The 139,276-nt window shown below is 45.8% G+C and overlaps 50 non-coding genes across 50 annotated transcripts; all 50 read left to right on the top strand.

The window, feature by feature from the left end:
• The first annotated feature begins 5,395 nt into the window (after window positions 1–5,395).
• On the top strand, window positions 5,396–5,467 carry TRNAW-CCA (transfer RNA tryptophan (anticodon CCA)). Its single transcript has one exon. It is a non-coding gene; the product is annotated as a tRNA-Trp (tRNA).
• Window positions 5,468–5,608: 141 nt separating this feature from the next.
• On the top strand, window positions 5,609–5,680 carry TRNAW-CCA (transfer RNA tryptophan (anticodon CCA)). Its single transcript has one exon. It is a non-coding gene; the product is annotated as a tRNA-Trp (tRNA).
• A 4,184-nt stretch (window positions 5,681–9,864) lies between these two features.
• TRNAW-CCA (transfer RNA tryptophan (anticodon CCA)) lies at window positions 9,865–9,936 on the top strand. The gene has a single exon. It is a non-coding gene; the product is annotated as a tRNA-Trp (tRNA).
• Window positions 9,937–10,077: 141 nt separating this feature from the next.
• On the top strand, window positions 10,078–10,149 carry TRNAW-CCA (transfer RNA tryptophan (anticodon CCA)). Its single transcript has one exon. It is a non-coding gene; the product is annotated as a tRNA-Trp (tRNA).
• Window positions 10,150–10,290: 141 nt separating this feature from the next.
• Window positions 10,291–10,362, top strand: TRNAW-CCA (transfer RNA tryptophan (anticodon CCA)). Its single transcript has one exon. It is a non-coding gene; the product is annotated as a tRNA-Trp (tRNA).
• Window positions 10,363–12,831: 2,469 nt separating this feature from the next.
• TRNAW-CCA (transfer RNA tryptophan (anticodon CCA)) lies at window positions 12,832–12,903 on the top strand. Its single transcript has one exon. It is a non-coding gene; the product is annotated as a tRNA-Trp (tRNA).
• A 2,474-nt stretch (window positions 12,904–15,377) lies between these two features.
• TRNAW-CCA (transfer RNA tryptophan (anticodon CCA)) lies at window positions 15,378–15,449 on the top strand. The gene has a single exon. It is a non-coding gene; the product is annotated as a tRNA-Trp (tRNA).
• A 141-nt stretch (window positions 15,450–15,590) lies between these two features.
• On the top strand, window positions 15,591–15,662 carry TRNAW-CCA (transfer RNA tryptophan (anticodon CCA)). The gene has a single exon. It is a non-coding gene; the product is annotated as a tRNA-Trp (tRNA).
• Window positions 15,663–18,993: 3,331 nt separating this feature from the next.
• On the top strand, window positions 18,994–19,065 carry TRNAW-CCA (transfer RNA tryptophan (anticodon CCA)). Its single transcript has one exon. It is a non-coding gene; the product is annotated as a tRNA-Trp (tRNA).
• Window positions 19,066–22,808: 3,743 nt separating this feature from the next.
• Window positions 22,809–22,880, top strand: TRNAR-CCG (transfer RNA arginine (anticodon CCG)). The gene has a single exon. It is a non-coding gene; the product is annotated as a tRNA-Arg (tRNA).
• Window positions 22,881–26,402: 3,522 nt separating this feature from the next.
• On the top strand, window positions 26,403–26,474 carry TRNAW-CCA (transfer RNA tryptophan (anticodon CCA)). Its single transcript has one exon. It is a non-coding gene; the product is annotated as a tRNA-Trp (tRNA).
• Window positions 26,475–44,597: 18,123 nt separating this feature from the next.
• On the top strand, window positions 44,598–44,669 carry TRNAW-CCA (transfer RNA tryptophan (anticodon CCA)). The gene has a single exon. It is a non-coding gene; the product is annotated as a tRNA-Trp (tRNA).
• A 2,270-nt stretch (window positions 44,670–46,939) lies between these two features.
• On the top strand, window positions 46,940–47,011 carry TRNAW-CCA (transfer RNA tryptophan (anticodon CCA)). The gene has a single exon. It is a non-coding gene; the product is annotated as a tRNA-Trp (tRNA).
• An 8,163-nt stretch (window positions 47,012–55,174) lies between these two features.
• On the top strand, window positions 55,175–55,246 carry TRNAW-CCA (transfer RNA tryptophan (anticodon CCA)). The gene has a single exon. It is a non-coding gene; the product is annotated as a tRNA-Trp (tRNA).
• Window positions 55,247–63,159: 7,913 nt separating this feature from the next.
• TRNAW-CCA (transfer RNA tryptophan (anticodon CCA)) lies at window positions 63,160–63,231 on the top strand. The gene has a single exon. It is a non-coding gene; the product is annotated as a tRNA-Trp (tRNA).
• A 4,165-nt stretch (window positions 63,232–67,396) lies between these two features.
• On the top strand, window positions 67,397–67,468 carry TRNAW-CCA (transfer RNA tryptophan (anticodon CCA)). Its single transcript has one exon. It is a non-coding gene; the product is annotated as a tRNA-Trp (tRNA).
• Window positions 67,469–68,249: 781 nt separating this feature from the next.
• On the top strand, window positions 68,250–68,321 carry TRNAW-CCA (transfer RNA tryptophan (anticodon CCA)). Its single transcript has one exon. It is a non-coding gene; the product is annotated as a tRNA-Trp (tRNA).
• Window positions 68,322–70,160: 1,839 nt separating this feature from the next.
• On the top strand, window positions 70,161–70,232 carry TRNAW-CCA (transfer RNA tryptophan (anticodon CCA)). The gene has a single exon. It is a non-coding gene; the product is annotated as a tRNA-Trp (tRNA).
• Window positions 70,233–72,060: 1,828 nt separating this feature from the next.
• TRNAW-CCA (transfer RNA tryptophan (anticodon CCA)) lies at window positions 72,061–72,132 on the top strand. Its single transcript has one exon. It is a non-coding gene; the product is annotated as a tRNA-Trp (tRNA).
• A 1,834-nt stretch (window positions 72,133–73,966) lies between these two features.
• Window positions 73,967–74,038, top strand: TRNAW-CCA (transfer RNA tryptophan (anticodon CCA)). Its single transcript has one exon. It is a non-coding gene; the product is annotated as a tRNA-Trp (tRNA).
• A 2,043-nt stretch (window positions 74,039–76,081) lies between these two features.
• On the top strand, window positions 76,082–76,153 carry TRNAW-CCA (transfer RNA tryptophan (anticodon CCA)). Its single transcript has one exon. It is a non-coding gene; the product is annotated as a tRNA-Trp (tRNA).
• Window positions 76,154–76,929: 776 nt separating this feature from the next.
• Window positions 76,930–77,001, top strand: TRNAW-CCA (transfer RNA tryptophan (anticodon CCA)). Its single transcript has one exon. It is a non-coding gene; the product is annotated as a tRNA-Trp (tRNA).
• Window positions 77,002–77,990: 989 nt separating this feature from the next.
• On the top strand, window positions 77,991–78,062 carry TRNAW-CCA (transfer RNA tryptophan (anticodon CCA)). Its single transcript has one exon. It is a non-coding gene; the product is annotated as a tRNA-Trp (tRNA).
• A 1,829-nt stretch (window positions 78,063–79,891) lies between these two features.
• On the top strand, window positions 79,892–79,963 carry TRNAW-CCA (transfer RNA tryptophan (anticodon CCA)). Its single transcript has one exon. It is a non-coding gene; the product is annotated as a tRNA-Trp (tRNA).
• A 2,673-nt stretch (window positions 79,964–82,636) lies between these two features.
• TRNAW-CCA (transfer RNA tryptophan (anticodon CCA)) lies at window positions 82,637–82,708 on the top strand. The gene has a single exon. It is a non-coding gene; the product is annotated as a tRNA-Trp (tRNA).
• A 776-nt stretch (window positions 82,709–83,484) lies between these two features.
• Window positions 83,485–83,556, top strand: TRNAW-CCA (transfer RNA tryptophan (anticodon CCA)). The gene has a single exon. It is a non-coding gene; the product is annotated as a tRNA-Trp (tRNA).
• A 1,837-nt stretch (window positions 83,557–85,393) lies between these two features.
• On the top strand, window positions 85,394–85,465 carry TRNAW-CCA (transfer RNA tryptophan (anticodon CCA)). The gene has a single exon. It is a non-coding gene; the product is annotated as a tRNA-Trp (tRNA).
• Window positions 85,466–87,523: 2,058 nt separating this feature from the next.
• On the top strand, window positions 87,524–87,595 carry TRNAW-CCA (transfer RNA tryptophan (anticodon CCA)). The gene has a single exon. It is a non-coding gene; the product is annotated as a tRNA-Trp (tRNA).
• A 2,264-nt stretch (window positions 87,596–89,859) lies between these two features.
• Window positions 89,860–89,931, top strand: TRNAW-CCA (transfer RNA tryptophan (anticodon CCA)). The gene has a single exon. It is a non-coding gene; the product is annotated as a tRNA-Trp (tRNA).
• Window positions 89,932–90,286: 355 nt separating this feature from the next.
• Window positions 90,287–90,358, top strand: TRNAW-CCA (transfer RNA tryptophan (anticodon CCA)). The gene has a single exon. It is a non-coding gene; the product is annotated as a tRNA-Trp (tRNA).
• A 3,100-nt stretch (window positions 90,359–93,458) lies between these two features.
• Window positions 93,459–93,530, top strand: TRNAW-CCA (transfer RNA tryptophan (anticodon CCA)). Its single transcript has one exon. It is a non-coding gene; the product is annotated as a tRNA-Trp (tRNA).
• A 2,689-nt stretch (window positions 93,531–96,219) lies between these two features.
• TRNAW-CCA (transfer RNA tryptophan (anticodon CCA)) lies at window positions 96,220–96,291 on the top strand. The gene has a single exon. It is a non-coding gene; the product is annotated as a tRNA-Trp (tRNA).
• Window positions 96,292–98,128: 1,837 nt separating this feature from the next.
• On the top strand, window positions 98,129–98,200 carry TRNAW-CCA (transfer RNA tryptophan (anticodon CCA)). Its single transcript has one exon. It is a non-coding gene; the product is annotated as a tRNA-Trp (tRNA).
• A 3,530-nt stretch (window positions 98,201–101,730) lies between these two features.
• TRNAW-CCA (transfer RNA tryptophan (anticodon CCA)) lies at window positions 101,731–101,802 on the top strand. Its single transcript has one exon. It is a non-coding gene; the product is annotated as a tRNA-Trp (tRNA).
• A 2,686-nt stretch (window positions 101,803–104,488) lies between these two features.
• Window positions 104,489–104,560, top strand: TRNAW-CCA (transfer RNA tryptophan (anticodon CCA)). Its single transcript has one exon. It is a non-coding gene; the product is annotated as a tRNA-Trp (tRNA).
• Window positions 104,561–107,462: 2,902 nt separating this feature from the next.
• Window positions 107,463–107,534, top strand: TRNAW-CCA (transfer RNA tryptophan (anticodon CCA)). The gene has a single exon. It is a non-coding gene; the product is annotated as a tRNA-Trp (tRNA).
• A 3,726-nt stretch (window positions 107,535–111,260) lies between these two features.
• TRNAW-CCA (transfer RNA tryptophan (anticodon CCA)) lies at window positions 111,261–111,332 on the top strand. The gene has a single exon. It is a non-coding gene; the product is annotated as a tRNA-Trp (tRNA).
• A 7,359-nt stretch (window positions 111,333–118,691) lies between these two features.
• On the top strand, window positions 118,692–118,763 carry TRNAW-CCA (transfer RNA tryptophan (anticodon CCA)). The gene has a single exon. It is a non-coding gene; the product is annotated as a tRNA-Trp (tRNA).
• Window positions 118,764–120,816: 2,053 nt separating this feature from the next.
• TRNAW-CCA (transfer RNA tryptophan (anticodon CCA)) lies at window positions 120,817–120,888 on the top strand. Its single transcript has one exon. It is a non-coding gene; the product is annotated as a tRNA-Trp (tRNA).
• A 138-nt stretch (window positions 120,889–121,026) lies between these two features.
• TRNAW-CCA (transfer RNA tryptophan (anticodon CCA)) lies at window positions 121,027–121,098 on the top strand. Its single transcript has one exon. It is a non-coding gene; the product is annotated as a tRNA-Trp (tRNA).
• A 989-nt stretch (window positions 121,099–122,087) lies between these two features.
• TRNAW-CCA (transfer RNA tryptophan (anticodon CCA)) lies at window positions 122,088–122,159 on the top strand. Its single transcript has one exon. It is a non-coding gene; the product is annotated as a tRNA-Trp (tRNA).
• A 2,893-nt stretch (window positions 122,160–125,052) lies between these two features.
• On the top strand, window positions 125,053–125,124 carry TRNAW-CCA (transfer RNA tryptophan (anticodon CCA)). The gene has a single exon. It is a non-coding gene; the product is annotated as a tRNA-Trp (tRNA).
• Window positions 125,125–125,688: 564 nt separating this feature from the next.
• Window positions 125,689–125,760, top strand: TRNAW-CCA (transfer RNA tryptophan (anticodon CCA)). Its single transcript has one exon. It is a non-coding gene; the product is annotated as a tRNA-Trp (tRNA).
• Window positions 125,761–127,175: 1,415 nt separating this feature from the next.
• On the top strand, window positions 127,176–127,247 carry TRNAW-CCA (transfer RNA tryptophan (anticodon CCA)). The gene has a single exon. It is a non-coding gene; the product is annotated as a tRNA-Trp (tRNA).
• A 1,415-nt stretch (window positions 127,248–128,662) lies between these two features.
• Window positions 128,663–128,734, top strand: TRNAW-CCA (transfer RNA tryptophan (anticodon CCA)). Its single transcript has one exon. It is a non-coding gene; the product is annotated as a tRNA-Trp (tRNA).
• A 776-nt stretch (window positions 128,735–129,510) lies between these two features.
• On the top strand, window positions 129,511–129,582 carry TRNAW-CCA (transfer RNA tryptophan (anticodon CCA)). Its single transcript has one exon. It is a non-coding gene; the product is annotated as a tRNA-Trp (tRNA).
• Window positions 129,583–130,359: 777 nt separating this feature from the next.
• Window positions 130,360–130,431, top strand: TRNAW-CCA (transfer RNA tryptophan (anticodon CCA)). The gene has a single exon. It is a non-coding gene; the product is annotated as a tRNA-Trp (tRNA).
• Window positions 130,432–131,207: 776 nt separating this feature from the next.
• TRNAW-CCA (transfer RNA tryptophan (anticodon CCA)) lies at window positions 131,208–131,279 on the top strand. The gene has a single exon. It is a non-coding gene; the product is annotated as a tRNA-Trp (tRNA).
• A 141-nt stretch (window positions 131,280–131,420) lies between these two features.
• TRNAW-CCA (transfer RNA tryptophan (anticodon CCA)) lies at window positions 131,421–131,492 on the top strand. The gene has a single exon. It is a non-coding gene; the product is annotated as a tRNA-Trp (tRNA).
• Window positions 131,493–132,904: 1,412 nt separating this feature from the next.
• Window positions 132,905–132,976, top strand: TRNAW-CCA (transfer RNA tryptophan (anticodon CCA)). The gene has a single exon. It is a non-coding gene; the product is annotated as a tRNA-Trp (tRNA).
• The last annotated feature ends 6,300 nt before the right edge of the window (window positions 132,977–139,276 follow it).

Here is a 139,276-nt window from a genome sequence, read left to right as displayed (position 1 = left end):
CCTGTGCTTCATCGACAGAAGGCCGAGCAAAACACGCTACCGCGTGTCTGCGAACGGCTACCCTAAGTGGACTTGATGGCCACACGGCAGCACGTCTGACTCCAGATCAGAAGGTTGCGTGTTCGAATCACGTCCGGGTCAAATGCTCTTTTTATAGCATTTTCATCTATCTGTCTATCTACCTATTTGTCTGTCTACAATGACTTGTCTCTTTACCTGTGCTTCATCGATAGAAGGCCGAGCAAAACATGCTACCACGTGTGTGCGAACGGCCACCCTAAACGGACGTGGTGGCGACACGGTAGCACGTCTGACTCCAGATCAGAAGGTTGCGAGTTTGAATCACGTCCGGGTCAAATTCCCTTTTTTTATTATTTTCATCTATCTGTCTACTTATTTGTCTGTCTACAATGACTTGTCTCTTTACCTGTGCTTCATCGACAGAAGGCCAAGCAAAACATGCTAACACGTGTGTGCGAACGCCTACATTAAGTGGACTCGGTGGCGATACGGTAGCACGTCTGACTCCAGATCACCTGGTTGCGTGTTCGAATCTTGTCTGGGTCAAATTCTCTTTTTTGTTATTTTTATCTTTCTATCTACTTATTTGTCATTCTACAATGACTTGTCTCTTTATCTGTGCTGCATCGACAGAAAGCCGAGCAAAACATGCTACCACGTGTGTGCGAACGGCTACACTAAGTGGACTCGGTGGCGACACGGTAGCACGTCTGACTCCAAATCGGAAGGTCTCGTGTTCGAATCACGTCCGGGTCAAGTTCTCTTTTTACTATTTTCATCTCCCTTTTTATCTACTTATTTGTCTGTCTACAGTGACTCTTCTCTTTAGCTGTGCTTCATCGACAGAAGGCCGGTCAAAACATGCTACCACGTGTGTACAACGGCTACCCTACGCGGACTCGGTGGCGAACTGGTAGCGCGTCCGACTCCAGATCAGAAGGTTGCGTGTTCGAACCGCGTGCGGGTCAAATTCTCTTTTTTATTATTTTCATCTATCGGTCTATCTACTCTTTTGACTGTCTACAATGACTTGTCTCTTTACCTGTGCTTCACCGACAGAAGGCCAAGCAAAACATGCTACCACGTGTCTGCGAACGGCTACCCTAAGATGGCTCTGAGGCGCAACGGAAGCGCGTCAGACTCCAGATCAGAAGGTAGCGTGTTCGAATCACGTCTGGGTGAAATTCTTTCTTTTATTATTTTCAACTATCTGTCTATCTACTTATTTGTCTGTCTACAATGACTTGTCTCTTTACCTGTGCTTCATCGACAGAAGGCCGAACAAAACATGCTACCGCGTGTGTGCGAACGGCCACCCTAAACGGACGTGGTGGCGACACGGTAGCACGTCTGACTCCAGATCAGAAGTTTGCGAGTTTGAATCACGTCCGGGTCAAATTCTCTTTTTTTATTATTTTCATCTATCTGTCTATCTACTTATTTGTCTGTCTACAATGACTTGTCTCTTCACCTGTGCTTCATCGATAGAAGGCCGAGCAAAACATGCTACCACGTGTGTGCGAACGGCCACCCTAAGTGGACTTGATGGCCACACGGCAGCACGTCTGACTCCAGATCAGAAGGTTGCGTGTTCGAATCACGGCCGGGTCAAATGCTCTTTTTATAGCATTTTCATCTATCTGTCTATCTACTTATTTGTCTGTCTACAATGACTTGTCTCTTCACCTGTGCTTCATCGATAGAAGGCCGAGCAAAACATGCTACCACGTGTGTGCGAACGGCCACCCTAAACGGACGTGGTGGCGACACGATAGCACGTCTGACTCCAGATCAGAAGGTTGCGAGTTTGAATCACGTCCGGGTCAAATTCTCTTTTTTTATTATTTTCATCTATCTGTCTATCTACTTATTTGTCTGTCTACAATGACTTGTCTCTTCACCTGTGCTGCATCGACAGAAAGCCGAGCAAAACGTGCTACCACGTGTGTGCGAACGGCTACACTAAGTGGACTCGGTGGCGACACGGTAGCACGTCTGACTCCAAATCAGAAGGTCTCGTGTTCGTATCCTTTCCGGGTCAAGTTCTCTTTTTACTATTTTCATCTCCCTTTCTATCTACTTATTTGTCTGTCCACAGTGACTCTTCTCTTTAGCTGTGCTTCATCGACAGAAGGCCGGTCAAAACGTGCTACCACGTGTGTGCAACGGCTACCCTAAGCGGACTCGGTGGCGAACTGGTAGCGCGTCCGACTCCAGATCAGAAGGTTGCGTGTTCGAACCGCGTGTGGGTCAAATTCTCTTTCTTATTATTTTCATCTATCTGTCTATCTACTCTTTTGTCTGTCTACAATGACTTGTCTCTTTACCTGTGCTTCACCGACAGAAGGCCAAGCAAAACATGCTACCACGTGTCTGCGAACGGCTACCCTAAGATGGCTCTGAGGCGCAACGGTAGCGCGTCAGACTCCAGATCAGAAGGTAGCGTGCTCGAATCACGTCTGGGTGAAATTCTTTCTTTTATTATTTTCAACTATCTGTCTATCTACTTATTTGTCTGTCTACAATGACTTGTCTCTTTACCTGTGCTTCATTGACAGATGGCCGAGCAAAACATGCTACCGCGTGTGTGTGAACGGCTACCCTGAGCGGACTCGGTGGCGCAACTTTAGCACGTCTGGCTCCAGATCAGAAGGTTGCGTGTTCTAATCACGTCCGGGGCAATATTTATTTTTAATATTTTTATCTATCTGTCTATCTACTTATTTGTCTGTCTACAATGACTTGTCTCTTTACCTGTGCTTCATCGACAGAAGGCCGAGCAAAACACGCTACCGCGTGTCTGCGAACGGCTACCCTAAGTGGACTTGATGGCCACACGGCAGCACGTCTGACTCCAGATCAGAAGGTTGCGTGTTCGAATCACGTCCGGGCCAAATGCTCTTTTTATAGCATTTTCATCTATCTGTCTATCTACCTATTTGTCTGTCTACAATGACTTGTCTCTTTACCTGTGCTTCATCGATAGAAGGCCGAGCAAAACATGCTACCACGTGTGTGCGAACGGCCACCCTAAACGGACGTGGTGGCGACACGGTAGCACGTCTGACTCCAGATCAGAAGGTTGCGAGTTTGAAAACGTCCGGGTCAAATTCTCTTTTTTTATTATTTTCATCTATCTGTCTACTTATTTGTCTGTCTACAATGACTTGTCTCTTTACCTGTGCTTCATCGACAGAAGGCCGAGCAAAACATGCTACCACGTGTGTGCGAACGCCTACATTAAGTGGACTCGGTGGCGATACGGTAGCACGTCTGACTCCAGATCACCTGGTTGCGTGTTCGAATCACGTCTGGGTCAAATTCTCTTTTTTGTTATTTTTATCTGTCTATCTAATTATTTGTCATTCTACAATGACTTGTCTCTTTATCTGTGCTGCATCGACAGAAAGCCGAGCAAAACATGCTACCACGTGTGTGCGAACGGCTACACTAAGTGGACTCGGTGGCGACACGGTAGCACGTCTGACTCCAAATCGGAAGGTCTCGTGTTCGAATCACGTCCGGGTCAAGTTCTCTTTTTACTATTTTCATCTCCCTTTTTATCTACTTATTTGTCTGTCTACAGTGACTCTTCTCTTTAGCTGTGCTTCATCGACAGAAGGCCGGTCAAAACATGCTACCACGTGTGTGCAACGGCTACCCTACGCGGACTCGGTGGCGAACTGGTAGCGCGTCCGACTCCAGATCAGAAGGTTGCGTGTTCGAACCGCGTGCGGGTCAAATTCTCTTTTTTATTATTTTCATCTATCTGTCTATCTACTCTTTTGACTGTCTACAATGACTTGTCTCTTTACCTGTGCTTCACCGACAGAAGGCCAAGCAAAACATGCTACCACGTGTCAGCGAACGGCTACCCTAAGATGGCTCTGAGGCGCAACGGTAGCGCTTCAGACTCCAGATCAGAAGGTAGCGTGTTCGAATCACGTCTGGATAAAATTCTTTCTTTTATTATTTTCAACTATCTGTCTATCTACTTATTTGTCTGTCTACAATGACTTGTCTCTTTACCTGTGCTTCATCGACAGAAGGCCGAGCAAAACATGCTACCGCGTGTGTGCGAACGGCCACCCTAAACGGACGTGGTGGAGACACGGTAGCACGTCTGACTCCACATCAGAAGGTTGCGAGTTTGAATCACGTCCGGGTCAAATTCTCTTTTTTTATTATTTTCATCTATCTGTCTATCTACTTATTTGTCTGTCTACAATGACTTGTCTCTTCACCTGTGCTTCATCGATAGAAGGCCGAGCAAAACATGCTACCACGTGTGTGCGAACGGCCACCCTAAGTGGACTTGATGGCCACACGGCAGCACGTCTGACTTCAGATCAGAAGGTTGCGTGTTCGAATCACGGCCGGGTCAAATGCTCTTTTTATAGCATTTTCATCTATCTGTCTATCTACTTATTTGTCTGTCTACAATGACTTGTCTCTTCACCTGTGCTTCATCGATAGAAGGCCGAGCAAAACATGCTACCACGTGTGTGCGAACGGCCACCCTAAACGGACGTGGTGGCGACACGGTAGCACGTCTGACTCCAGATCAGAAGGTTGCGAGTTTGAATCACGTCCGGGTCAAATTCTCTTTTTTTATTATTTTCATCTATCTGTCTATCTACTTATTTGTCTGTTTACAATGACTTGTCTCTTCACCTGTGCTTCATCGACAGAAGGCCGAGAAAAACATGCTACGGCGTGTGTGCGAATGGCTACCCTAAGTGGACTTGATGGCGACACGGTAGCACGTCTGACTCCAGATCAGAAGTTCGCGTGTTCGAATCACGTCCATGTTAACTTCTTTTTTATTATTTTCATCTATCTGTCTATCTTCTTATTTATCTGTCTACAATAATTTGTCTCTTTACCCGTGCTTCATCGAAACAAGGCCGAGCAAAACACGCTACCACGTGTGTGCGAACGGCAACCCTAAGCGGACTCTGTGGCGAACCAGTAGCGCGTCTGACACCAGATCAGAAAGTTGTGTGTTCGAATGACGTCCGGGTCAAATTCTCTTTTTTATTATTTTCATCTATCTATCTACTTATTTGTCTGTCTACAATGACTTGTCTCTTTACCTGTGCTTCATCGACAGAAGGCCGAGCACAACATGCTACCGCGTGTGTGCGAACGCCTACATTAAGTGGACTCGGTGGCGATTCGGTAGCACGTCTGACTCCAGATCACCTGGTTGCGTGTTCGAATCACGTCTGGGTCAAATTCTCTTTTTTGTTATTTTTATCTGTCTATCTTTTTATTTGTCATTCTACAATGACTTATCTCTTTACCTGTGCTTCATCGACAGAAGGCCGAGCAAAACATGCTACCGCGTGTGTGCGAAGGGCTACCTTAAGCGGACTCGGTGGTGCAACGGTAGCACGTCTGACTCCAGATCAGAAGGATGTGTGTTCGAATCACGTTCGGGTCAAATTCTTTTTTTAATATTTTCATCTATCTGAATATCTACTTATTTGTCTGTCTACAATGACTTATCTCTTTACCTGTGCTTCATCGACAGAAGGCCGAGCAAAACATGCTACCGCGTGTGTGCGAAGGGCTACCTTAAGCGGACTCGGTGGTGCAACGGTAGCACGTCTGACTCCAGATCAGAAGGTTGTGTGTTCGAATCACGTTCGGGTCAAATTCTCTTTTTAATATTTTCATCTATCTGAATATCTACTTATTTGTCTGTCTACAATGACTTGTCCCTTTACTTGGGATTCATCGACGGAAGGCCGAGCAAAACATGCTACCACATTTGTGCGAACGAATACCCTAAGCGGACTCAGTGGCGCAACGGTAGTGCGTCTGACTCCAGATCAGAAGGTTGCGAGTTTGAATCACGTCCGGGTCAAATTCTCTTTTTTTATTATTTTCATCTATCTGTCTATCTACTTATTTGTCTGTCTACAATGACTCGTCTCTTCACCTGTGCTTCATCGACAGAAGGCCGAGAAAAACATGCTACGGCGTGTGTGCGAAAGGCTACCCTAAGTGGACTTGATGGCGACACGGTAGCACGTCTGACTCCAGATCAGAAGTTCGCGTGTTCGAATCACGTCCATGTTAACTTCTTTTTTATTATTTTCACCTATCTGTCTATCTTCTTATTTATCTGTCTACAATGATTTGTCTCTTTACCTGTGCTTCATCGACAGAAGGCCGAGCAAAACACGCTACCGCGTGTGTGCGAAGGGCTACCCTCTAGGCGGACTCGGTTGTGCAATGGTACCACGTCTGACTCCAGATGAGAAGGATGCGTGTTCGAATCACGTCTGGGTCAAATTCTCTTTTTTCTTATTTTTATCTGTCTATCTACTTATTTGTCATTATACAATGACTTGTCTCTTTAACTGTGCTTCATCGAGCGAAAACCGAGCAAAACATGCTACCACGTGTGTGCGAACGGCTACACTAAGTGGACTCGGTGGCGACACACTAGCACGTGTGACTCCGAATCAGAAGGTCTCGTGTTCGAATCACGTCCGGGTCAAGTTCTCTTTTTACTATTTTCATCTCCCTTTCTATCTACTTATTTGTCTGTCTACAGTGACTCTTCTCTTTAGCTGTGCTTCATCGACAGAAGGCCAGTCAAAACATGCTACCACGTGTGTGCAACGGCTACCCTAAGCGGACTCGGTGGCGATCTGGTAGCGCGTCCGACTCCAGATCAAAAGATTGCGTGTTCGAACCGCGTGCGGGTCAAATTCTCTTTTTTATTTTTTTCATCTATCTGTCTATCTACTCTTTTGACTGTCTACAATGACTTGTCTCTTTACCTGTGCTTCACCGACAGAAGGCCAAGCAAAACATGCTACCACGTGTCTGCGAACGGCTACCCTAAGATGGCTCTGAGGCGCAACGGTAGCGCGTCAGACTCCAGATCAGAAGGTAGCGTGTTCGAATCACGTCTGGGTGAAATTCTTTCTTTTATTATTTTCAACTATCTGTCTATCTACTTATTTGTCTGTCTACAATGACTTGTCTCTTTACCTGTGCTTCATCGACAGAAGGCCGAGCAAAACATGCTACCGCGTGTGTGCGAACGGCCACCCTAAACGGACGTGGTGGCGACACGGTAGCACGTCTGACTCCAGATCAGAAGGTTGCGAGTTTGAATCACGTCCGGGTCAAATTCTCTTTTTTTATTATTTTCATCTATCTGTCTATCTACTTATTTGTCTGTCTACAATGACTTGTCTCTTCACCTGTGCTTCATCGATAGAAGGCCGAGCAAAACATGCTACCACGTGTGTGCGAACGGCCACCCTAAGTGGACTTGATGGCCACACGGCAGCACGTCTGACTCCAGATCAGAAGTTTGCGTGTTCGAATCACGGCCGGGTCAAATGCTCTTTTTATAGCATTTTCATCTATCTGTCTATCTACTTATTTGTCTGTCTACAATGACTTGTCTCTTCACCTGTGCTTCATCGATAGAAGGCCGAGCAAAACATGCTACCACGTGTGTGCGAACGGCCACCCTAAACGGACGTGGTGGCGACACGGTAGCACGTCTGACTCCAGATCAGAAGGTTGCGAGTTTGAATCACGTCCGGGTCAAATTCTCTTTTTTTATTATTTTCATCTATCTGTCTATCTACTTATTTGTCTGTTTACAATGACTTGTCTCTTCACCTGTGCTTCATCGACAGAAGGCCGAGAAAAACATGCTACGGCGTGTGTGCGAATGGCTACCCTAAGTGGACTTGATGGCGACACGGTAGCACGTCTGACTCCAGATCAGAAGTTCGCGTGTTCGAATCACGTCCATGTTAACTTCTTTTTTATTATTTTCATCGATCTGTCTATCTTCTTATTTATCTGTCTACAATAATTTGTCTCTTTACCTGTGCTTCATCGAAACAAGGCCGAGCAAAACACGCTACCGCGTGTGTGCGAAGGGCTACCCTCTAGGCGGACTCGGTTGTGCAATGGTACCACGTCTGACTCCAGATGAGAAGGATGCGTGTTCGAATCACGTCTGGGTCAAATTCTCTTTTTTCTTATTTTTATCTGTCTATCTACTTATTTGTCATTCTACAATGACTTGTCTCTTTAACTGTGCTTCATCGACCGAAGGCCGAGCAAAACATGCTACCACGTGTGTGCGAACGGCTACACTAAGTGGACTCGGTGGCGACACACTAGCACGTCTGACTCCGAATCAGAAGGTCTCGTGTTCGAATCACGTCCGGGTCAAGTTCTCTTTTTACTATTTTCATCTCTCTTTCTATCTACTTATTTGTCTGTCTACAGTGACTCTTCTCTTTAGCTGTGCTTCATCGACAAAAGGCCAGTCAAAACATGCTACCACGTGTGTGCAACGGATACCCTAAGCGGACTCGGTGGCGAACTGGTAGCGCTTCCGACTCCAGATCAGAAGGTTGCGTGTTCGAACCGCGTGCAGGTCAAATTCTCTTTTTTATTATTTTCATCTATCTGTCTATCTACTCTTTTGTCTGAAAACAATGACTTGTCTCTTTACCTGTGCTTCACCGACAGAAGGCCAAGCAAAACAAGCTACCACGTGTCTGCGTACGGCTAACCTAAGCGGGCTCTGAGGCGCAACGGTAGCGCGTCAGACTCCAGATCAGAATGTAGCGTGTTCGAATCACGTCCGGGTCAAATTCTCTTTTTTTATTTTCATCTATCTGTCTATCTACTTATTTGTCTGTCTACAATGACTTGCCTCTTCACCTGTGCTTCATCGACAGAAGGCCGAGCAAAACATGCTACCGCGTGTGTCCGAACGGCTACCCTAAGTGGACTTGATGGCGACATGGTAGCACGTCTGACTCCAGATCAGAAGTTCGCGTGTTTGAATCACGTCCATGTTAAGTTCTTTTTTATTATTTTCATCTATCTGTCTATCTACATATTTGTCTGTCTACAATGACTTGTCTCTTCACCTGTGCTTCTTCGATAGAAGGCCGAGCAAAACATGCTACCACGTGTGTGCGAACAGCCACCCAAAGCGGGCTCGGGGGTGAACTGGTAGCGCGTCCGACTCCAGATCACAAGGTTGCGTGTTCGAGTCACGTCCGGGTCAAATTCTCTTTTTTATTATTTTCATCTGTCTATCTACTCATTTGTCTGTCTACAATGACTTGTCTCTTTATCTGTGCTGCATCAACAGAAAGCCGAGCAAAACATGCTACCACGTGTGTGCGAACGGCTACGCTAAGTGGACTCGGTGGCGCAACTTTAGCACGTCTGACTCCAGATCAGAAGGTTGCGTGTTCTAATCACGTCCGGGTCAAGTTTTCTTTTTAGTATTTTTTTATCTATCTGTCTATCTACTTATTTGCCTGTCTACAATGACTTGTCTCTTTACCTTTGCTTCATCAATGGAAGGCCGACCAAAACATTCTACCACGTGTGTGTGAACGGCAACCCTAAGCGGACTCTGTGGCGAACCGGTAGCGCGTCTGACACCAGATCAGAAAGTTGTGTGTTCGAATGACGTCCGGGTCAAATTCTCTTTTTTATTATTTTCATCTATCTATCTACTTATTTGTCTGTCTACAATGACTTGTCTCTTTACCTGTGCTTCTTCGACAGAAGGCCGAGCACAACATGCTACCGCGTGTGTGCGAACGCCTACATTAAGTGGACTCGGTGGCGATTCGGTAGCACGTCTGACTCCAGATCACCTGGTTGCGTGTTCGAATCACGTCTGGGTCAAATTCTCTTTTTTGTTATTTTTATCTGTCTATCTTTTTATTTGTCATTCTACAATGACTTATCTCTTTACCTGTGCTTCATCGACAGAAGGCCGAGCAAAACATGCTACCGCGTGTGTGCGAAGGGCTACCTTAAGCGGACTCGGTGGTGCAACGGTAGCACGTCTGACTCCAGATCAGAAGGTTGTGTGTTGGAATCACGTTCGGGTCAAATTCTCTTTTTAATATTTTCATCTATCTGAATATCTACTTATTTGTCTGTCTACAATGACTTATCTCTTTACCTGTGCTTCATCGACAGAAGGCCGAGCAAAACATGCTACCGCGTGTGTGCGAAGGGCTACCTTAAGCGGACTCGGTGGTGCAACGGTAGCACGTCTGACTCCAGATCAGAAGGTTGTGTGTTCGAATCACGTTCGGGTCAAATTCTCTTTTTAATATTTTCATCTATCTGAATATCTACTTATTTGTCTGTCTACAATGACTTGTCCCTTTACTTGGGATTCATCGACGGATGGCCGAGCAAAACATGCTACCACATTTGTGCGAACGAATACCCTAAGCGGACTCAGTGGCGCAACGGTAGTGCGTCTGACTCCAGATCAGAAGGTTGCGAGTTTGAATCTCGTCCGGGTCAAATTCTCTTTTTTTATTATTTTCATCTATCTGTCTATCTACTTATTTGTCTGTCTACAATGACTTGTCTCTTCACATGTGCTTCATCGACAGAAGGCCGAGAAAAACATGCTACGGCGTGTGTGCGAAAGGCTACCCTAAGTGGACTTGATGGCGACACGGTAGCACGTCTGACTCCAGATCAGAAGTTCGCGTGTTCGAATCACGTCCATGTTAACTTCTTTTTTATTATTTTCATCTATCTGTCTATCTTCTTATTTATCTGTCTACAATGATTTGTCTCTTTACCTGTGCTTCATCGACAGAAGGCCGAGCAAAACACGCTACCGCGTGTGTGCGAAGGGCTACCCTCTAGGCGGACTCGGTTGTGCAATGGTACCACGTCTGACTCCAGATGAGAAGGATGCGTGTTCGAATCACGTCTGGGTCAAATTCTCTTTTTTCTTATTTTTATCTGTCTATCTACTTATTTGTCATTATACAATGACTTGTCTCTTTAACTGTGCTTCATCGAGCGAAAACCGAGCAAAACATGCTACCACGTGTGTGCGAACGGCTACACTAAGTGGACTGGGTGGCGACACACTAGCACGTGTGACTCCGAATCAGAAGGTCTCGTGTTCGAATCACGTCCGGGTCAAGTTCTCTTTTTACTATTTTCATCTCCCTTTCTATCTACTTATTTGTCTGTCTACAGTGACTCTTCTCTTTAGCTGTGCTTCATCGACAGAAGGCCAGTCAAAACATGCTACCACGTGTGTGCAACGGCTACCCTAAGCGGACTCGGTGGCGAACTGGTAGCGCGTCCGACTCCAGATCAGAAGATTGCGTGTTCGAACCGCGTGCAGGTCAAATTCTCTTTTTTATTATTTTCATCTATCTGTCTATCTACTCTTTTGTCTGAAAACAATGACTGTCTCTTTACCTGTGCTTCACCGACAGAAGGCCAAGCAAAACAAGCTACCACGTGTCTGCGAACGGCTACCCTAAGCGGGCTCTGAGGCGCAACGGTAGCGCGTCAGACTCCAGATCAGAAGGTAGCGTGTTCGAATCACGTCCGGGTCAAAGTCTCTTTTTTTATTTTCATCTATCTGTCTATCTACTTATTTGTCTGTCTACAATGACTTGCCTCTTCACCTGTGCTTCATCGACAGAAGGCCGAGCAAAACATGCTACCGCGTGTGTCCGAACGGCTACCCTAAGTGGACTTGATGGCGACATGGTAGCACGTCTGACTCCAGATCAGAAGTTCGCGTGTTTGAATCATGTCCATGTTAAGTTCTTTTTTATTATTTTCATCTATCTGTCTATCTACATATTTGTCTACAATGACTTGTCTCTTCACCTGTGCTTCTTCGATAGAAGGCCGAGCAAAACTTGCTACCACGTGTGTGCGAACAGCCACCCAAAGCGGACTCGGGGGTGAACTGGTAGCGCGTCCGACTCCAGATCACAAGGTTGCGTGTTCGAGTCACGTCCGGGTCAAATTCTCTTTTTTAATATTTTCATCTGTCTATCTACTCATTTGTCTGTCTACAATGACTTGTCTCTTTATCTGTGCTGCATTAACAGAAAGCCGAGCAAAACATGCTACCACGTGTGTGCGAACGGCTACGCTAAGTGGACTCGGTGGCGCAACTTTAGCACGTCTGACTCCAGATCAGAAGGTTGCGTGTTCTAATCACGTCCGGGTCAAGTTTTCTTTTTAGTATTTTTTATCTATCTGTCTATCTACTTATTTGTCTGTCTACAATGACTTGTCTCTTTACCTTTGCTTCATCAATGGAAGGCCGACCAAAACATTCTACCGCGTGTGTGCGAACGGCAACCCTAAGCGGACTCTGTGGCGAACCGGTAGCGCGTCTGACACCAGATCAGAAAGTTGTGTGTTCGAATGACGTCCGGGTCAAATTCTCTTTTTTATTATTTTCATCTATCTATCTACTTATTTGTCTGTCTACAATGACTTGTCTCTTTACCTGTGCTTCATCGACAGAAGGCCGAGCACAACATGCTACCGCGTGTGTGCGAACGCCTACATTAAGTGGACTCGGTGGCGATTCGGTAGCACGTCTGACTCCAGATCACCTGGTTGCGTGTTCGAATCACGTCTGGGTCAAATTCTCTTTTTTGTTATTTTTATCTGTCTATCTTTTTATTTGTCATTCTACAATGACTTATCTCTTTACCTGTGCATCATCGACAGAAGGCCGAGCAAAACATGCTACCGCGTGTGTGCGAAGGGCTACCTTAAGCGGACTCGGTGGTGGAACGGTAGCACGTCTGACTCCAGATCAGAAGGTTGTGTGTTGGAATCACGTTCGGGTCAAATTCTCTTTTTAATATTTTCATCTATCTGAATATCTACTTATTTGTCTGTCTACAATGACTTATCTCTTTGCCTGTGCTTCATCGACAGAAGGCCGAGCAAAACATGCTACCGCGTGTGTGCGAAGGGCTACCTTAAGCGGACTCGGTGGTGCAACGGTAGCACGTCTGACTCCAGATCAGAAGGTTGTGTGTTCGAATCACGTTCGGGTCAAATTCTCTTTTTAATATTTTCATCTATCTGAATATCTACTTATTTGTCTGTCTACAATGACTTGTCCCTTTACTTGGGATTCATCGACGGAAGGCCGAGCAAAACATGCTACCACATTTGTGCGAACGAATACCCTAAGCGGACTCAGTGGCGCAACGGTAGTGCGTCTGACTCCAGATCAGAAGGTTGCGAGTTTGAATCACGTCCGGGTCAAATTCTCTTTTTTTATTATTTTCATCTATCTGTCTATCTACTTATTTGTCTGTCTACAATGACTTGTCTCTTCACCTGTGCTTCATCGACAGAAGGCCGAGAAAAACATGCTACGGCGTGTGTGCGAAAGGCTACCCTAAGTGGACTTGATGGCGACACGGTAGCACGTCTGACTCCAGATCAGAAGTTCGCGTGTTCGAATCACGTCCATGTTAACTTCTTTTTTATTATTTTCATCTATCTGTCTATCTTCTTATTTATCTGTCTACAATGATTTGTCTCTTTACCTGTGCTTCATCGACAGAAGGCCGAGCAAAACACGCTACCGCGTGTGTGCGAAGGGCTACCCTCTAGGCGGACTCGGTTGTGCAATGGTACCACGTCTGACTCCAGATGAGAAGGATGCGTGTTCGAATCACGTCTGGGTCAAATTCTCTTTTTCCTTATTTTTATCTGTCTATCTACTTATTTGTCATTATACAATGACTTGTCTCTTTAACTGTGCTTCATCGAGCGAAAACCGAGCAAAACATGCTACCACGTGTGTGCGAACGGCTACACTAAGTGGACTCGGTGGCGACACACTAGCACGTGTGACTCCGAATCAGAAGGTCTCGTGTTCGAATCACGTCCGGGTCAAGTTCTCTTTTTACTATTTTCATCTCCCTTTCTATCTACTTATTTGTCTGTCTACAGTGACTCTTCTCTTTAGCTGTGCTTCATCGACAGAAGGCCAGTCAAAACATGCTACCACGTGTGTGCAACGGCTACCCTGAGCGGACTCGGTGGCGAACTGGTAGCGCGTCCGACTCCAGATCAAAAGATTGCGTGTTCGAACCGCGTGCGGGTCAAATTCTCTTTTTTATTATTTTCATCTATCTGTCTATCTACTCTTTTGACTGTCTACAATGACTTGTCTCTTTACCTGTGCTTCACCGACAGAAGGCCAAGCAAAACAAGCTACCACGTGTCTGCGAACGGCTACCCTAAGCGGGCTCTGAGGCGCAACGGTAGCGCGTCAGACTCCAGATCAGAAGGTAGCGTGTTCGAATCACGTCCGGGTCAAAGTCTCTTTTTTTATTTTCATCTATCTGTCTATCTACTTATTTGTCTGTCTACAATGACTTGCCTCTTCACCTGTGCTTCATCGACAGAAGGCCGAGCAAAACATGCTACCGCGTGTGTCCGAACGGCTACCCTAAGTGGACTTGATGGCGACATGGTAGCACGTCTGACTCCAGATCAGAAGTTCGCGTGTTTGAATCACGTCCATGTTAAGTTCTTTTTTATTATTTTCATCTATCTGTCTATCTACATATTTGTCTGTCTACAATGACTTGTCTCTTCACCTGTGCTTCTTCGATAGAAGGCCGAGCAAAACTTGCTACCACGTGTGTGCGAACAGCCACCCAAAGCGGACTCGGGGGTGAACTGGTAGCGCGTCCGACTCCAGATCACAAGGTTGCGTGTTCGAGTCACGTCCGGGTCAAATTCTCTTTTTTAATATTTTCATCTGTCTATCTACTTATTTGTCTGTCTACAATGACTTGTCTCTTTATCTGTGCTGCATCAACAGAAAGCCGAGCAAAACATGCTACCAATTGTATGCGAACGGCTACGCTAAGTGGACTCGGTGGCGCAACTTTAGCACCTCTGACTCCAGATCAGAAGGTTGCGTGTTCTAATCACGTCCGGGTCAAATTTTCTTTTTAGTATTTTTTATCTATCTGTCTATCTACTTATTTGTCTGTCTACAATGACTTGTCTCTTTACCTTTGCTTCATCAATGGAAGGCCGACCAAAACATTCTACCACGTGTGTGCGAACGGCAACCCTAAGCGGACTCTGTGGCGAACCGGTAGCGCGTCTGACACCAGATCAGAAAGTTGTGTGTTCGAATGACGTCCGGGTCAAATTCTCTTTTTTATTATTTTCATCTATCTATCTACTTATTTGTCTGTCTACAATGACTTGTCTCTTTACCTGTGCTTCATCGACAGAAGGCCGAGCACAACATGCTACCGCGTGTGTGCGAACGCCTACATTAGGTGGACTCGGTGGCGATTCGGTAGCACGTCTGACTCCAGATCACCTGGTTGCGTGTTCGAATCACGTCTGGGTCAAATTCTCTTTTTTGTTATTTTTATCTGTCTATCTTCTTATTTGTCATTCTACAATGACTTATCTCTTTACCTGTGCTTCATCGACAGAAGGCCGAGCAAAACATGCTACCGCGTGTGTGCGAAGGGCTACCTTAAGCGGACTCGGTGGTGCAACGGTAGCACGTCTGACTCCAGATCAGAAGGTTGTGTGTTCGAATCACGTTCGGGTCAAATTCTCTTTTTAATATTTTCATCTATCTGAATATCTACTTATTTGTCTGTCTACAATGACTTGTCCCTTTACTTGGGATTCATCGACGGAAGGCCGAGCAAAACATGCTACCACATTTGTGCGAACGAATACCCTAAGCGGACTCAGTGGCGCAACGGTAGTGCGTCTGACTCCAGATCAGAAGGTTGCGTGTTTGAATCACGTCTGGGTCAAATTCTCTTCTTTATTACTTGCAACTATCTGTCTATCTACTTATTTGTCTGTCTACAATGACTTGTCTCTTTACCTGTGCTTCATCGACAGAAGGCCGTGCAAAACATGTTACCGCGTGTGTGCGAACGGCTGCGCTCAGTTGACTCGGTGGCGACACAGTAGCACGTCTGACTCCAAATCAGAAGTTTGCGTGTTCGAATCACGTCCGTGTTAAGTTCTCTTTTTTTATTATTTTCATCTATCTGTCTATCTACTTATTTGTCCGTCTACAATGACTTGTCTCTTTACCTGTGCTTCATCGACAGAAGGCCGAGCAAAACATGCTACCGCGTGTGTGCGAAGTGCTACCCTATAGGCGGACTCAGTTGCGCAACGGTATCACGTCTGACTCCAGATCAGAAGGTTGCGTGTTCGAATCACGTCTGGGTCAAATTCTCTGTTTTGTTTTTTTTTGTCTGTCTATCTACTTATTTGTCATTCTACAATGACTTATCTCTTTACCTGTGCTTGATCGACAGAAGGCCGAGCAAAACATGCTACCGCGTGTGTGCAAACGGCTACCCTAAGTGGAATTGATGGCGACACGGTAGCACGTCTGACTCCAGATCATAAGGTTGCGTGTTCGAATCACGTCCGGGTCAAATTCTCTTTTTATAATATTTTCATCTACCTGTCTATCTACTTATTTGTCTGTCTACAATGACTTGTCTCTTCACCTGTGCTTCTTCGATAGAAGACCGAGCGAAACATGCTACCACGTGTGTGCGAACGGCTACCCTAAGCGGACTCGGTGGCGAACTGGTAGCGCGTGCGACTCCAGATCAGAAGGTTGCGTGTTCGAACCGCGTGCGGGTCAAATTCTCTTATTTGTTATTTTCATCTGTCTATCTATTTCTTTGTCTGTCTACAATGACTTGTCTCTTTACCTGTGCTTCATCGACATAAGGCCGTGCAAATCATGCTACCGCGTGTGTGCGAACGGCTACCCTAAGCGGACTCGGTGGCGCAACTTTAGCACGTCTGACTCCATAACAGAAGGTTGCGTGTTCTAATCACGTCCGTGTCAAATTCTCTTTTTTTTATTTTCATCTATCTGTCTATCAACTTATTTGTCCTTCTACAATGACTTGTTCCTTTACCTCTGCTTCGTCGACAGAAGGCCGTGCAAAACATGCTACCACGTGTGTGCGAACGGCTACCCTAAGCGGACTCGGTGGCACAATGGTAGCCCGTCTGACTCCAGATCAGAAGGTTGCGTGTTCGAATCATGTTGGGGTCGAATTCCCCTTGCTATTATTTTCATCTATCTGTTTATCTACCTATTTGTCTGTCTACAATGACTTGTCTCTTTACCTGTGCTTCATCGATAGAAGGCCGAGCAAAACATGCTACCACGTGTGGGCGAACGGCTACACTAAGCGGACTCGGTGGCGAACCGGTAGCGCGTCTGACGCCAGATCAGAAGGTTGCGTGTTCGAATCACGTCCGGGTCCAATTCTCTTTTTTATCATTTTCATCTGTCAATCTACTTATTTGTCTGTCTACAATGACTTGTCTCTTTACCTGTGCTGCATTGACAGAAGGACGAACAAAACATGCTACCGCGTGAGTGCGAACGGCTACACTAAGTGGACTCGGTGGCGACACGGTAGCACGTCTGACTCCAGTTCAGAAGGTTACGGGTTCGAGTCACGTCTGGGTCAAATTCTCTTTTTATTACTTTCAACTATCTGTCTATCTACTTATTTGTCTGTCTACAATGACTTGTCTCTTTACCTGTGCTTCATCGACAGAAGGCCGAGCAAAACATGCTACCGCGTGTGTGCGAATGGCTGCGCTCAGTGGACTCGGTGGCGACACAGTAGCACGTCCGACTCCAGATCAGAAGTTTGCGTGTTCGAATCTTGTCCGTGTTAAGTTCTCTTTTTTATTATTTTCATCTATCTGTCTATCTACTTATTTGTCTGTCTACAATGACTTGTCTCTTTACCTGTGCTTCATCGACAGAAGGCCGAGCAAAAGATGGTACCGCGTGTGTGCGAAGTGCTACCCTATAGGCGGACTCGGTTGCGCAACGGTATCACGTCTGCCTCCAGATCAAAAGGTAGTGTGTTCGAATCACGTCTGGGCCAAATTCTCTTTTTTGTTTTTTTTATCTGTCTATCTACTTATTTGTCATTCTACAATGACTAATCTCTTTACCTGTGCTTCATCGACAGAAGGCCGAGCAAAACATGCTACCGCGTGTGTGCGAACGGCTACCCTAAGTGGACTTGATGGCGACACGGTAGCACGTCTGACTCCAGATCATAAGGTTGCGTGTTCGAATCACGTCCGGGTCGAATTCTCTTTTTATATTATTTTCATCTATCTGTCTATCTACTTATTTGTCTGTCTACAATGACTTGTCTCTTCACCTGTGCTTCATCAATAGAAGGTCGAGCAAAACATGCTACCACGTGTGTGCGAACGGCCACCCTAAGCAGACTCGATGGCGAACTGGTAGCGCGTCCGACTCCAGATCAGAAGGTTGCGTGTTCGAGTCACGTGCGCTTCAAATTCTCTTTTTTAATATTTTCATCTGTCTGTCTACTTATTTGTCTGTCAATAATGACTTGCCTCTTTATCTGTGCTGCATCGACAGAAGGCCGAGCAAAACATGCTACCACGTTTGTGTGAACGGCTACACTAAGTGGACTCGGTGGCCACACGGTAGCACGTCTGACTCCAGATCAGAAGGTCTCGTGTTCGAATCATGTCCGGGTCAAGTTCTCTATTTTACTACTTTCACCTATCTGTCTATCTACTTATTTGTCTGTCAACAGTGACTCTTCTCTTTAGCTGTGCTTCATCGACAGAAGGCCAGGTAAAACATGGTACAACGTGTGTGCAACAGCTACCCTAAGCGGACTCGGTGGCGAACTGGTAGCGCGTGTGACTCCAGATCAGAAGGTTGCGTGTTGGAACCGTGTGCGGGTCAAATTCTCTTTTTTGTTATTTTCATCTGTCTATCTATTTCTTTGTCTGTCAACAATGACTTGTCTCTTTACCTGTGCATCTTCGATAGAAGACCGAGCAAAACATGCTACCGCGTGTGTGCGAACGGCTACCCTAAGCGGACTCGGTGGCGCAACTTTAGCACGTCTGACTCCATATTAGAAGGTTGCGTGCTCTAATCACGTCCGTGTCAAATTCTCTTTTTTTATTTTCATCTATCTGTCTGCCTTCTTATTTGTCCTTCTACAATGACTTGTTCCTTTACCTCTGCTTCGTCGACAGAAGGCCGCGCAAAACATGCTACCGCGTGTGTGCGAACGGCTACCCTAAGCGGACTCGGTGGCGCAGTGGTAGCCCGTCTGATTCCAGATCAGAAGGTTGCGTATTCGAATCACGTTCGGGTCGAATTCTCTTTGTTATTATTTTCATCTATCTGTTTATCTACCTATTTGTCTGTCTACAATGACTTGTCTCTTTACCTGTGCTTCATCGATAGAAGGCCGAGCAAAATATGCTACCACGTGTGGGCGAACGGCTACACTAAGCGGACTCGGTGGCGACACGGTAGCACGTCTGACTCCAGTTCAGAAGGTTACGGGTTCGAGTCACGTGCGGGTCAAGTTCTCTTTTTTACTATTTTCATCTATTTGTCTATCTACTTATTTGTCTGCCTACAATGACTCTTCTCTTTAGCTGTGCTTCATCGACAGAAGGCCGAGCAAATCATGCTACCACGTGTGTGCGAACGGCTACCCTAAACGGACGCGTTGGCGAACTGGTAGCGCGTCCGACTCCAGATCAGAAGGTTGCGTGTTCGAGTCACGTCCGGGTCAAATTCTCTTTTTTAATATTTTCATCTGTCTATCTACTTATTTGTCTGTCTACAATGACTTGTCTCTTTATCTGTGCTGCATCGACAGAAAGCCGAGCAAAACATGCCACCACGTATATGCGAACGGCTACACTAAGTGGACTCGGTGGCGACACGGTAGCACGTCTGACTCCAAATCAGAAGGTCTCGTGTTCGATTCACGTTCGGATCAAATTCTCTTTTTTATTATTTTCATCTATCTGTTTATCTACCTATTTGTCTGTCTACTTTGACTTGTCTCTTTAGCTGTGCTTCATCGTCAGAAGGCCAAGCAAAACATGCTACCACGTGTGTGTGAACGGCTACCCTGAACGAACTTGGTGGCGCAACAGTAGCGCGTCTGACTCCAGATCGGAAGGTTGCGTGTTTGAATCACGTCCGTGGTAAGTTCTTCTTTTATTTTCATCTACCTATCTACTTATTTATCTGTCTACAATGACTTGTCTCTTTACCTGTGCTTCATCGACAGAAGGCCGAGCAAAACATGCTACCACGTGTGTGCGAAGGGCTACCCTATAGGCGGACTCGGTTGCGCAACGGTACCACGTCTGACTCCAGATGAGAAGGATGCGTGTTCGAATCCCGTCTGCGTCAAATTCTCTTTTTTGTTATTTTTATCTGTCTATCTACTTATTTGTCATTCTACAATGACTTGTCTCTTTACCTGTGCTTCATCGATAGAAGGCCGACCAAAACATGCTACCACGTGTGGGAGAACGGCTTCACTAAGCGGACTCGATGGCGAACCGGTAGCGCGTCTCACTCCTGATCAGAAGGTTGCGTGTTCGAATCACGTCCGGGTCAAATTCTCTTTTTTCTCATTTTCATATGTCTATCTACTTATTTGTCTGCTTACAATGACTTGTCTCTTTACCTGTGCTTAATCGACAGAAGGCCTAGCAAATCATGCTACCGCGTGTGTGCGAAATGCTACCCTATAAGCGGACTCGGTTGCGCAACGGTATCACGTCTGACTCCAGATCGGAAGGTTGCGCGTTCGAATCACGTCTGGGTCAAATTCTCTTTTTTGTTTTTTTTATCTGTCTATCTACTTATTTGTCATTCTACAATGACTTATCTCTTTACCTGTGCTTCATCGACAGAAGGCCGAGCAAAACATGCTACCACGTGTGTGCGAACGGCTACCCTAAGCGGACTCGGTGGCACAATGGTAGCCCGTCTGACTCCAGATCAGAAGGTTGCGTGTTCGAATCATGTTGGGGTCGAATTCCCTTTGCTATTATTTTCATCTATCTGTTTATCTACCTATTTGTCTGTCTACAATGACTTGTCTCTTTACCTGTGCTTCATCGATAGAAGGCCGAGCAAAACATGCTACCACGTGTGGGCGAACGGCTACACTAAGCGGACTCGGTGGCGAACCGGTAGCGCGTCTGACGCCAGATCAGAAGGTTGCGTGTTCGAATCACGTCCGGGTCCAATTCTCTTTTTTATCATTTTCATCTGTCAATCTACTTATTTGTCTGTCTACAATGACTTGTCTCTTTACCTGTGCTGCATTGACAGAAGGACGAACAAAACATGCTACCGCGTGAGTGCGAACGGCTACACTAAGTGGACTCGGTGGCGACACGGTAGCACGTCTGACTCCAGTTCAGAAGGTTACGGGTTCGAGTCACGTCTGGGTCAAATTCTCTTTTTATTACTTTCAACTATCTGTCTATCTACTTATTTGTCTGTCTACAATGACTTGTCTCTTTACCTGTGCTTCATCGACAGAAGGCCGAGCAAAACATGCTACCGCGTGTGTGCGAATGGCTGCGCTCAGTGGACTCGGTGGCGACACAGTAGCACGTCCGACTCCAGATCAGAAGTTTGCGTGTTCGAATCTTGTCCGTGTTAAGTTCTCTTTTTTATTATTTTCATCTATCTGTCTATCTACTTATTTGTCTGTCTACAATGACTTGTCTCTTTACCTGTGCTTCATCGACAGAAGGCCGAGCAAAAGATGGTACCGCGTGTGTGCGAAGTGCTACCCTATAGGCGGACTCGGTTGCGCAACGGTATCACGTCTGCCTCCAGATCAAAAGGTAGCGTGTTCGAATCACGTCTGGGTCAAATTCTCTTTTTTGTTTTTTTTATCTGTCTATCTACTTATTTGTCATTCTACAATGACTAATCTCTTTACCTGTGCTTCATCGAGAGAAGGCCGAGCAAAACATGCTACCGCGTGTGTGCGAACAGCTACCCTAAGTGGACTTGATGGCGACACGGTAGCACGTCTGACTCCAGATCATAAGGTTGCGTGTTCGAATCACGTCCGGGTCGAGTTCTCTTTTTATATTATTTTCATCTATCTGTCTATCTACTTATTTGTCTGTCTACAATGACTTGTCTCTTCACCTGTGCTTCATCAATAGAAGGTCGAGCAAAACATGCTACCACGTGTGTGCGAACGGCCACCCTAAGCGGACTCGATGGCGAACTGGTAGCGCGTCCGACTCCAGATCAGAAGGTTGCGTGTTCGAGTCACGTGCGCTTCAAATTCTCTTTTTTAATATTTTCATCTGTCTGTCTACTTATTTGTCTGTCAATAATGACTTGCCTCTTTATCTGTGCTGCATCGACAGAAGGCCGAGCAAAACATGCTACCACGTTTGTGTGAACGGCTACACTAAGTGGACTCGGTGGCCACACGGTAGCACGTCTGACTCCAGATCAGAAGGTCTCGTGTTCGAATCATGTCCGGGTCAAGTTCTCTATTTTACTACTTTCACCTATCTGTCTATCTACTTATTTGTCTGTCAACAGTGACTCTTCTCTTTAGCTGTGCTTCATCGACAGAAGGCCAGGCAAAACATGGTACAACGTGTGTGCAACAGCTACCCTAAGCGGACTCGGTGGCGAACTGGTAGCGCGTGTGACTCCAGATCAGAAGGTTGCGTGTTGGAACCGTGTGCGGGTCAAATTCTCTTTTTTGTTATTTTCATCTGTCTATCTATTTCTTTGTCTGTCAACAATGACTTGTCTCTTTACCTGTGCATCTTCGATAGAAGACCGAGCAAAACATGCTACCGCGTGTGTGCGAACGGCTACCCTAAGCGGACTCGGTGGCGCAACTTTAGCACGTCTGACTCCATATTAGAAGGTTGCGTGTTCTAATCACGTCCGTGTCAAATTCTCTTTTTTTATTTTCATCTATCTGTCTATCTTCTTATTTGTCCTTCTACAATGACTTGTTCCTTTACCTCTGCTTCGTCGACAGAAGGCCGCGCAAAACATGCTACCGCGTGTGTGCGAACGGCTACCCTAAGCGGACTCGGTGGCGCAGTGGTAGCCCGTCTGATTCCGGATCAGAAGGTTGCGTGTTCGAATCACGTTCGGGTCGAATTCTCTTTGTTATTATTTTCATCTATCTGTTTATCTACCTATTTGTCTGTCTACAATGACTTGTCTCTTTACCTGTGCTTCATCGATAGAAGGCCGAGCAAAATATGCTACCACGTGTGGGCGAACGGCTACACTAAGCGGACTCGGTGGCGACACGGTAGCACGTCTGACTCCAGTTCAGAAGGTTACGGGTTCGAGTCACGTGCGGGTCAAGTTCTCTTTTTTACTATTTTCATCTATTTGTCTATCTACTTATTTGTCTGCCTACAATGACTCTTCTCTTTAGCTGTGCTTCATCGACAGAAGGCCGAGCAAATCATGCTACCACGTGTGTGCGAACGGCTACCCTAAACGGACGCGTTGGCGAACTGGTAGCGCGTCCGACTCCAGATCAGAAGGTTGCGTGTTCGAGTCACGTCCGTGTCAAATTCTCTTTTTTAATATTTTCATCTGTCTATCTACTTATTTGTCTGTCTACAATGACTTGTCTCTTTATCTGTGCTGCATCGACAGAAAGCCGAGCAAAACATGCCACCACGTATATGCGAACGGCTACACTAAGTGGACTCGGTGGCGACACGGTAGCACGTCTGACTCCAAATCAGAAGGTCTCGTGTTCGATTCACGTTCGGATCAAATTCTCTTTTTTATTATTTTCATCTATCTGTTTATCTACCTATTTGTCTGTCTACTTTGACTTGTCTCTTTAGCTGTGCTTCATCGTCAGAAGGCCAAGCAAAACATGCTACCACGTGTGTGTGAACGGCTACCCTGAACGAACTTGGTGGCGCAACAGTAGCGCGTCTGACTCCAGATCGGAAGGTTGCGTGTTTGAATCACGTCCGTGGTAAGTTCTTCTTTTATTTTCATCTACCTATCTACTTATTTATCTGTCTACAATGACTTGTCTCTTTACCTGTGCTTCATCGACAGAAGGCCGAGCAAAACATGCTACCACGTGTGTGCGAAGGGCTACCCTATAGGCGGACTCGGTTGCGCAACGGTACCACGTCTGACTCCAGATGAGAATGATGCGTGTTCGAATCCCGTCTGCGTCAAATTCTCTTTTTTGTTATTTTTATCTGTCTATCTACTTATTTGTCATTCTACAATGACTTGTCTCTTTACCTGTGCTTCATCGATAGAAGGCCGACCAAAACATGCTACCACGTGTGGGAGAACGGCTTCACTAAGCGGACTCGATGGCGAACCGGTAGCGCGTCTCACTCCTGATCAGAAGGTTGCGTGTTCGAATCACGTCCGGGTCAAATTCTCTTTTTTCTCATTTTCATATGTCTATCTACTTATTTGTCTGCTTACAAAGACTTGTCTCTTTACCTGTGCTTAATCGACAGAAGGCCTAGCAAATCATGCTACCGCGTGTGTGCGAAATGCTACCCTATAAGCGGACTCGGTTGCGCAACGGTATCACGTCTGACTCCAGATCAGAAGGTTGCGTGTTCGAATCACGTCTGGGTCAAATTCTCTTTTTTGTTTTTTTTATCTGTCTATCTACTTATTTGTCATTCTACAATGACTTATCTCTTTACCTGTGCTTCATCGACAGAAGGCCGAGCAAAACATGCTACCGCGTGTGTGCGAACGGCTACCCTAAGTGGACTTGATGGCGACACGGTAGCACGTCTGACTCCAGATCATAAGGTTGCGTGTTCAAATCACGTCCGGGTCAAATTCTCTTTTTTAATATTTTCATCTGTCTATCTACTTATTTGTCTGTCTATAATGACTTGCCTCTTTATCTGTGCTGCATCGACAGAAGGCCGAGCAAAACATGCTACCACGTGTGTGTGAACGGCTACACTAAGTGGACTCGGTGGCGACACGGTAGCACGTCTGACTCCAGATCAGACGGTCTCGTGTTCGAATCACGTCCGGGTCAAGTTCTCTATTTTACTACTTTCACCTATCTGTCTATCTCCTTATTTGTCTGTCAACAGTGACTCTTCTCTTTAGCTGTGCTTCATCGACAAAAGGCCAGGCAAAACATGGTACCACGTGTGTGGAACAGCTACCCTAAGCGGACTCGGTGGCGAACTGGTAGCGCGTGCGACTCCAGATCAGAAGGTTGCGTGTTGGAACCGCGTGCGGGTCGAATTCTCCTTTTTATCATTTTTATCTGTCAATCTACTTATTTGTCTGTCTACAATGACTTGTCTCTTTACCTGTGCTTCATCGACAGAAGGCCGAGCAAAAGATGGTACCGCGTGTGTGCGAAGTGCTACCCTATAGGCGGACTCGGTTGCGCAACGGTATCACGTCTGACTCCAGATCAAAAGGTAGCGTGTTCGAATCACGTCTGGGTCAAATTCTCTTTTTTGTTTTTTTTATCTGTCTATCTACTTATTTGTCATTCTACAATGACTAATCTCTTTACCTGTGCTTCATCGACAGAAGGCCGAGCAAAACATGCTACCGCGTGTGTGCGAACGGCTACCCTAAGTGGACTTGATGGCGACATGGTAGCACGTCTGACTCCAGATCATAAGGTTGCGTGTTCGAATCACGTCCGGGTCGAATTCTCTTTTTATATTATTTTCATCTATCTGTCTATCTACTTATTTGTCTGTCTACAATGACTTGTCTCTTCACCTGTGCTTCATCAATAGAAGGTCGAGCAAAACATGCTACCACGTGTGCGAACGGCCACCCTAAGCGGACTCGATGGCGAACTGGTAGCGCGTCCGACTCCAGATCAGAAGGTCGCGTGTTCGAGTCACGTGCGCTTCAAATTCTCTTTTTTAATATTTTCATCTGTCTGTCTACTTATTTGTCTGTCAATAATGACTTGCCTCTTTATCTGTGCTGCATCGACAGAAGGCCGAGCAAAACATGCTACCACGTTTGTGTGAACGGCTACACTAAGTGGACTCGGTGGCCACACGGTAGCACGTCTGACTCCAGATCAGAAGGTCTCGTGTTCGAATCATGTCCGGGTCAAGTTCTCTATTTTACTACTTTCACCTATCTGTCTATCTACTTATTTGTCTGTCAACAGTGACTCTTCTCTTTAGCTGTGCTTCATCGACAGAAGGCCAGGCAAAACATGGTACAACGTGTGTGCAACAGCTACCCTAAGCGGACTCGGTGGCGAACTGGTAGCGCGTGTGACTCCAGATCAGAAGGTTGCGTGTTGGAACCGTGTGCGGGTCAAATTCTCTTTTTTGTTATTTTCATCTGTCTATCTATTTCTTTGTCTGTCAACAATGACTTGTCTCTTTACCTGTGCATCTTCGATAGAAGACCGAGCAAAACATGCTACCGCGTGTGTGCGAACGGCTACTCTAAGCGGACTCGGTGGCGCAACTTTAGCACGTCTGACTCCATATTAGAAGGTTGCGTGTTCTAATCACGTCCGTGTCAAATTCTCTTTTTTTATTTCATCTATCTGTTTATCTTCTTATTTGTCCTTCTACAATGACTTGTTCCTTTACCTCTGCTTCGTCGACAGAAGGCCGCGCAAAACATGCTACCGCGTGTGTGCGAACGGCTACCCTAAGCGGACTCGGTGGCACAGTGGTAGCCCGTCTGATTCCAGATCAGAAGGTTGCGTGTTCGAATCACGTTCGGGTCGAATTCTCTTAGTTATTATTTTCATCTATCTGTTTATCTACTTATTTGTCTGCCTACAATGACTCTTCTCTTTAGCTGTGCTTCATCGACAGAAGGCCGAGCAAATCATGCTACCACGTGTGTGCGAATGGCTACCCTAAACGGACGCGTTGGCGAACTGGTAGCGCGTCCGACTCCAGATCAGAAGGTTGCGTGTTCGAGTCACGTCCGGGTCAAATTCTCCTTTTTAATATTTTCATCTGTCTATCTACTTATTTGTCTGTCTATAATGACTTGTCTCTTTATCTGTGCTGCATCGACAGAAAGCCGAGCAAAACATGCCACCACGTATATGCGAACGGCTACACTAAGTGGACTCGGTGGCGACACGGTAGCACGTCTGACTCCAAATCAGAAGGTCTCGTGTTCGATTCACGTTCGGATCAAATTCTCTTTTTTATTATTTTCATCTATCTGTTTATCTACCTATTTGTCTGTCTACTTTGACTTGTCTCTTTAGCTGTGCTTCATCGTCAGAAGGCCAAGCAAAACATGCTACCACGTGTGTGTGAACGGCTACCCTGAACGAACTTGGTGGCGCAACAGTAGCGCGTCTGACTCCAGATCGGAAGGTTGCGTGTTTGAATCACGTCCGTGGTAAGTTCTTCTTTTATTTTCATCTACCTATCTACTTATTTATCTGTCTACAATGACTTGTCTCTTTACCTGTGCTTCATCGACAGAAGGCCGAGCAAAACATGCTACCACGTGTGTGCGAAGGGCTACCCTATAGGCGGACTCGGTTGCGCAACGGTACCACGTCTGACTCCAGATGAGAAGGATGCGTGTTCGAATCCCGTCTGCGTCAAATTCTCTTTTTTGTTATTTTTATCTGTCTATCTACTTATTTGTCATTCTACAATGACTTGTCTCTTTACCTGTGCTTCATCGATAGAAGGCCGACCAAAACATGCTACCACGTGTGGGCGAACGGCTTCACTAAGCGGACTCGATGGCGAACCGGTAGCGCGTCTCACTCCTGATCAGAAGGTTGCGTGTTCGAATCACGTCCGGGTCAAATTCTCTTTTTTCTCATTTTCATATGTCTATCTACTTATTTGTCTGCTTACAATGACTTGTCTCTTTACCTGTGCTTAATCGACAGAAGGCCTAGCAAATCATGCTACCGCGTGTGTGCGAAATGCTACCCTATAAGCGGACTCGGTTGCGCAACGGTATCACGTCTGACTCCAGATCAGAAGGTTGCGTGTTCGAATCACGTCTGGGTCAAATTCTCTTTTTTGTTTTTTTTATCTGTCTATCTACTTATTTGTCATTCTACAATGACTTATCTCTTTACCTGTGCTTCATCGACAGAAGGCCGAGCAAAACATGCTACCGCGTGTGTGCGAACGGCTACCCTAAGTGGACTTGATGGCGACACGGTAGCACGTCTGACTCCAGATCATAAGGTTGCGTGTTCGAATCACGTCCGGGTCAAATTCTCTTTTTTAATATTTTCATCTGTCTATCTACTTATTTGTCTGTCTATAATGACTTGCCTCTTTATCTGTGCTGCATCGACAGAAGGCCGAGCAAAACATGCTACCACGTGTGTGTGAACGGCTACACTAAGTGGACTCGGTGGCGACACGGTAGCACGTCTGACTCCAGATCAGACGGTCTCGTGTTCGAATCACGTCCGGGTCAAGTTCTCTATTTTACTACTTTCACCTATCTGTCTATCTCCTTATTTGTCTGTCAACAGTGACTCTTCTCTTTAGCTCTGCTTCATCGACAGAAGGCCAGGCAAAACATGGTACCACGTGTGTGGAACAGCTACCCTAAGCGGACTCGGTGGCGAACTGGTAGCGCGTGCGACTCCAGATCAGAAGGTTGCGTGTTGGAACCGCGTGCGGGTCGAATTCTCTTTTTTGTTATTTTCATCTGTCTATCTATTTCTTTGTCTGTCAACAATGACTTGTCTCTTTACTTGTGCTTCTTCGATAGAAGACCGAGCAAAACATGCTACCGCGTGTGTGCGAACGGCTACCCTAAGCGGACTCGGTGGCGCAACTTTAGCACGTCCGACTCCATAACAGAAGGTTGCGTGTTCGAATCACGTCCGGGTCAAATTCTCCTTTTTATCATTTTCATCTGTCAATCTACTTATTTGTCTGTCTACAATGACTTCTCTTTACCTGTGCTGCATCGACAGAAGGACGAAGAAAACATGCTACCGCGTGAGTGCGAACGGCTACACTAAGTGGACTCGGTGGCGACACGGTGGCACGTCTGACTCCAAATCGGAAGGTCTCGTGTTCGAATCACGTTCGGGTCAAATTCTCTTTTTTATTATTTTCATTTATCTGTTTATCTACCTATTTGTCTGTCTACTTTGACTTGTCTCTTTAGCTGTGCTTCATCGTCAAAAGGCCGAAGAAATCATGCTACCACGTGTGTGCGAACGGCTACCCTAAACGGACGCGTTGGCGAACTGGTAGCGCGTCCGACTCCAGATCAGAAGGTTGCGTGTTCGAGTCACGTCCGGGTCAAATTCTCTTTTTTAATATTTTCATCTGTCTATCTACTTATTTGTCTGTCTACAATGACTTGTCTCTTTATCTGTGCTGCATCGACAGAAAGCCGAGCAAAACATGCTACCACGTGTGTGCGAACGGCTACACTAAGTGGACTCGGTGGCGACACGGTAGCACGTCTGACTCCAAATCTGAAGGTCTCGTGTTCGAATAACTTTCGGGTCAAATTCTCTTTTTTATTATTTTCATCTATCTGTTTATCTACCTATTTGTCTGTCTACTTTGACTTGTCTAATTAGCTGTGCTTCATCGTCAGAAGGCCAAGCAAGACATGCTACCACGTGTTTGCGAACGGCTACCCTAAGCGGACTCTGAGGCGTAACGATAGCGCGTCAGACTCCAGATCAGAAGGTTGCGTGTTAGAATCACGTCTGGGTGAAATTCTTTTTTTAATATTTTCAACTATCTGTCTATTTACTTATTTGTCTGTCTACAATGACTTGTCTCTTTACCTGTGTTTCATCGACAGAAGGCCGAGCAAAACATGCTACCGCGTGTGTGCGAACGGCTACCCTAAACGGACTCTGCGGCAAACCGGTAGCGCGTCTGACACCAGATGAGAAAGTTGCGTGTTCGAATGACGTCCGGGTCAAATTCCCTTTTTTATTATTCTCATCTGTCTATCTACTTATTTGTCTCTCTACAATGACTTGTCTCTATACCTGTGCTTCATCGACAGAAAGCCGAGCAAAACATGCTACCGCGTGTGTGCGAACGCCTACACTAAGTGCACTCGGTGGCGACACAGTAGCACGTCTGACTCCAGATCAAAAGTTCGCGTGTTCGAATGACGTCCGGGTCAAATTCTCTTTTTTATTATTTTTATCTGTCTATCTACCAATTTTCTGTCTACAATGACTTGTCTCGTTACCTGTGCTTCATCGACAGAAGGCCGAGCAAAACATGCTACCGCGTGTGTGCGAACGCCTACATTAAGTGGACTCGGTGGCGATACGGTAGCACGTCTGACTCCAGATCACCTGGTTGCGTGTTCGAATCACGTCTGGGTCAAATTCTCTTCTTTATTACTTGCAACTATCTGTCTATCTACTTATTTGTCTGTCTACAATGACTTGTCTCTTTACCTGTGCTTCATCGACAGAAGGCCGTGCAAAACATGCTACCGCGTGTGTGCGAACGGCTGCGCTCGGTTGACTCGGTGGCGACACAGTAGCACGTCTGACTCCAGATCAGAAGTTTGCGTGTTCGAAACACGTCCGTGTTAAGTTCTCTTTTTTTATTATTTTCATCTATCTGTCTATCTACCAATTTGTCCGTCTACAATGACTTGTCTCTTTACCTGTGCTTCATCGACAGAAGGCCGAGCAAAACATGCTACCGCGTGTGTGCGAAGTGCTACCCTATAGGCGGACTCGGTTGCGCAACGGTATCACGTCTGACTCATGATCAGAAGGTTGCGTGTTCGAATCACGTCTGGGTCAAATTCTCTGTTTTGTATTTTTTTTGTCTGTCTAACTACTTATTTGTCATTTACTATGACTTATCTCTTTACCTGTGCTTCATCGACAGAAGGCCGAGCAAAACATGCTACCGCGTGTGTGCAAACGGCTACCCTTAGTGGAATTGATGGCGACACGGTAGCACGTCTGACTCCAGATCATAAGGTTGCGTGTTCGAATCACGTCCGGGTCAAATTCTCTTTTTATAATATTTTCATCTATCTGTCTATCTACTTATTTGTCTGTCTACAATGACTTGTCTCTTTACCTGTGCTTCTTCGATAGAAGACCGAGCGAAACATGCTACCACGTGTGTGCGAACGGCTACCCTAAGCGGACTCGGTGGTGAACTGGTAGCGCGTCCGACTCCAGATCAGAAGGTTGCGTGTTCTAATCACGTCTGGGTCAAATTCTTTTTTAATTATTTTCAGCTATCTGTCTGTCTACTTATTTGTCTGTCTACAATGACTTGTCTCTTTACCTGTGCTTCATCGACATAAGGCCGTGCAAATCATGCTACCGCTTGTGTGCGAACGGCTACCCTAAGCGGACTCGGTGGCGCAACTTTAGCACGTCTGACTCCATAACAGAAGGTTGCGTGTTCTAATCACGTCCGTGTCAAATTCTCTTTTTTTTTATTTTCATCTATCTGTCTATCAACTTATTTGTCCTTCTACAATGACTTGTCTCTTTACCTCTGCTTCGTCGACAGAAGGCCGTGCAAAACATGCTACCACGTGTGTGCGAACGGCTACCCTAAGCGGACTCGGTGGCACAATGGTAGCCCGTCTGACTCCAGATCAGAAGGTTGCGCGTTCGAATCATGTTGGGGTCGAATTCTCTTTGTTATTATTTTCATCTATCTGTTTATCTACCTATTTTTCTGTCTACAATGACTTGTCTCTTTACCTGTGCTTCATCGATAGAAGGCCGAGCAAAACATGCTACCACGTGTGGGCGAACGGCTACACTAAGCGGACTCGGTGGCGAACCGGTAGCGCGTCTGACGCCAGATCATAAGGTTGCGTGTTCGAATCACGTCCGGGTCCAATTCTCTTTTTTATCATTTTCATCTGTCAATCTACTTATTTGTCTGTCTACAATGACTTGTCTCTTTACCTGTGCTGCATTGACAGAAGGACGAACAAAACATGCTACCGCGTGAGTGCGAACGGCTACACTAAGTGGACTCGGTGGCGACACGGTTGCACGTCTGACTCCAGTTCAGAAGGTTACGGGTTCGAGTCACGTCTGGGTCAAATTCTCTTTTTATTACTTTCAACTATCTGTCTATCTACTCATTTGTCTGTCTACAATGACTTGTCTTTTTACCTGTGCTTCATCGACAGAAGGCCGAGCAAAACATGCTACCGCGTGTGTGCGAACGGCTGCGCTCAGTGGACTCGGTGGCGACACAGTAGCACGTCCGACTCCAGATCAGAAGTTTGCGTGTTCAAATCTTGTCCGTGTTAAGTTCTCTTTTTTATTATTTTCATCTATCTGTCTATCTACTTATTTGTCTGTCTACAATGACTTGTCTCTTTACCTGTGCTTCATCGACAGAAGGCCGAGCAAAACATGGTACCGCGTGTGTGCGAAGTGCTACCCTATAGGCGGACTCGGTTGCGCAACGGTATCACGTCTGACTCCAGATCAGAAGGTTGCGTGTTCGAATCACGTCTGGGTCAAATTCTTTTTTTTGTTTTTTTATCTGTCTATCTACTTATTTGTCATTCTACAATGACTTGTCTCTTTACCTGTGCTTCATCGATAGAAGACCGAGCAAAACATGCTACCAGGTGTGGGCGAACGGCTACACTAAACGGACTCGGTGGCGAACCGGTAGCGCGTCTGACTCTAGATCAGAAGTTCGCGTGTTTAAATCACGTCCGTGTTAAGTTCTTTTTTTACTATTTTCATTTATCTGTTTATCTACCTATTTGTCTGTCTACTTTGACTTGTCTCTTTACCTGTGTTTCATCGACAGAAGGCCGAGCAAAACATGCTACCGCGTGTGTGCGAACGGCTACCTTAAGCGGACTCGGTGGTGCAACTTTTGCACGTCTGACTCCAGATCAGAAGGTTGCGTGTTCTTATCACATCCGGGTCAAATTCTCTTTCTATGATTTTCGTCTATCTGCTTATCTACTTATTTGTCCTTCTACAATGACTTGTCCTTTTACCTTTTCTTCGTCGACAGAAGGCCGTGCAAAAAATTCTACCGCGTATGTGCGAACGGCGACCCTAAAGGGACTCGGTGGCGAAACAGTAGCACGTCTGACTCCAGATCAAAAGTTCGCGTGTTCGAATGACGTCCGGGTCAAATTCTCTTTTTTATTATTTTTATCTGTCTATCTACCTATTTGTCTGTCTACAATGACTTGTCTATTTACCTGTGCTTCATCGACAGAAGGCCGAGCAAAACATGCTACCGCGTGTGTGCGAACGCCTACATTAAGTGGACTCGGTGGCGATACGGTAGCACGTCTGACTCCAGATCACCTGGTTGCGTGTTCGAATCACGTCTGGGTCAAATTCTCTTTTTTGTTATTTTTTTCTGTCTATCTACTTATTTGTCATTCTACAATGACTTATCTCTTTACCTGTGCTTCATCGACAGAAGGCCGAGCAAAACATGCTACCGCGTGTGTGCGAACGGCTACCTTAAGCGGACTCGGTGGTGCAACTTTATCACGTCTGACTCCAGATCAGAAGGTTGCGTGTTCTAATCACATGCGGGTCAAATTCTCTTTTTATGATTTTCATCTATCTGTTTATCTACTTATTTGTCCTTCTACAATGACTTGTCTCTTTACCTGTGCTTCGTCGACAGAAGGCTATGCAAAACATGCTACCGCGTGTGTGCGAACGGCGACCCTAAACGGATTCGGTGGCGCAAGGTAGCACGTCTGACTCCATATCAGAAGGTTGCGTGTTCGAATCACGTCCGGGTCAAGTTATCTTTTTTATTATTTTCATCTATCTGTCTATCTACTTATTTGTCTGTCTACAATGACTTGTCTCTTTACTTGTGCTTCATCGACAGAAGGCCGAGCAAAACATGCTAGCGCGTGTGTGCGAACGGCTGCCCTAAGCGGAGTCGGTGGCGCAACTTTAGCGCGTCATACTCCAGATCAGAAGGTTGTGTGTTCGAGCCATGTGTGGGTCAAATTCTCTTTTTGTTACTTTTATCTGTCTATCTACCCATTTGTCATTCTACATTGACTGGTCTCTTTTCCTGTGCTTCATCGACAGAAGGCCGAGCAAAACATGCTACCGCGTGTGTGCGAACGGCTGCGCTCAGTGGACTCGGTTGCGCAACGGTACCACGTCTGACTCCAGATCATAAGGTTGCGTGTTCGAATCACGTCCGGGTCAAATTTTCTTTTTATATTATTTTCATCTATCTGTCTATCTACTTATTTGTCTGTCTACAATGACTTGTCTCTTCACCTGTGCTTCATCGATAGAAGGCCGAGAAAAACATGCTACCACGTGTGTGCGAACGGCCACCCTAAGCGGACTCGATGGCGAACTGGTAGCGCGTCCGACTCCAGATCACAAGGTTGCGTGTTCGAGTCACGTCTGGGTCAAATTCTCTTTTTTATTATTTCCATCTGTCTGTCTACTTATTTGTCTGTCTATAACGACTTGCCTCTTTATCTGTACTGCATCGACAGAAGGCCGAGCAAAACATGCTACCACGTGTGTGTGAACGGCTACACTAAGTGGACTCGTTGGCGACACGGTAGCACGTCTGACTCCAGATCAGAAGGTCTCGTGTTCGAATCACGTCCGGGTCAAGTTCTCTTTTTTATTACTTGCAACTATCTGTCTATCTACTTATTTGTCTGTCTACAATGACTTGTCTCTTTACCTGTGCTTCATCGACAGAAGGCCGAGCAAAACATGCTACCGAATGTGTGCGAAGTGCTACCCTATAGGCGGACTCAGTTGCGCAACGGTATCACGTCTGACTCCAGATCAGAAGGTTGCGTGTTCGAATCACGTCTGGGTCAAATTCTCTTTTTTGTTTTTTTTATCTGTCTATCTACTTATTTGTCATTCTACAATGACTTATCTCTTTACCTGTGCTTCATCGACAGAAGGCCGAGCAAAACATGCTACCGCGTGTGTGCGAACGGCTACCCTAAGTGTAATCGATGGTGATATGGTAGCACGTCTGACTCCAGATCATAAGGTTGCGTGTTCGTATCACGTCCGGGTCAAATTCTCTTTTTATATTATTTTCATCTATCTGTCTATCTACTTTTTTGTCTGTCTACAATGACTTGTCTCTTCACCTGTGCTTCATCAATAGAAGGTCGAGGAAAACATGCTACCACGTGTGTGCGAACGGCCACCCTAAGCGGACTCGGTGGCGAACTGGTAGCGCGTGCGACTCCAGATCAGAAGGTTGCGTGTTTGAACCACGTGCGGGTCAAATTTTCTTATTTGTTACTTTCATCTGTCTATCTATTTCTTTGTCTGTCAACAATGACTTGTCTCTTTACCTGTGCTTCTTCGATAGAAGACCGAGCGAAACATGCTACCACGTGTGTGCGAACGGCTACCCTAAGCGGAGTCGGTGGTGAACTGGTAGCGCGTCCGACTCCAGAGCAGAAGGTTGCGTGTTCTAATCACGTCTGGGTCAAATTCTCTTTTTATTATTTTCAGCTATCTCTCTGTCTACTTATTTGTCTGTCTACAATGACTTGTCTCTTTACCTGTGCTTCATCGACATAAGGCCGTGCAAAACATGCTACCGCGTGTGTGCGAACGGCTACCCTAAGCGGACTCGGTGGCGCAACTTTAGCACGTCTGACTCCATAACAGAAGGTTGCGTGTTCTAATTACGTCCGTGTCAAATTCTCTTTTTTTATTTTCATCTATCTGTCTATCTACTTATTTGTCCTTCTACAATGACTTGTTCCTTTACTTCTGCTTCGTCGACAGAAGGCCGTGCAAAACATGCTACCGCATGTGTGTGAACGGCTACCCTACGCGGACTCGGTGGCACAATGGTAGCCCGTCTGATTCCAGTTCAGAAGGTTACGGGTTCGAGTAACGTCTGGGTCAAATTCTCTTTTTGATACTTTCAACTATCTGTCTATCTACTTATTTGTCTGTCTACAATGACTTGTCTCTTTACCTGTGCTTCATCGACAGAAGGCCGAGCAAAACATGCTACCGCCTGTGTGCGAACGGCTGCCCTCAGTGGACTCGGTGGCGACACAGTAGCACGTCCGACTCCAGATCAGAAGTTTGCGTGTCCGAATCTTGTCCGTGTTAAGTTCTCTTTTTTATTATTTTCATCTATCTGTCTATCTACTTATTTGTCTGTCTACAATGACTTGTCTCTTTACCTGTGCTTCATCGACAGAAGGCCGAGCAAAACATGCTACCGCGTGTGTGCGAAGTGCTACCCTATAGGCGGACTCGGTTGCGTAACGGTATCACGTCTGACTCCAGATCAGAAGGTTGCGTGTTTGAATCACGTCTGGGTCAAATTCTCTTTTTTGTTTTTTTTATCTATCTATCTACTTATTTGTCAGTCTACAATGACTTATCTCTTTACCTGTGCTTCATCGACAGAAGGCCGAGCAAAACATGCTACCGCGTGTGTGTGAACGGCTACACTAAGTGGACTCGGTGGTGACACGGTAGCACGTCTGACTCCAGATCAGAAGGTCTCGTGTTCGAATCACGTTCGGGTCGAATTCTCTTTGTTATTATTTTCATCTATCTGTTTATCTACCTATTTGTCTGACTACAATGACTTGTCTCTTTACCTGTGCTTCATCGATAGAAGGCCGAGCAAAACATGCTACCACGTGTGGGCCAACGGCTACACTAGGCGGACTCGGTGGCGACACGGTAGCACGTCTGACTCCAGTTCAGAAGGTTACGGGTTCGTGTCACGTGCGGGTCAAGTTCTCTTTTTTACTATTTTCATCTATTTGTCTATCTACTTATGTGTCTGCCTACAATGACTCTTCTCTTTAGCTGTGCTTCATCGACAGAAGGCCGAGCAAATAATGCTACCACGTGTGTGTGAACGGCTACCCTAAATGGACGCGTTGGCGAACTGGTAGCGCGTCCGACTCCAGATCAGAAGGTTGCGTGTTCGAGTCACGTCCGGGTCAAATTCTCTTTTTTAATATTTTCATCTGTCTATCTACTTATTTGTCTGTCTACAATGACTTGTCTCTTTATCTGTGCTGCATCGACAGAAAGCCGAGCAAAACATGCTACCACGTGTGTGCGAACGGCTACACTAAGGGGACTCGGTGGCGACACGGTAGCACGTCTGACTCCAAATCAGAAGGTCTCGTGTTTGAATCACGTTCGGGTCAAATTCTCTTTTTTATTATTTTCATCTATCTGTTTATCTACCTATTTGTCTGTCTACTTTGACTTGTCTCTTTAGCTGTGCTTCATCGTCAGAAGGCCAAGCAAAACATGCTACCGCGTGTGTGCGAACGGCTACCCTAAACGAACTTGGTGGGGCAACAGTAGCGCGTCTGACTCCAGATCGGAAGGTTGGTTCTTTGAATCACGTCCGTGGTAAGTTCTTTTTTTTATTTTCATCTATCTATCTACTTATTTGTCTGTCTACAATGACTTGTCTCTTTACCTGTGCTTCATCGACAGAAGGCAGAGGAAAACATGCTACCACGTGTGTGTGAACGGCTTCACTAAGTGGACTCGGTGGCGACACTGTAGCACGTCTGACTCCAGATCAGAAGGTCTCGTGTTCGAATCACGTCCGGGTAAATTCTCTTTTTTGTTATTTTTATCTGTCTATCTACTTATTTGTCATTCTACAATGACTTGTCTCTTTACCTGTGCTTCATCGATAGAAGGCCGAGCAAAACATGCTACCAGGTGTGGGCGAACGGCTACACTAAGCGGACTCGGTGGCGAACCGGTAGCGCGTCTGACTCTAGATCAGAAGGTTGAGTGTTCGAATCACGTTTGGGTCAAATTCTCCTTTATTATTTTAATGTATCTGTCTGTCTACCTATTTGTTGTTCTACAATGGCTTGTCTCTTTACCTGTGCTTCATCGACAGAAGGCCGAGCAAAACCTGCTACGGCGTGTGTGCGAACGGCTGCGCTAAGTTGACTCGGTGGCGACACAGTAGCACGTCTGACTCTAGATCAGAAGTTCACGTGTTTGAATCACGTCCGTGTTAAGTTCTTTTTTTACTATTTTCATCTATCTATCTACTTATTTGTCTGTCTACAATGACTTGTCTCTTTACCTGTGCTTCATCAACAGAAGGCCAAGCAAAACATGCTACCGCGTGTTTATTTATTATTTATTTATTTATTTATTTACAGTACCTACAGCGCCCGTGAGGGGCACTAGTGTAGGGGGGAGATAACGATTTCAAAATGCAGAAAGGCGACAGTCCATTAACACTGAGTTGAACATAACAGAAATACAGATACATAATAAAGCATCCAATGGTGACACGAAATAAACATTGACGTGTGTGAAGGTACAGCAGCAAGAAAAAAATATATATACATATATATAAAATGCATACGCACACACACATATATACATACATATAAATACACACATATAAAAAGCAGGCGAAAAAAAAGAGCTGAAGCGTAAATCGCTAGAGAGATGAGACGAAAGTGTAAGCAACCTTAATGTGTGCTCAGGCTACGATAAAAGTTGATTTTCCAGTGCAGTGGCGAAAGTTTCCCTGGACGCGGCTACAATTTCATGAGGTAGTTTTTTCTATTGCCTAATTGATCGCGGAAAAAAATGAATATTTAAAAAGGTTAATTCTGGTAGAGAACTCGCGCACTTTAAGGGGGTGATCAGTACGAGCAGATATATACGTAGGCTCCAATATCTAGTTTTCTTTGTGAATACCCGCTAAACCATGGAATATTTTGTGAAACAGAGATAAACGTAGGAATTTGCGCCTGTCTTCAAGAAGAGGCCATCCTGAAGTACTCCTGATTTCGAAAGATCTTTTAGAAAAGTTGTAATCACCCGTGACGAAACGGGCCGCTCTCAGCTGCACGCGTTCTAGACCGTCGATGTGCACCTTAGTAAAAGGGTCCCACGTGCTGCACGCGTATTCCAAAAGTGGGCGTACATTCGACATATACAGGATTTCTTTCAGGCTGGCCGGTGCTTGTTTAAAGTTACGTCTTAAGAAGTTTATGTGTTGCTGGCCTTTGCTACGATGTAATTTATGTGGGCATTCCAAGTCAAATTGTTGGAAAAAATGACTCCTAAGTACTTATATTCTGTTACAATGGACAGCTGTGTTGTATTCATGACATAGCTTGCCATCAGAGGGTGTCTTTTGTTTGTGAACCTTAAGAGGTTGCATTTGGACAGGTTGAGTGTCATGTTCCAAGTCGAACACCAAGACATGATTTTGTTCAGATCATTCTGTAGCAGTTGACTATCTGATTCACTTGAAACTTCACGGTAAATACAGCAATCATCTGCATATAACCTCACACGGCATGACAAGTGTTCAGTAAGGTCATTGATAAATATAAAAAAAAGCAGGGGCCCTAAGACGGACCCCTGTGGCACTCCAGATAATACAGAGACATCAGAAGAGCGGACACCATGAAGTATCACGCGTTGGTTTCTATCTAACAGGTACGCTTCCAACCACTTCAGGAGGGTGTTCGGCAAGTTGAGGTAGGACAACTTTAGAAGTAACAGGGTGTGAGATACGGTATCTAAAGCTTTCCTAAAGTCTAAAAAGATGCAGTCAACTTGCAAACCTGAGTTTATAAATGCTGCAATGTCATGGCAAAATTCTACAAGCTGAGTGTCGCAAGAAAAGCCAGCCCTGAAGCCATGTTGCGTTGGAATAATGAAGCTATTTTCTTGAAGGTGTGCCATTAAATTTGTATAAACAACATGTTCTAATGTTTTACAAGCAACGCTTGTGAGGGAAATGGGCCTGTAGTTGCACGTTCTTGTTTTTGAAACACTTTTGTGAATTGGAATAACATTTGCAGTTTTCCAGTCCGAAGGTAGAGCACCAGCTTGAAGAGATTTCTTAAATAACAGTATTAAGAAAGGGGTGACAGACAATGCACAGTTTTTTAGGACAAAATTTGAAATAAAGTCAGGACTGGTAGCCGAGTGGATGTTTATCTTCCGTAGTAATAATGCGATACCATCTTCAGACAGCTCAATTTCCCTCATCTGAGTAAGCTCTCTGACGTCAAGTGATTTCAAAAGTGCGGCTTTTGAGCATGAAAACACGGAGTGAAAATAAGCATTGAAGGCTTCTGCTTTTGCCAAAATATCTGCGCCGTAGGCTTTTCCATCTATGACGTCAGGGATAGCGTCACCAGAGTTCTTTTTGCTCTTGACATATTTCCACATTTCTTTTGGATTAGTTTTCACTTTGTGTCCTAGAGTGAAAAGAAACTTTTTATGTGCATTGCGCATCAATCTCGCTATCGTTTTGCTCATTACCTTCATCTTTGCAAACAATGTAGGATTCGGCGAGTGGCAGTGCTTACGAAAGGCTCTATTTTTCCTGTTTAACATCGTACGAATCTCTTTAGTAATCCATGGCTTATCGTTTCGACGCTGGGAAGTAATGACATGCGAAGGAATGAAGGTTTGTGTCAAGGACAGTATTTTAGTCTTAAAAAGATCCCACAATGCATTTATGTCTAGGCACGAACATTGAGCCCTAAACTCTGGGAAAAAATTGTCTAGTTCACATGATATTGTTGCGTAATCGCCTCTTTCATAAAAAAAGACCTTGCGAGGCGGCGCAGACCGACAATTCTTGGTGGCACAGGACATCTTAGCGACGACAACATCATGATCACTAATACCAGAAATCAAGGTAATCGAAGACACGAGATCAAGCACATTGCAAAAAAATAAATCAAGTACATTTGCACTACTAGCCACAATTCGCGTTGGTTTTTGCACAAACTGTAGTAACGAATGGGCATTTATCATTTCGCGGAAGGTCGTGTACAGGAGGGATGAATTGACTAACACTGGTGTAAGCTGCTGCCATATCACATCTGGTAAATTAAAGTCACCTGCCAAAACAATGTAAGTAGTTTGTAGTGTCAGCAGCACATTGCTTAAATTGAAAAGGGGCTGAGGGTCTCTCGTACTGGGTGACCTGTAAAAGGAAACGAATGCCACAGACGAGCCGTTGTTCAAGAGTACTTTGCAGCAAACAATTTCGGTTGAGCCAGCTTCAACGTCAACGAGGAAGCTAGATATAGTATTGTGAATCAAAATGAAAACACCTCCCCCATGCGCGTTTCTGTCCTTCCTGTAGACTGTGTAGCAGGTTGGAAAGATTTCATTGTCATTTATTGTGTCGTCTAACCAAGATTCAGAACCAAGTACTACATGTGGCTTTGTCATTTCAATGAGGGCGGCGAGTTCTATAATTGTATTTTTTACGCTACGACAATTTACCACAATACACACAATGTCATCCGGGCTGGATGGTTGTCTAGAAGTTACGAGGGCCTTTTTTAGTTGCTATGTCTTGGTTTTAGTCACGCTGTCTGTTTCAGCATTATAGACAAAAGTTTCCTTGCCAATCTTTAGTTTGTTATACGATAGTCTGAAGTCCCCTCCCTTATTCTTCCCAAATTGAATTAATTTCCGCCTCTCTTGTCGAACTTTGTGTGCGAAGGGCTACCCTATAGGCGGACTCGGTTGCGCAACGGTACCACGTCTGACTCCAGATGAGAAGGATGCGTGTTCGAATCCCGTCTGCGTCAAATTCTCTTTTTTGTTATTTTTATCTATCTGTTTATCTACCTATTTGTCTGTCTACTTTGACTTGTCTCTTTAGCTGTGCTTCATCGTCAGAAGGCCAAGCAAAACATGCTACCACGTGTTTGCGAACGGCTACCCTAAGCGGACTCTGAGGCGCAACGATAGCGCGTCAGACTCCAGATCAGAAGGTTGCGTGTTCGAATCACGTCTGGGTGAAATTCTTTCTTTTATTATTTTCGACTATCTGTCTATCTACTTACTTGTCTGTCTACAATGACTTGTCTCTTCACCTATGCTTCATCAATAGAAGGTCGAGCAAAACAAGCTACCACGTGTGGGCGAACGGCTTCACTAAGCGGACTCGGTGGCGAACCGGTAGCGCGTCTCACTCCTGATCAGAAGGTTGCGTGTTCGAATCACGTCCGGGTCAAATTCTTTTTGTTATTATTTTCATCTCTCTGTTTAACTACCTATTTGTCTGTCTACAATGACTTGTCTCTTTACCTGTGCTTCATCGATAGGAGGCCGAGCAAAACTTGCTACCACGTATGGGCGAACGGCTACACTAAGCGGACTCGGTGGCGAACCGGTAGCGCGTCTGACGCCAGATCAGAAGGTTGCGTGTTCGAATCACGTCCGGGTCAAATTCTCTTTTTTATCATTTTCATCTGTCAATCTACTTATTTGTCTGCCTACTATGACTCTTCTCTTTAGCTGTGCTTCATCGACAGAAGGCCGAGCAAATCATGCTACCACGTGTGTGCGAACGGCTACCCTAAACGGACGCGTTGGCGAACTGGTAGCGCGTCCGACTCCAGATCAGAAGGTGGCGTGTTCGAGTCACGTCCGGGTCAAATTCTTTTTTTCAATATTTTCATCTGTCTATCTACTTATTTGTCTGTCTACAATGACTTGTCTCTTTATCTGTGCTGCATCGACAGAAAGCCGAGCAAAACATGCTACCACGTGTGTGTGAACGGCTACACTAAGTGGACTCGGTGGCGACACGGTAGCACGTCTGACTCCAAATCAGAAGGTCTCGTGTTCGAATCATGTTCGGGTCAAATTCTCTTTTTTATTATTTTCATCTATCTGTTTATCTACCTATTTGTCTGTCTACTTTGACTTGTCTCTTTAGCTGTGCTTCATCGTCAGAAGGCCAAGCAAAACATGCTACCACGTGTTTGCGAACGGCTACCCTAAGCGGACTCTGAGGCGCAACGATAGCGCGTCAGACTCCAGATCAGAAGGCTGCGTGTTCGAATCACGTCTGGGTGAAATTGTTTCTTTTATTATTTCCAACTATCTGTCTATCTACTTACTTGTCTGTCTACAATGACTTGTCTCTTTACCTGTGCTTCCTCGACTGAAGGCCGTGCAAAACATGCTACCGCGTGTGTGCGAACGGCTACCCTAAACGGACTTGGTGGCGCAACAGTAGCGCGTCTGACTCCAGATCGAAAGGTTGCGTGTTTGAATCACGTCCGTGGTAAGTTCTTGTTTATTATTTTCATCTATCTATCTACTTATTTGTCTGTCTACAATGACTTGTCTCTTTACCTGTGCTTCATCGACAGAAGGCCGAGCAAAACATGCTACCACGTGGGTGTGAACGGCTACACTAAGTGGACTCGATGGCGACCCCGTAGCACGTCGGACTCCAGATCAGAAGGTCTCGTGTTCGAATCACGTCTGGGTCAAATTCTCTTTTTTGTTTTTTTTAACTGGATATCTACTTATTTGTCATTCTACCAGTACTTATCTCTTTACCTGTGCTTCATCGACAGAAGGCCGAGCAAGACATGCTACCGCGTGTTTGCGAACGGCTACTCTAAGCGGACTCTGAGGCGCAACGATAGCGCGTCAGACTCCAGACAGAAGGTTGCGTGTTCGAATCACGTCTGGGTGAAATTGTTTCTTTTATTATTTTCAACTTTCTGTCTATCTACTTATTTGTCATTCTACAATGACTAGTCTCTTTACCTGTGCTTCATCGATAGAAGGCCGAGCAAAACATGCTACCACGTGTTGGCGAACGGCTACACTAAGCGGACTCGGTGGCGAACCGGTAGCGCGGCTGACTCTAGATCAGAAGGTTGCGTGTTCGAATCACGTTTGGGTCAAATTCTCTTTTTTATTATTTTAATGTATCTGGCTGTCTACCTATTTGTCATTCTACAATGGCTTGTCTCTTTACCTGTGTTTCATCGACAGAAGGCCGAGCAAAACTTGCTACGGCGTGTGTGCGAACGGCTGCGCTAAGTTGACTCGGTGGCGACACAGTAGCACGTCTGACTCCAGATCAGAAGTTCGCGTGTTTGAATCACGTCCGTGTTAAGTTCTTTTTTTACTATTTTCATCTATCTATCTACTTATTTGTCTGTCTACAATGACTTGTCTCTTTACCTGTGCTTCATCGACAGAAGGCCGAGCAAAACATGCTACCGCGTGTGTGCGAAGGGCTACCCTATAGCGGACTCGGTTGCGCTACGGTACCACGTCTGACTCCAGATGAGAAGGATGCGTGTTCGAATCCCGTCTGCGTCAAATTCTCTTTTTTGTTATTTTTATCTGTCTATCTACTTATTTGTCATTCTACAATGACTTGTCTCTTTACCTGTGCTTCATCGATAGAAGGCCGACCAAAACTTTCTACCACGTGTGGGCGAACGGCAACCCTAAGCGGACTCCGTGGCAAACCGGTAGCGCGTCTGACACCAGATCAGAAAGTTGCGTGTTCGAATGACGTCCGGGTCAAATTCTCTTTTTTATTATTTTCATCTGTGTATCTACTTATTTGTCTCTCTACAATTACTTGTCTCTTTACCTGTGCTTCATCGACAGAAAGCCGAGCAAAACATGCTACCGCGTGTGTGCGAACGCCTACACTAAGTGGACTCGTTGGCGATACGGTAGCACGTCTAACTCCAGATCACCTGGTTGCGTGTTCGAATCACGTCTGGGTCAAATTCTCTTTTTTGTTATTTTTTTCTGTCTATCTACTTATTTGTCATTCTACAATGACTTATCTCTTTACCTGTGCTTCATCGACAGAAGGCCGAGCAAAACATGCTATTGCGTGTGTGCGAACGGCTACCTTAAGCGGACTCGGTGGTGCAACTTTATCACGTCTGACTCCAGATCAGAAGGTTGCGTGTTCTAATCACATGCGGGTCAAATTCTCTTTTTATGATTTTCATCTATCTGTTTATCTACTTATTTGTCCTTCTACAATGACTTGTCTCTTTACCTGTGCTTCGTCGACAGAAGGCTATGCAAAACATGCTACCGCGTGTGTGCGAACGGCGACCCTAAACGGATTCGGTGGCGCAACGGTAGCACGTCTGACTCCATATCAGAAGGTTGCGTGTTCGAATCACGTCCGGGTCAAGTTATCTTTTTTATTATTTTCATCTATCTGTCTATCTACTTATTTGTCTGTCTACAATGACTTGTCTCTTTACTTGTGCTTCATCGACAGAAGGCCGAGCAAAACATGCTAGCGCGTGTGTGCGAACGGCTGCCCTAAGCGGAGTCGGTGGCGCAACTTTAGCGCGTCATACTCCAGATCAGAAGGTTGTGTGTTCGAGCCATGTGTGGGTCAAATTCTCTTTTTGTTACTTTTATCTGTCTATCTACCCATTTGTCATTCTACATTGACTGGTCTCTTTTCCTGTGCTTCATCGACAGAAGGCCGAGCAAAACATGCTACCGCGTGTGTGCGAACGGCTGCGCTCAGTGGACTCGGTGGCGACACAGTAGCACGTCTGACTCCAGACCAGAAGTTTGCGTGTTCGAATCACGTCCGTGTTAAGTTCTCTTTTTTATTATTTTCATCTATCTGTCTATCTACTTATTTGTCTGTCTACAATGACTTGTCTCTTTACCTGTGCTTCATCGGCAGAAGGCCGAGCAAAACATGCTACCGCGTGTGTGCGTAGTGCTACCCTATAGGCGGACTCGGTTGCGCAACGGTACCACGTCTGACTCCAGATCATAAGGTTGCGTGTTCGAATCACGTCCGGGTCAAATTTTCTTTTTATATTATTTTCATCTATCTGTCTATCTACTTATTTGTCTGTCTACAATGACTTGTCTCTTCACCTGTGCTTCATCGATAGAAGGCCGAGAAAAACATGCTACCACGTGTGTGCGAACGGCCACCCTAAGCGGACTCGATGGCGAACTGGTAGCGCGTCCGACTCCAGATCACAAGGTTGCGTGTTCGAGTCACGTCTGGGTCAAATTCTCTTTTTTATTATTTCCATCTGTCTGTCTACTTATTTGTCTGTCTATAACGACTTGCCTCTTTATCTGTGCTGCATCGACAGAAGGCCGAGCAAAACATGCTACCACGTGTGTGTGAACGGCTACACTAAGTGGACTCGTTGGCGACACGGTAGCACGTCTGACTCCAGATCAGAAGGTCTCGTGTTCGAATCACGTCCGGGTCAAGTTCTCTTTTTTATTACTTGCAACTATCTGTCTATCTACTTATTTGTCTGTCTACAATGACTTGTCTCTTTACCTGTGCTTCATCGACAGAAGGCCGAGCAAAACATGCTACCGAATGTGTGCGAAGTGCTACCCTATAGGCGGACTCAGTTGCGCAACGGTATCACGTCTGACTCCAGATCAGAAGGTTGCGTGTTCGAATCACGTCTGGGTCAAATTCTCTTTTTTGTTTTTTTTATCTGTCTATCTACTTATTTGTCATTCTACAATGACTTATCTCTTTACCTGTGCTTCATCGACAGAAGGCCGAGCAAAACATGCTACCGCGTGTGTGCGAACGGCTACCCTAAGTGGAATCGATGGTGACATGGTAGCACGTCTGACTCCAGATCATAAGGTTGCGTGTTCGTATCACGTCCGGGTCAAATTCTCTTTTTATATTATTTTCATCTATCTGTCTATCTACTTTTTTGTCTGTCTACAATGACTTGTCTCTTCACCTGTGCTTCATCAATAGAAGGTCGAGGAAAACATGCTACCACGTGTGTGCGAACGGCCACCCTAAGCGGACTCGGTGGCGAACTGGTAGCGCGTGCGACTCCAGATCAGAAGGTTGCGTGTTTGAACCACGTGCGGGTCAAATTTTCTTATTTGTTACTTTCATCTGTCTATCTATTTCTTTGTCTGTCAACAATGACTTGTCTCTTTACCTGTGCTTCTTCGATAGAAGACCGAGCGAAACATGCTACCACGTGTGTGCGAACGGCTACCCTAAGCGGAGTCGGTGGTGAACTGGTAGCGCGTCCGACTCCAGAGCAGAAGGTTGCGTGTTCTAATCACGTCTGGGTCAAATTCTCTTTTTATTATTTTCAGCTATCTCTCTGTCTACTTATTTGTCTGTCTACAATGACTTGTCTCTTTACCTGTGCTTCATCGACATAAGGCCGTGCAAAACATGCTACCGCGTGTGTGCGAACGGCTACCCTAAGCGGACTCGGTGGCGCAACTTTAGCACGTCTGACTCCATAACAGAAGGTTGCGTGTTCTAATTACGTCCGTGTCAAATTCTCTTTTTTTTTATTTTCATCTATCTGTCTATCTACTTATTTGTCCTTCTACAATGACTTGTTCCTTTACCTCTGCTTCGTCGACAGAAGGCCGTGCAAAACATGCTACCGCATGTGTGTGAACGGCTACCCTACGCGGACTCGGTGGCACAATGGTAGCCCGTCTGATTCCAGTTCAGAAGGTTACGGGTTCGAGTCACGTCTGGGTCAAATTCTCTTTTTGATACTTTCAACTATCTGTCTATCTACTTATTTGTCTGTCTACAATGACTTGTCTCTTTACCTGTGCTTCATCGACAGAAGGCCGAGCAAAACATGCTACCGCCTGTGTGCGAACGGCTGCCCTCAGTGGACTCGGTGGCGACACAGTAGCACGTCCGACTCCAGATCAGAAGTTTGCGTGTCCGAATCTTGTCCGTGTTAAGTTCTCTTTTTTATTATTTTCATCTATCTGTCTATCTACTTATTTGTCTGTCTACAATGACTTGTCTCTTTACCTGTGCTTCATCGACAGAAGGCCGAGCAAAACATGCTACCGCGTGTGTGCGAAGTGCTACCCTATAGGCGGACTCGGTTGCGTAACGGTATCACGTCTGACTCCAGATCAGAAGGTTGCGTGTTTGAATCACGTCTGGGTCAAATTCTCTTTTTTGTTTTTTTTATCTATCTATCTACTTATTTGTCAGTCTACAATGACTTATCTCTTTACCTGTGCTTCATCGACAGAAGGCCGAGCAAAACATGCTACCGCGTGTGTGTGAACGGCTACACTAAGTGGACTCGGTGGTGACACGGTAGCACGTCTGACTCCAGATCAGAAGGTCTCGTGTTCGAATCACGTTCGGGTCGAATTCTCTTTGTTATTATTTTCATCTATCTGTTTATCTACCTATTTGTCTGACTACAATGACTTGTCTCTTTACCTGTGCTTCATCGATAGAAGGCCGAGCAAAACATGCTACCACGTGTGGGCCAACAGCTACACTAGGCGGACTCGGTGGCGACACGGTAGCACGTCTGACTCCAGTTCAGAAGGTTACGGGTTCGTGTCACGTGCGGGTCAAGTTCTCTTTTTTACTATTTTCATCTATTTGTCTATCTACTTATGTGTCTGCCTACAATGACTCTTCTCTTTAGCTGTGCTTCATCGACAGAAGGCCGAGCAAATAATGCTACCACGTGTGTGTGAACGGCTACCCTAAATGGACGTGTTGGCGAACTGGTAGCGCGTCCGACTCCAGATCAGAAGGTTGCGTGTTCGAGTCACGTCCGGGTCAAATTCTCTTTTTTAATATTTTCATCTGTCTATCTACTTATTTGTCTGTCTACAATGACTTGTCTCTTTATCTGTGCTGCATCGACAGAAAGCCGAGCAAAACATGCTACCACGTGTGTGCGAACGGCTACACTAAGGGGACTCGGTGGCGACACGGTAGCACGTCTGACTCCAAATCAGAAGGTCTCGTGTTTGAATCACGTTCGGGTCAAATTCTCTTTTTTATTATTTTCATCTATCTGTTTATCTACCTATTTGTCTGTCTACTTTGACTTGTCTCTTTAGCTGTGCTTCATCGTCAGAAGGCCAAGCAAAACATGCTACCGCGTGTGTGCGAACGGCTACCCTAAACGAACTTGGTGGGGCAACAGTAGCGCGTCTGACTCCAGATCGGAAGGTTGCGTCTTTGAATCACGTCCGTGGTAAGTTCTTTTTTTTATTTTCATCTATCTATCTACTTATTTGTCTGTCTACAATGACTTGTCTCTTTACCTGTGCTTCATCGACAGAAGGCAGAGGAAAACATGCTACCACGTGTGTGTGAACGGCTTCACTAAGTGGACTCGGTGGCGACACTGTAGCACGTCTGACTCCAGATCAGAAGGTCTCGTGTTCGAATCACGTCCGGGTAAATTCTCTTTTTTGTTATTTTTATCTGTCTATCTACTTATTTGTCATTCTACAATGACTTGTCTCTTTACCTGTGCTTCATCGATAGAAGGCCGAGCAAAACATGCTACCAGGTGTGGGCGAACGGCTACACTAAGCGGACTCGGTGGCGAACCGGTAGCGCGTCTGACTCTAGATCAGAAGGTTGAGTGTTCGAATCACGTTTGGGTCAAATTCTCCTTTATTATTTTAATGTATCTGTCTGTCTACCTATTTGTTGTTCTACAATGGCTTGTCTCTTTACCTGTGCTTCATCGACAGAAGGCCGAGCAAAACCTGCTACGGCGTGTGTGCGAACGGCTGCGCTAAGTTGACTCGGTGGCGACACAGTAGCACGTCTGACTCTAGATCAGAAGTTCACGTGTTTGAATCACGTCCGTGTTAAGTTCTTTTTTTACTATTTTCATCTATCTATCTACTGATTTGTCTGTCTACAATGACTTGTCTCTTTACCTGTGCTTCATCAACAGAAGGCCAAGCAAAACATGCTACCGCGTGTTTATTTATTATTTATTTATTTATTTATTTATTTACAGTACCTACAGCGCCCGCGAGGGGCACTAGTGTAGGGGGGAGATAACGATTTCAAAATGCAGAAAGGCGACAGTCCATTAACACTGAGTTGAACATAACAGAAATACAGATACATAATAAAGCATCCAATGGTGACACGAAATAAACATTGACGTGTGTGAAGGTACAGCAGCAAGAAAAAAATATATATACATATATATAAAATGCATACGCACACACACATATATACATACATATAAATACACACATATAAAAAGCAGGCGAAAAAAAAGAGCTGAAGCGTAAATCGCTAGAGAGATGAGACGAAAGTGTAAGCAACCTTAATGTGTGCTCAGGCTACGATAAAAGTTGATTTTCCAGTGCAGTGGCGAAAGTTTCCCTGGACGCGGCTACAATTTCATGAGGTAGTTTGTTCTATTGCCTAATTGATCGCGGAAAAAATGAATATTTAAAAAGGTTAATTCTGGTAGAGAACTCGCGCACTTTAAGGGGGTGATCAGTACGAGCAGATATATACGTAGGCTCCAATATCTAGTTTTCTTTGTGAATACCCGCTAAACCATGGAATATTTTGTGAAACAGAGATAAACGTAGGAATTTGCGCCTGTCTTCAAGAACAGGCCATCCTGAAGTACTCCTGATTTCGAAAGATCTTTTAGAAAAGTTGTAATCACCCGTGACGAAACGGGCCGCTCTCAGCTGCACGCGTTCTAGACCGTCGATGTGCACCTTAGTAAAAGGGTCCCACGTGCTGCACGCGTATTCCAAAAGTGGGCGTACATTCGACATATACAGGATTTCTTTCAGGCTGGCCGGTGCTTGTTTAAAGTTACGTCTTAAGAAGTTTATGTGTTGCTGGCCTTTGCTACGATGTAATTTATGTGGGCATTCCAAGTCAAATTGTTGGAAAAAATGACTCCTAAGTACTTATATTCTGTTACAATGGACAGCTGTGTTGTATTCATGACATAGCTTGCCATCAGAGGGTGTCTTTTGTTTGTGAACCTTAAGAGGTTGCATTTGGACAGGTTGAGTGTCATGTTCCAAGTCGAACACCAAGACATGATTTTGTTCAGATCATTCTGTAGCAGTTGACTATCTGATTCACTTGAAACTTCACGGTAAATACAGCAATCATCTGCATATAACCTCACACGGCATGACAAGTGTTCAGTAAGGTCATTGATAAATATAAAAAAAGCAGGGGCCCTAAGACGGACCCCTGTGGCACTCCAGATAATACAGAGACATCAGAAGAGCGGACACCATGAAGTATCACGCGTTGGTTTCTATCTAACAGGTACGCTTCCAACCACTTCAGGAGGGTGTTCGGTAAGTTGAGGTAGGACAACTTTAGAAGTAACAGGGTGTGAGATACGGTATCTAAAGCTTTCCTAAAGTCTAAAAAGATGCAGTCAACTTGCAAACCTGAGTTTATAAATGCTGCAATGTCATGGCAAAATTCTACAAGCTGAGTGTCGCAAGAAAAGCCAGCCCTGAAGCCATGTTGCGTTGGAATAATGAAGCTATTTTCTTGAAGGTGTGCCATTAAATTTGTATAAACAACATGTTCTAATGTTTTACAAGCAACGCTTGTGAGGGAAATGGGCCTGTAGTTGCACGTTCTTGTTTTTGAAACACTTTTGTGAATTGGAATAACATTTGCAGTTTTCCAGTCCGAAGGTAGAGCACCAGCTTGAAGAGATTTCTTAAATAACAGTATTAAGAAAGGGGTGACAGACAATGCACAGTTTTTTAGGACAAAATTTGAAATAAAGTCAGGACTGGTAGCCGAGTGGATGTTTATCTTCCGTAGTAATAATGCGATACCATCTTCAGACAGCTCAATTTCCCTCATCTGAGTAAGCTCTCTGACGTCATGTGATTTCAAAAGTGCGGCTTTTGAGCATGAAAACACGGAGTGAAAATAAGCATTGAAGGCTTCTGCTTTTGCCAAAATATCTGCGCCGTAGGCTTTTCCATCTATGACGTCAGGGATAGCGTCACCAGAGTTCTTTTTGCTCTTGACATATTTCCACATTTCTTTTGGATTAGTTTTCACTTTGTGTCCTAGAGTGAAAAGAAACTTTTTATGTGCATTGCGCATCAATCTCGCTATCGTTTTGCTCATTACCTTCATATTTGCAAACAATGTAGGATTCGGCGAGTGGCAGTGCTTACGAAAGGCTCTATTTTTCCTGTTTAACATCGTACGAATCTCTTTAGTAATCCATGGCTTATCGTTTCGACGCTGGGAAGTAATGACATGCGAATGAATGAAGGTTTGTGTCAAGGACAGTATTTTAGTCTTAAAAAGATCCCACAATGCATTTATGTCTAGGCACGAACATTGAGCCCTAAACTCTGGGAAAAAATTGTCTAGTTCACATGATATTGTTGCGTAATCGCCTCTTTCATAAAAAAAGACCTTGCGAGGCGGCGCAGACCGACAATTCTTGGTGGCACAGGACATCTTAGCGACGACAACATCATGATCACTAATACCAGAAATCAAGGTAATCGAAGACACGAGATCAAGCACATTGCAAAAAAATAAATCAAGTACATTTGCACTACTAGCCACGATTCGCGTTGGTTTTTGCACAAACTGTAGTAACGAATGGGCATTTATCATTTCGCGGAAGGTCGTGTACAGGAGGGATGAATTGACTAACACTGGTGTAAGCTGCTGCCATATCACATCTGGTAAATTAAAGTCACCTGCCAAAACAATGTAAGTAGTTTGTAGTGTCAGCAGCACATTGCTTAAATTGAAAAGGGGCTGAGGGTCTCTCGTACTGGGTGACCTGTAAAAGGAAACGAATGCCACAGACGAGCCGTTGTTCAAGAGTACTTTGCAGCAAACAATTTCGGTTGAGCCAGCTTCAACGTCAACGAGGAAGCTAGATATAGTATTGTGAATCAAAATGAAAACACCTCCCCCATGCGCGTTTCTGTCCTTCCTGTAGACTGTGTAGCAGGTTGGAAAGATTTCATTGTCATTTATTGTGTCGTCTAACCAAGATTCAGAACCAAGTACTTCATGTGGCTTTGTCATTTCAATGAGGGCGGCGAGTTCTATAATTGTATTTTTTACGCTACGGCAATTTACCACAATACACACAATGTCATCCGGGCTGGATGGTTGTCTAGAAGTTACGAGGGCCTTTTTTAGTTGCTATGTCTTGGTTTTAGTCACGCTGTCTGTTTCAGCATTATAGACAAAAGTTTCCTTGCCAATCTTTAGTTTGTTATACGATAGTCTGAAGTCCCCTCCCTTATTCTTCCCAAATTGAATTAATTTCCGCCTCTCTTGTCGAACTTTGTGTGCGAAGGGCTACCCTATAGGCGGACTCGGTTGCGCAACGGTACCACGTCTGACTCCAGATGAGAAGGATGCGTGTTCGAATCCCGTCTGCGTCAAATTCTCTTTTTTGTTATTTTTATCTATCTGTTTATCTACCTATTTGTCTGTCTACTTTGACTTGTCTCTTTAGCTGTGCTTCATCGTCAGAAGGCCAAGCAAAACATGCTACCACGTGTTTGCGAACGGCTACCCTAAGCGGACTCTGAGGCGCAACGATAGCGCGTCAGACTCCAGATCAGAAGGTTGCGTGTTCGAATCACGTCTGGGTGAAATTCTTTCTTTTATTATTTTCGACTATCTGTCTATCTACTTACTTGTCTGTCTACAATGACTTGTCTCTTCACCTATGCTTCATCAATAGAAGGTCGAGCAAAACAAGCTACCACGTGTGGGCGAACGGCTTCACTAAGCGGACTCGGTGGCGAACCGGTAGCGCGTCTCACTCCTGATCAGAAGGTTGCGTGTTCGAATCACGTCCGGGTCAAATTCTTTTTGTTATTATTTTCATCTCTCTGTTTAACTACCTATTTGTCTGTCTACAATGACTTGTCTCTTTACCTGTGCTTCATCGATAGGAGGCCGAGCAAAACTTGCTACCACGTATGGGCGAACGGCTACACTAAGCGGACTCGGTGGCGAACCGGTAGCGCGTCTGACGCCAGATCAGAAGGTTGCGTGTTCGAATCACGTCCGGGTCAAATTCTCTTTTTTATCATTTTCATCTGTCAATCTACTTATTTGTCTGCCTACTATGACTCTTCTGTTTAGCTGTGCTTCATCGACAGAAGGCCGAGCAAATCATGCTACCACGTGTGTGCGAACGGCTACCCCAAACGGACGCGTTGGCGAACTGGTAGCGCGTCCAACTCCAGATCAGAAGGTGGCGTGTTCGAGTCACGTCCGGGTCAAATTCTTTTTTTCAATATTTTCATCTGTCTATCTACTTATTTGTCTGTCTACAATGACTTGTCTCTTTATCTGTGCTGCATCGACAGAAAGCCGAGCAAAACATGCTACCACGTGTGTGCGAACGGCTACACTAAGTGGACTCGGTGGCGACACGGTAGCACGTCTGACTCCAAATCAGAAGGTCTCGTGTTCGAATCATGTTCGGGTCAAATTCTCTTTTTTATTATTTTCATCTATCTGTTTATCTACCTATTTGTCTGTCTACTTTGACTTGTCTCTTTAGCTGTGCTTCATCGTCAGAAGGCCAAGCAAAACATGCTACCACGTGTTTGCGAACGGCTACCCTAAGCGGACTCTGAGGCGCAACGATAGCGCGTCAGACTCCAGATCAGAAGGCTGCGTGTTCGAATCACGTCTGGGTGAAATTGTTTCTTTTATTATTTCCAATTATCTGTCTATCTACTTACTTGTCTGTCTACAATGACTTGTCTCTTTACCTGTGCTTCCTCGACTGAAGGCCGTGCAAAACATGCTACCGCGTGTGTGCGAACGGCTACCCTAAACGGACTTGGTGGCGCAACAGTAGCGCGTCTGACTCCAGATCGAAAGGTTGCGTGTTTGAATCACGTCCGTGGTAAGTTCTTGTTTATTATTTTCATCTATCTATCTACTTATTTGTCTGTCTACAATGACTTGTCTCTTTACCTGTGCTTCATCGACAGAAGGCCGAGCAAAACATGCTACCACGTGGGTGTGAACGGCTACACTAAGTGGACTCGATGGCGACCCCGTAGCACGTCGGACTCCAGATCAGAAGGTCTCGTGTTCGAATCACGTCCGGGTAAATTCTCTTTTTTGTTATTTTTATCTGTCTATCTACCTATTTGTCATTCTACAATGACTAGTCTCTTTACCTGTGCTTCATCGATAGAAGGCCGAACAAAACATGCTACCACGTGTTGGCGAACGGCTACACTAAGCGGACTCGGTGGCGAACCGGTAGCGCGTCTGACTCTAGATCAGAAGGTTGCGTGTTTGAATCACGTTTGGGTCAAATTCTCTTTTTTATTATTTTAATGTATCTGGCTGTCTACCTATTTGTCATTCTACAATGGCTTGTCTCTTTACCTGTGTTTCATCGACAGAAGGCCGAGCAAAACTTGCTACGGCGTGTGTGCGAACGACTGCGCTAAGTTGACTCGGTGGCGACACAGTAGCACGTCTGACTCCAGATCAGAAGTTCGCGTGTTTGAATCACGTCCGTGTTAAGTTCTTTTTTTACTATTTTCATCTATCTATCTAATTATTTGTCTGTCTACAATGACTTGTCTCTTTACCTGTGCTTCATCGACAGAAGGCCGAGCAAAACATGCTACCGTGTGTGTGCGAACGGCGACCCTAAACGGACTCGGTGGCGCAACGGTAGCACGTCTGACTCCATATAAGAAGTTTGCGTGCTCGAATCACGTCCGTGTTAAGTTTTTTTTTAATATTTTCATCTATCAGTCTATCTACTTATTTGTCTGTCTACATTGACTTGTCTCTTTACCTGTGCTTCATCGACAGAAGGCCGAGCAAAACATGCTACTCGTGTGTGCGAAGTGCTACCCTATAGGCGGACTCGGTTGTGCAACGGTATCACGTCTGACTCCAGATCAGAAGGTTGCGTGTTCGAATCACGTCTGGGTCAAATTCTCTTTTTTGTTTTTTTTATCTGGATATCTACTTATTTGTCATTCTACAAGTACTTATCTCTTTACCTGTGCTTCATCGACAGAAGGCCGAGCAAGACATGCTACCGCGTGTTTGCGAACGGCTACTCTAAGCGGACTCTGAGGCGCAACGATAGCGCGTCAGACTCCAGAGAGAAGGTTGCGTGTTCGAATCACGTCTGGGTGAAATTGTTTCTTTTATTATTTTCAACTTTCTGTCTATCTACTTATTTGTCATTCTACAATGACTAGTCTCTTTACCTGTGCTTCATCGATAGAAGGCCGAGCAAAACATGCTACCACGTGTTGGCGAACGGCTACACTAAGCGGACTCGGTGGCGAACCGGTAGCGCGGCTGACTCTAGATCAGAAGGTTGCGTGTTCGAATCACGTTTGGGTCAAATTCTCTTTTTTATTATTTTAATGTATCTGGCTGTCTACCTATTTGTCATTCTACAATGGCTTGTCTCTTTACCTGTGTTTCATCGACAGAAGGCCGAGCAAAACTTGCTACGGCGTGTGTGCGAACGGCTGCGCTAAGTTGACTCGGTGGCGACACAGTAGCACGTCTGACTCCAGATCAGAAGTTCGCGTGTTTGAATCACGTCCGTGTTAAGTTCTTTTTTTACTATTTTCATCTATCTATCTACTTATTTGTCTGTCTACAATGACTTGTCTCTTTACCTGTGCTTCATCGACAGAAGGCCGAGCAAAACATGCTACCGCGTGTGTGCGAAGGGCTACCCTATAGCGGACTCGGTTGCGCTACGGTACCACGTCTGACTCCAGATGAGAAGGATGCGTGTTCGAATCCCGTCTGCGTCAAATTCTCTTTTTTGTTATTTTTATCTGTCTATCTACTTATTTGTCATTCTACAATGACTTGTCTCTATACCTGTGCTTCATCGATAGAAGGCCGACCAAAACTTTCTACCACGTGTGGGCGAACGGCAACCCTAAGCGGACTCCGTGGCAAACCGGTAGCGCGTCTGACACCAGATCAGAAAGTTGCGTGTTCGAATGACGTCCGGGTCAAATTCTCTTTTTTATTATTTTCATCTGTGTATCTACTTATTTGTCTCTCTACAATTACTTGTCTCTTTACCTGTGCTTCATCGACAGAAAGCCGAGCAAAACATGCTACCGCGTGTGTGCGAACGCCTACACTAAGTGGACTCGTTGGCGATACGGTAGCACGTCTGACTCCAGATCACATGGTTTCGTGTTCGAATCACGTCTGGGTAAATTCTTTTTTTTTATTATTTTCAACTATATGTCTATCTACTTATTTGTCTGTCTACAATGACTTGTCTCTTTACCTGTGTTTCATCGACAGAAGGCCGAGCAAAACATGCTACCGCGTGAGTGCGAACGACTACCTTAAGCGGACTTGGTGGTGCAACTTTAGCACGTCTGACTCCAGATCAGAAGGTTGCGTGTTCTAATAACATGCGGGTCAAATTCTCTCTTTATGATTTTCATCTATCTGTTTATCTACTTATTGGTCCTTCTACAATGACTTGTCCCTTTACCTGTGCTTCGTCGACAGAAGGCCGTGCAAAACATGCTACCGTGTGTGTGCGAACGGCGACCCTAAACGGACTCGGTGGCGCAACGGTAGCACGTCTGACTCCATATAAGAAGTTTGCGTGCTCGAATCACGTCCGTGTTAAGTTTTTTTTTAATATTTTCATCTATCAGTCTATCTACTTATTTGTCTGTCTACATTGACTTGTCTCTCTACCTGTGCTTCATCGACAGAAGGCTGAGCAAAACATGCTACTCGTGTGTGCGAACGCCTACACTAAGTGGACTCGGTGGCGATACGGTAGCACGTCTGACTCCAGATCACATGGTTGCTTGTTCGAATCACGTCTGGGTAAATTCTTTTTTTTATTATTTTCAACTATCTGTCTATCTACTTATTTGTCTGTCTACAATGACTTGTCTCTTTACCTGTGTTTCATCGACAGAAGGCCGAGCAAAACATGCTACCGCGTGAGTGCGAACGGCTACCTTAAGCGGACTTGGTGGTGCAACTTTAGCACATCTGACTCCCGATCAGAAGGTTGCGTGTTCTAATCACATCCGGGTCAAATTCTCTTTTCATGATTTTCGTCTATCTGCTTATCTACTTATTTGTGCTTCTACAATGACTTGTCCTTTTACCTTTGCTTCGTCGACAGAAGGCCGTGCCAAACATTCTACCACGTATGTTCGAACGGGGACCCTAAAGGGACTCGGTGGCGACACAGTAGCACGTCTGACTCCAGATCAAAGGTTCGCATGTTCGAAGAACGTCCGGGTCAAATTCTCTTTTTTATTATTTTTATCTGTCTATCTACCTATTTGTCTGTCTACAATGACTTGTCTCTTTACCTGTGCTTCATCGACAGAAGGCCGAGCAAAGCATGCTACCGCGTGTGTGCGAAGGGCAACCCTATAAGCGGACTTGGTGGCGCAACGGTACCACGTCTGACTCCAGATCAGAAGGTTGTGTGTTCGAATCACTTTTGGGTCAATTTCTCTTTTTATTATTGCCACAAGGCAGTAGTGGGATTGGGGCATAAAGCGGTAGAGGGTCCCTGGCAAAAAGAGAAGACTACGAAGTGGATAGAGACTGGTTCCAGCCCGCCAGTGCACCAGGCATTGTCATCGCGTGTAATCGTTGTAAATATCTGTAAATATACGTTTTCTTGTAAGATTATTGGTGGAGGTGCTGGGTACGCCTACCTGGCTTTTCCGGCAAACCAACACGGAACTTCGGAGTGGTCGCCACCTTCATTTTTCTGCAATGGCTCAACAGGCCCAACAGGCTCAACAGGCCCTTATAACAAGAGCAACAGCAGCCGCAGCTGCAGCCGCAGCTTCAGCAGCTGCAGCCGCAGCTTCAGCAGCAGCAGCAGCAGCTGCCTCCTCTGATTCTCCTGCCTCCACGAGACCCCGGAACCTTCTCGGGCACAAGCAAGGACAAGGTGAATGTTGAAAATCGGGTCGCTTTGTACGAGCGCGTGAGCGAATACTATAGGTGGGACCCTACGTTGATGCTGGCCAACGTTGTATTTTACTTGCGGGATACGGCGCTCACCTGGTATGAGACGCATGAGTCGGAGTTGACCAGCTGGGACGTTTGCAAACTGAAGCTTCTCGAGTTATTCAGCAGGCCATTTGGGCGACAGCAGGCCGCGAGGAAAGACCTGGAATGTCGCGTGCAGACATCGACAGAATCGTATGTATCTTACATACAGGACGTATTGGGCCTCTGTCGAAAGGTGGACGAGAACATGAGCGAAACTGACAAAATCGCTCACATATTGAAGGGAATTGCCGATGACGCGTTCAATCTGTTGATCGTTAAAGATTGCGCCACCGTCGACGCGGTTGTGAAGGAGTGTCAGCGCTTCGAGCACGCCAAGAACCGTCGCATAACCCGCCAGTTTGCGCGTCTGCCTAATACTGCAGCCACTTCGACCTGTGAAGACAGCCCCAAGTTCACGCAAGCTACATCGTCCGAAAATGTCACCCGAATCGTTCGTCGCGAACTCGAAGCAATGGCTCCTGCAGCCATCGCCTCTGACGGTCCTCAAGACAACGCATCCACCGTCTCCCTCATCCAAGCCGTCGTTCGCCAAGAAATAGCAAATCTCGGCATCACACCTGTTTGCGCTGTTCGCACCACCGAGAGCTCGGCTTCTGTTAACCAGATTCCGGTGTACCCTTCACGCTACCCTTCCCGCTACCGGAACCCTGCTGAATGGAGAACGTCGGATGATAGACCAATCTGCTTTCAATGCTCTCGCGCCGGCCACATTGCACGCTACTGTCGCAATCGTTGGTCATCCAATTCATCTTGGAACACTGGGACATGGCGTCGCTTTGAAGGCAGTTCTCGCCGCTTTTCTACTCCGTACGATCCACAGCCTGCTCCTACTAACGTTCAGGGCCGAAGGTTCAGCCGGTCGCCATCACCCCAAGGCCGCCGATCTCTCTCGCCGATGATTTCTCGATCCAGGTCCCCTGCACGACCTGGGCCCTCAACCTCGGGAAACTAGACCATGCAGCTCCCGGAGGTGACGCTGCATTAACGACCCATTCTGCAAATTCTCTGTTGACGATTCCTACACGCCGCAATATTTTGGACCTTTTGGTGGATGACGTTACCGTTACAGCCCTGATAGACACTGGTGCACAAGTTTCAGTCATGAGCGCTGCTCTCTGTACTAAACTGCGAAAAGTGATCACGCCTCCTATTAAGTGTGCAGTAATGCTTGCCGATGGGAGCACATCTGCCGTTCTCGGCATGTGTACTTCTCGCGTATGTATTGCTGGGCGCCAGACCGTCGTATTGTTCACCGTGCTTGAGCAGTGCCCACATGACGTGATTCTTGGCCTCGACTTTCTCTCTGCGCACTCCGCCCTTATCGACTGCTCGACAGGTCTTCTTCAGTTGGAACTGCCTTTTGACGCCGCTGTTGCCCATGACGCTCAAAGTCGCCTTTGCGCCACCGAGTTCCTGCATCTTCCGCCGCAAGCCGCGACTTACGTGCAGCTCGTGTGTGATCCGCCTGTGCGCGATGGTGAATATGTCGTTTCACCTATTACCGACGTTGTGCTAAAGCACTCCATTGCTGTCCCGCACACCGTGGTGAGAGTATGCCACAATCAGACTCATTTGTCTCTTTTGAACTTTGGTTTCTCCATGCATGTGCTGCCTGCTGGTATTAAACTAGGCGTCATGTCGTCGCTGCAAGAGTGTGATATTTCTGAACTGTCGGCTCAGCAACCTACTCCGCATGTCAACTTGCTCACTGCGCCCAACCTGTCAAGCATTGACATTGCCAAAATGATAGCGCCAGATCTTTCGCCCTCCGAAGCACAAGACCTCCACCGTCTGTTGACATCCTATGCGGACATATTCGATCTTGACAACCGCCCTTTAGGCCAGACATCAGTTGTGACCCATCACATCAACACCGGCGATGCCAACCCAATTCATCGCCGCCCTTACCGCGTCTCCGCCGCCGAACGCTCTGTCATCCAGAAAGAGGTCGAGAAAATGCTCGCCAAAGGCGTCGTCGAACACTCATCTAGTCCGTGGGCATCCCCGGTAGTGCTTGTCAAGAAGAAGGACAACACATGGCGATTTTGTGTCGACTATAGACATCTCAACAAGGTCACTAAGAAGGACGTTTACCCTTTACCAAGAATAGATGACGCCCTTGACTGCCTTCATGGCGCAAAGTTTTTCTCGTCCATTGACCTTCGATCTGGTTATTGGCAGATCGCTGTTGACCCACGGGACCGAGAAAAAACAGCACTTGTAACCCCCGATGGGTTATATCAATTTAAAGTAATGCCGTTTGGGCTTTGTAATGCGCTGGCCACCTTTGAGCGCATGATGGACTCCCTTCTGCGCGGCTTCAAATGGTCCACTTGCTTATGCTACTTGGATGATATATTTGTTTTTTCACCGACGTTCGCAAGCCATCTAGAGCGACTGTCCAGTATTCTCCAAGTATTTCGCAACGCTGGTCTTCAGCTGAACTCTTCCAAATGCCGTTTCGGCCGTCGCGAAATAACTGTACTTGGTCACCTCGTTAACGCATCTGGGGTACAGCCCGATCCGGACAAAATTCGCGCATTGACTCAATTTCCCGTGCCCTCTTCTCATAAGGATGTCCGGAGCTTCCTTGGTTTATGCTCCTATTTTCGCCGCTTCAACTGCAATTTCGCCGATTTTGCGCGGCCTCTCACCGAGCTTCTTAAAAAATACGTCCCATTTACTTGGAATTTGCTTCAAGGTGCTGCATTTTCGGCGCTCATTGCAGCCCTCACGACTACGCAAATATTAGCCCAGTTCGATCAGACTGCCCCGACAGAAGTTCGTACGGACGGGAGTGGCCACGAAATTGGTGCTGTTTTAGCTCAGCCTCAGCAAGGACGTGACTGTGTCATCGCCTACGCCAGCCGCCTTTTATCCCCTGCCGAGAGGAACTATTCCCTCACCGAAAGAGAGTGTCCTGCTCTTGTTTGGGCTGTCGCTAAATTTCGCCAGTACCTCTTTGGCCGCAGTTTTACTGTTGTAACTAATCATCATGCACTCAGCTGGCTTTCCTCGCTCAAGGATTCCACGGGACGTCTCGGTCGTTGGTCTCTCCGCCTCCAAGAATACACCTTCTTGGTCGTGTATAAATCTGGTCACCTCCATCAAGACGCCGACTGCCTGTCACGGTATCCAGTGGATCCAGCAGACGCCACAGAGAGAGCTACGGAGGCTTGCGTCTTATCACTATCAGACTTTCTTGGTATCGCTTCTGAGCAACGCCGCGACACGGATTTACTTCCCATCATAGAAAGCCTGAGTTCCGCTACTCCACCCACTTCTCTGAACTTGTATTTCCTTCATGAAGGAGTTCTCTACCGCCACAACATGCGCCCTAACGGCCCTGACCGCCTTCTCGTCGTGCCTTCCCATTTGCGTATAGATGTTCTCCGACAGCTTCACGATGAACCTGCCGCTGGTCACCTGGGAGTCACTCGCACTTATGATCGCGTCCGGCGCCGTTTTTTCTGGCCACGCCTATATCGCTCTGTGCAAAAGTATGTAGCCAGCTGCGACCTTTGTCAACGTCGAAAACGACCAACATCGCTTCCAGCTGGCCTTCTTAACCCTATTGAAATCCCTGCTGAACCATTCTACCGCGTAGGGCTCGACCTTCTCGGGCCATTTCCCACTTCTGCATCCGGGAACAAATGGGTTGCCGTGGCGACCGACTACGCGACACGTTATGTGATCACCCGCGCTCTTCCAACCAGCTGCGCTACCGATGTCGCCGACTTTCTGCTACATGACATCATATTGCATCACGGCGCTCCTCGACAGCTCGTTACTGACCAAGGCCGATACTTTTTATCTCGCGTCGTCCAGGATATCGTACGTTCCTGTTCCACGAACCACAAGTTCACAACGGCATACCATCCACAAACTAGTGGACTTACAGAGCGCCTGAATCGCACTATCACGGACATGTTGTCAATGTATGTTTCTCGAGACCACCGTGACTGGGACGCAACGTTACCCTACGTAACCTTCGCTTACAACTCCTCCAGACATGACACCGCAGGCTATTCCCCGTTCTACCTTCTTTATGGACGGGAACCCTCTCTGCCTCTTGATACACTCCTTCCCGCTGGTTCAAGCTCCCCTGTCACATACGTCCGCGATGCCATAGAGCGAGCCGACGCAGCACGACAGATTGCCCGAGAACGACTCATGCTTTCTCAAGCCTCTCAGAAAGATCAATATGATCGTCACCACCGTGAAGTTTCGTATGCACCAGGTTCTCTCGTACTCTTGTGGACCCCATGTCGTCACATCGGCCTCTCCGAAAAACTTTTATTTCGCTATGACGGACCATACAAAGTCCTTCGCAAGATCAGCAACCTCACCTACGAGATACAGCGAGTCGTCGACGAAGCGCACTCAATGCCACCACCATCCACTGTTGTGTACGTCGTAAGACTGAAGCCTTATGTGTCACCCAACACTCCCCTTTCGTGACAAGCGCCGGGTCGGCGCTTTAACGCCGCGGGGTAGTGCCACAAGGCAGTAGTGGGATTGGGGCATAAAGCGGTAGAGGGTCCCTGGCAAAAAGAGAAGACTACGAAGTGGATAGAGACTGGTTCCAGCCCGCCAGTGCACCAGGCATTGTCATCGCGTGTAATCGTTGTAAATATCTGTAAATATACGTTTTCTTGTAAGAATATTTTCATCTATCTGAATATCTACTTATTTGTTTGTCTACAATGAGTTGTCCCGTTACTTGGGATTCATCGTTGGAAGGCCGAGCAAAACATGCTACCACATTTGTGCGAACGGCTACCCTAAGCAGACTCGGTGGCGCAACGGTAGCGCGTCTGACTCCAGATTAGAAGGTTGCGTGTTCGAATCACGTCTGGGTCAAATGCTCTTTTTTATTACTTTCAACTATCTGTCTATCTACTTATTTGTCTGTCTACAATGACTTGTCTCTTTACCTGTGCTTCATCGACAGAAGGCCGAGCAAAACATGCTACCGCGTGTGTGCGAACGGCTGCCCTAAGTGGAGTCGGTGGCGCAACTTTAGCGCGTCATACTCCAGATCCGAAGGTTGTGTGTTCGAGCCATGTGCGGGTCAAATTCTCTTTTTGTTACTTTCATCTGTCTATCTACCCATTTGTCATTCTACATTGACTGGTCTCTTTACCTGTGCTTCATCGACAGAAGGCCGAGCAAAACATGCTACCGCGTGTGTGTGAACGGCTGCGCTCAGTGGACTCGGTGGCGACGCAGTAGCACGTCTGACTCCAGATCAAAGTTTGCGTGTTCGAATCACGTCCGTGTTAAGTTCTCTTTTTTATTATTTTCATCTATCTGTCTATCTACTTATTTGTCTGTCTACAATAACTTGTCTCTTTACCTGTGCTTCATCGACAGAAGGCCGAGCAAAACATGCTGCCGCGTGTGTGCGAAGTGCTACCCTATAGGCGGACTCGGTTGCGCAACGGTACCACGTCTGACTCCAGATCATAAGGTTGCGTGTTCGAATCACGTCCGGGTCAAATTCTCTTTTTATATTATTTTCATCTATTTGTCTATCTATTTATTTGTCTGTCTACAATGACTTGTCTCTTCCCTTTGCTTCATCGATAGAAGGCCGAGAAAAACATGCTACCACGTTTGTGCGAACGGCCACCCTAAGCGGACTCGGTGGCGAACTGGTAGCGCGTCCGACTCCAGATCAGAAGGTTGCGTGTTGGAACCGCGTGCGGGTCAAATTCTCTTTTTTGTTCTTTTCATCTGTCTATCTATTTCTTTGTCTGTCAACAATGACTTGTCTCTTTACCTGTGCTTCTTCGATAGAAGACCGAGCAAAACTTGCTACCACGTGTGTGCGAACGGCTACCCTAAGCGGACTCGGTGGCGATACGGTAGCACGTCTGACTCCAGATCACATGGTTTCGTGTTCGAATCACGTCTGGGTAAATTCTTTTTTAATATTTTCAACTATCTGTCTATCTACCTATTTGTCTGTTTACAATGACTTGTCTCTTTACCTGTGTTTCATCGACAGAAGGCCGAGCAAAACATGCTACCGCGTGTGTGCGAACGGCTACCTTAAGCGGACTCGGTGGTGCAACTTTAGCACGTCTGACTCCAGATCAGAAGGTTGCGTGTTCTAATCACATCCGGGTAAAATTCTCTTTTTATGATTTTCATCTATCTGTTTATCTACTTATTTGTCCTTCTACAATGACTTGTCCTTTTATCTTTGCTTCGTCGACAGAAGACCGTGCAAAACATTCTACCGCATATGTGCGAACGGTGACCCCAAACGGACTCGGTGGCGACACAGTAGCACGTCTGACTCCAGATCAAAAGTTCGCGTGTTCGAATGACGTCCGGGTCAAATTCTCTTTTTTATTATTTTCATCTGTCTATCTACCTATTTGTCTGTCTACAATGACTTGTCTCTTTACCTGTGCTTTATTGACAGAAGGCCGAACAAAACATGCTACCGCGTGTGTGCGAACGCCTACATTAAGTGGACTCGGTGGCGATACGGTAGCACGTCTGACTCCAGATCACCTGGTTGCGTGTTCGAATCACGTCTGGGTCAAATTCTCTTTTTTGTTATTTTTTTCTGTCTATCTACTTATTTGTCATTCTACGATAACTTATCTCTTTACCTGTGTTTCATCGACAGAAGGCCGAGCAAAACATGCTACCGCGTGTTTGCGAACGGCTACCTTAAGCGGACTCGGTGGTGCAACTTTAGCACGTCTGACTCCAGATCAGAAGGTTGCGTGTTCTAATCACATCCGGGTCAAATTCTCTTTTTATGATTTTCGTCTATCTGTTTATCTACTTATTTGTCCTTCTACAATGACTTGTCCTTTTACCTATGCTTCGTTGACAGAAGGCCGTGCAAAACATTCTACCGCGTATGTGCGAGCGGCGACCCTAAACGGACTCGGTGGCAACACAGTAGCACGTCTGACTCCAGATCAAAAGTTCGCGTGTTCGAATGACGTCCGGGTCAAATTCTCTTTTTTATTATTTTTTTCTGTCTATCTACTTATTTGTCATTCTACGATAACTTATCTCTTTACCTGTGTTTCATCGACAGAAGGCCGAGCAAAACATGCTACCGCGTGTGTGCGAACGGCTACCTTAAGCGGACTCGGTGGTGCAACTTTAGCACGTCTGACTCCAGATCAGAAGGTTGCGTGTTCTAATCACATCCGGGTCAAATTCTCTTTTTATGATTTTCATCTATCTGTTTATCTACTTATTTGTCCTTCTACAATGACTTGTCCTTTTATCTTTGCTTCGTCGACAGAAGACCGTGCAAAACATTCTACCGCATATGTGCGAACGGCGACCCCAAACGGACTCGGTGGCAACACAGTAGCACGTCTGACTCCAGATCAAAAGTTCGCGTGTTCGAATGACGTCCAGGTCAAATTCTCTTTTTTATTATTTTCATCTGTCTATCTACCTATTTGTCTGTCTACAATGACTTGTGTCTTTACCTGTGCTTTATTGACAGAAGGCCGACCAAACATGCTACTGCGTGTGTGCGAACGACTACAATAATTGGACTCGGTGGCGATACGGTAGCACGTCTGACTCCAGATCACCTGGTTGCGTGTTCGAATCACGTCTGGGTCAAATTCTCTTTTTTGTTATTTTTTCTGTCTATCTACCTATTTGTCATTCTACAATGACTTATCTCTTTACCTGTGCTTCATCGACAGAAGGCCGAGCAAAACATGCTACCGCGTGTGTGCGAACGGCTACCTTAAGCGGACTCGGTGGTGCAACTTTAGCACGTCTGACTCCAGATCAGAAGGTTGCGTGTTCTAATAACATGCGGGTCAAATTCTCTCTTTATGATTTTCATCTATCTGTTTATCTACTTATTTGTCCTTCTACAATGACTTGTCCCTTTACCTGTGCTTCGTCGACAGAAGGCCGTGCAAAACATGCTACCGTGTGTATGCGAACGGCGACCCTAAACGGACTCGGTGGCGCAACGGTAGCACGTCTGACTCCATATAAGAAGTTTGCGTGCTCGAATCACGTCCGTGTTAAGTTTTTTTTTTAATATTTTCATCTATCAGTCTATCTACTTATTTGTCTGTCTACATTGACTTGTCTCTTTACCTGTGCTTCATCGACAGAAGGCCGAGCAAAACATGCTACTCGTGTGTGCGAACGCCTACACTAAGTGGACTCGGTGGCGATACGGTAGCACGTCTGACTCCAGATCACATGGTTGCTTGTTCGAATCACGTCTGGGTAAATTCTTTTTTTTATTATTTTCAACTATCTGTCTATCTACTTATTTGTCTGTCTACAATGACTTGTCTCTTTACCTGTGTTTCACCGACAGAAGGCCGAGCAAAACATGCTACCGCGTGAGTGCGAACGGCTACCTTAAGCGGACTTGGTGGTGCAACTTTAGCACATCTGACTCCCGATCAGAAGGTTGCGTGTTCTAATCACATCCGGGTCAAATTCTCTTTTCATGATTTTCGTCTATCTGCTTATCTACTTATTTGTGCTTCTACAATGACTTGTCCTTTTACCTTTGCTTCGTCGACAGAAGGCCGTGCCAAACATTCTACCACGTATGTTCGAACGGGGACCCTAAAGGGACTCGGTGGCGACACAGTAGCACGTCTGACTCCAGATGAGAGGTTCGCATGTTCGAAGAACGTCCGGGTCAAATTCTCTTTTTTTATTATTTTTATCTGTCTATCTACCTATTTGTCTGTCTACAATGACTTGTCTCTTTACCTGTGCTTCATCGACAGAAGGCCGAGCAAAACATGCTACCGCGTGTGTGCGAAGGGCAACCCTATAAGCGGACTTGGTGGCGCAACGGTACCACGTCTGACTCCAGATCAGAAGGTTGCGTGTTCGAATCACTTTTGGGTCAAATTCTCTTTTTAATATTTTCATCTATCTGAATATCTACTTATTTGTTTGTCTACAATGACTTGTCCCGTTACTTGGGATTCATCGTTGGAAGGCCGAGCAAAACATGCTACCACATTTGTGCGAACGGCTACCCTAAGCGGACTCGGTGGCGCAACGGTAGCGCGTCTGACTCCAGATTCGAAGGTTGCGTGTTCGAATCACGTCTGGGTCAAATTCTCTTTTTTATTACTTTCAACTATCTGTCTATCTACTTATTTGTCTGTCTACAATGACTTGTCTCTTTACCTGTGCTTCATCGACAGAAGGCCGAGCAAAACATGCTACCGCGTGTGTGCGAACGGCTGCCCTAAGTGGAGTCGGTGGCGCAACTTTAGCGCGTCATACTCCAGATCCGAAGGTTGTGTGTTCGAGCCATGTGCGGGTCAAATTCTCTTTTTGTTACTTTCATCTGTCTATCTACCCATTTGTCATTCTACATTGACTGGTCTCTTTACCTGTGCTTCATCGACAGAAGGCCGAGCAAAACATGCTACCGCGTGTGTGTGAACGGCTGCGCTCAGTGGACTCGGTGGCGACACAGTAGCACGTCTGACTCCAGATCAGAAGTTTGCGTGTTCGAATCACGTCCGTGTTAGGTTCTCTTTTTCATTATTTTCATCTATCTGTCTATCTACTTATTTCTCTGTCTACAATGACTTGTCTCTTTACCTGTGCTTCATCGACAGAAGGCCGAGCAAAACATGCTACCGCGTGTGTGCGAAGTGCTACCCTATAGGCGGACTCGGTTGCGCAACGGTACCACGTCTGACTCCAGATCATAAGGTTGCGTGTTCGAATCACGTCCGGGTCAAATTCTCTTTTTATATTATTTTCATCTATCTGTCTATCTACCTATTTGTCTGTCTACAATGACTTGTCTCTTCCCCTTGCTTCATCGATAGAAGGCCGAGAAAAACATGCTACCACGTTTGTGCGAACGGCCACCCTAAGCGGACCCGGTGGCGAACTGGTAGCGCGTCCGACTCCAGATCAGAAGGTTGCGTGTTCGAGTCACGTCCGGGTCAAATTCTCTTTTTTATTATTTTCATCTGTCTGTCTACTTATTTGTCTGTTTATAATGACTTGCCTCTTTATCTGTGCTGCATCGACAGAAGGCCGAGCAAAACATGCTACCACGTGTGTGTGAACGGCTACACTAAGTGGACTCAGTGGCGACACGGTAGCACGTCTGACTCCAGATCAGAAGGTCTCGTCTTTGAATCACGTCCGGGTCAAGTTCTCTTTTTTACTATTTTCATCTATCTGTCTATCTACTTATTTGTCTGTCTACAGTGACTCTTCTCTTTAGCTGTGCTTCATCGATAGAAGGCCGAGCAAAACATGCTACCAGGTGTGGGCGAACGGCTACACTAAGCGGACACGGTGGCGAACCGGTAGCGCGTCGGACTCCAGATCAGAAGGTTGCGTGTTCGAATCACGTTTGGGTAAAATTCTCTTTTTTATTATTTTAATGTATCTGTCTGTCTACCTATTTGTCTGTTTACAATGACTTGTCTCTTTACCTGTGTTTCATCGACAGAAGGCCGAGCAAAACACGCTACCGCGTGTTTGCGAACGGCTACCTTAAGCGGACTCGGTGGTGCAACTTTAGCACGTCTGACTCCAGATCAGAAGGTTGCGTGTTCTAATCACATCCGGGTCAAATTCTCTTTTTATGATTTTCATCTATCTGTTTATCTACTTATTTGTCCTTCTACAATGACTTGTCCTTTTACCTTTGCTTCGTCGACAGAAGACCGTGCAAAACATTCTACCGCATATGTGCGAACGGCGACCCTAAACGGACTCGGTGGCGACACAGTAGCACGTCTGACTCCAGATCAAAAGTTCGCGTGTTCGAAAGACGTCCGGGTCAAATTCTCTTTTTTATTATTTTCATCTGTCTATCTACCTATTTGTCTGTCTACAATGACTTGTCTCTTTACCTGTGCTTCATCGACAGAAGGCCGAGCAAAACATGTTACCGCGAGTGTGCGAACGCCTACATTAAGTGGACTCGGTGGTGTTACGGTAGCACGTCTGACTCCAGATCACCTGGTTGCGTGTTCGAATCACGTCTGGGTCAAATTCTCTTTTTTGTTATTTTTTTTCTGTCTATCTACTTATTTGTCATTCTACGATGACTTATCTCTTTACCTGTGCTTCATCGACAGAAGGCCGAGCAAAACATGCTACCGCGTGTGTGCGAACGGCTACCTTAAGCAGACTCGGTGGTGCAATTTTAGCACGTCTGACTCCAGATCAGAAGGTTGCGTGTTCTAATCACATGCGGGTCAAATTCTCTTTTTATGACTTTCATCTATCTGTTTATCTACTTATTTGTCCTTCTACAATGACTTGATCTTTACCTGTGCTCGTCGACAGAACACCGTGCAAAACATGCTACCGCGTGTGTGCGAACGGCGACCCTAAACGGACTCGGTGGGGCAACGGTAGCACGTCTGACTCCATAGCAGAAGGTTGCGTGTTCGAATCACATCCGGGTAGAGTTATCTTTTTTATTATTTTCATCTATCTGTCTATCTACTTATTTGTCTGTCTACAATGACTTGTCTCTTAGTTGTGCTTCATCGACAGAACGCCGAGCAAAACATGCTACCGCGTGTGTGCGAAGGGCCACCCTATAAGCGGTCTTGGGGGCGCAACGGTACCACGTCTGACTCCAGATGAGAAGGTGGTGTGTTCGAATCACTTTTGGGTCAAATTCTCTTTTTATCATTTTCATCTATCTGAATATCTACTTATATGTCTGTCTACAATGTCTTGTCCCTTTACTTGGGATTCATCGATGGAAGGCCGAGCAAAACATGCTACCAAATTTGTGCGAACGGCTACCCTAAGCGGACTCGGTGGCGCAACGGTAGCGCGTCTGACTCCAGATCAGAAGTTTGCGTGTTAGAATCCCGTCTGGGTCAAATTCTCTTTTTATTACTTTCAACTATTTGTCTATCTACTTATTTGTCTGTCTACAATGACTTGTCTCTTTACTTGTGCTTCATCGACAGAAGGCCGAGCAAAACATGCTACCGCGTGTGTGCGGAAGGGCTGCCCGAAGCGGACTCGGTGGTGCAACTTTAGCACGTCTGACTCCAGATCAGAAGGTTGCGTGTTCTAATCACATCCGGGTCAAATTCTCTTTTTATGATTTTCATCTATCTGTTTATCTACTTATTTGTCCTTCTACAATGACTTGTCCCTTCACCTGTGCTTCGTCGACAGAAGGCCGTGCAAAACATGCTACCGCGTGTGTGCGAACGGCGACCCTAAACGGACTCGGTGGCGCAACAGTAGCGCGTCTGACTCCAGATCGGAAGGTTGCGTGTTTGAATCACGTCCGTGTTAAGTTCTTTTTTTATTATTTTCATCTATCTATCTACTTATTTGTCTGTCTACAATGACTTGTCTCTTTACCTGTGCTTCATCGACAGAACGCCGAGCAAAACATGCTACCACGTGTGTGTGAACGGCTACACTAAGTGGACTCGGTGGCGACACCGTAGCACGTCTGACTCCAGATCAGAAGGTCTCGTGTTCGAATCACGTCCGGGTAAATTCTCTTTTTTGTTCTTTTTATCTGTCTATCTACTTATTTGTCATTCTACAATGACTTGTCTCTTTACCTGTGCTTCATCGATAGAAGGCCGAGCAAAACATGCTACCAGGTGTGGGCGAACGGCTACACTAAGCGGACACGGTGGCGAACCGGTAGCGCGTCTGACTCCAGATCAGAAGGTTGCGTGTTCGAATCACGTTTGGGTAAAATTCTCTTTTTTATTATTTTAATGTATCTGTCTGTCTACCTATTTGTCATTCTACAATGGTTTGTCTCTTTACCTGTGCTTCATCGACAGAAGGCCGAGCAAAACTTGCTACGGCGTGTGTGTGAACGGCTGCGCTAAGTTGACTCGGTGGCGACACAGTAGCACGTCTGACTCAAGATCAGAAGTTCGCGTGTTTGAATCACGTCCGTGTTAAGTTATTTTTATTATTTTCATCTATCTATCTACTTATTTGTCTGTCTACAATGACTTGTCTCTTTACCTGTGCTTCATCGACAAAAGGCCGAGCAAAACATGCTACCAAATTTGTGCGAACGGCTACCCTAAGCGGACTCGGTGGTGCAACTTTAGCACGTCTGACTCGAGATCGGAAGGTTGCGTGTTCTAATCACATGCGGGTCAAATTCTCTTTTTATGATTTTCATCTATCTGTTTATCTACTTATTTGTCCTTCTACAATGACTTGTCCCTTTACCTGTGCTTCGTCGACAGAAGGCCGTGAAAAACATGCTACCGCGTGTGTGCGAACGGCGACCCTAAACGGACTCGGTGGCGCTACGGTAGCACGTCTGACTCCATATCAGAAGGTTGCGTGTTCGAATCGCGTCCGGGTCAAGTTATCTTTTTTATTATTTTCATCTATCTACTTACTTGTCTGTCTACAATGACTTGTCTCTTTAGTTGTGCTTCATCGACAGAAGGCCGAGCAAAACATGCTACCGCGTGTGTGCGAAGGGCAACCCTATAAGCGGACTTGGTGGCGCAACGGTACCACGTCTGACTCTAGATCAGAAGGTTGTGTGTTCGAATCACTTTTGGGTGAAATTCTCTTTTTATTATTTTCATCTATCTGAATATCTACTTATTTGTCTGTCTACAATGACTTGTCCCTTTACTTGGGATTCATCGATGGAAGGCCGAGCAAAACATGCTACCACATTTGTGCGAACGGCTACCCTAAGCGGACTCGGTGGCGCAACGGTAGCGCGTCTGACTCCAGGTCAAAAGGTTGCGTGTTCGAATCACGTCTGGGTCAAATTCTCTTTTTTATTGCTTTCAACTATCTGTCTATCTACCTATTTGTCTGTCTACAATGACTTGTCTCTTTACCTGTGCTTCATCGACAGAAGGCCGAGCAAAACATGCTACCGCGTGTGTGCGAACGGCTGCCCTAAACGGAGTCGTTGGCGCAACTTTAGCGCGTCATACTCCAGATCAGAAGGTTCTGTGTTCGAGCCATGTGCGGGTCATATTCTCTTTTTGTTATTTTTATCTGTCTATCTACCCATTTGTCATTCTACATTGACTGGTCTCTTTACCTGTGCTTCATCGACAGAAGGTCGAGCAAAACATGCTACCGCGTGTGTGCGAACGGCTGCGCTCAGTGGACTCAGTGGCGACACAGTAGCACGTCTGACTCCAGATCAGAAGTTTGCGTGTTCGAATCCCGTCCGTGTTAAGTTCTCTTTTTTATTATTTTCATCTATTTGTCTATCTACTTATTTGTCTGTCTACAAAGACTTGTCTCTTTACCTGTGCTTCATCGACAGAAGGCCGAGCAAAACATGCTACCGCGTGTGTGCGAAGTGCTACCCTATAGGCGGACTCGGTTGCGCTACGGTACCACGTCTGACTCCAGATCAGAAGTTTGCGTGTTGGAATCACGTCTGGGTCAAATTCTCTTTTTTGTTATTTTTATCTGTCTATCTACTTATTTGTCATTCTACAATGACTTATCTCTTTACCTGTGCTTCATCGACAGAAGGCCGAGCAAAACATGCTACCGCGTGTGTGCGAACGGCTACCCTAAGTGGACTTGATGGCAACTCGGTAGCACGTCTGACTACAGATCATAAGGTTGCGTGTTCGAATCACGTCCGGGTCAAATTCTCTTTTTATAATATTTTCATCTATCTGTCTATCTCCTTATTTGTCTGTCTACAATGACTTGTCTCTTCACCTGTGCTTCATCGATAGAAGGCCGAGAAAAACATGCTACCACGTGTGTGTGAACGGCCACCCTAAGCGAACTCGGTGGCGAACTGGTAGTGCGTCCGACTCCAGATCAGAAGGTTGCGTGTTCGAGTCACGTCCGGGTGTCATTCTCTTTTTTATTATTTTCATCTGTCTGTCTACTTATTTGTCTGTCTATAATGACTTGCCTATTTATCTGTGCTGCATCGACAGAAGGCCGAGCAAAACATGCTACCACGTGTGTGTGAACGGCTACACTAAGTGGACTCGGTGGCGACACGGTAGCACGTCTTGCTCCAGATCAGAAGGTCACGTGTTCGAAACACGTCCTGGTCAAGTTCTTTTTTTTACTATTTTCATCTATCTGTCTATCTACTTATTTGTCTGTCTACAGTAACTCTTCTCTTTAGCTGTGCTTCATCGACAGAAGGCCAGGCAAAACATGGTACCACGTGTGTGCAACAGCTACCCTGAGCGGACTCGGTGGCGAACTGGTAGCGCGTTCGACTCCAGATCAGAAGGTTGCGTGTTGGAACCGCGTGCGGGTCAAATTCTCTTTTTTGTTCTTTTCATCTGTCTATCTATTTCTTTGTCTGTCAACAATGACTTGTCTCTTTACCTGTGCTTCATCGACAGAAGGCCGAGCAAAACATGCTTCCGCGTGCGTGCGAACGCCTACATTAAGTGGACTCGGTGGTGTTACGGTAGCACGTCTGACTCCAGATCACCTGGTTGCGTGTTCGAATCACGTCTGGGACAAATTCTCTTTTTTGTTATTTTTTTCTGTCTATCTACTTATTTGTCCTTCTAGAATGACTTGATCTTTACCTGTGCTTCGTCGACAGAACACCGTGCAAAACATGCTACCGCGTGTGTGCGAACGGCGACCCTAAACGGACTCGGTGGCGCAACGGTAGCGCGTCTGACTCCAGATCAGAAGTTTGCGTGTTAGAATCACGTCTGGGTCAAATTCTCTTTTTTATTACTTTCAACTATTTGTCTATCTACTTATTTGTCTGTCTACAATGACTTGTCTCTTTACTTGTGCTTCATCGACAGAAGGCCGAGCAAAACATGCTACCGCGTGTGTGCGGAAGGGCTGCCCTAAGCGGACTCGGTGGTGCAACTTTAGCACGTCTGACTCCAGATCAGAAGGTTGCGTGTTCTAATCACATCCGGGTCAAATTCTCTTTTTATGATTTTCATTTATCTGTTTATCTACTTATTTGTCCTTCTACAATGACTTGTCCCTTCACCTGTGCTTCGTCGACAGAAGGCCGTGCAAAACATGCTACCGCGTGTGTGCGAACGGCGACCCTAAACGGACTCGGTGGCGCAACAGTAGCGCGTCTGACTCCAGATCGGAAGGTTGCGTGTTTGAATCACGTCCGTGTTAAGTTCTTTTTTTATTATTTTCATCTATCTATCTACTTATTTGTCTGTCTACAATGACTTGTCTCTTTACCTGTGCTTCATCGACAGAACGCCGAGCAAAACATGCTACCACGTGTGTGTGAACGGCTACACTAAGTGGACTCGGTGGCGACACCGTAGCACGTCTGACTCCAGATCAGAAGGTCTCGTGTTCGAATCACGTCCGGGTAAATTCTCTTTTTTGTTGTTTTTATCTGTCTATCTACTTATTTGTCATTCTACAATGACTTGTCTCTTTACCTGTGCTTCATCAATAGAAGGCCGAGCAAAACATGCTACCAGGTGTGGGCGAACGGCTACACTAAGCGGACACGGTGGCGAACCGGTAGCGCGTCTGACTCCAGATCAGAAGGTTGCGTGTTCGAATCACGTTTCGGTAAAATTCTCTTTTTTATTATTTTGATGTATCTGTCTGTCTACCTATTTGTCATTCTACAATGGCTTGTCTCTTTACCTGTGCTTCATCGACAGAAGGCCGAGCAAAACTTGCTACGGCGTGTGTGTGAACGGCTGCGCTAAGTTGACTCGGTGGCGACACAGTAGCACGTCTGACTCAAGATCAGAAGTTCGCGTGTTTGAATCACGTCCGTGTTAAGTTATTTTTATTATTTTCATCTATCTATCTACTTATTTGTCTGTCTACAATGACTTGTCTCTTTACCTGTGCTTCATCGACAAAAGGCCGAGCAAAACATGCTACCAAATTTGTGCGAACGGCTACCCTAAGCGCACTCGGTGGCGCAACGGTAGCGCGTCTGACTCCAGATCAGAAGTTTGCGTGTTAGAATCACGTCTGGGTCAAATTCTCTTTTTTATTACTTTCAACTATTTGTCTATCTACTTATTTGTCTGTCTACAATGACTTGTCTCTTTACTTGTACTTCATCGACAGAAGGCCGAGCAAAACATGCTACCGCGTGTGTGCGAACGGCTACCTTAAGCGGACTCGGTGGTGCAACTTTAGCACGTCTGACTCGAGATCAGAAGGTTGCGTGTTCTAATCACATGCGGGTCAAATTCTCTTTTTATGATTTTCATCTATCTGTTTATCTACTTATTTGTCCTTCTACAATGACTTGTCCCTTTACCTGTGCTTCGTCGACAGAAGGCCGTGAAAAACATGCTACCGCGTGTGTGCGAACGGCGACCCTAAACGGACTCGGTGGCGCTACGGTAGCACGTCTGACTCCATATCAGAAGGTTGCGTGTTCGAATCGCGTCCGGGTCAAGTTATCTTTTTTATTACTTTCATCTATCTACTTACTTGTCTGTCTACAATGACTTGTCTCTTTAGTTGTGCTTCATCGACAGAAGGCCGAGCAAAACATGCTACCGCGTGTGTGCGAAGGGCAACCCTATAAGCGGACTTGGTGGCGCAACGGTACCACGTCTGACTCTAGATCAGAAGGTTGTGTGTTCGAATCACTTTTGGGTGAAATTCTCTTTTTATTATTTTCATCTATCTGAATATCTACTTATTTGTCTGTCTACAATGACTTGTCCCTTTACTTGGGATTCATCGATGGAAGGCCGAGCAAAACATGCTACCACATTTGTGCGAACGGCTACCCTAAGCGGACTCGGTGGCGCAACGGTAGCGCGTCTGACTCCAGGTCAAAAGGTTGCGTGTTCGAATCACGTCTGGGTCAAATTCTCTTTTTTATTACTTTCAACTATCTGTCTATCTACTTATTTGTCTGTCTACAATGACTTGTCTCTTTACCTGTGCTTCATCGACAGAAGGCCGAGCAAAACATGCTACCGTGTGTGTGCGAACGGCTGCCCTAAACGGAGTCGTTGGCGCAACTTTAGCGCGTCATACTCCAGATCAGAAGGTTCTGTGTTCGAGCCATGTGCGGGTCATATTCTCTTTTTGTTATTTTTATCTGTCTATCTACCCATTTGTCATTCTACATTGACTGGTCTCTTTACCTGTGCTTCATCGACAGAAGGTCGAGCAAAACATGCTACCGCGTGTGTGCGAACGGCTACCCTAAGTGGACTTGATGGCAACTCGGTAGCACGTCTGACTCCAGATCATAAGGTTGCGTGTTCGAATCACGTCCGGGTCAAATTCTCTTTTTATAATATTTTCATCTATCTGTCTATCTCCTTATTTGTCTGTCTACAATGACTTGTCTCTTCACCTGTGCTTCATCGATAGAAGGCCGAGAAAAACATGCTACCACGTGTGTGTGAACGGCCACCCTAAGCGAACTCGGTGGCGAACTGGTAGTGCGTCCGACTCCAGATCAGAAGGTTGCGTGTTCGAGTCACGTCCGGGTGTCATTCTCTTTTTTATTATTTTCATCTGTCTGTCTACTTATTTGTCTGTCTATAATGACTTGCCTATTTATCTGTGCTGCATCGACAGAAGGCCGAGCAAAACATGCTACCACGTGTGTGCGAACGCCTACATTAAGTGGACTCGGTGGTGTTACGGTAGCACGTCTGACTCCAGATCATAAGGTTACGTGTTCGAATCACGTCCGGGTCAAGTTCTTTTTTTTACTATTTTCATCTATCTGTCTATCTACTTATTTGTCTGTCTACAGTGACTCTTCTCTTTAGCTGTGCTTCATCGACAGAAGGCCAGGCAAAACATGGTACCACGTGTGTGCAACAGCTACCCTGAGCGGACTCGGTGGCGAACTGGTAGCGCGTTCGACTTCAGATCAGAAGGTTGCGTGTTGGAACCGCGTGCGGGTCAAATTCTCTTTTTTGTTCTTTTCATCTGTCTATCTATTTCTTTGTCTGTCAACAATGACTTGTCTCTTTACCTGTGCTTCATCGACAGAAGGCCGAGCAAAACATGCTACCGCGTGTGTGCGAACGCCTACATTAAGTGGACTCGGTGGTGTTACGGTAGCACGTCTGACTCCAGATCACCTGGTTGCGTGTTCGAATCACGTCTGGGTCAAATTCTCTTTTTTGTTATTTTTTTCTGTCTATCTACTTATTTGTCCTTCTAGAATGACTTGATCTTTACCTGTGCTTCGTCGACAGAACACCGTGCAAAACATGCTACCGCGTGTGTGCGAACGGCGACCCTAAACGGACTCGGTGGCGCAACGGTAGGACGTCTGACTCCATATCACAAGGTTGCGTGTTCGAATCACGTCCGGGTCAAGTTATCTTTTTTATTATTTTCATCTATCTGTCTATCTATTTATTTGTCTGTCTACAATGACTTGTCTCTTTTGTTGTGCTTCGTCGACAGAAGGCCGAGCAAAACATGCTACCGCGTGTGTGCGAAGGGCAACCTTATAAGCGGACTTGGTGGCGCAACGGTACCACGTCTGACTCCAGATCAGAAGGTTGTGTGTTCGAATCACTTTTGGGTCAAATTCTCTTTTTAATATTTTCACCTATCTGAATATCTACTTATTTGTCTGTCTAAAATGACTTGTCCCGTTACTTGGGACTCATCGATGGAAGGCCGAGCAAAACATGCTACCCCTTTGTTGCGAACGGCTACCCTAAGCGGACTCGGTGGCGCAACGGTAGCGCGTCTGACTCCAGATCAGAAGGTTGCGTGTTCGAATCACGTCTGGGTCAAATTCTCTTTCTAATTACTTTCAACAATCTGTCTATCTATTTATTTGTCTGTCTACAATGACTTGTCTCTTTACCTGTGCTTCATCGACAGAAGGCCGAGCAAAACATGCTACCGCGTGTGTGCGAACGGCTGCCCTAAGCGGAGTCGGTGGCGCAACTTTAGCGCGTCATACTCCAGATCAGAAGGTTGTGTGTTCGAGCCATGTGCGGGTCAAATTCTCTTTTTGTTACTTTTATCTGTCTATCTACCCATTTGTCATTCTACATTGACTGGTCTCTTTATCTGTGCTTCATCGACAGAAGGCCGAGCAAAACACGCTACCGTGTGTGTGCGAACGGCTGCGCTCAGTGGACTCGGTGGCGACACAGTAGCACGTCTGACTCCAGATCAGAAGTTTGCGTGTTCGAATCACGTCCGTGTTAAGTTCTCTTTTTGATTATTTTCATCTATCTGTCTTTCTACTTATTTGTCTGTCTACAATGACTTGTCTCTTTACCTGTGCTTCATCGACAGAACGCCGAGCAAAACATGCTACCACGTGTGTGTGAACGGCTACACTAAGTGGACTCGGTGGCGACACCGTAGCACGTCTGACTCCAGATCAGAAGGTCTCGTGTTCGAATCACGTCCGGGTAAATTCTCTTTTTTGTTGTTTTTATCTGTCTATCTACTTATTTGTCATTCTACAATGACTTGTCTCTTTACCTGTGCTTCATCGATAGAAGGCCGAGCAAAACATGCTACCAGGTGTGGGCGAACGGCTACACTAAGCGGACACGGTGGCGAACCGGTAGCGCGTCTGACTCCAGATCAGAAGGTTGCGTGTTCGAATCACGTTTGGGTAAAATTCTCTTTTTTATTATTTTAATGTATCTGTCTGTCTACCTATTTGTCATTCTACAATGGTTTGTCTCTTTACCTGTGCTTCATCGACAGAAGGCCGAGCAAAACTTGCTACGGCGTGTGTGTGAACGGCTGCGCTAAGTTGACTCGGTGGCGACACAGTAGCACGTCTGACTCAAGATCAGAAGTTCGCGTGTTTGAATCACGTCCGTGTTAAGTTATTTTTATTATTTTCATCTATCTATCTACTTATTTGTCTGTCTACAATGACTTGTCTCTTTACCTGTGCTTCATCGACAAAAGGCCGAGCAAAACATGCTACCAAATTTGTGCGAACGGCTACCCTAAGCGGACTCGGTGGTGCAACTTTAGCACGTCTGACTCGAGATCAGAAGGTTGCGTGTTCTAATCACATGCGGGTCAAATTCTCTTTTTATGATTTTCATCTATCTGTTTATCTACTTATTTGTCCTTCTACAATGACTTGTCCCTTTACCTGTGCTTCGTCGACAGAAGGCCGTGAAAAACATGCTACCGCGTGTGTGCGAACGGCGACCCTAAACGGACTCGGTGGCGCTACGGTAGCACGTCTGACTCCATATCAGAAGGTTGCGTGTTCGAATCGCGTCCGGGTCAAGTTATCTTTTTTATTATTTTCATCTATCTACTTACTTGTCTGTCTACAATGACTTGTCTCTTTAGTTGTGCTTCATCGACAGAAGGCCGAGCAAAACATGCTACCGCGTGTGTGCGAAGGGCAACCCTATAAGCGGACTTGGTGGCGCAACGGTACCACGTCTGACTCTAGATCAGAAGGTTGTGTGTTCGAATCACTTTTGGGTGAAATTCTCTTTTTATTATTTTCATCTATCTGAATATCTACTTATTTGTCTGTCTACAATGACTTGTCCCTTTACTTGGGATTCATCGATGGAAGGCCGAGCAAAACATGCTACCACATTTGTGCGAACGGCTACCCTAAGCGGACTCGGTGGCGCAACGGTAGCGCGTCTGACTCCAGGTCAAAAGGTTGCGTGTTCGAATCACGTCTGGGTCAAATTCTCTTTTTTATTGCTTTCAACTATCTGTCTATCTACTTATTTGTCTGTCTACAATGACTTGTCTCTTTACCTGTGCTTCATCGACAGAAGGCCGAGCAAAACATGCTACCGCGTGTGTGCGAACGGCTGCCCTAAACGGAGTCGTTGGCGCAACTTTAGCGCGTCATACTCCAGATCAGAAGGTTCTGTGTTCGAGCCATGTGCGGGTCATATTCTCTTTTTGTTATTTTTATCTGTCTATCTACCCATTTGTCATTCTACATTGACTGGTCTCTTTACCTGTGCTTCATCGACAGAAGGTCGAGCAAAACATGCTACCGCGTGAGTGCGAACGGCTGCGCTCAGTGGACTCAGTGGCGACACAGTAGCACGTCTGACTCCAGATCAGAAGTTTGCGTGTTCGAATCACGTCCGTGTTAAGTTCTCTTTTTTATTATTTTCATCTATTTGTCTATCTACTTATTTGTCTGTCTACAAAGACTTGTCTCTTTACCTGTGCTTCATCGACAGAAGGCCGAGCAAAACATGCTACCGCGTGTGTGCGAAGTGCTACCCTATAGGCGGACTCGGTTGCGCTACGGTACCACGTCTGACTCCAGATCAGAAGTTTGCGTGTTGGAATCACGTCTGGGTCAAATTCTCTTTTTTGTTATTTTTATCTGTCTATCTACTTATTTGTCATTCTACAATGACTTATCTCTTTACCTGTGCTTCATCGACAGAAGGCCGAGCAAAACATGCTACCGCGTGTGTGCGAACGGCTACCCTAAGTGGACTTGATGGCAACTCGGTAGCACGTCTGACTCCAGATCATAAGGTTGCGTGTTCGAATCACGTCCGGGTCAAATTCTCTTTTTATAATATTTTCATCTATCTGTCTATCTCCTTATTTGTCTGTCTACAATGACTTGTCTCTTCACCTGTGCTTCATCGATAGAAGGCCGAGAAAAACATGCTACCACGTGTGTGTGAACGGCCACCCTAAGCGAACTCGGTGGCGAACTGGTAGTGCGTCCGACTCCAGATCAGAAGGTTGCGTGTTCGAGTCACGTCCGGGTGTCATTCTCTTTTTTATTATTTTCATCTGTCTGTCTACTTATTTGTCTGTCTATAATGACTTGCCTATTTATCTGTGCTGCATCGACAGAAGGCCGAGCAAAACATGCTACCACGTGTGTGTGAACGGCTACACTAAGTGGACTCGGTGGCGACACGGTAGCACGTCTTGCTCCAGATCAGAAGGTCACGTGTTCGAATCACGTCCGGGTCAAGTTCTTTTTTTTACTATTTTCATCTATCTGTCTATCTACTTATTTGTCTGTCTACAGTGACTCTTCTCTTTAGCTGTGCTTCATCGACAGAAGGCCAGGCAAAACATGGTACCACGTGTGTGCAACAGCTACCCTGAGCGGACTCGGTGGCGAACTGGTAGCGCGTTCGACTCCAGATCAGAAGGTTGCGTGTTGGAACCGCGTGCGGGTCAAATTCTCTTTTTTGTTCTTTTCATCTGTCTATCTATTTCTTTGTCTGTCAACAATGACTTGTCTCTTTACCTGTGCTTCATCGACAGAAGGCCGAGCAAAACATGCTACCGCGTGTGTGCGAACGCCTACATTAAGTGGACTCGGTGGTGTTACGGTAGCACGTCTGACTCCAGATCACCTGGTTGCGTGTTCGAATCACGTCTGGGTCAAATTCTCTTTTTTGTTATTTTTTTCTGTCTATCTACTTATTTGTCCTTCTAGAATGACTTGATCTTTACCTGTGCTTCGTCGACAGAACACCGTGCAAAACATGCTACCGCGTGTGTGCGAACGGCGACCCTAAACGGACTCGGTGGCGCAACGGTAGCGCGTCTGACTCCAGATCAGAAGTTTGCGTGTTTGAATCACGTCCGTGTTAAGTTCTTTTTTTATTATTTTCATCTATCTATCTACTTATTTGTCTGTCTACAATGACTTGTCTCTTTACCTGTGCTTCATCGACAGAACGCCGAGCAAAACATGCTACCACGTGTGTGTGAACGGCTACACTAAGTGGACTCGGTGGCGACACCGTAGCACGTCTGACTCCACATCAGAAGGTCTCGTGTTCGAATCACGTCCGGGTAAATTCTCTTTTTTGTTGTTTTTATCTGTCTATCTACTTATTTGTCATTCTACAATGACTTGTCTCTTCACCTGTGCTTCATCAATAGAAGGCCGAGCAAAACATGCTACCAGGTGTGGGCGAACGGCTACACTAAGCGGACACGGTGGCGAACCGGTAGCGCGTCTGACTCCAGATCAGAAGGTTGCGTGTTCGAATCACGTTTCGGTAAAATTCTCTTTTTTATTATTTTGATGTATCTGTCTGTCTACCTATTTGTCATTCTACAATGGCTTGTCTCTTTACCTGTGCTTCATCGACAGAAGGCCGAGCAAAACTTGCTACGGCGTGTGTGTGAACGGCTGCGCTAAGTTGACTCGGTGGCGACACAGTAGCACGTCTGACTCAAGATCAGAAGTTCGCGTGTTTGAATCACGTCCGTGTTAAGTTATTTTTATTATTTTCATCTATCTATCTACTTATTTGTCTGTCTGCAATGACTTGTCTCTTTACCTGTGCTTCATCGACAAAAGGCCGAGCAAAACATGCTACCAAATTTGTGCGAACGGCTACCCTAAGCGGACTCGGTGGCGCAACGGTAGCGCGTCTGACTCCAGATCAGAAGTTTGCGTGTTAGAATCACGTCTGGGTCAAATTCTCTTTTTTATTACTTTCAACTATTTGTCTATCTACTTATTTGTCTGTCTACAATGACTTGTCTCTTTACTTGTACTTCATCGACAGAAGGCCGAGCAAAACATGCTACCGCGTTTGTGCGAACGGCTACCTTAAGCGGACTCGGTGGTGCAACTTTAGCACGTCTGACTCGAGATCAGAAGGTTGCGTGTTCTAATCACATGCGGGTCAAATTCTCTTTTTATGATTTTCATCTATCTGTTTATCTACTTATTTGTCCTTCTACAATGACTTGTCCCTTTACCTGTGCTTCGTCGACAGAAGGCCGTGAAAAACATGCTACCGCGTGTGTGCGAACGGCGACCCTAAACGGACTCGGTGGCGCTACGGTAGCACGTCTGACTCCATATCAGAAGGTTGCGTGTTCGAATCGCGTCCGGGTCAAGTTATCTTTTTTATTACTTTCATCTATCTACTTACTTGTCTGTCTACAATGACTTGTCTCTTTAGTTGTGCTTCATCGACAGAAGGCCGAGCAAAACATGCTACCGCGTGTGTGCGAAGGGCAACCCTATAAGCGGACTTGGTGGCGCAACGGTACCACGTCTGACTCTAGATCAGAAGGTTGTGTGTTCGAATCACTTTTGGGTGAAATTCTCTTTTTATTATTTTCATCTATCTGAATATCTACTTATTTGTCTGTCTACAATGACTTGTCCCTTTACTTGGGATTCATCTATGGAAGGCCGAGCAAAACATGCTACCACATTTGTGCGAACGGCTACCCTAAGCGGACTCGGTGGCGCAACGGTAGCGCGTCTGACTCCAGGTCAAAAGGTTGCGTGTTCGAATCACGTCTGGGTCAAATTCTCTTTTTTATTACTTTCAACTATCTGTCTATCTACTTATTTGTCTGTCTACAATGACTTGTCTCTTTACCTGTGCTTCATCGACAGAAGGCCGAGCAAAACATGCTACCGTGTGTGTGCGAACGGCTGCCCTAAACGGAGTCGTTGGCGCAACTTTAGCGCGTCATACTCCAGATCAGAAGGTTCTGTGTTCGAGCCATGTGCGGGTCATATTCTCTTTTTGTTATTTTTATCTGTCTATCTACCCATTTGTCATTCTACATTGACTGGTCTCTTTACCTGTGCTTCATCGACAGAAGGTCGAGCAAAACATGCTACCGCGTGTGTGCGAACGGCTACCCTAAGTGGACTTGATGGCAACTCGGTAGCACGTCTGACTCCAGATCATAAGGTTGCGTGTTCGAATCACGTCCGGGTCAAATTCTCTTTTTATAATATTTTCATCTATCTGTCTATCTCCTTATTTGTCTGTCTACAATGACTTGTCTCTTCACCTGTGCTTCATCGATAGAAGGCCGAGAAAAACATGCTACCACGTGTGTGTGAACGGCCACCCTAAGCGAACTCGGTGGCGAACTGGTAGTGCGTCCGACTCCAGATCAGAAGGTTGCGTGTTCGAGTCACGTCCGGGTGTCATTCTCTTTTTTATTATTTTCATCTGTCTGTCTACTTATTTGTCTGTCTATAATGACTTGCCTATTTATCTGTGCTGCATCGACAGAAGGCCGAGCAAAACATGCTACCACGTGTGTGTGAACGGCTACACTAAGTGGACTCGGTGGCGACACGGTAGCACGTCTTGCTCCAGATCAGAAGGTCACGTGTTCGAATCACGTCCGGGTCAAGTTCTTTTTTTTACTATTTTCATCTATCTGTCTATCTACTTATTTGTCTGTCTACAGTGACTCTTCTCTTTAGCTGTGCTTCATCGACAGAAGGCCAGGCAAAACATGGTACCACGTGTGTGCAACAGCTACCCTGAGCGGACTCGGTGGCGAACTGGTAGCGCGTTCGACTCCAGATCAGAAGGTTGCGTGTTGGAACCGCGTGCGGGTCAAATTCTCTTTTTTGTTCTTTTCATCTGTCTATCTATTTCTTTGTCTGTCAACAATGACTTGTCTCTTTACCTGTGCTTCATCGACAGAAGGCCGAGCAAAACATGCTACCGCGTGTGTGCGAACGCCTACATTAAGTGGACTCGGTGGTGTTACGGTAGCACGTCTGACTCCAGATCACCTGGTTGCGTGTTCGAATCACGTCTGGGTCAAATTCTCTTTTTTGTTATTTTTTTCTGTCTATCTACTTATTTGTCCTTCTAGAATGACTTGATCTTTACCTGTGCTTCGTCGACAGAACACCGTGCAAAACATGCTACCGCGTGTGTGCGAACGGCGACCCTAAACGGACTCGGTGGCGCAACGGTAGGACGTCTGACTCCATATCACAAGGTTGCGTGTTCGATTCACGTCCGGGTCAAGTTATCTTTTTTATTATTTTCATCTATCTGTCTATCTATTTATTTGTCTGTCTACAATGACTTGTCTCTTTTGTTGTGCTTCGTCGACAGAAGGCCGAGCAAAACATGCTACCGCGTGTGTGCGAAGGGCAACCTTATAAGCGGACTTGGTGGCGCAACGGTACCACGTCTGACTCCAGATCAGAAGGTTGTGTGTTCGAATCACTTTTGGGTCAAATTCTCTTTTTAATATTTTCACCTATCTGAATATCTACTTATTTGTCTGTCTAAAATGACTTGTCCCGTTACTTGGGACTCATAGATGGAAGGCCGAGCAAAACATGCTACCCCTTTGTTGCGAACGGCTACCCTAAGCGGACTCGGTGGCGCAACGGTAGCGCGTCTGACTCCAGATCAGAAGGTTGCGTGTTCGAATCACGTCTGGGTCAAATTCTCTTTCTAATTACTTTCAACAATCTGTCTATCTATTTATTTGTCTGTCTACAATGACTTGTCTCTTTACCTGTGCTTCATCGACAGAAGGCCGAGCAAAACATGCTACCGCGTGTGTGCGAACGGCTGCCCTAAGCGGAGTCGGTGGCGCAACTTTAGCGCGTCATACTCCAGATCAGAAGGTTGTGTGTTCGAGCCATGTGCGGGTCAAATTCTCTTTTTGTTACTTTTATCTGTCTATCTACCCATTTGTCATTCTACATTGACTGGTCTCTTTATCTGTGCTTCATCGACAGAAGGCCGAGCAAAACACGCTACCGTGTGTGTGCGAACGGCTGCGCTCAGTGGACTCGGTGGCGACACAGTAGCACGTCTGACTCCAGATCAGAAGTTTGCGTGTTCGAATCACGTCCGTGTTAAGTTCTCTTTTTGATTATTTTCATCTATCTGTCTTTCTACTTATTTGTCTGTCTACAATGACTTGTCTCTTTACCTGTGCTTCATCGACAGAAGGCCGAGCCAAACATGCTACCACGTGTGTGCGAAGTGCTACCCTATAGGCGGACTCGGTTGCGCAACGGTACCACGTCTGACTTCAGATCATAAGGTTGCGTGTTCGAATCACGTCCGGGTCAACTTCTCTTTTTATATTATTTTCATCTATCTGTCTATCTACTTATTTTTCTGTCTACAATGACTTGTCTCTTCACCTGTGCTTCATCGATAGAAGGCCGCAAAAAACATGCTACCACGTGTGTGTGAACGGCTAGACTAAGTGGACTCGGTGGCGACACGGTAGCGCGTCTGACTTCAGATCAGAAGGTCTCGTGTTCGAATCACGTCCGGGTCAAGTTCTCTTTTTTACTATTTTCATCTATCTGTCTATCTACTCATTTGTCTGTCTACAGTGACTCTTCTCTTCAGCTGTGCTTCATCGGAAGAAGGCCAGGCAAAACATGGTACCACGTGTGTGCAACAGCTACCCTAAGCGGACTCGGTGGCGAACTGGTAGCGCGTCCGACTCCAGATCAGAAGGTTGCGTGTTGGAACCGCGTGCGGGTCAAATTCTCTTTTTTATTATTTTCATCTGTCTATCTACCTATTTGTCTGTCTACAATGACTTGTCTCTTTACCTGTGCTTTATCGACAGAAGGCCGAGCAAAACATGCTACCGCGTGTGTGCGAACGCCTACATTAAGTGGACTCGGTGGTGTTACGGAAGCACGTCTGACTCCAGATCACCTGGTTGCGTGTTCGAATCACGTCTTGGTCAAATTCTCTTTTTTTGTTATTTTTTTCTGTCTATCTACTTATTTGTCATTCTACGATGACTTATCTCTTTACCTGTGCTTCATCGACAGAAGGCCGAGCAAAACATGCTACCGCGTGTGTGCGAACGGCTACCTTAAGCAGACTCGGTGGTGCAACTTTTGCACGTCTGACTCCAGATCAGAAGGTTGCGTGTTCTAATCACATGCGGGTCAAATTCTCTTTTTATGACTTTCATCTATCTGTTTATCTACTTATTTGTCCTTCTACAATGACTTGTCCCTTTACCTGTGCTTCGTCGACAGAACACCGTGCAAAACATGCTACCGCGTGTGTGCGAACGGCGACCCTAAACGGACTCGGTGGCGCAACGGTAGCACGTTTGACTCCATATCACAAGGTTGCGTGTTCTAATCACGTCCGGGTCAAGTTATCTTTTTTATTATTTTCATCTATCTGTCTATCTACCTATTTGTCTGTCTACGATGACTTGTCCCTTTAGTTGTGCTTCATCGACAGAAGGCCGAGCAAAACATGCTACCGCGTGTGTGCGAAGGGCAACCCTATAAGCGGACTTGGTGGCGCAACGGTACCACGTCTGACTCCAGATCAGAAGGTGGTGTGTTCGAATCACTTTCGGGTCAAATCCTCTTTTTATTATTTTCATCTATCTGAATATCTACATATTTGTCTGTCTACAATGACTTGTCACTTTACTTGGGATTCATCGATGGAAGGCCGAGCAAAACATGCTACCACATTTGTGCGAACGGCTACCCTAAGCGGACTTGGTGGCGCAACGGTAGCGCGTCTGACTCCAGATCAGAAGGTTGCGTGTTCGAATCACGTTTGGGTCAAATTCTCTTTTTTATTACTTTCAACTATCTGTCTATCTACCTATTTGTCGGTCTACAATGACTTATCTCTTTACCTGCGCTTCATCGACAGAAGGCCGAGCAACACATGCTACCGCGTGTGTGCGAACGGCTACCCTAAGTGGACTTGATGGCGTCTCGGTAGCACGTCTGACTCCAGATCATAAGGTTGCGTGTTCGAATCACATCCGGGTCAAATTCTCTTTTTATATTATTTTAATCTATCTGTCTATCTACTTATTTGTCTGTCTACAATGACTTGTCTCTTCACCTGTGCTTCATCGATAGAAGGCCGAGAAAAACATGCTACCACGTGTGTGCGAACGGCCACCCTAAGCGGACTCGGTGGCGAACTGGTAGCGCGTCCGACTCCAGATCAGAAGGTTGCGTGTTCGAGTCACGTCCGGGTCAAATTCTCTTTTTTATTATTTTCATCTGTCTGTCTACTTATTTGTCTGTCTATAATGACTTGCCTCTTTATCTGTGCTGCATCGACAGAAGGCCGAGCAAAACATGCTACCGCGGGTGGGCGAACGGCTACCTTAAGCGGACTCGGTGGTGCAACTTTAGCACGTCTGACTCCAGATTAGAAGGTTGCGTGTTCTAATCACATCCGGGTCAAATTCTCTTTTTATGATTTTAATCTATCTGTTTATCTACTTATTTGTCCTTCTACAATGACTTGTCCTTTTACCTTTGCTTCGTCGACAGAAGGCCGTGCAAAACATTCTACCGCATATGTGCGAACGGCGACCCTAAACGGACTCGGTGGCGACACAGTAGCACGTCTGACTCCAGAACAAAAGTTCGCGTGTTCGAATGACGTCCGGGTCAAATTCTCTTTTTTATTATTTTCATCTGTCTATCTACCTATTTGTCTGTCTACAATGACTTGTCTCTTTGCCTGTGCTTCATAGACAGAAGGCCGAGCAAAACATGCTACCGCGTGTGTGCGAACGCCTAGATTAAGTGGACTCGGTGGCGATACGGTAGCACGTCTGACTCCAGATCACCTGGTTGCGTGTTCGAATCACGTCTGGGTCAAATTCTCTTTTTTGTTATTTTTTCAGTCTATCTACTTATTTGTCTGTCTACAATGACTTGTCTCTTTACCTGTGTTTCATCGACAGAAGGCCGAGCAAAACATGCTACCGCGTGTGTGCGAACGGCTACCTTAAGCGGACTCGGTGGTGCAACTTTAGCACGTCTGACTCCAGATCAGAAGGTTGCGTGTTCTAATCACATCCGGGTCAAATTCTCTTTTTATGATTTTCATCTATCTGTTTACCTACTTATTTGTCCTTCTACAATGACTTGTCCTTTTACCTTTGCTTCGTCGACAGAAGACCGTGCAAAACATTCTACCGCATATGTGTGAACGGCGACCCTAAACGGACTCAGTGGCGATACGGTAGCACGTCTGACTCCAGATCACCTGGTTGCGTGTTGGAATAACTTCTGGGTCAAATTCTCTTTTTTGTTATTTTTTTATGTCTATCTACTTATTTGTCATTCTACGATGACTTATCTCTTTACCTGTGCTTCATCGACAGAAGGCCGAGCAAAACATGCTACCGCGTGTGTGCGAACGGCTACCTTAAGCAGACTCGGTGGTGCAACTTTAGCACGTCTGACTCCAGATCAGAAGGTTGCGTGTTCTAATCACATGCGGGTCAAATTCTCTTTTTATGACATTCATCTATCTGTTTATCTACTTATTTGTCCTTCTACAATGACTTGTCCCTTTACCTGTGCTTCGTCGACAGAACACCGTGCAAAACATGCTACCGCGTGTGTGCGAACGGCGACCCTAAACGGACTCGGAGGCGCAACGGTAGCACGTCTGACTCCATATCACAAGGTTGCGTGTTCGAATCACGTCTGGGTCAAGTTATCTTTTTTATTATTTTCATCTATCTGTCTATCTACTTATTTGTCTGTCTACAATGACTTGTCTCTTTAGTTGTGCTTCATCGACAGAAGGCCGAGCAAAACATGCTACCGCGTGTGTGCGAAGGGCAACCCTATAAGCGGACTTGGTGGCGCAACGGTACCACGTCTGGCTCTAGATCAGAAGGTGCTGTGTTCGAATCACTTTTGGGTCAAATTCTCTTTTTATTATTTTCATCTATCTGAATATCTACTTATTTGTCTGTCTACAATGACTTGCCCCTTTACTTGGGATTCATTGATGGAAGGCCGAGCAAAACATGCTACCACATTTGTGCGAACGGCTACCCTAAGCGGACTCGGTGGCGCAACGGTAGCGTGTCTGACTCCAGATCAGAAGGTTGCGTGTTCGAATCACGTCTGGGTCAAATTCTCTTTTTTATTACTTTCAACTATCTGTCTATCTACTTATTTGTCTGTCTACAATGACTTGTCTCTTTACTTGTGCTTCATCGACAGAAGGCCGAGCAAAACATGCTACCGCGTGTGTGCGAACGGCTACCTTAAGCGGACTCGGTGGTGCAACTTTAGCACGTCTGACTCCAGATAAGAAGGTTGCGTGTTCTAATCACATGCGGGTCAAATTCTCTTTTTATGATTTTCATCTATCTGTTTATCTACTTAATTGTCCTTCTACAATGACTTGTCCCTTTACCTGTGCTTCGTCGACAGAAGGCCGTGAAAAACATGCTACCGCGTGTGTGTGAACGGCGACCCTAAACGGACTCGGTGGCGCAACGGTAGCACGTCTGACTCCATATCAGAAGGTTGCGTGTTCGAATCGCGTCCGGGTCAAGTTATCTTTTTTATTATTTTCATCTGTCTATCTACTTACTTGTCTGTCTACAATGACTTGTCTCTTTAGTTGTGCTTCATCGACAGAAGGCCGAGCAAAACATGCTACCGCGTGTGTGCGAAGGGCAACCCTATAAGCGGACTTGGTGGCACAACGGTACCACGTTTGACTCCAGATCAGAAGGTTGTGTGTTGGAATCACGTCCGTGTTAAGTTCTCTTTTTTATTATTTTCATCTATCTGTGTATCTACTTATTTGTCTGTCTACAAAGACTTGTCTCTTTACCTGTGCTTCATCGACAGAAGGCCGAGCAAAACATGCTACCGCGTGTGTGCGAAGTGCTACCCTATAGGCGGACTCGGTTGCGCAACGGTAACACGTCTGACTCCAGATCAGAAGGTTGCGTGTTGGAATCACGTCTAGGTCAAATTTTTTTTGTTATTTTTATCTGTCTATCTACTTATTTGTCATTCTACAATGACTTATCTCTTTAACTGTGCTTCATCGACAGAAGGCCGAGCAAAACATGCTACCGCGTGTGTGCGAACGGCTACCCTAAGTGGACTTGATGGCAACTCGGTAGCACGTCTGACTCCAGATCATAAGGTTGCGTGTTCGAATCACGTCCGGGTCAAATTCTTTTTATAATATTTTCATCTATCTGTCTATCTACTTATTTGTCTGTCTACAATGACTTGCCTCTTTATCTCTGCTGCATCGACAGAAGGCCGAGCAAAACATGCTACCACGTGTGTGTGAACGGCTACACTAAGTGGACTCGGTGGCGACACGGTAGCACGTCCGACTCCAGATCAGAAGGTCACGTGTTCGAATCACATCCGGGTCAAGTTCTTTTTTTATTATTTTCATCTATCTGTCTATCTACTTATTTGTCTGTCTACAGTGACTCTTCTCTTTAGCTGTGCTTCATCGACAGAAGGCCAGGCAAAACATGGTACCACGTGTGTGCAACAGCTACCCTGAGCGGACTCGGTGGCGAACTGGTAGCGCGTTCGACTCCAGATCAGAAGGTTGCGTGTTGGAACCGCGTGCGGGTCAAATTCTCTTTTTTGTTCCTTTCATCTGTCTATCTATTTCTTTGTCTGTCAACAATGACTTGTCTCTTTACCTGTGCTTCTTCGATAGAAGACCGAGCAAAACTTGCTACCACGTGTGTGCAAACGGCTACCCTAAGCGGACTCGGTGGTGAACTGGTAGTGCGTCCGACTCCAGATGAGAAGGTTGCGTGTTCTAATCACGTCTGGGTCAAATTCTCTTTTTATTATTTTCATCTATCTGTCTGTCTACTTATTTGTCTGTCTACAATGACTTGTCTCTTTACCTGTGCTTCATCGACATAAGGCCGTGCAAAACATGCTACCGCATGTGTGCGAACGGCTACCCTAAGCGGACTCGGTGGCGCAACTTTAGCACGTCTGACTCCATAACAGAAGATTGCGTGTTTTAATCACGTCCGTGTCGAATTCTCTTTTTATTATTTTCATCTATCTGTCTTACTACTTATTTGTTCTTCTACAATGACTTGTTCTTTTACCTCTGCTTCGTCGACAGAAGGCCGTGCAAAACATGCTACCGCGTGTGTGCGAACGGCTACCCTAAGCGGACTCGGTGGTGAACTGGTAGCGCGTCCGACTCCAGATCAGAAGGTCGCGTGTTCGAATCACGTCCGGGTCAAGTTCTCTTTTTTACTATTTTCATCTATCTGTCTATCTACTTATTTGTCTGTCTACAATGACTTGTCTCTTTACCTGTGCTTCATCGACAGAAGGCCGAGCAAAACATGCTACCGCGTGTGTGCGAACGCCTACAATAAGTAGACTCGGTGGCGATACGGTAGCACGTCTGACTCCAGATCACCTGGTTGCGTGTTCGAATCACGTCTGGGTCAAATTCTCTTTTTTGTTATTTTTTCTGTCTATCTACTTATTTGTCTGTCACAATGACTTGTCTCTTTACCTGTGTTTCATTGACAGAAGGCCGAGCAAAACATGCTACCGCGTGTGTGCGAACGGCTACCTTAAGCGGACTCGGTGGTGCAACTTTAGCACGTCTGACTCTAGATCAGAAGGTTGCGTGTTCTAATCACATCCGGGTCAAATTCTCTTTTTATGATTTTCATCTATCTGTTTACCTACTTATTTGTCCTTCTACAATGACTTGTCCTTTTACCTTTGCTTCGTCGACAGAAGAACGTGCAAAACATTCTACCGCATATGTGCGAACGGCGACCCTAAACGGACTCGGTGGCGACACAGTAGCACGTCTGACTCCAGATCAAAAGTTCGCGTGTTCGAATGACGTCCGGGTCAAATTCTCTTTTTTATTATTTTCATCTGTCTATCTACCTATTTGTCTGTCTACAATGACTTGTCTCTTTACCTGTGCTTCATCGACAGAAGGCCGAGCAAAACATGCTACCGCGTGTGTGCGAACGCCGACATTAAGTGGACTCGGTGGCGTTACGGTAGCACGTCTGACTCCAGATCACCTGGTTGCGTGTTCGAATTACGTCTTGGTCAAATTCTCTTTTTTGTTATTTTTTTCTGTCTATCTACTTATTTGTCATTCTACGATGACTTATCTCTTTACCTGTGCTTCATCGACAGAAGGCCGAGCAAAACATGCTACCACGTGTGTGCGAACGGTTACCTTAAGCAGACTCGGTGGTGCAACTTTAGCACGTCTGACTCCATATCAGAAGGTTGCGTGTTCGAATCGCGTCCGGGTCAAGTTATCTTTTTTATTATTTTCATCTATCTACTTACTTGTCTGTCTACATTGACTTGTCTCTTTAGTTGTGCTTCATCGACAGAAGGCCGAGCAAAACATGCTACCGCGTGTGTGCGAAGGGCAACCCTATAAGCGGACTTGGTGGCGCAACGGTACCACGTCTGACTCCAGATCAGAAGGCTGTGTGTTCGAATCACTTTTGGGTGAAATTCTCTTTTTATTATTTTCATCTATCTGAATATCTACTTATTTGTCTGTCTACAATGACTTGTCCCTTTACTTGGGATTCATCGATGGAAGGCCGAGCAAAACATGCTACCACATTTGTGCGAACGGCTACCCTAAGCGGACTCGGTGGCGCAACGGTAGCGCGTCTGACTCCAGATCAGAAGGTTGCGTGTTCGAATCACGTCTGGGTCAAATTCTCTTTTTTATTACTTTCAACTATCTGTCTATCTACTTATTTGTCTGTCTACAATGACTTGTCTCTTTACCTGTGCTTCATCGACAGAAGGCCGAGCAAAACATGCTACCGCGTGTGTGCGAACGGCTGCCCTAAACGGAGTTGTTGGCGCAACTTTAGCGCGTCATACTCCAGATCAGAAGGTTCTGTGTTCGAGCCATGTGCGGGTCATATTCTCTTTTTGTTATTTTTATCTGTCTATCTACCCATTTGTCATTCTACATTGACTGGTCTCTTTACCTGTGCTTCATCGACAGAAGGTCGAGCAAAACATGCTACCGCGTGTGTGCGAACGGCTGCGCTCAGTGGACTCGGTGGCGACACAGTAGCACGTCTGACTCCAGATCAGAAGTTTGCGTGTTCGAATCACGTCCGTGTTAAGTTCTCTTTTTTATTATTTTCATCTATCTGTCTATCTACTTATTTGTCTGTCTACAAAGACTTGTCTCTTTACCTGTGCTTCATCGACAGAAGGCCGAGCAAAACATGCTACCGCGTGTGTGCGAAGTGCTACCCTATAGGCGGACTCGGTTGCGCAACGGTACCACGTCTGACTCCAGATCAGAAGGTTGCGTGTTGGAATCACGTCTGGGTCAAATTCTCTTTTTTGTTATTTTTATCTGTCTATCTACTTATTTGTCATTCTACAATGACTTATCTCTTTACCTGTGCTTCATCGACAGAAGGCCGAGCAAAACATGCTACCGCGTGTGTGCGAACGGCTACCCTAAGTGGACTTGATGGCAACTCGGTAGCACGTCTGACTCCAGATCATAAGGTTGCGTGTTCGAATCACGTCCGGGTCAAATTCTCTTTTTATAATATTTTCATCTATCTGTCTATCTCCTTATTTGTCTGTCTACAATGACTTGTCTCTTCACCTGTGCTTCATCGATAGAAGGCCGAGAAAAACATGCTACCACGTGTGTGCGAACGGCCACCCTAAGCGAACTCGGTGGCGAACTGGTAGTGCGTCCGACTCAAGATCAGAAGGTTGCGTGTTCGAGTCACGTCCGGGTCTAATTCTCTTTTTTATTATTTTCATCTGTCTGTCTACTTATTTGTCTGTCTATAATGACTTGCCTCTTTATCTGTGCTGCATCGACAGAAGGCCGTGCAAAACATGCTACCGCGTGTGTGCGAACGGCTACCCTAAGCGGACTTGGTGGTGAACTGGTAGCGCGTGCGACTCCAGATCAGAAGGTCGCGTGTTCGAATCACGTCCTGGTCAAGTTCTCTTTTTTACTATTTTCATCTATCTGTCTATCTACTTATTTGTCTGTCTACAGTGACTCTTCTCTTTAGCTGTGCTTCATCGACAGAAGGCCAGGCAAAACATGCTACCACGTGGGTGCAACAGCTACCCTAAGCGGACTCGGTGGCGAACTGGTAGCGCGTTCGACTCCAGATCAGAAGGTTGCGTGTTGGAACCGCGTGCGGGTCAAATTCTCTTTTTTGTTCTTTTCATCTGTCTATCTATTTCTTTGTCTGTCAACAATGACTTGTCTCTTTACCTGTGCTTCTTCGATAGAAGACCGAGCAAAACTTGCTACCACGTGTGTGCGAACGGCTACCCTAAGCGGACTAGGTGGTGAACTGGTAGCGTTTCCGACTCCAGATCAGAAGGTTGCGTGTTCTAATCACGTCTGGGTCAAATTCTCTTTTTATTATTTTCATCTATCTGTCTGTCTACCTATTTGTCTGTCTACAATGACTTGTCTCTTTACCTGTGCTTCATCGATAGAAGGCCGAGCAAAACATGCTACCACGTGTGGGCGAACGGCTACACTAAGCGGACTCGGTGGTGAACCGGTAGCGCGTCTGACGCCAGATCAGAAAGTTGCGTGTTCGAATCACGTCCGGGTCAAATTCTCTTTTTTATCATTTTCATCTGTCATTCTACTTATTTGTCTGTCTACAATGACTTGTCTCTTTACCTGTGCTGCATCGACAGAAGGACGAACAAAACACGCTACCGCGTGAGTGCGAATGGCTACACAAAGTGGACTCGGTGGCGACACGGTAGCACGTCTGACTCTAGTTCAGAAGGTTACGGGTTCGAGTCACGTACGGGTCAAGTTCTCTTTTTTACTATTTTCATCTATTTGTCTATCTACTTATTTGTCTGCCTACAATGACTCTTCTCTTTAGCTGTGCTTCATCGACAGAAGGCCGAGCAAATCATGCTACCACGTGTGTGCGAACGGCTACCCTAAACGGACGCGTTGGCGACACGCTAGCACTTCTGACGCCAGATCAGAAGGTTGCGGGTTCGAATCACGTCCGGGTTAAGTTCTCTTTTTTACTATTTTCCTTATCTGTCTATTTACTTATTTGTCTGTCTACAATGACTCTTCTCTTTAGCGGTGCTTCATCGACAAAAGGCCGAGCAAAACATGCTACCACGTGTGTGCGAACGTCTACCCTAAACGCACGTGGTGGCGACACGGTAGCACGTCTGACTCCAGATAAGAAGGTTGCGAGTTCGAATCACGTTCGGGTCAAGTTCTCTTTTTTATGATTTTCATTTAGCTGTTTATCTACCTATTTGTCTGTCTACTTTGACTTGTCTCTTTACCTGTACTTCATCGACTCAAGGCCGAGCAAAACATGCTACCGCGTGTGTGCGAACGGCCAGACTAAGTGGACTTGGTGGCGCAACGGTACCACGTCTGACTCCAGATCAGAAGGCTGCGTGTTCGAATCACGTCTGGGTCAAATTCTCTTTTTTGTTATTTTTATCTGTCTATCTACTTATTTGTCATTCTACAATGACTTATCTCTTTACCTGCGCTTCATCGACAGAAGGCCGAGCAACACATGCTACCGCGTGTGTGCGAACGGCTACCCTAAGTGGACTTGATGGCGTCTCGGTAGCACGTCTGACTCCAGATCATAAGGTTGCGTGTTCGAATCACGTCCGGGTCAAATTCTCTTTTTATAATATTTTAATCTATCTGTCTATCTACTTATTTGTCTGTCTACAATGACTTGTCTCTTCACCTGTGCTTCATCGATAGAAGGCCGAGAAAAACATGCTACCACGTGTGTGCGAACGGCCACCCTAAGCGGACTCGGTGGCGAACTGGTAGCGCGTCCGACTCCAGATCAGAAGGTTGCGTGTTCGAGTCACGTCCGGGTCAAATTCTCTTTTTTATTATTTTCATCTGTCTGTCTACTTATTTGTCTGTCTATAATGACTTGCCTCTTTATCTGTGCTGCATCGACAGAAGGCCGAGCAAAACATGCTACCGCGGGTGGGCGAACGGCTACCTTAAGCGGACTCGGTGGTGCAACTTTAGCACGTCTGACTCCAGATTAGAAGGTTGCGTGTTCTAATCACATCCGGGTCAAATTCTCTTTTTATGATTTTAATCTATCTGTTTATCTACTTATTTGTCCTTCTACAATGACTTGTCCTTTTACCTTTGCTTCGTCGACAGAAGGCCGTGCAAAACATTCTACCGCATATGTGCGAACGGCGACCCTAAACGGACTCGGTGGCGACACAGTAGCACGTCTGACTCCAGATCAAAAGTTCGCGTGTTCGAATGACGTCCGGGTCAAATTCTCTTTTTTATTATTTTCATCTGTCTATCTACCTATTTGTCTGTCTACAATGACTTGTCTCTTTGCCTGTGCTTCATAGACAGAAGGCCGAGCAAAACATGCTAACGCGTGTGTGCGAACGCCTACATTAAGTGGACTCGGTGGCGATACGGTAGCACGTCTGACTCCAGATCACCTGGTTGCGTGTTCGAATCACGTCTGGGTCAAATTCTCTTTTTTGTTATTTTTTCAGTCTATCTACTTATTTGTCATTCTACGATGACTTATCTCTTTACCTGTGCTTCATCGACAGAAGGCCGAGCAAAACATGCTACGGCGTGTGTGCGAACGGCTACCTTAAGCAGACTCGGTGGTGCAACTTTAGCACGTCTGACTCCAGATCAGAAGGTTGCGTGTTCTAATCACATGCGGGTCAAATTCTCTTTTTATGACATTCATCTATCTGTTTATCTACTTATTTGTCCTTCTACAATGACTTGTCCCTTTACCTGTGCTTCGTCGACAGAACACCGTGCAAAACATGCTACCGCGTGTGTGCGAACGGCGACCCTAAACGGACTCGGTGGCGCAACGGTAGCACGTCTGACTCCATATCACAAGGTTGCGTGTTCGAATCACGTCTGGGTCAAGTTATCTTTTTTATTATTTTCATCTATCTGTCTATCTACTTATTTGTCTGTCTACAATGACTTGTCTCTTTAGTTGTGCTTCATCGACAGAAGGCCGAGCAAAACATGCTACCGCGTGTGTGCGAAGGGCAACCCTATAAGCGGACTTGGTGGCGCAACGGTACCACGTCTGACTCTAGATCAGAAGGTGCTGTGTTCGAATCACTTTTGGGTCAAATTCTCTTTTTATTATTTTCATCTATCTGAATATCTACTTATTTGTCTGTCTACAATGACTTGCCCCTTTACTTGGGATTCATTGATGGAAGGCCGAGCAAAACATGCTACCACATTTGTGCGAACGGCTACCCTAAGCGGACTCGGTGGCGCAACGGTAGCGTGTCTGACTCCAGATCAGAAGGTTGCGTGTTCGAATCACGTCTGGGTCAAATTCTCTTTTTTATTACTTTCAACTATCTGTCTATCTACTTATTTGTCTGTCTACAATGACTTGTCTCTTTACTTGTGCTTCATCGACAGAAGGCCGAGCAAAACATGCTACCGCGTGTGTGCGAACGGCTACCTTAAGCGGACTCGGTGGTGCAACTTTAGCACGTCTGACTCCAGATAAGAAGGTTGCGTGTTCTAATCACATGCGGGTCAAATTCTCTTTTTATGATTTTCATCTATCTGTTTATCTACTTAATTGTCCTTCTACAATGACTTGTCCCTTTACCTGTGCTTCGTCGACAGAAGGCCGTGAAAAACATGCTACCGCGTGTGTGTGAACGGCGACCCTAAACGGACTCGGTGGCGCAACGTTAGCACGTCTGACTCCATATCAGAAGGTTGCGTGTTCGAATCGCGTCCGGGTCAAGTTATCTTTTTTATTATTTTCATCTGTCTATCTACTTACTTGTCTGTCTACAATGACTTGTCTCTTTAGTTGTGCTTCATCGACAGAAGGCCGAGCAAAACATGCTACCGCGTGTGTGCGAAGGGCAACCCTATAAGCGGACTTGGTGGCACAACGGTACCACGTCTGACTCCAGATCAGAAGGTTGTGTGTTCGAATCACGTCCGTGTTAAGTTCTCTTTTTTATTATTTTCATCTATCTGTCTATCTACTTATTTGTCTGTCTACAAAGACTTGTCTCTTTACCTGTGCTTCATCGACAGAAGGCCGAGCAAAACATGCTACCGCGTGTGTGCGAAGTGCTACCCTATAGGCGGACTCGGTTGCGCAACGGTAACACGTCTGACTCCAGATCAGAAGGTTGCGTGTTGGAATCACGTCTAGGTCAAATTTTTTTTTGTTATTTTTATCTGTCTATCTACTTATTTGTCATTCTACAATGACTTATCTCTTTAACTGTGCTTCATCGACAGAAGGCCGAGCAAAACATGCTACCGCGTGCGTGCGAACGGCTACCCTAAGTGGACTTGATGGCAACTCGGTAGCACGTCTGACTCCAGATCATAAGGTTGCGTGTTCGAATCACGTCCGGGTCAAATTCTTTTTATAATATTTTCATCTATCTGTCTATCTACTTATTTGTCTGTCTACAATGACTTGCCTCTTTATCTCTGCTGCATCGACAGAAGTCCGAGCAAAACATGCTACCACGTGTGTGTGAACGGCTACACTAAGTGGACTCGGTGGCGACACGGTAGCACGTCCGACTCCAGATCAGAAGGTCACGTGTTCGAATCACATCCGGGTCAAGTTCTTTTTTTTATTATTTTCATCTATCTGTCTATCTACTTATTTGTCTGTCTACAGTGACTCTTCTCTTTAGCTGTGCTTCATCGACAGAAGGCCAGGCAAAACATGGTACCACGTGTGTGCAACAGCTACCCTGAGCGGACTCGGTGGCGAACTGGTAGCGCGTTCGACTCCAGATCAGAAGGTTGCGTGTTGGAACCGCGTGCGGGTCAAATTCTCTTTTTTGTTCCTTTCATCTGTCTATCTATTTCTTTGTCTGTCAACAATGACTTGTCTCTTTACCTGTGCTTCTTCGATAGAAGACCGAGCAAAACTTGCTACCACGTGTGTGCGAACGGCTACCCTAAGCGGACTCGGTGGTGAACTGGTAGTGCGTCCGACTCCAGATCAGAAGGTTGCGTGTTCTAATCACGTCTGGGTCAAATTCTCTTTTTATTATTTTCATCTATCTGTCTGTCTACTTATTTGTCTGTCTACAATGACTTGTCTCTTTACCTGTGCTTCATCGACATAAGGCCGTGCAAAACATGCTACCGCATGTGTGCGAACGGCTACCCTAAGCGGACTCGGTGGCGCAACTTTAGCACGTCTGACTCCATAACAGAAGATTGCGTGTTTTAATCACGTCCGTGTCGAATTCTCTTTTTATTATTTTCATCTATCTGTCTTACTACTTATTTGTTTTTCTACAATGACTTGTTCTTTTACCTCTGCTTCGTCGACAGAAGGCCGTGCAAAACATGCTACCGCGTGTGTGCGAACGGCTACCCTAAGCGGACTCGGTGGTGAACTGGTAGCGCGTCCGACTCCAGATCAGAAGGTCGCGTGTTCGAATCACGTCCGGGTCAAGTTCTCTTTTTTACTATTTTCATCTATCTGTCTATCTACTTATTTGTCTGTCTACAATGACTTGTCTCTTTACCTGTGCTTCATCGACAGAAGGCCGAGCAAAACATGCTACCGCGTGTGTGCGAACGCCTACAATAAGTAGACTCGGTGGCGATACGGTAGCACGTCTGACTCCAGATCACCTGGTTGCGTGTTCGAATCACGTCTGGGTCAAATTCTCTTTTTTGTTATTTTTTCTGTCTATCTACTTATTTGTCTGTCACAATGACTTGTCTCTTTACCTGTGTTTCATTGACAGAAGGCCGAGCAAAACATGCTACCGCGTGTGTGCGAACGGCTAAATTCAGCGGACTCGCTGGTGCAACTTTAGCACGTCTGACTCTAGATCAGAAGGTTGCGTGTTCTAATCACATCCGGGTCAAATTCTCTTTTTATGATTTTCATCTATCTGTTTACCTACTTATTTGTCCTTCTACAATGACTTGTCCTTTTACCTTTGCTTCGTCGACAGAAGAACGTGCAAAAACATTCTACCGCATATGTGCGAACGGCGACCCTAAACGGACTCGGTGGCGACACAGTAGCACGTCTGACTCCAGATCAAAAGTTCGCGTGTTCGAATGACGTCCGAGTCAAATTCTCTTTTTTATTATTTTCATCTGTCTATCTACCTATTTGTCTGTCTACAATGACTTGTCTCTTTACCTGTGCTTCATCGACAGAAGGCCGAGCAAAACATGCTACCGCGTGTGTGCGAACGCCGACATTAAGTGGACTCGGTGGCGTTACGGTAGCACGTCTGACTCCAGATCACCTGGTTGCGTGTTCGAATTACGTCTGGGTCAAATTCTCTTTTTTGTTATTTTTTTCTGTCTATCTACTTATTTGTCATTCTACGATGACTTATCTCTTTACCTGTGCTTCATCGACAGAAGGCCGAGCAAAACATGCTACCACGTGTGTGCGAACGGTTACCTTAAGCAGACTCGGTGGTGCAACTTTAGCACGTCTGACTCCATATCAGAAGGTTGCGTGTTCGAATCGCGTCCGGGTCAAGTTATCTTTTTTATTATTTTCATCTATCTACTTACTTGTCTGTCTACATTGACTTGTCTCTTTAGTTGTGCTTCATCGACAGAAGGCCGAGCAAAACATGCTACCGCGTGTGTGCGAAGGGCAACCCTATAAGCGGACTTGGTGGCGCAACGGTACCACGTCTGACTCCAGATCAGAAGGCTGTGTGTTCGAATCACTTTTGGGTGAAATTATCTTTTTATTATTTTCATCTATCTGAATATCTACTTATTTGTCTGTCTACAATGACTTGTCCCTTTACTTGGGATTCATCGATGGAAGGCCGAGCAAAACATGCTACCACATTTGTGCGAACGGCTACCCTAAGCGGACTCGGTGGCGCAACGGAAGCGCGTCTGACTCCAGATCAGAAGGTTGCGTGTTCGAATCACGTCTGGGTCAAATTCTCTTTTTTATTACTTTCAACTATCTGTCTATCTACTTATTCGTCTGTCTACAATGACTTGTCTCTTTACCTGTGCTTCATCGACAGAAGGCCGAGCAAAACATGCTACCGCGTGTGTGCGAACGGCTGCCCTAAACGGAGTTGTTGGCGCAACTTTAGCGCGTCATACTCCAGATCAGAAGGTTCTGTGTTCGAGCCATGTGCGGGTCATATTCTCTTTTTGTTATTTTTATCTGTCTATCTACCCATTTGTCATTCTACATTGACTGGTCTCTTTACCTGTGCTTCATCGACAGAAGGTCGAGCAAAACATGCTACCGCGTGTGTGCGAACGGCTGCGCTCAGTGGACTCGGTGGCGACACAGTAGCACGTCTGACTCCAGATCAGAAGGTTGCGTGTTGGAATCACGTCTGGGTCAAATTCTCTTTTTTGTTATTTTTATCTGTCTATCTACTTATTTGTCATTCTACAATGACTTATCTCTTTACCTGTGCTTCATCGACAGAAGGCCGAGCAAAACATGCTACCGCGTGTGTGCGAACGGCTACCCTAAGTGGACTTGATGGCAACTCGGTAGCACGTCTGACTCCAGATCATAAGGTTGCGTGTTCGAATCACGTCCGGGTCAAATTCTCTTTTTATAATATTTTCATCTATCTGTCTATCTCCTTATTTGTCTGTCTACAATGACTTGTCTCTTCACCTGTGCTTCATCGATAGAAGGCCGAGAAAAACATGCTACCACGTGTGTGCGAACGGCCACCCTAAGCGAACTCGGTGGCGAACTGGTAGTGCGTCCGACTCGAGATCAGAAGGTTGCGTGTTCGAGTCACGTCCGGGTCTAATTCTCTTTTTTATTATTTTCATCTGTCTGTCTACTTATTTGTCTGTCTATAATGACTTGCCTCTTTATCTGTGCTGCATCGACAGAAGGCCGTGCAAAACATGCTACCGCGTGTGTGCGAACGGCTACCCTAAGCGGACTTGGTGGTGAACTGGTAGCGCGTGCGACTCCAGATCAGAAGGTCGCGTGTTCGAAGCACGTCCTGGTCAAGTTCTCTTTTTTACTATTTTCATCTATCTGTCTATCTACTTATTTGTCTGTCTACAGTGACTCTTCTCTTTAGCTGTGCTTCATCGACAGAAGGCCAGGCAAAACATGCTACCACGTGTGTGCAACAGCTACCCTAAGCGGACTCGGTGGCGAACTGGTAGCGCGTTCGACTCCAGATCAGAAGGTTGCGTGTTTGAACCGCGTGCGGGTCAAATTCTCTTTTTTGTTCTTTTCATCTGTCTATCTATTTCTTTGTCTGTCAACAATGACTTGTCTCTTTACCTGTGCTTCTTCGATAGAAGACCGAGCAAAACTTGCTACCACGTGTGTGCGAACGGCTACCCTAAGCGGACTAGGTGGTGAACTGGTAGCGTTTCCGACTCCAGATCAGAAGGTTGCGTGTTCTAATCACGTCTGGGTCAAATTCTCTTTTTATTATTTTCATCTATCTGTCTGTCTACCTATTTGTCTGTCTACAATGACTTGTCTCTTTACCTGTGCTTCATCGATAGAAGGCCGAGCAAAACATGCTACCACGTGTGGGCGAACGGCTACACTAAGCGGACTCGGTGGTGAACCGGTAGCGCGTCTGACGCCAGATCAGAAAGTTGCGTGTTCGAATCACGTCCGGGTCAAATTCTCTTTTTTATCATTTTCATCTGTCATTCTACTTATTTGTCTGTCTACAATGACTTGTCTCTTTACCTGTGCTGCATCGACAGAAGGACGAACAAAACACGCTACCGCGTGAGTGCGAATGGCTACACAAAGTGGACTCGGTGGCGACACGGTAGCACGTCTGACTCTAGTTCAGAAGGTTACGGGTTCGAGTCACGTACGGGTCAAGTTCTCTTTTTTACTATTTTCATCTATTTGTCTATCTACTTATTTGTCTGCCTACAATGACTCTTCTCTTTAGCTGTGCTTCATCGACAGAAGGCCGAGCAAATCATGCTACCACGTGTGTGCGAACGGCTACCCTAAACGGACGCGTTGGCGACACGCTAGCACTTCTGACGCCAGATCAGAAGGTTGCGGGTTCGAATCACGTCCGGGTTAAGTTCTCTTTTTTACTATTTTCCTTATCTGTCTATTTACTTATTTGTCTGTCTACAATGACTCTTCTCTTTAGCGGTGCTTCATCGACAAAAGGCCGAGCAAAACATGCTACCACGTGTGTGCGAACGTCTACCCTAAACGCACGTGGTGGCGACACGGTAGCACGTCTGACTCCAGATAAGAAGGTTGCGAGTTCGAATCACGTTCGGGTCAAGTTCTCTTTTTTATGATTTTCATTTAGCTGTTTATCTACCTATTTGTCTGTCTACTTTGACTTGTCTCTTTACCTGTACTTCATCGTCTCAAGGCCGAGCAAAACATGCTACCGCGTGTGTGCGAACGGCCAGACTAAGTGGACTTGGTGGCGCAACGGTACCACGTCTGACTCCAGATCAGAAGGTTGTGTGTTCGAATCGCTTTTGGGTGAAATTCTCTTTTTATTATTTTCATCTATCTGAATATCTACTTATTTTTCTGTCTACAATGACTTGTCCCTTTACTTGGGATTCATCAATGGAAGGCCGAGCAAAACATGCTACCACATTTGTGCGAACGGCTACCCTAAGCGGACTCGGTGGCGCAACGGTTACGCGTCTGACTCCAGATCAGAAGGTTGCGTGTTCGAATCACGTCTGGGTCAAATTCTCTTTTTTATTACTTTCAACTATCTGTCTATCTACTTATTTGTCTGTCTACAATGACTTGTCTCTTTACCTGTGCTTCATCGACAGAAGGCCGAGCAAAACATGCTACCGCGTGTGTGCGAACGGCTGCCCTAAACGGAGTTGTTGGCGCAACTTTAGCGCGTCATACTCCAGATCAGAAGGTTCTGTGTTCGAGCCATGTGCGGGTCATATTCTCTTTTTGTTATTTTTATCTGTCTATCTACCCATTTGTCATTCTACATTGACTGGTCTCTTTACCTGTGCTTCATCGACAGAAGGTCGAGCAAAACATGCTACCGCGTGTGTGCGAACGGCTGCGCTCAGTGGACTCGGTGGCGACACAGTAGCACGTCTGACTCCAGATCAGAAGTTTGCGTGTTCGAATCACGTCCGTGTTAAGTTCTCTTTTTTATTATTTTCATCTATCTGTCTATCTACTTATTTGTCTGTCTATAAAGACTTGTCTCTTTACCTGTGCTTCATCGACAGAAGGCCGAGCAAAACATGCTACCGCGTGTGTGCGAAGTGCTACCCTATAGGCGGACTCGGTTGCGCAAGGGTACCACGTCTGACTCCAGATCAGAAGGTTGCGTGTTGGAATCACGTCTGGGTCAAATTCTCTTTTTTGTTATTTTTATATGTCTATCTACTTATTTGTCATTCTACAATGACTTATCTCTTTACCTGTGCTTCATCGACAGAAGGCCGAGCAAAACATGCTACCGCGTGTGTGCGAACGGCTACCCTAAGTGGACTTGATGGCAACTCGGTAGCACGTCTGACTCCAGATCATAAGGTTGCGTGTTCGAATCACGTCCGGGTCAAATTCTCTTTTTATAATATTTTCATCTATCTGTCTATCTCCTTATTTGTCTGTCTACAATGACTTGTCTCTTCACCTGTGCTTCATCGATAGAAGGCCGAGAAAAACATGCTACCACGTGTGTGCGAACGGCCACCCTAAGCGAACTCGGTGGCGAACTGGTAGTGCGTCCGACTCAAGATCAGAAGGTTGCGTGTTCGAGTCACGTCCGGGTCTAATTCTCTTTTTTATTATTTTCATCTGTCTGTCTACTTATTTGTCTGTCTATAATGACTTGCCTCTTTATCTGTGCTGCATCGACAGAAGGCCGTGCAAAACATGCTACCGCGTGTGTGCGAACGGCTACCCTAAGCGGACTTGGTGGTGAACTGGTAGCGCGTGCGACTCCAGATCAGAAGGTCGCGTGTTCGAATCACGTCCTGGTCAAGTTCTCTTTTTTACTATTTTCATCTATCTGTCTATCTACTTATTTGTCTGTCTACAGTGACTCTTCTCTTTAGCTGTGCTTCATCGACAGAAGGCCAGGCAAAACATGCTACCACGTGTGTGCAACAGCTACCCTAAGCGGACTCGGTGGCGAACTGGTAGCGCGTTCGACTCCAGATCAGAAGGTTGCGTGTTGGAACCGCGTGCGGGTCAAATTCTCTTTTTTGTTCTTTTCATCTGTCTATCTATTTCTTTGTCTGTCAACAATGACTTGTCTCTTTACCTGTGCTTCTTCGATAGAAGACCGAGCAAAACTTGCTACCACGTGTGTGCGAACGGCTACCCTAAGCGGACTAGGTGGTGAACTGGTAGCGTTTCCGACTCCAGATCAGAAGGTTGCGTGTTCTAATCACGTCTGGGTCAAATTCTCTTTTTATTATTTTCATCTATCTGTCTGTCTACCTATTTGTCTGTCTACAATGACTTGTCTCTTTACCTGTGCTTCATCGATAGAAGGCCGAGCAAAACATGCTACCACGTGTGGGCGAACGGCTACACTAAGCGGACTCGGTGGTGAACCGGTAGCGCGTCTGACGCCAGATCAGAAAGTTGCGTGTTCGAATCACGTCCGGATCAAATTCTCTTTTTTATCATTTTCATCTGTCATTCTATTTATTTGTCTGTCTACAATGACTTGTCTCTTTACCTGTGCTGCATCGACAGAAGGACGAACAAAACACGCTACCGCGTGAGTGCGAATGGCTACACAAAGTGGACTCGGTGGCGACACGGTAGCACGTCTGACTCTAGTTCAGAAGGTTACGGGTTCGAATCACGTACGGGTCAAGTTCTCTTTTTTACTATTTTCATCTATTTGTCTATCTACTTATTTGTCTGCCTACAATGACTCTTCTCTTTAGCTGTGCTTCATCGACAGAAGGCCGAGCAAATCATGCTACCACGTGTGTGCGAACGGCTACCCTAAACGGACGCGTTGGCGACACGCTAGCACTTCTGACGCCAGATCAGAAGGTTGCGGGTTCGAATCACGTCCGGGTTAAGTTCTCTTTTTTACTATTTTCCTTATCTGTCTATTTACTTATTTGTCTGTCTACAATGACTCTTCTCTTTAGCGGTGCTTCATCGACAAAAGGCCGAGCAAAACATGCTACCACGTGTGTGCGAACGTCTACCCTAAACGCACGTGGTGGCGACACGGTAGCACGTCTGACTCCAGATAAGAAGGTTGCGAGTTCGAATCACGTTCGGGTCAAGTTCTCTTTTTTATGATTTTCATTCAGCTGTTTATCTACCTATTTGTCTGTCTACTTTGACTTGTCTCTTTACCTGTACTTCATCGACTCAAGGCCGAGCAAAACATGCTACCGCGTGTGTGCGAACGGCCAGACTAAGTGGACTTGGTGGCGCAACGGTACCACGTCTGACTCCAGATCAGAAGGTTGTGTGTTCGAATCGCTTTTGGGTGAAATTCTCTTTTTATTATTTTCATCTATCTGAATATCTACTTATTTTTCTGTCTACAATGACTTGTCCCTTTACTTGGGATTCATCAATGGAAGGCCGAGCAAAACATGCTACCACATTTGTGCGAACGGCTACCCTAAGCGGACTCGGTGGCGCAACGGTTACGCGTCTGACTCCAGATCAGAAGGTTGCGTGTTCGAATCACGTCTGGGTCAAATTCTCTTTTTTATTACTTTCAACTATCTGTCTATCTACTTATTTTCTGTCTACAATGACTTGTCTCTTTACCTGTGCTTCATCGACAGAAGGCCGAGCAAAACATGCTACCGCGTGTGTGCGAACGGCTGCCCTAAGCGGAGTCGGTGGCGCAACTTTAGCGCGTCATACTCCAGATCAGAAGGTTCTGTGTTCGAGCCATGTGCGGGTCAAATTCTCTTTTTGTTATTTTTATCTGTCTATCTACCCATTTGTCATTCTACATTGACTGGTCTCTTTACCTGTGCTTCATCGACAGAAGGTCGAGCAAAACATTCTACCGCGTGTGTGCGAACGGCTGCGCTCAGTGGACTCGGTGGCGACACAGTAGCACGTCTGACTCCAGATCAGAAGTTTGCGTGTTCGAATCACGTCCGTGTTAAGTTCTCTTTTTTATTATTTTCATCTATCTGTCTATCTACTTATTTGTCTGTCTACAAAGACTTGTCTCTTTACCTGTGCTTCATCGACAGAAGGCCGACCAAAACATGCTACCGCGTGTGTGCGAAATGCTACCCTATAGGCGGTCACGGTTGCGCAACGGTACCACGTCTGACTCCAGATCAGAAGGTTGCGTGTTGGAATCCCGTCTGGGTCAAATTCTCTTTTTTGTTATTTTTATCTGTCTATCTACTTATTTGTCATTCTACAATGACTTATCTCTTTACCTGTGCTTCATCGACAGAAGGCCGAGCAAAACCTGCTACCGCGTGTGCGCGAACGGCTACCCTAAGTGGACTTGATGGCGACTCGGTAGCACGTCTGACTAAAGATCATAAGTTTGCGTGTTCGAATCACGTCCGGGTCAAATTCTCTTTTTATAATATTTTCATCTATCTGTCTATCTACTTATTTGTCTGTCTACAATGACTTGTCTCTTCACCTGTGCTTCATCGATAGATGGCCGAGAAAAACATGCTACCACGTGTGTGCGAACGGCCACCCTAAGCGAACTCGGTGGCGAACTGGTAGCGCGTCCGACTCCAGATCAGAAGGTTGCGTGTTCGAGTCACGTCCGGGTCTAATTCTCTTTTTTATTATTTTCATCTGTCTGTCTACTTATTTGTCTGTCTATAATGACTTGCCTCTTTATCTGTGCTGCATCGACAGAAGGCCGAGCAAAACATGCTACCACGTGTGTGTGAACGGCTACACTAAGTGGACTCGGTGGTGAACTGTTAGCGCGTCCGACTCCAGATCAGAAGGTCGCGTGTTCGAATCATGTCCGTGTCTAGTTCTCTTTTTTACTATTTTCATCTATCTGTCTATCTACTTATTTGTCTGTCTACAGTGACTCTTCTCTTTAGCTGTGCTTCATCGACAGAAGGCCAGGCAAAACATGGTACCACGTGTGTGCAACAGCTACCCTAAGCGGACTCGGTGGCGAACTGGTAGCGCGTTCGACTCCAGATCAGAAGGTTGCGTGTTGGAACCGCATGCGGGTCAAATTCTCTTTTTTGTTCTTTTCATCTGTCTATCTATTTCTTCGTCTGTCAACAATGACTTGTCTCTTTACCTGTGCTTCTTCGATAGAAGACCGAGCAAAACTTGCTACCACGTGTGTGCGAACGGCTACCCTAAGCGGACTAGGTGGTGAACTGGTAGCGTTTCCGCCTCCAGATCAGAAGGTTGCGTGTTCTAATCACGTCTGGGTCAAATTCTCTTTTTATTATTTTCATCTATCTGTCTGTCTACCTATTTGTCTGTCTACAATGACTTGTCTCTTTACCTGTGCTTCATCGATAGAAGGCCGAGCAAAACATGCTACCACGTGTGGGCGAACGGCTACACTAAGCGGACTTGGTGGCGAACCGGTAGCGCGTCTGACTTCAGATCAGAAGGTTGCGTGTTCGAATAACGTCCAGGTCAATTCTCTTTTTTATCAATTTCATCTGTCTATCTACTAATTTGTCTGCCTACAATGACTTGTATCTTTACCTGTGCTGCATCGACAAAAGGCCGTGCAATGCATGCTACCGCGTGTGTGCGAACGGCGACCCTAAACGGACTCGTTGGCACAATGGTTGCATGTCTGACTCCAGATCAGAAGGTTGCGTGTTCGAATCATGTCCGGGTCAATTCTCTTTTTTATCATTTTCATCTGTCATTCTACTTATTTGTCTGTCTACAATGACTTGTCTCTTTACCTGTGCTGCATCGACAGAAGGACGAACAAAACATGCTACCGCGTGAGTGCGAATGGCTACACTAAGTGGACACGGTAGCACGTCTGACTCCAGTTCAGAAGGTTACGGGTTCGAGTCACGTGCGGGTCAAGTTCTCTTTTTTACTATTTTCATCTATTTGTCTATCTACTTATTTGTCTGCCTACAATGACTCTTCACTTTAGCTGTGCTTCATCGACAGAAGGCCGAGCAAATCATGCTACCACGTGTGTGCGAACGGCTACCCTAAACGGACGCGTTGGCGACACGCTAGCACTTCTGACGCCAGATCAGAAGGTTGCGGGTTCGAATCACGTCCGGGTTAAGTTCTCTTTTTTACTATTTTCCTTATCTGTCTATTTACTTATTTATCTGTCTACAATGACTCTTCTCTTTAGCTGTGCTTTATCGACAGAAGGCCGTGCAAAACATGCTACCACGTTTGTGCGAATGTCTACCCTAAACGCACGTGGTGGCGACACGGTAGCACGTCTGACTTCAGATAAGAAGGTTTCGAGTTCGAATCACGTTCGGTTCAAGTTCTCTTTTTTATTATTTTCATTTAGCTGTTTATCTACCTATTTGTCTGTCTACTTTGACTTGTCTCTTTACCTGTACTTCATCGACTCAAGGCCGAGCAAAACATGCTACCGCGTGTGTGCGAACGGCCAGACAAAGTGGACTCGCAGGCGACACGGTAGTATGGCTGACTCCAGATCAGAAAGTTGCGTGTTCGAATCACGTCCGGGTCAAGTTCTCTTTTTTATTTTTTCATCTATCTGTCTATCTACTCTTTTGTCTGTCTACAATGACTTGTCTCTTTACCTGGGATTCATCGACAGAAGGCCGAGAAAAACATGCTACCACGTGTGTACGAACGGCTACACAAAGCGGACTCGGATGCGCAACGGTACCACGTCTGACTCCAGATGAGAAGGATGCGTGTTCGAATCCCGTCTGCGTCAAGTTCTCTTTTTTGTTATTTTTATCTCTCTATCTACTTATTTGTCATTCTACAATGACTTGTCTCTTTACCTGTGCTTCAACAATAGAAGGCCGAGCAAAACATGCTACCACGTGTGGGCGAACGGCTACACTAAGCGGACTTGGTGGCGAACCGGTAGCGCGTCTGACTTCAGATCAGAAGGTTGCGTGTTCGAATAACGTCCAGGTCAATTCTCTTTTTTATCAATTTCATCTATCTATCTACTTATTTGTCTGCCTACAATGACTTGTATCTTTACCTGTGCTGCATCGACAAAAGGCCGTGCAATGCATGCTACCGCGTGTGTGCGAACGGCGACCCTAAACGGACTCGTTGGCACAATGGTTGCATGTCTGACTCCAGATCAGAAGGTTGCGTGTTCGAATCATGTCCGGGTCAATTCTCTTTTTTATCATTTTCATCTGTCTATCTACTTATTTGTCTGCCTACAATGACTTGTCTCTTTAGCCGTGCTTCATCGTCAGAAGGCCGAGCAAAACATGCTACCACGTTTGTGCGAACGGCTACCCTAAGCGGACTCGGTGGCGCAACGGTAGCGCATCTGACTCCAGATCAGAAGGTTGCGTGTTCGAATCACGTCCGGGTCAAATTCTGTTTTTTATTATTTTCATCTATCTGTCTATCTACCTATTTGGCTGCCTACAATGACTTGTCTCTTTACCTTTGATTCATCGATAGAAGGCCGACCAAAAATTCTAACACGTGTGTGCGAACGGCAACCCTAAGCGGACTCTGGGGCAAACCGGTAGCGCGTCTGACACAGATCAGAAAGTTGCGTGTTCGAATGACGTCCGGGTCAAATTCTCTTTTTTATTATTTTCATCTGTCTATCTACTTATTTGTCTCTCTACAATGACTTGTCTCTTTACCTGTGCTTCATCGACAGAAAGCCGAGCAAAACATGCTACCGCGTGTGTGCGAACGACGACCCTAAACGGACTCGTTGGGGCAACGGTAGCACGTCTGACTCCATATCAGAAGGTTGCGTGTTCGAATCACGTCTGGGTCAAGTTATCTTTTTTATTATGTTCATCTATCTGTCTATCTACTTATTTGTCTGTCTACAATGACTTGTCTCTTTACTTGTGCTTCATCGACAAAAGGCCGAGCAAAACATGCTACCGCGTGTGTGCGAAGTGCTACCCTATAGGTGGACTCGGTTGCGCAGCGGTACCACGTCTGACTCCAGATCAGAAAGTTGCGTGTTCGAATCACGTCTCGGTCAAAATCTTTTTTTATATTATTTTCATCTATCTGTCTATCTACTTATTTGCCTGTCTACATTGACTTGTCTCTTCACCTGTGCTTCATCGATAGAAGGCCGAGCAAAACATGCTACCACGTGTGGGCGAACGGCTACAATAAGCGGACTCGGTGGCGAACCGGTAGCGCGTCTGACGCCAGATCAGAAGGTTGCGTGTTCGAATCACGTCCGGGTCAAATCTCTTTTTTATCATTTTCATCTGTCAATCTACTTATTTGTCTGTCTACAATGACTTGTCTCTTTACCTGTGCTGCATCGAGAGAAGGACGAACAAAACATGTTACCGCGTGAGTGCGAACGGCTACACTAAGTGGACTCGGTGGCGACACGGTAGCATGTCTGACTCCAGTTCAGAAGGTTACGGGTTCGATTCACGTGCGGGTCAAGTTCTCTTTTTTACTATTTTCATCTAATTGTCTATCTACTTATTTGTCTGCCTACAATGACTCTTCTCTTTAGCTGTGCTTCATTGACAGAAGGCCGAGCAAATCATGCTACCACGTGTGTGCGAACGGCTACCCTAAACGGACACGTTGGCGACACGCTAGCACGTCTGACGCCAGATCAGAAGGTTGCGAGTTCGAATCACGTTCGGGTCAAATTCTCTTTTTTATTATATTCATCTATCTGTTTATCTACCTATTTGTCTGTCTACTTTGACTTGTTTCTTTACCTGTACTTCATCGACTCAAGGCCGAGCAAAACATGCTACCGCGTGTGTGCGAACGGCCAGACTAAGTGGACTCGGTGGCGACACGGTAGCATGTCTGACTCCAGATCAGAAGGTTGCGTGTTCGCATCACGTCCGGGTCAAGTTCTCTTTTTATTTTTTCATCTATCTGTCTATCTACTCTTTTGTCTGTCTACAATGACTTGTCTCTTTACCTGGGATTCATCGACAGAAGGCCGAGAAAAACATGCTACCACGTGTGTACGAACTGCTACACTAAGCGGACTCGGTGGCGAAACGGTAGCGCGTCTGACTCCAGATCAGAAGGTTAAGTGTTCAAATCACGTCGAAGTCATTCTCTTTTTTATTATTTTCATCTATCTGTCTATCTGCTATTTTGTCTGTCTACAATGACTTGTCTCTTTAGCTGTGCGTCATCGTCAGAAGGCCAAGCAAAACATGCTACCACGTGTGTGCGAACGGCTACCCTAAGCGGACTCTGAGGCACAACGATAGCGCGTCAGACTCCAGATCAGAAGGTTGCGTGTTCGAATCACGTCTGGGTGAAATTCTTAATTTTATTATTTTCAACTATCTGTCTATCTACTTATTTGTCTGTCTACAATGACTTGTCTCTTTACCTGTGCTTCCTCAACTGAAGGCCGTGCAAAACATGCTACCGCGTGTGTGCGAACGGCTACCCTAAACGGACTTGGTGGCGCAACAGTGGCGCGTCTGACTCCAGATCGGAAGGTTGCGTGTTCGAATCACGTTGGGGTAAATTCTCTTTTTTATTATTTTAATGTATCTGTCTGTCTACCTATTTGTCATTCTACAATGGCTTCTTTAACTGTGCTTCATCGACAGAAGGCCGAGCAAAACATGCTGCGGCGTGTGCGAAGGGCTAACCTATAGGCGGACTCGGTTGCGCAACGGTACCACGTCTGAGTCTAGATGAGAAGGATAGGTTTTCGAATCCCGTCTGCGTCAAATTCTCTTTTTTGTTATTTTTATCTGTCTATCTACTTATTTGTCATTCTACAATGACTTGTCTCTTTACCTGTGCTTATACGATAGAAGGCCAAGCAAAACCTGCTACCACGTCTGGGCGAACGGCTACACTAAGCGGACTCGGTGGCGAACCGGTAGCGCGTCTGACTCCAGATCAGAAGGTTTCGTGTTTGAATCACGTCCGGGTCAATACTCTTTTTTATCGTTTTCATCTGTCTATCTACTTATTTGTCTGCCTACAATGACTTGTCTCTTTACTTGTGCTGCATCGACAGAAGGCCGTGCAAAACATGCTACCGCGTGTGTGCGAACGGCGACCCTAAACGGACTCGGCGGCACAATGGTTGCACGTCTGACTCCAGATCAGAAGGTTGCGTGTTCGAATCACGTCCGGGTCAAGTTCTGTTTTTTATTATTTTCATCTATCTGTCTATCTACCTATTTGGCTGCCTACAATGACTTGTCTCTTTACCTTTGATTCATCGATAGAAGGCCGACCAAAAATTCTAACACGTGTGTGCGAACGGCAACCCTAAGCGGACTCTGGGGCAAACCGGTAGCGCGTCTGACACAGATCAGAAAGTTGCGTGTTCGAATGACGTCCGGGTCAAATTCTCTTTTTTATTATTTTCATCTGTCTATCTACTTATTTGTCTCTCTACAATGACTTGTCTCTTTACCTGTGCTTCATCGACAGAAAGCCGAGCAAAACATGCTACCGCGTGTGTGCGAACGACGACCCTAAACGGACTCGTTGGGGCAACGGTAGCACGTCTGACTCCATATCAGAAGGTTGCGTGTTCGAATCACGTCTGGGTCAAGTTATCTTTTTTATTATGTTCATCTATCTGTCTATCTACTTATTTGTCTGTCTACAATGACTTGTCTCTTTACTTGTGCTTCATCGACAAAAGGCCGAGCAAAACATGCTACCGCGTGTGTGCGAAGTGCTACCCTATAGGTGGACTCGGTTGCGCAGCGGTACCACGTCTGACTCCAGATCAGAAAGTTGCGTGTTCGAATCACGTCTCGGTCAAAATCTTTTTTTATATTATTTTCATCTATCTGTCTATCTACTTATTTGCCTGTCTACATTGACTTGTCTCTTCACCTGTGCTTCATCGATAGAAGGCCGAGCAAAACATGCTACCACGTGTGGGCGAACGGCTACAATAAGCGGACTCGGTGGCGAACCGGTAGCGCGTCTGACGCCAGATCAGAAGGTTGCGTGTTCGAATCACGTCCGGGTCAAATCTCTTTTTTATCATTTTCATCTGTCAATCTACTTATTTGTCTGTCTACAATGACTTGTCTCTTTACCTGTGCTGCATCGAGAGAAGGACGAACAAAACATGTTACCGCGTGAGTGCGAACGGCTACACTAAGTGGACTCGGTGGCGACACGGTAGCATGTCTGACTCCAGTTCAGAAGGTTACGGGTTCGATTCACGTGCGGGTCAAGTTCTCTTTTTTACTATTTTCATCTAATTGTCTATCTACTTATTTGTCTGCCTACAATGACTCTTCTCTTTAGCTGTGCTTCATTGACAGAAGGCCGAGCAAATCATGCTACCACGTGTGTGCGAACGGCTACCCTAAACGGACACGTTGGCGACACGCTAGCACGTCTGACGCCAGATCAGAAGGTTGCGAGTTCGAATCACGTTCGGGTCAAATTCTCTTTTTTATTATATTCATCTATCTGTTTATCTACCTATTTGTCTGTCTACTTTGACTTGTTTCTTTACCTGTACTTCATCGACTCAAGGCCGAGCAAAACATGCTACCGCGTGTGTGCGAACGGCCAGACTAAGTGGACTCGGTGGCGACACGGTAGCATGTCTGACTCCAGATCAGAAGGTTGCGTGTTCGCATCACGTCCGGGTCAAGTTCTCTTTTTATTTTTTCATCTATCTGTCTATCTACTCTTTTGTCTGTCTACAATGACTTGTCTCTTTACCTGGGATTCATCGACAGAAGGCCGAGAAAAACATGCTACCACGTGTGTACGAACTGCTACACTAAGCGGACTCGGTGGCGAAACGGTAGCGCGTCTGACTCCAGATCAGAAGGTTAAGTGTTCAAATCACGTCGAAGTCATTCTCTTTTTTATTATTTTCATCTATCTGTCTATCTGCTATTTTGTCTGTCTACAATGACTTGTCTCTTTAGCTGTGCGTCATCGTCAGAAGGCCAAGCAAAACATGCTACCACGTGTGTGCGAACGGCTACCCTAAGCGGACTCTGAGGCACAACGATAGCGCGTCAGACTCCAGATCAGAAGGTTGCGTGTTCGAATCACGTCTGGGTGAAATTCTTAATTTTATTATTTTCAACTATCTGTCTATCTACTTATTTGTCTGTCTACAATGACTTGTCTCTTTACCTGTGCTTCCTCAACTGAAGGCCGTGCAAAACATGCTACCGCGTGTGTGCGAACGGCTACCCTAAACGGACTTGGTGGCGCAACAGTGGCGCGTCTGACTCCAGATCGGAAGGTTGCGTGTTCGAATCACGTTGGGGTAAATTCTCTTTTTTATTATTTTAATGTATCTGTCTGTCTACCTATTTGTCATTCTACAATGGCTTCTTTAACTGTGCTTCATCGACAGAAGGCCGAGCAAAACATGCTGCGGCGTGTGCGAAGGGCTAACCTATAGGCGGACTCGGTTGCGCAACGGTACCACGTCTGAGTCTAGATGAGAAGGATAGGTTTTCGAATCCCGTCTGCGTCAAATTCTCTTTTTTGTTATTTTTATCTGTCTATCTACTTATTTGTCATTCTACAATGACTTGTCTCTTTACCTGTGCTTATACGATAGAAGGCCAAGCAAAACCTGCTACCACGTCTGGGCGAACGGCTACACTAAGCGGACTCGGTGGCGAACCGGTAGCGCGTCTGACTCCAGATCAGAAGGTTTCGTGTTTGAATCACGTCCGGGTCAATACTCTTTTTTATCGTTTTCATCTGTCTATCTACTTATTTGTCTGCCTACAATGACTTGTCTCTTTACTTGTGCTGCATCGACAGAAGGCCGTGCAAAACATGCTACCGCGTGTGTGCGAACGGCGACCCTAAACGGACTCGGCGGCACAATGGTTGCACGTCTGACTCCAGATCAGAAGGTTGCGTGTTCGAATCACGTCCGGGTCAAGTTCTCTTTTTTATTATGTTCATCTATCTGTCTATCTACTTATTTGTCTGTCTACAATGACTTGTCTCTTTACTTGTGCTTCATCGACAGAAGGCCGAGCAAAACATGCTACCGCGTGTGTGCGAAGGGCAACCCTATAAGCGGACTTGTTGGCGCAACGGTACCACGTCTGTTTCCAGATCAGAAGGTTGTGTGTTCGAATCACGTTTGGGTCAAATTCTCTTTTTAATATTTTCATCTATCTGAATATCTACTTATTTGTCTGTCTACAATGACTTGTCCTTTTACTTGGGATTCATCGACGGTAGGCCGAATAAAACATGCTACCGCGTGTGTGCGAACGTCTGCGCTCAGTGGGCTCGGTGGCGACACAGTAGCACGTCTGACTCCAGATCAGAAGTTTGCGTGTTCGAATCACGTCCGTGTTAAGTTCTCTTTTTTAATATTTTCATCTATCTGTCTATCTACTTATTTGTGTGTCTACAATGACTTGTCTCTTTACCAGTGCTTCATCGACAGAAGGCCGAGCAAAACATGCTACCGCGTGTGTGCGAAGTGCTACCCTATAGGCGGACTCGGTTGCGCAACGGTACCACGTCTGACTCCAGATCAGAAGGTTGCGTGTTCGAATCACATCTGTGTCAAAATCTCTTTTTATATTATTTTCATCTATCTGTCTATCTACTTATTCGTCTGTCTACAATAACTTGTCTCTTCACCTGTGCTTCATCGATAGAAGGCCGAGCAAAACATGCTACCACGTGTGTGCGAACGGCCACCCTAAGCGGACTCGGTGGCGAACTGGTAGCGCGTCCGACTCCAGATCAGAAGGTTGCGTGTTCGAGTCAGGTCCGGGTCCAATTCTCTTTTTTAATATTTTCATCTGTCTGTCTACTTATTTGTCTGTCTATAATGACTTGCCTCTTTATCTGTGCTGCATCGACAGAAGGCCGAGAAAAACATGCTACTACGTGTGTGTGAACGGCTACACTAAGTGGACTCGGTGGCGACACGGTAGCACGTCTGACTCCAGATCAGAAGGTCTCGTGTTCGAACCACGTCCGGGTCAAGTTCTCTGTTTTACTATTTTCATCTATCTGTCTATCTACTTATTTGTCTGTCTACAGTGACTCTTCTCTTTAGCTGTGCTTCATCGACAGAAGGCCAGGCAAAACATGGTACCACGTGTGTGCAACTGCTACCCTAAGCGGACTCGGTGGCGAACTGGTAGCGCGTCCGACTCCAGATCAGAAGGTTGCGTGTTGGAACCGCGTGCGGGTCAAATTCTGTTTTTGGTTATTTTCTTCTGTCTATCTATTTCTTTGTCTGTCAACAATGACTTGTCTTTTTACCTGTGCTTCTTCGATAGTAGACCGAGCATAACATGCTACCACGTGTGTGCGAACGGCTACCCTAAGCGGACTCGGTGGTCAACTGGTAGCGCGTCCGACTCCAGATCAGAAGGTTGCGTGTTCTAATCACGTCTGGGTCAAATTCTCTTTTTGTTATTTTCATCTATCTCTCTGTCTACTTATTTATCTGTCTACAATGACTTGTCTCTTTACCTGTGCTTCATCGACATAAGGCCGTGCAAAACATGCTACCGCGTGTGTGCGAACGGCTACCCTAAGCGGACTCGGTTGTGCAACTTTAGCACGTCTGACTCCGTAACAGAAGGTTGCGTGTTCTAATCACGTCCGTGTCAAATTCTCTTTTTATTATTTTCATCTATCTGTCTATCTTCTTATTTGTTCTTCTACAATGACTTGTTCCTTTACCTCTGCTTCGTCGACAGAAGGCCGTGCAAAACATGCTACCGCGTGTGTGTGAACGGCTACCCTAAGCGGACTCGGTGGCGCAATGGTAGCCCGTCTGACTCCAGATCAGAAGGTTGCGTGTTCGAATCGCGTTCGGGTCAAATTCTCTTTTTGATTATTTTCATCTATCTGTTTATCTACCTATTTGTCTGTCTACAATGACTTGTCTCTTTACCTGAGCTTCATCAATAGAAGGCCGAGCAAAACATGCTACCACGTGTGGGCGAACGGCTACACTAAGCGGACTCGGTGGCGAACCGGTAGCGCGTCTGACGCCAGATCGGAAGGTTGCGTGTTCAAATCACGTCCGGGTCAAATCTCTTTTTTATCATTTTAATCTGTCAATCTACTTATTTGTCTGTCTACAATGACTTGTCTCTTTACCTGTGCTGCATCGAGATAAGGACGAACAAAACATGCTACCGCGTAACTGCGAACGGCTACACTAAGTGGACTCGGTGGCGACACGGTAGCACGTCTGACTCCAGTTCAGAAGGTTACGGGTTCGAGTCACGTGCGGGTCAAGGTCTCTTTTTTACTATTTTCATCTATTTGTCTATCTACTTATTTGTCTGCCTACAATGACTCTTCTCTTTAGCTGTGCTTCATCGACAGAAGGCCGAGCAAATCATGCTACCACGTGTGTGCGAACGGCTAACCTAAACGGACGCGTTGGCGACACGCTAGCACGTCTGACGCCAGATCAGAAGGTTGCGAGTTCGAATCACGTTCGGGTCAAATTCTCTTTTTTATTATTTTCATCTATCTGTTTATCTACCTATTTGTCAGTCTACTTTGACTTGTCTCTTTACCTGTACTTCATCGACTCAAGGCCGAGCAAAACATGCTACCGTGTGTGTGCGAACGTCTACCCTAAACGCACGTGGTGACGACACGGTAGCACGTCTGAACCAGATAAGAAGTTTGCGAGTTCGAATCACGTTCAGTCAAATTCTCTTTTTTATTATTTTCATCTATCTGTTTATCTACCTATTTGTCTGTCTACTTTGACTTGTTTCTTTACCTGTACTTCATCGACTCAAGGCCGAGCAAACATGCTACCGCGTGTGTGCGAACGGCCAGACTAAGTGGACTCGGTGGCGACACGGTAGCATGTCTGACTCCCGATCAGAAGGTTGCGTGTTCGAATCACGTCCGGGTCAAGTTCTTTTTTTATTTTTTCATCTATCTGTCTATCTACTCTTTTGTCTGTCTACAATGACTTGTCTCTTTACCCGGGATTCATCGACAGAAGGCCGAGAAAAACATGCCACCACGTGTGTGCGAACGGCTGCCCTAAGCGGACTCTGAGGCACAACGATAGCGCGTCAGACTCCAGATCAGAAGGTTGCGTGTTCGAATCACGTCTGGGTGAAATTCTTTCTTTTATTATTTTCAACTATCTGTCTATCTACTTATTTGTCTGTCTACAATGACTTGTCTCTTTACCTGTGCTTCCTCAACTGAAGGCCGTGCAAAACATGCTACCGCGTGTGTGCGAACGGCTACCTTGAACGGACTTGGTGGCGCAACAGTAGCGCGTCTGACTCCAGCTGGGAAGGTTGCGTGTTCGAATCACGTTCGGGTTAAATTCTCTTTTTTATTATTTTAATGTATCTGTCTGTCTACCTATTTGTCATTCTACAATGGCTTGTCTCTTTACCTGTGCTTCATCGACAGAAGGCCGAGCAAAACATGCTACGGCGTGTGCGAAGGGCTACCCGATAGGCGGACTCGGTTGCGCAAATGTACCACGTCTGACTCCAGATGAAAAGGATAGGTGTTCGAATCCCGTCTGCGTCAAATTCTCTTTTTTGTTATTTTTATCTGTCTATCTACTTATTTGTCTTTCTACAATGACTTGTCTCTTTACCTGTGCTTCATCGATAGAAGGCCGAGCAAAACCTGCTACCACGTGTGGGCGAACGGCTACACTAAGCGGACTCGGTGGTGCAACTTTAGCACGTCTGACTCCAGATCAGAAGGTTGCATGTTCTAATCATGTCCGGGTCAAATTCGCTTTTTATGATTTTCATCTATCTGTTTATCTACTTATTTGTCCTTCCACAATGACTCTTCCCTTTACTTGCGATTCATCGACAGAAGGCCGAGCAAAACATGCTACCACGTTCGTGCGAACGACTACCCTAAGCGGACTCGGTGGCGCAACGGTAGCGCATCTGCCTCCAGATCAGAAGGTTGCGTGTTCAAATCACGTCCGGGTCAAATTTTCTTTTTTTTCATCTATCTGTCTATCTACCTATTTGGCTGTCTACAATGACTTGTCCCTTTACCTGTGCTTCATCGACACAAAGCCGAGCAAAACATGCTACCGCGTGTGTGCGAAGGGAAACCCTATGAGCGGACTTGGTGGCGCAACGGTACCTCGTCTGACTCCAGATCAGAAGGTTGCGTGTTCGAATCACGTCCGGGTCAATTCTCTTTTTTATCATTTCCGTCTGTCTATCTACTTATTTGTCTGCCTACAATAACTTGTCTCTATACCTGTGCTTCATCGACAGAAAGCCGAGCAAAACATGCTACCGCGTGTGTGCGAACGCCTACACTAAGTGGACTCGGTGGCGACACGGTAGCACGTCTGACTCCATATCAGAAGGTTGCGTGTTCGAATCACGTCCGGGTCAAGTTCTCTTTTTTATTATCTTCATCTATTTGTCTATCTACTTATTTGTCTGCCTACAATGACTCTTCTCTTTAGCTGTGCTTCATCGACAGAAGGCCGAGCAAATCATGCTACCACGTGTGTGCGAACGGCAACCCTAAACGGACGCGTTGGCGACACGCTAGCACGTCTGACGCCAGATCAGAAGGTTGCGGGTTTGAATCACGTCCGGGTTAAGTTCTCTTTTTTACTATTTTCATTATCTGTCTATCTACTTATTTGTCTGTCTACAATGACTTGTCTCTTTACATGTGCTTCATCGAGGGAAGGCCGAGCGAAACATGCTACCACATTTGTGCGAACGGCTATCCTAAGCGGACTCGGTGGCGAAACGGTAGCACGTCTGACTCCAGATCAGAAGGTTGCGTGTTCTAATCACATCCGGGTCAAATTCTCTTTTATGATTTTCATCTATCTGTTTATCTACTTATTTGTCCTTCTACAATGACTTGTCTTTTTACCTTTGCTTCGTCGACAGAAGGCCGTGCAAAACATTGTACCGCGTATGTGCGAACGGCGACCCTAAACGGACTCGGTGGTGACACGGTACCACGTCTGACTCCAGATCAGAAGGTTGCATGTTCGAATCACGTTTGGGTCAAATTCTCTTTTTATTATTTTCATCTATCTGAATATCTGCTTACTTGTCTGTCTACAATGACTTGTCCCTTTACTTGGGATTCATCGACGGAAGGCCGAGCAAAACATGCTACCACATTTGTGAGAACGGCTACCCTAAGCGGACTCGGTGGCGCAACGGTAGCGCGTCTGACTCCAGATCATAAGGTTGCGTGTTCGAATCACGTCCGGGTAAATTCTCTTTTTATATTATTTTCATCTATCTGTCTATCTACTTATTTGTCTGTCTACAAGGACTTGTCTCTTCACCTGTGCTTCATCGATAGAAGGCCGAGCAAAACATGCTACCACGTGTGTGCGAACGGCCACCCTAAGCGGACTCGGTGGCGAACTGGTAGCGCGTCCGACTCCAGATCAGAAGGTTGCGTGTTCGAGTCACGTTCGGGTCAAATTCTCTTTTTTAATAATTTCATATGTCTGTCTACTTATTTGTCTGTCTATAATGACTTGCCTCTTTATCTGTGCTGCATCGACAGAAGGCCGAGCAAAACATGCTACCACGTGTGGGAACGGCTACACTAAGTGGACTCTGTGGCAAACCGGTAGCGCACCTGACACCAGATCAGAAAGTTGCGTTTTCGAATGACGTCCGAGTCAAATTCTCTTTTTTATTATTTTCATCTGTCTATCTACTTATTTGTCTCTCTACAATAACTTGTCTCTTTACCTGTGCTTCATCGACAGAAAACCGAGCAAAACATGCTACCGCGTGTGTGCGAACGCCTACAATAAGTGGACTCGGTGGCGATACGGAAGCAAATCTGACTCCATATCAGAAGGTTGCGTGTTCGAATCACGTCCCGGGTCAAGTTCTCTTTTTTATTATTTTCATCTATTTGTCTATCTACTTATTTGTCTGCCTACAATGACTCTTCTCTTTAGCTGTGCTTCATCGACAGAAGGCCGAGCAAATCATGCTACCACGTGTGTGCGAACGGCTACCCTAAACGGACGCGTTGGCGACACGGTAGCACGTCTGACGCCAGATCAGAAGTTTGCGGGTTTGAATCAAGTCCGGGTTAAGTTCTCTTTTTTACTATTTTCATTATCTGTCTATCTACTTATTCGTCTGTCTACAATGACTTGTCTCTTTACATGTGCTTCATCGACAGAAAGCCCAGCAAAACATGCTACCACATTTGTGCGAACGGCTACCCTAAGCGGACTCGGTGGCGCAACGGTAGCACGTCTGACCCCAGATCAGAAGGTTGCGTGTTCTAATCACATCCGGGTCAAATTCTCTTTTTATAATTTTCATCTATCTGTTTGTCTACTTATTTCTCCTTCTACAATGACTTGTCCTTTTACCTTTGCTTCGTCGAAAGAAGGCCGTGCAAAACATTCTACCGCGTATGTGCGAACAGCGACCCTAAACGGACTCGGTGGCGCAACGGTACCACGTCTGACTCCAGATCAGAAGGTTGCGTGTTCGAATCAAGTTTGGGTCAAATTTTCTATTTAATATTTTCATCTATCTGAATATCTACTTATTTGTCTGTCTACAATGACTTGTCTCTTTACCTGTGCTTCATCGACAGAAGGCCGAGCAAATTATGCTACCGCGTGTGTGCAAACGGCTACCCTAAGCGGACTCGGTGGCGCAACTTTAGCGCGTCATACTACAGATCAGAAGGTTGCACGTTCGTACGATGTGCGGGTCAAATTCTCTTTTTTGTTGTTTTTATCTGTCTATCTACTTATTTGTCATTCTACAATGACTTGTCTCTTTAGCTGTGCTTCATCGACACAAGGCCGAGCCAAACATGCTACGGCGTGTGTGCGAACGGCTGCGATAAGTTGACTCGGTGGCGACACAGTAGCACGTCTGACTCCAGATCAAAAGTTCGCGTGTTCGAATGACGTCCGGGTCAAATTCTCTTTTTTATTATTTTCATCTGTCTATCTACTTAATTGTCTGTCTACAATGACTTGTCCCTTTACCTGTGCTTCATCGACAGAAGGCCGGGCAAAACATGCTACCGCGTGTGTGCGAACGCCTACATTAAGTGGACTCGGTGGCGATACGGTAGCACGTCTGACTCCAGATCACCTGGTTGCGTGTTCGAATCACGTCTGGGTCAAATTCTCTTTTTTATATTTTTATCTGTCTATCTACTTACTTGTCATTCTACAATGACTTATCTCTTTACCTGTGCTTCATCGACAGAAGGCCGAGCAAAACATGCTACCGCGTGTGTGCGAACAGCTACCTTAAGCGGACTCGGTGGTGCAACTTTAGCACGTCTGACTCCAGATCAGAAGGTTGCGTGTTCTAATCACGTGCGGGTCAAATTCTCTTTTTATGATTTTCATCTATCTGTTTATCTACTTATTTGTTGTTCTACAATGACTTGTCCCTTTACCTGTGCTGCGTCGACAGAAGGCCGTGCAAAACAGGCTACCGCGTGTGTGCGAACGGCGACCCTAAACGGACTCCGGGGCGCAACGGTAGCACGTCTGACTCCATATCAAAAGGTTGCGTGTTCGAATCACGTCCGAGTCAATTTATCTTTTTTATTATGTTCATCTATCTGTCTATCTACTTATTTGGCTGTCTACAATGACTTGCCTCTTTATCTGTGCTGCATCGACAGAAGGCCGAGCAAAACATGCTACCACGTGTGTGTGAACGGCTACACTAAGTGGACTCTGTGGCAAACCGGTAGCGCGTCTGACACCAGATCAGAAAGTTGCGTTTTCGAATAACGTCCGAGTCAAATTTTCTTTTTTATTATTTTCATCTGTCTATCTACTTACTTGTCATTCTACAATGACTTATCTCTTTACCTGTGCTTCATTGACAGAAGGCCGAGCAAAACATGCAACCGCGTGTGTGCGAACAGCTACCTTAAGCGGACTCGGTGGTGCAACTTTAGCACGTCTGACTCCAGATCAGAAGGTTGCGTGTTCTAATCACGTCCGGGTCAAGTTCTCTTTTTATGATTTTCATCTATCTGTTTATCTACTTATTTCTCCTTCTACAATGACTTGTCCTTTTACCTTTGCTTCGTCGACAGAAGGCCGTGCAAAACATTCTACCGCGTATGTGCGAACGGCGACCCTAAACGGACTCGGTGGCGCAACGGTACCATGTCTGACTCCAGATCAGAAGGTTGCGTGTTCGAATCACGTTCGGGTCAAATTTTCTATTTATTATTTTCATCTATCTGAATATCTACTTATTTGTCCGTCTACAATGACTTGTCTCTTTACCTGTGCTACATCGGCAGAAGGCCGAGCAAAACATGCTACCGCGTGTGTGCAAACAGCTACCCTAAGCGGACTCGGTGGCGCAACATTAGCGCGTCATACTCCAGATCAGAAGGTTGCATGTTCGTACCATGTGCGGGTCAAATTCTCTTTTTTGTTATTTTTATCTGTCTATCTACATATTTGTTATTCTACAATGACTTGTCTTTTTAGCTGTGCTTCATCGACACAAGGCCGAGCAAAACAAGCTACGGAGTGTGTGCGAACGGCTGCGATAAGTTGACTCGGTGGCGAGACAGTAGCACGTCTGACTCCAGATCAAAAGTTCGCGTGTTCTATTCACATGCGGGTCAAATTCTCTTTTTATGATTTTCATATATCTGTTTATCTACTTATTTGTCTGTCTACAATAACTTGTCCCTTCACCTGTGCTTCATCGATAGAAGGCCGAGCAAAACATGCTACCACGTGTGGGCGAACGGCTACCCTAAGCGGACCCGGTGGCGCAACGGTAGCGCGTCTGACTCCAGATCATAAGGTTGCGCGTTCGAATCACGTCCGGGTCAAATTCTCTTTTTATATTATTTTCATCTACCTGTCTATCTACTTATTTGTCTGTCTACAAGGACTTGTCTCTTCACCTGTGCTTCATCGATAGAAGGCCGAGCAAAACATGCTACCACGTGTGTGCGAGCGGCCATCCTAAGCGGACTCGGTGGCGAACTGGTAGCGCGTCCGACTCCAGATCAGAAGGTTGCGTGTTCGAGTCACGTCCGGGTCAAATTCTCTTTTTTATAATTTTTATCTGTCTATCTAACTATTTGTCTGTCTATAATGACTTGCCTCTTTATCTGTGCTGCATCGACAGAAGGCCGAGCAAAACATGCTACCACGTGTGTGTGAACGGCTACACTAAGTGGACTCTGTGGCAAACCGGTAGCGCGTCTGACACCAGATCAGAAAGTTGCGTTTTCGAATGACGTCCGAGTCAAATTCTCTTTTTTATTATTTTCATCTGTCTATCTACTAATTTGTCTCTCTACCATAACTTGTCTCTTTACCTGTGCTTCATCGACAGAAAGCCGAGCAAAACATGCTACCGCGTGTGTGCGAACGCCTACACTAAGTGGACTCGGTGGCGATACGGTAGCACGTCTGACTCCATATCAGAAGGTTGCGTGTTCGAATCACGTCCGTTCAAGTTCTCTTTTTTATTATTTTCATCTATTTGTCTATCTACTTATTTGTCTCCCTACAATGACTCTTCTCTTTAGCTGTGCTTCATCGACAGGAGGCCGAGCAAATCATGCTACCACGTGTGTGCGAACGGCTACCCTAAGCGGACTCGGTGGCGCAACGGTAGCGCGTCTGCCTCCAGATCAGAAGGTTGCGTGTTCTAATCACATCCGGGTCAAATTCTCTTTTTATGATTTTCATCTATCTGTTTATCTACTTATTTCTCCTTCTACAATGACTTGTCCTTTTACCTTTGCTTCGTCGACAGAAGGCCGTGCAAAACATTCTACCGCGTATGTGCGAACAACGACCCTAAACGGACTCGGTGGCGCAACGGTACCACGTCTGACTCCAGATCAGAAGGTTGCGTGTTCGAATCACGTTTAGGTCAACTTTTCTTTTTATTATTTTCATCTATCTGAATATCTACTTATTTGTCCGTCTACAATGACTTGTCTCTTTACCTGTGCTTCATCGACACAAGGCCGAGCAGAACAAGCTACGGCGTGTGTGCGAACGGCTGCGATAAGTTGACTCGGTGGCGACACAGTAGCACGTCTGACTCCAGATCAAAAGTTCGCGTGTTCTATTCACATGCGGGTCAAATTCTCTTTTTATGATTTTCATCTATCTGTTTATCTACTTATTTGTCTGTCTACAATAACTTGTCCCTTTACTTGGGATTCATCGACGGAAGGCCGAGCAAAACATGCTACCACATTTGTGCGAACGGCTACCCTAAGCGGACCCGGTGGCGCAACGGTAGCGCGTCTGACTCCAGATCATAAGGTTGCGCGTTCGAATCACGTCCGGGTCAAATTCTCTTTTTATATTATTTTCATCTACCTGTCTATCTACTTATTTGTCTGTCTACAAGGACTTGTCTCTTCACCTGTGCTTCATCGATAGAAGGCCGAGCAAAACATGCTACCACGTGTGTGCGAGCGGCCACCCTAAGCGGACTCGGTGGCGAACTGGTAGCGCGTCCGACTCCAGATCAGAAGGTTGCGTGTTCGAGTCACGTCCGGGTCAAATTCTCTTTTTTATTATTTTCATCTGTCTATCTACTAATTTGTCTCTCTACCATAACTTGTCTCTTTACGTGTGCTTCATCGACAGAAAGCCGAGCAAAATATGCTACCGCGTGTGTGCGAACGCCTACACTAAGTGGACTCGGTGGCGATACGGTAGCACGTCTGACTCCATATCAGAAGGTTGCGTGTTCGAATCACGTCCGTTCAAGTTCTCTTTTTTATTATTTTCATCTATTTGTCTATCTACTTATTTGTCTGCCTACAATGACTCTTCTCTTTAGCTGTGCTTCATCGACAGGAGGCCGAGCAAATCATGCTACCACGTGTGTGCGAACGGCTACCCTAAGCGGACTCGGTGGCGCAACGGTAGCGCGTCTGACTCCAGATAAGAAGGTTGCGTGTTCTAATCACATCCGGGTCAAATTCTCTTTTTATGATTTTCATCTATCTGTTTATCTACTTATTTCTCCTTCTACAATGACTTGTCCTTTTACCTTTGCTTCGTCGACAGAAGGCCGTGCAAAACATTCTACCGCGTATGTGCGAACAACGACCCTAAACGGACTCGGTGGCGCAACGGTACCACGTCTGACTCCAGATCAGAAGGTTGCGTGTTCGAATCACGTTTAGGTCAAATTTTCTTTTTATTATTTTCATCTATCTGAATATCTACTTATTTGTCCGTCTACAATGACTTGTCTCTTTACCTGTGCTTCATCGGCAGAAGGCCGAGCAAAACATGCTACCGCGTGTGTGCAAACAGCTACCCTAAGCGGACTCGGTGGCGCAACATTAGCGCGTCATACTCCAGATCAGAAGGTTGCATGTTCGTACCATGTGCGGGTCAAATTCTCTTTTTTGTTATTTTTATCTGTCTATCTACATATTTGTTATTCTACAATGACTTGTCTCTTTAGCTGTGCTTCATCGACACAAGGCCGAGCAAAACAAGCTACGGCGTGTGTGCGAACGGCTGCGATAAGTTGACTCGGTGGCGACACAGTAGCACGTCTGACTCCAGATCAAAAGTTCGCGTGTTCTAATCACATGCGGGTCAAATTCTCTTTTTATGATTTTCATCTATCTGTTTATCTACTTATTTGTCTGTCTACAATAACTTGTCCCTTTACTTGGGATTCATGGACGGAAGGCCGAGCAAAACATGCTACCACATTTGTGCGAACGGCTACCCTAAGCGGACCCGGTGGCGCAACGGTAGCGCGTCTGACTCCAGATCATAAGGTTGCGCGTTCGAATCACGTCCGGGTCAAATTCTCTTTTTATATTATTTTCATCTACCTGTCTATCTACTTATTTGTCTGTCTACAAGGACTTGTCTCTTCACCTGTGCTTCATCGATAGAAGGCCGAGCAAAACATGCTACCACGTGTGTGCGAGCGGCCACCCTAAGCGGACTCGGTGGCGAACTGGTAGCGCGTCCGACTCCAGATCAGAAGGTTGCGTGTTCGAGTCACGTCCGGGTCAAATTCTCTTTTTTATAATTTTCATCTGTCTGTCTACCTATTTGTCTGTCTATAATGACTTGCCTCTTTATCTGTGCTGCATCGACAGAAGGCCGAGCAAAACATGCTACCACGTGTGTGTGAACGGCTACACTAAGTGGACTCTGTGGCAAACCGGTAGCGCGTCTGACACCAGATCAGAAAGTTGCGTTTTCGAATGACGTCCGAGTCAAATTCTCTTTTTTATTATTTTCATCTGTCTATCTACTAATTTGTCTCTCTACAATAACTTGTCTCTTTACCTGTGCTTCATCGACAGAAAGCCGAGCAAAACATGCTACCGCGTGTGTGCGAACGCCTACACTAAGTGGACTCGGTGGCGATACGGTAGCACGTCTGACTCCATATCAGAAGGTTGCGTGTTCGAATCACGTCCGTTGAAGTTCTCTTTTTTATTATTTTCATCTATTTGTCTATCTACTTATTTGTCTGCCTACAATGACACTTCTCTTTAGCTGTGCTTCATCGACAGGAGGCCGAGCAAATCATGCTACCACGTGTGTGCGAACGGCTACCCTAAGCGGACTCGGTGGCGCAACGGTAGCGCGTCTGACTCCAGATCAGAAGGTTGCGTGTTCTAATCACATCCGGGTCAAATTCTCTTTTTATGATTTTCATCTATCTGTTTATCTACTTATTTCTCCTTCTACAATGACTTGTCCTTTTACCTTTGCTTCGTCGACAGAAGGCCGTGCAAAACATTCTACCGCGTATGTGCGAACAACGACCCTAAACGGACTCGGTGGCGCAACGGTACCACGTCTGACTCCAGATCAGAAGGTTGCGTGTTCGAATCACGTTTAGGTCAAATTTTCTTTTTATTATTTTCATCTATCTGAATATCTACTTATTTGTCCGTCTACAATGACTTGTCTCTTTACCTGTGCTTCATCGGCAGAAGGCCGAGCAAAACATGCTACCGCGTGTGTGCAAACAGCTACCCTAAGCGGACTCGGTGGCGCAACATTAGCGCGTCATACTCCAGATCAGAAGGTTGCATGTTCGTACCATGTGCGGGTCAAATTCTCTTTTTTGTTATTTTTATCTGTCTATCTACATATTTGTTATTCTACAATGACTTGTCTCTTTAGCTGTGCTTCATCGACACAAGGCCGAGCAAAACAAGCTACGGCGTGTGTGCGAACGGCTGCGATAAGTTGACTCGGTGGCGACACAGTAGCACGTCTGACTCCAGATCAAAAGTTCGCGTGTTCTAATCACATGCGGGTCAAATTCTCTTTTTATGATTTTCATCTATCTGTTTATCTACTTATTTGTCTGTCTACAATAACTTGTCCCTTTACTTGGGATTCATGGACGGAAGGCCGAGCAAAACATGCTACCACATTTGTGCGAACGGCTACCCTAAGCGGACCCGGTGGCGCAACGGTAGCGCGTCTGACTCCAGATCATAAGGTTGCGCGTTCGAATCACGTCCGGGTCAAATTCTCTTTTTATATTATTTTCATCTACCTGTCTATCTACTTATTTGTCTGTCTACAAGGACTTGTCTCTTCACCTGTGCTTCATCGATAGAAGGCCGAGCAAAACATGCTACCACGTGTGTGCGAGCGGCCACCCTAAGCGGACTCGGTGGCGAACTGGTAGCGCGTCCGACTCCAGATCAGAAGGTTGCGTGTTCGAGTCACGTCCGGGTCAAATTCTCTTTTTTATAATTTTCATCTGTCTGTCTACCTATTTGTCTGTCTATAATGACTTGCCTCTTTATCTGTGCTGCATCGACAGAAGGCCGAGCAAAACATGCTACCACGTGTGTGTGAACGGCTACACTAAGTGGACTCTGTGGCAAACCGGTAGCGCGTCTGACACCAGATCAGAAAGTTGCGTTTTCGAATGACGTCCGAGTCAAATTCTCTTTTTTATTATTTTCATCTGTCTATCTACTAATTTGTCTCTCTACAATAACTTGTCTCTTTACCTGTGCTTCAACGACAGAAAGCCGAGCAAAACATGCTACCGCGTGTGTGCGAACGCCTACACTAAGTGGACTCGGTGGCGATACGGTAGCACGTCTGACTCCATATCAGAAGGTTGCGTGTTCGAATCACGTCCGTTGAAGTTCTCTTTTTTATTATTTTCATCTATTTGTCTATCTACTTATTTGTCTGCCTACAATGACACTTCTCTTTAGCTGTGCTTCATCGACAGGAGGCCGAGCAAATCATGCTACCACGTGTGTGCGAACGGCTACCCTAAGCGGACTCGGTGGCGCAACGGTAGCGCGTCTGACTCCAGATCAGAAGGTTGCGTGTTCTAATCACATCCGGGTCAAATTCTCTTTTTATGATTTTCATCTATCTGTTTATCTACTTATTTCTCCTTCTACAATGACTTGTCCTTTTACCTTTGCTTCGTCGACAGAAGGCCGTGCAAAACATTTTACCGCGTATGTACGAACAACGACCCTAAACGGACTCGGTGGCGCAACGGTACCACGTCTGACTCCAGATCAGAAGGTTGCGTGTTCGAATCACGTTTGGGTCAAATTTTCTTTTTATTATTTTCATCTATCTGAATATCTACTTATTTGTCTGTCTACAATGACTTGTCTCTTTACCTGTGCTTCATCGACAGAAGGCCGAGCAAAACATGCTACCGCGTGTGTGCAAACGGCTACCCTAAGCGGACTCGGTGGCGCAACTTTAGCGCGTCACACTCCAGATCAGAAGTTTGCATGTTCGTACCATGTGTGGGTCAAATTCTGTTTTTTGTTATTTTTATCTGTCTATCTACTTATTTGTCATTCTACATTGACTTGTCTCTTTACCTGTGCTTCATCGACACAAGGCTGAGCAAAACATGCTACGGCGTGTGCGCGAACGGCTGCGATAAGTTAACTCGGTGGCGACACAGTAGCACGTCTGACTCCAGATCAAAAGTTCGCGTGTTCGAATGACGTCCGGGTCAAATTCTTTTTTTATTATTTTCATCTGTCTATCTACCTATTTGTCTGTCTACAATGACTTGTCTCTTTACCTGTGCTTCATCGACAGAAGGCCGAGCAAAACATGCTACCGCGTGTGTGCGAACGCCTACATTAAGTGGACTCGGTGGCGATACGGTAGCACGTCTGACCCCAGATCACCTGGTTGCGTGTTCGAATCACGTCTGGGTCAAATTCTCTTTTTTATTATTTTTATCTGTCTATCTACTTACTTGTCATTCTACAATGACTTATCTCTTTACCTGTGCTTCATCGACAGAAGGCCGAGCAAAACATGCTACCGCGTGTGTGCGAACGGCTACCTTTAAACGGACTCGGTGGTGCAACTTTAGCACGTCTGACTCCAGATCAGAAGGTTGCGTGTTCTAATCACATGCGGGTCAAATTCTCTTTTTATGATTTTCATCTATCTTGTATCTACTTATTTGTTGTTCTACAATGACTTGTCCCTTCACCTGTGCTTCGTCGACAGAAGGCCGTGCAAAACATGCTACCGCGTGTGTGCGAACGGCGACCCTAAACGGACTCGGGGGCGCAACGGTAGCACGTCTGACTCCATATCAGAAGGTTGCGTGTTCGAATCACGTCCGGGTCAATTTATCTTTTTTATTATGTTCAACTACCTGTCTATCTACTTATTTGTCTGTCTACAATGACTTGTCTCTTTACTTGTGCTTCATCGACAGAAGGCCTAGCAAAACATGCTACCGCGTGTGTGCGAAGGGCCACCCTATAAGCGGACTTGGTGGCGCAACGGTACCACGTCTGACTTCAGATCAGAAGGTTGTGTGTTCGAATCACGTTTGGGTCAAATTCTCTTTTTATTATTTTCATCTATCTGAATATCTACTTATTTGTCTGTCTACAATAACTTGTCCCTTTACTTGGGATTCATCGACGGAAGGCCGAGCAAAACATGCTACCACATTTGTGCGAACGGCTACCCTAAGCGGACTCAGTGGCGCAACGGTAGCGCGTCTGACTCCAGATCATAAGGTTGCGTGTTCGAGTCACGTCCGGGTCGAATTCTCTTTTTTAATATTTTCATCTGTCTGTCTACCTATTTGTCTGTCTATAATGACTTGCCTCTTTATCTGTGCTGCATCGACAGAAGGCCGAGCAAAACATGCTACCACGTGTGTGTGAACGGCTACACTAAGTGGACTCTGTGGCAAATCGGTAGCGCGTCCGACTCCAGATCAGAAGGTTGCGTGTTGGAACCGCGTGCTGGTCAAATTCTCTTTTTTTCTTATTTTCATCTGTCTATCTATTTCTTTGTCTGTCAACAATGACTTGTCTCTTTACCTGTGCTTCTTCGATAGAAGACCGAGCAAAACATGCTACCACGTGTGTGCGAACGGCTACCCTAAGCGGACTCGGTGGTGAACTGCTAGCGCTTCCGACTCCAGATCAGAAGGTTGCGTTTTCTAATCACCTCTGGGTCAAATTCTCTTTTTATTATTTTCATCTATCTGTCTGTCTACTTATATGTCTGTCTACAATGACTTGTGTCTTTACCTGTGCTTCATCGACATAAGGCCGTGCAAAACATGCTACCGCGTGTGTGCGAACGGCTACCCTAAGCGGACTCGGTGGCGCAACTTTAGCACGTCTGACTCCATAACAGAAGGTTGCGTGTTCTAATCACGTCTGTGTGAAGTTTTCTTTTTATTATTTTCATCTATCTGTCTATCTACTTATTTGTCCTTTTACAATGACTTGTTCCTTTACCTCCGCTTCGTCGACAGAAGGCCGTGCAAAACATGCTACCGCGTGTGTGCGAACGGCTACCCTAAGCGGACTCGGTGGCGCAACCTTAGCACGTCTGACTCCAGATCAGAAGGTTGCGTGTTTTAATCACGTCCGTGTCAAATTCTCTTTTTGTTATTTTCATCTATTTGTCTATCTACTTATTTGTCCGTCTACAATGACTTGTTCTTTACCTGTGCTTCGTCGACAGAAGGCCGTGCAAATCCTGCTACCGCATGTGTGCGAACGGCCACCCTAAATGGACTCGGTGGCGCAATGGTAGCCTGTCTCACTCCAGATCAGAAGGTTGCGTGTTCGAATCACATCTGGGTGAAATTCTTTCTTTTATTATTTTCAACTATCTGTCTATCTACCCTTTGTTCATTCTACATTGACTGGCCTCTTTACCTGTGCTTCATCGACAGAAGGCCGAGAAAAACATGCTACCGCGTGTGTGCGAACGGCTGTGCTCAGTGGACTCGGTGGCGACACAGTAGCACGTCTGACTCCAGATCAGAAGTTTGCGTGTTCGAATCACGTCCGTGTTAAGTTCTTTTTTATTATTTTCATCTATCTGTCTATCTGCTTATTTGTCTGTATACAATGACTTGTCTCTTTACCTGTGCTTCATCGACAGAAGGCCGAGCAAAACATGCTACCGCGTGTGTGCGAAGTGCTACCCTATAGGCGGACTCGGTTGCGCAACGGTACCACGTCTGGCTCCAGATCAGAAGGTTGCGTGTTCGAATCACGTCTGGGTCAAATTCCATTTTTGTTATTTTTATCTGTCTATCTACTTATTTGTCATTCTACAATGACTTATCTCTTTACCGGTGCTTCATCGACAGAAGGCCGAGCAAAACATGCTACCGCGTGTGTGCGAACGGCTACCCTAAGTGGACTTGATGGCGACACGGTAGCACGTCTGACTCCAGATCATAAGGTTGCGTGTACGAATCACGTCCGGGTCAAATTCTCTTTTTATATTATTTTCATCTATCTTTCTATCTACTTATTTGTCTGTCTACAAGGACTTGTCTCTTCACCTGTGCTTCATCGATAGAAGGCCGAGGAAAACATGCTACCACGTGTGTGCGAACGGCCACCCTAAGCGGACTCGGTGGCGAACTGGTAGCGCGTCCGACTCCAGATCAGAAGGTTGCGTGTTCGAGTCACGTCCGGGTCAAATTCTCTTGTTTAATATTTTCATCTGTCTGTCTACTTATTTGTCTGTCTATAATGACTTGCCTCTTTATCTGTGCTGCATCGACAGAAGGCCGAGCAAAACATGCTACCACGTGTGTGTGAACGGCTACACTAAGTCGACTCGGTGGCGACATGGTAGCACGTCTGACTCCAGATCAGAAGGTCTCGTGTTCGAATCACGTCCGTGTCAAATTTTCTTTTTATTATTTTCATCTATCTGTTTATCTACCTATTTGTCTGTCTACTTTGACTTGTCTCTTTACCTGTACTTCATCGGCTCAAGGCTGAGCAAAACATGCTACCGCGTGTGTGCGAACGGCTAGACTTTAGTGGACTCGGTTGCGACACGGTAGCATGTCTGACTCCAGATCAGAAGGTTGCGTGTTCGAATCACGTCCGGGTTAAGTTTTCTTTTTTATTTTTTCATCTATCTATCTATCTACTCTTTTGTCTGTCTACAATGACTTGTCTCTTTACTTGAGATTCATCGACAGAAGGCCGAAAAAACATGCTACCATGTGTGTACGAACGGCTACACTTAGCGATATCGGTGGCGAAACGGTAGCGCGTCTGACTCCAGATCAGAAGGTTAAGTGTTCGAATCACGTCCAAGTCAAATTCTCTTTTTTATTATTTTCATCTATCTGTCTATCTACTCTTTTGTCTGTCTACAATGACTTGTCTGTTTAGCTGTGCTTCATCGTCAGAAGGCCAAGCAAAACATGCTACCACGTGTGTGCGAACGGCTACCCTAAGCGGACTCTGAGGCGCAACGAAAGCGCGTCAGACTCCAGACGAGAAGGTTGCGTGTTCGAATCACATCTGGGTGAAATTCTTTATTTTATTATTTTCAACTATCTGTCTATCTACCCATTTGTCATTCTACATTGACTGGTCTCTTTACCTGTGCTTCATCGACAGAAGGCCGAGAAAAACATGCTACCGCGTGTGTGCGAACGGCTGTGCTCAGTGGACTCGGTGGCGACACAGTAGCACGTCTGACTCCAGATCAGAAGTTTGCGTGTTCGAATCACGTCCGTGTTAAGTTCTTTTTTTATTATTTTCATCTATCTGTCTATCTGCTTATTTGTCTGTCTACAATGACTTGTCTCTTTACCTGTGCTTCATCGACAGAAGGCCGAGCAAAACATGCTACCGCGTGTGTGCGAAGTGCTACCCTATAGGCGGACTCGCTTGCGCAACGGTACCACGTCTGACTCCAGATCAGAAGGTTGCGTGTTCGAATCACGTCTGGGTCAAATTCCATTTTTGTCATTTTTATCTGTCTATCTACTTATTTGTCATTCTACAATGACTTATCTCATTACCTGTGCTTCATTGACAGAAGGCCGAGCAAAACTTGCTACCGCGTGTGTGCGAACGGCTACCCTAAGTGGACTTGATGGCGACACGGTAGCACGTCTGACTCCAGATCATAAGGTTGCGTGTTCGAATCACGTCCGGGTCAAATTCTCTTTTTATATTATTTTCATCTATCTGTCTATCTACTTATTTGTCTGTCTACAAGGACTTGTCTCTTCACCTGTGCTTCATCGATAGAAGGCAGAGGAAAACATGCTACCACGTGTGTGCGAACGGCCACCCTAAGCGGACTCGGTGGCTAACTGGTAGCGCGTCCGACTCCAGATCAGAAGGTTGCGTGTTCGAGTCACGTCCGGGTCTAATTCTCTTGTTTAATATTTTCATCTGTCTGTCTACTTATTTGTCTGTCTATAATGACTTGCCTCTTTATCTGTGCTGCATCGACAGAAGGCCGAGCAAAACATGCTACCACGTGTGTGTGAACGGCTACACTAAGTGGACTCGGTGGCGACAAGGTAGCACGTCTGACTCCAGACCAGAAGGTCTCGTGTTCGAATCACGTCCTGGTCAAGTTCTCTTTCTTACTATTTTCATCTATCTGTCTATCTACTTATTTGTCTGTGTACAGTGACTCTTCTCTTTAGCTGTGCTTCATCGACAGAAGGCCAGGCAAAACATGGTACCACGTGTGTGCAACAGCTACCCTAAGCGGACTCGGTGGCGAACTGGTAGCGCAACCGACTCCAGATCAGAAGGTTGCGTGTTGGAACCGCGTGCGGGTCAAATTCTCTTTTTTCTTATTTTCATCTGTCTATCTATTTCTTTGTCTGTCAACAATGACTTGTCTCTTTACCTTTGCTTCTTCGATACAAGACCGAGCAAAACATGCTACCACGTGTGTGCGAACGGATACCCTAAGCGGACTCGGTGGTGAACTGGTAGCGCGTCCGACTCCAGATCAGAAGGTTGCGTGTTCTAATCACGTCTGGGTCTAATTCTCTTTTTATTATTTTCATCTATCTGTCTGTCTACTTATTTGTCCTTCTACAATGACTTGTTTCTTTACCTCCGCTTCGTCGACAGAAGGCCGTGCAAAACATGCTACCGCGTGTGTGCGAACGGCTACCCTAAGCGGACTCGGTGGCGCAACCTTAGCACGTCTGACTCCAGATCAGAAGGTTGCGTGTTCTAATCACGTCCGTGTCGAATTCTCTTTTTGTTATTTTCATCTATCTGTCTATCTACTTATTTGTCCTTCTACAATGACTTGTTCTTTACCTGTGCTTCGTCGACAGAAGGCCGTGAAAAACCTGCTACCGCATGTGTGCGAACGGCCACCCTAAATGGACTCGGTGGCGCAATGGTAGCCTGTCTCACTCCAGATCAGAAGATTGCGTGTTCGAATCACGTTCGTGTCAAATTCTCTTTTTTATTATTTTTATCTATCTGTTTATCTACCTATTTGTCTGTCTACAATGACTTGTCTCTTACCTGTGCTTCATCGATAGAAGGCCGAGCAAAACATGCTACCATGTGTGGGCGAACGGCTACACTAAGCGTACTCGGTGGCGAATCGGTAGCGCGTCTGACGCCAGATCAGAAGGTTGCGTGTTCGAATCACGTCCGGGTCAAATTCTCTTTTTTATCATTTTCATCTCTTAATCTACTTATTTGTCTGTCTACAATGACTTGTCTCTTTACCTGTGCTGCATCGACCGAAGGACGAACAAAACATGCTACCGCGTGAGTGCGAACGGCAACACTAAGTGGACTTGGTGGCGACACCGTAGCATGTCTGACTCCAGTTCAGAAGGTTACGGGTTCGAGTCACGTGCGGGTCAAGTTCTCTTTTTTACTATTTTCATCTATTTGTCTATCTACTTATTTGTCTGCCTACAATGACTCTTCTCTTTAGCTGTGCTTCATCGACAGAAGGCCGAGCAAATCACGGTACCACGTGTGTGCGAACGGCTACCCTAAACGGACGCGTTGGCGACACGCTAGCACGTCTTACGCCAGATCAGAAGGTTGCGGGTTTGAATCACGTCCGGGTTAAGTTCTCTTTTTTACTATTTTCATTATCTGTCTATCTACTTATTTGTCTCTCTACAATGACTCTTCTCTTTAGCTGTGCTTCATCGACAGAAGGCCGAGCAAAACATGCTACCACGTGTGTGCGAACGTCTACCCTAAAAGCACGTGGTGGCGACACCGTAGCACGTCTGACTCCAGATAAGAAGGTTGCGAGTTCGAATCACGTTCGGGGCAAACTCTCTTTTTATAATTTTCATCTATCTGTTTATGTACCTATTTGTCTGTCTACTTTGACTTGTCTCTTTACCTGTACTTCATCGGCTCAAGGCTGAGCAAAACATGCTACCGCGGGTGTGCGAACGGCTAGACTAAGTGGACTCGGTTGCGACACGGTAGCATGTCTGACTCCAGATCAGAAGGTTGCGTGTTCGAATCACGTCCGGGTCAAATTCTCTTTTTATATTATTTTCATCTATCTGTCTATCTACTTATTTGTCTGTCTACAAGGACTTGTCTCTTCACCTGTGCTTCATCGATAGAAGGCCGAGGAAAACATGCTACCACGTGTGTGCGAACGGCCACCCTAAGCGGACTCGGTGGCGAACTGGTAGCGCGTCCGACTCCAGATCAGAAGGTTGCGTGTTCGAGTCACGTCCGGGTCAAATTCTCTTTTTTAATATTTTCATCTGTCTGTCTACTTATTTGTCTGTCTTTAATGACTTGCCTCTTTATCTGTGCTGCATCGACAGAAGGCCGAGCAAAACATGCTACCACGTGTGTGTGAACGGCTACACTAAGTGGACTCGGTGGCGACACGGTAGCACGTCTGACTCCAGATCAGAAAGTCTCGTGTTCGAATCACGTCCGGGTCAAGTTCTCTTTCTTACTATTTTCATCTATCTGTCTATCTACCTATTTGTCTGTCTACAGTGACTTTTCTCTTTAGCTGTGCTTCATCGACAGAAGGCCAGGCAAAACATGGTACCACGTGTGTGCAACAGCTACCGTAAGC

This window comes from Rhipicephalus microplus, chromosome 5 (genome assembly GCF_043290135.1).
Source record: "Rhipicephalus microplus isolate Deutch F79 chromosome 5, USDA_Rmic, whole genome shotgun sequence".
Classification (NCBI taxonomy): domain Eukaryota; kingdom Metazoa; phylum Arthropoda; class Arachnida; order Ixodida; family Ixodidae; genus Rhipicephalus; species Rhipicephalus microplus.
The sequence above is the reverse complement of the archived record's forward strand: the minus strand, read 5'-3'. Positions and strand labels throughout refer to the sequence as shown.